The sequence below is a fragment of the Hyperoodon ampullatus genome (genome assembly GCF_949752795.1).
Source record: "Hyperoodon ampullatus genome assembly, chromosome: 2".
Lineage (NCBI taxonomy): Eukaryota > Metazoa > Chordata > Mammalia > Artiodactyla > Ziphiidae > Hyperoodon > Hyperoodon ampullatus.
The window spans coordinates 108,267,825-108,405,742 of NC_136915.1; the positions used below are offsets into that span (position 1 = coordinate 108,267,825).

The 137,918-nt window shown below is 43.9% G+C and overlaps 3 protein-coding genes across 4 annotated transcripts; 2 read left to right on the forward strand and 1 right to left on the reverse strand.

Annotated features, from left to right (window-relative positions):
• Positions 1-21,270: 21,270 nt before the first annotated feature.
• Positions 21,271-21,477, forward strand: LOC307047786 (uncharacterized protein; the record flags this gene model as incomplete). Its single annotated transcript, XM_079696460.1, has 1 exon — positions 21,271-21,477. One exon carries the CDS (start codon positions 21,271-21,273, stop codon positions 21,475-21,477), a length of 207 nt encoding a protein of 68 aa, XP_079552586.1.
• Positions 21,478-21,518: 41 nt separating this feature from the next.
• BCL9 (BCL9 transcription coactivator) lies at positions 21,519-35,426 on the forward strand (the record flags this gene model as incomplete). Its single annotated transcript, XM_079696459.1, has 7 exons — positions 21,519-21,571; positions 22,527-22,843; positions 24,045-24,234; positions 25,417-25,516; positions 29,285-31,526; positions 32,712-32,972; positions 34,309-35,426. The coding sequence occupies 7 exons, from the start codon at positions 21,519-21,521 to the stop codon at positions 35,424-35,426; spliced, it is 4,281 nt and encodes a 1,426-aa protein (XP_079552585.1).
• Positions 35,427-39,830: 4,404 nt separating this feature from the next.
• Positions 39,831-77,584, reverse strand: ACP6 (acid phosphatase 6, lysophosphatidic; the record flags this gene model as incomplete). Of its 2 annotated transcripts, XM_079697604.1 has the most annotated exons (11): positions 39,831-41,068; positions 42,708-42,782; positions 59,829-59,994; positions 61,493-61,588; positions 63,718-63,818; positions 65,065-65,197; positions 66,051-66,138; positions 69,235-69,314; positions 69,895-70,025; positions 70,144-70,272; positions 77,366-77,584. In XM_079697604.1, 11 exons carry the CDS (start codon positions 77,582-77,584, stop codon positions 41,057-41,059), a joined length of 1,230 nt encoding a protein of 409 aa, XP_079553730.1. In that variant the 3' UTR covers positions 39,831-41,056. The 2 variants fall into 2 exon arrangements, with proteins under 2 accessions (XP_079553730.1, XP_079553729.1); XM_079697603.1 differs by lacking the exons at positions 39,831-41,068; positions 42,708-42,782 and adding an exon at positions 58,982-59,181.
• Between the last annotated feature and the right edge of the window lie 60,334 nt (positions 77,585-137,918).

Here is a 137,918-nt window from a genome sequence, read left to right on the forward strand (position 1 = left end):
CCAGGCGGTCACAAAGCACCGAGCTGATCTCCCTGTGCTATGCGGCTGCTTCCCACTAGCTATCTACCTTACGTTTGGTAGTGTATATATGTCCATGCCGCTCTTTCGCTTTGTCACAGCTTACCCTTCCCCCTCCCCATATCCTCAAGTCCATTCTCTAATGACTACTATTATTATTCACTATGCTGGAGGTATCTTCCAAACCTGTCACATGGTTATCATAAGGACCAGCTGTTGCTATGAATGTGAAAATGCTTTGAAAAATACCATGTATGTTGCAGTGGTATTATTATTACACAGTTTTTCCCTTGCTCAAAGTGAGAGACTGTGTAGGATAGCAGCAAGGGCACAGGCGTTGCCGCCAGCCTAGCATTCAAATCTGGACTGAGCTGTTTAACTATTGTGAGGCTTGGGTAAGCCATTTAACCTCTTCATTTTGGTTTTCTCACCTGTAAAATGGGTGTAATTATAAATCACATTCAGGATGATACTGAAAGGAAGGTCCCTGTTCCATGAGCAGTGTTCAGTAAACTATGACGTTTTCTTATTAGTAAAGATTTAGAATGTTGTTTTAGCTATATAAATGCATATATACACATGTTTTTGGTTCTGTTTTGATAAATATAGACATCTATTGCAATATTTGCTAGTATTTTCAAATACACGTATCTTTGTTAAATGTCTACCAGTAAATGACATTATAAAAATTATTCATAGAAAAGCTGTAAATTTTTAAGCCCGGTACTTTTATTTTTACAATATTATTTGATTTAGAATGAACAATCTTTTGGTTGAAAGTTACTAACAGAATAAACCATGAAGAAAAAGTAAGCATGTTACTTTTATAATACTAGGGTTTTTGTTACTCTTTTTTTATTGAAGTATAGTTACTGTATAATATTATATAAGTTACAGGTGTACAATATAGTTATTCACAGTTATTAAAGGTTATATATACTCCATTTATAATTATTATAAAGTATTGGCTACATTCTGCATGTTGTAGAATCTATCCTTATAGCTTATTTTATGTGGCTTTTTTTAAAACTCACAGTGTATCCTTCTTGCATGCTTTCTCTAAATTATATTTTGTGTCATGAATTCCCAACTTATTTAACCAATTGTATGCCCACTGCATCCTAATACCCGCACTGAAGAGAGGCTGTAGTGTGGGGTGATTAAGAGCTTTCACCTTAGGTTGACGGGTTATAATCTCAGCCCCCACTTAGTTGCACAATTTAGGACAGTTACATACTCCTTGAAGCATCTGAGCCCTCAACTGTAAAATGAGGATAACAGATCATACCTTATGATGTTATTGTGGGTATTAAGTGAGACAATATAAACATAGTGCTCAGAATAGTGCTTGTTACAGGCACATACTAAATACTCAATAAGGGACAGCTGTCATTATGGTTGTTGAAAATGACCTTTACTGTTGTAAGTTTTGGTCCACACATATGCTATTCTCTTTTCAGTCCCTGGCTTGCTTCTTGTCTGTCTTCCTCTGGGGTGATTGTCCCCTCCTGGAACTGCCCAAATCCTATTCTTCAAGGCCCAGTTCAACTTCTGACCCTTCAAATTATTGCTTGCTACTCCAGACTTTCCTCACTGCTTTTTTTTTTTTTTTCCTGCAAGTCTAGAGTTTGTGTCATGTCTGTAATACGATTTAGGAATTAATTGTTATTGAAATCTTTTTTTTTTTTTTTTTGCGGTACACGGGCCTCTCACTGTTATGGTCTCTACCGTTGCGGAGCACAGGCTCCGGACGCGCAGGCTCAGCGGCCATGGCTCATGGGCCCAGCCGCTCTGCGGCATGTGAGATCTTCCCGGACCGGGGCACAAACCCGTGTCCCCTGCATCGGCAGGCGGACTCTCAACCACTACGCCACCAGGGAAGCCCTAAAACCTTTTTGCTTCCTCAATTGGACTGTAAGGTCCCTGAGAGGGACTATTTCTTCAGCCTCTAATGAAATTCTCACTCTACTTAATTTGGCACTAAGACAGATAGTAGGTATTTATTAATTTTTGATCATAAAGAAAGCCAACATGTAAAAGTCATTATGAAATTTTAAAACCAGGGGTACTTGGTCACCTGTATAGTCTCCTTCATTAATATGAATCAAGATGTATCCTGAAAAGAATGATTTATTCCAAAACACAGCACAGAGTGGAGAAAGGAGTGGTGGATGAAGAGTTCCAAAGTCGAGGTCAGCACTGTTTGTTAAGTTAGTAAAGCCTGTCTTTACTGACGCAAATGACCTTGTTTTTGTTGTCCTCATTACTTCTTGTCATCTCTCTCCTATCTCACCTCTTTCTCCAATCCTAGAGGACCTACTGCCCTCAGAAAGCCCTCTGAGTATCTCCTTCTAGCTTAAGTTTCTGGGGAAGGTTCTCCAAGCTTCAGAATTAGCCTTTTCTTTCTTCTCCATAATATTTCCTCAGTACAGTTGGCAGTTAAGAAAGAAAGAGGTCTGGCCAGATAAATTATTAAAATAAAACAGGGCGAACGCCCTATTATGTTCCTTCCCAAGGGATTGGGGAGTGACATCTTAAATCCAAAGGTATGAATTTCTTTCTTTCTTTCTTTCTTTCTTTCTTTCTTTCTTTCTTTGCAGAGCATGGGCTCTAGGCATGCAAGCTTCAGTAGTTGTGGCACGTGGGCTCAGTAGTTTTGGCTCACAGGCTCAGTAGCTGTGGTGCACAGGTTTAGTTGCTCCACAGCATGTGGGATCTTCCTGGACTAGGGATCAAACCCGTGTCCCCTTCATTGGCAGGCAGATTCTTAACCACTGCGCCATCAGGGAAGTCCCCCAAAGGTATGAATTTCTAATGATAGAATTTAAAGGAGTGTATTAGGAGAATTGAAGAGATACCAGTGAGTGAGATTTGATGTGAGAATAAGTGAAGTATTGAGGAGATGGCCTTTTTAGTGCTCCTAAAATCTCTCCGAAGGCCAATCCCATTGTGGATAATCCAGAGATGAACAAATGTAATAATAATAACCAACATTTATTGGGCACTTACTGTATGCCAGGCACTATTCCTAGACATCTACATTAGTCATTCATTTGTTCCACATACTACCCTGTGAGGAAATACTATCATGACTCCATTTTATGGAAGAAAAAACTCGACCCTAGAGAAGTTAAGTAATTTTTCTAGAGTCGCACAGCCCTCTAATGGCAGAGCTGGGATTCAAAGCTAGGCAGTCTGATTGAGAGCCCCTCCACCCAGAAATGGCTTTTTTGAATCATGAGTCTCCCCTTGTAAACATTCTGGGAAGAGGGAAGAGGCAACTTCATGAGAAAAACCTAGGTATCACTGTCATCATCATAATCATCACCATCATCACAGCAAAGGCACTGTGCCATTGTGTACAGGGCACTGCATAGAATGCTGAGAAGGCAAAGAGGCCTCTGGCCCCACGGCATGTCTGAACGTGACCCCTGAACCCTTCAGGTTGCTTCAAATGCCTCCACTTCCACAAAGCAGTTTCTGCTCACCTCATGGAACTCCCAATAATGTATCTCCTCTGACAGCCACTTTTTGCCTCTGCTCTGTCACTTATTTATTATATTACTTTCTATCTTGTATTGTGGTTATTTATATACATTGTCACACAGCTGAGCCTTTGCACGTTGCTGAGTCCTTTGCCTGGCTGACTCCTACGCATTCTTTAAGATTCCACTCAGGTCTTATTGCATTTCCTGACTCTGCTGTCTGGATTAGATACCCCTCCTCTGTGTGCCCCAAACGCCTGGTATTTATCCATATCACAGCATTTACTATACTTGATTATAAATGTTTACTTGTTAGTATTCCTAACTAGATAGATCCCAGATCCTAACATCAGGGGACATGTCCTCTTATTTGAGTCTTCAGTACTTTGCACAATACCTGGCACAAATTAGGCATTTACTAAAATTTTTTTTTTCCCAATGAATGAATCTTCCATATAAATCTAATTATACTTTGAGGACAAAATTGGATATCTGATTCATTTTTTGTCCCCCTCAAGATGCCCTGCACCTAGTAGATGCTCAATAAATATAGCAATGACTAAATGACTGCAAAACACAAAGAGGTGTCAGATTCTGCTCTCAGGATATAGGGGAGGACTGGCAACTACAATTGAAGGTAGATGACATTAAAAGTTTGCGTGTCTAGGCTATGTTCTAAAATTGGTGATATAGACATCTACGACTGAAATTAATGATAAATAACGTTTTTTCCTACTGAAGTTTGAAGTTATTTGGCCAGTAAAATGCAGTCCAATATTCAAACCCAGGTCCAGGTGACTCTAAAGCCAATATTGTTCCTGCTATATGACATTGTTGAGATGTTAGGGTAGAGGGGCCCTAGCTGGGCCCAGAAGAACCAGTAGGGCTAGGGTAATTAGAGACGAATAGGTACTGCACAAATGATAATATACGTATTATATATATATTATGATAATTATATCACATATATAATGATATCATATATGATATATGATATCATATCATTATATATGATGTTTATATATATATATATACACACACACACACACACAGGCCTTTTAGGAAGCTCTATCTGGAAAGAGCATAGAGAATTGACTGATGGGGGAAAAGCTGGAGGCAGGAATGTCTACTTGGAAATTATTACAATAGTCAGTCTCAACTTGGGAACAGAAACAAGACATTGATTTAAGTGGGAATTTGTGGACATTGGTGACTGAGAAAAATACATAGACAGCTGGAAACTTTGAGTCAGGATTACTCCAACGTTTTGAGCCTAAGTGAGAGACAGTGAATTCAGAAGTGAGACAATTTTGAAAGATGGTGAGTTTGTTTTTTGATGTGTTAAACTGACTTCTAGATGGGCAAGCTGCGTGGATAGAAACACAGGATTTAAGCTCAAGAGAGGCCTGAACTAGACCTGAAGATGTGTTGATCATCTGCAAAGAGGTGATGGCTAAAGTTAGGAGAGTGAGACAGAGAGAGATCCTAGGGAGAAGTGGAGACAGAAAAGATCAAAGAACCAAGGAGTTTAAGGAACATTCAGGGAATGTTCAGGTCAAGGAAGTATTAAAATCAAGAAAGAAGACAGACCTCTGGCTTCCCTGGTGGCGCAGTGGTTAAGAATCCGCCTGCCAATGCAGGGGACACGGGTGCGAGCCCTGGTCCGGGAGGATCCCACATGCCGCAGAGCAGCTAAGCCTGTGCACCACAACTATTGAGCCTGCGCTCTAGAGCCCGTGGGCCACAACTACTGAGTCCACATGCCACAACTACTGAAGCCCACGCGCCTAGAGCCCAGGCTCCGCAACTAGAGAAGCCACCACAATGAGAAGCCCGCGCACCGTAACGAAGAGTAGCCCCCGCTCGCTGCAACTAAGAAAGACTGCGCACAGCAACGAAGACCTAGCGCAGCCAAAAATAAATGAATAAATTTAAAAAAAAAAAAAAAAAAGAAGACAGACCTCTAGTTATCTATTCGAAGGAAATGAAATTACGATCTTGAAGAGATATTTGCACCCCCATGTTCACTGCAGCATTATTTTCAACAGCCAAGACATAGAAACAACCTAAGTGCCCATCAAGAGATGAATGAATAAAGAAAATGTGGTGCATATATATATACTATATATATATATATATATATACACACACACAATGAAATATTATTCAACCATAGAAAAGAAGAAAATCTTTCCATTTGCCATAACTTGGATGAAACTTGAGGGCATTATCCTAAGTGAAATAAGTCAGAAAAAGGCAAATACTGTGTGATCTCACTTATATGTGAAATCTAAAAAACCCAGACTCACAAAAACAGAGAACAGATTGGTGGTTACCAGAGGCAGAGGGTAGAGGGTTGGGGGAAATGTGTGAAGGTATTCAAAAGGTAGAAACTTCCAGTTATAAGATAAATAGGTTCTGGGGATGTAATGTACAGCATGGTGACTATAGGCAACGATACTGTATTGCATATTTGAAAGTTGCTAGGAGAGTAGATTTTAAAAATGCTCATCACACACACAAAAATTGTAACTATGTGAGATGATGGATGTTAACTAAACTTAGTGTGGTAATCATTTCATGATGTATACATATATCAAATCATTCTATGTACATCTTAAACTTATACAGTTATATGTCAATTATATCTCAATAAAGTTGGGGGGTGGGGAGGGAGACAAAACCAGAATATCATCGTATCTTGGAATTCAAACTGTAAGAGAGTAAGGAAAGGATATTCATTGGATGGATTTGGTGATTAGGTTTGGCCATACTGGAGAAAGAATTTTGGTAAGTGGTTGGGTTAATTACAGAGGAAGAAAAGGAATTGTGGTAGCAGAGAATGTAGGTTACCCTTTGGATAAGTTGGGAATGAAAAGAAAGGGGAAAAAAAGAGTACTTGTGTAAGAAAGATTTTACTGAAGATACTAAAGTAAAGAGAAAGTAAATGGAAGAGAGAGAACTGAGCAAAACCCTTCTGAGGTGAGATGAGATGACAAGGTTGGTCCTGCAATGTAGGAGAAGTAGTGGATAAAATTTGGGATAATTGCTGTGGGAAATGATATAGGAGGCAATGAGGATGCATAAAAGGATTGCCAAGTAAAAACTAATAAAGTTCAATTGAAGTTTCATCACCTGAAATTTGATTGAGATCCATATTCTTGTTTTCATGGTTTTTTTCTAGTAATGTCTGCCAGCCCAGGAGTGGAAACAAATGTAGGTACATCTCAGCCTTAGGAATTTCCATTGCTGGGATGATGGGTGGTCAAGGGTTCCAAAAGACAACGTGGCTAATAAGAGCAACCTGGATGCAAACCATGCAGGTGAGGTCAAAGCTGCCGTAGTTGGGTACCAATCACAGAAAGGCTGGGAAGAGATTGTGGGAAGTGGGAAGAGTTCAGCAGTGAAGGCAGAACCCAGGAAAAATAACATAGTTGTATCTGAGGGGCAAAATTCCTAGAGAAATGTCTAGCAGAATAAAATGAAATGAAGTAGTAGAAATACTTTCCCAGAATTATTCTTGGGAAAGAGGTTAATAATAAGAAATGAAATAGTAAATTAGTGGAAACTGAAGAGGAAAGGGGACATAAGACTGTAAGGACAGATGTGAAGAACAGGCCTGAAGACCAAGAAATCTGGGGAGAAATGGTTAGAGCACATGGAACACATAGGTTGTTAAGCCATGATGGACTATGGCTAAATTGGAAAGCTGGGGAAGGGGATCAGCATTTAATATGTCAATCGATTAGGGCTCAGGAATTTGCGGGCTGAATGTCACAAAGCTTGACTTTTAGAAGGCAGGCAATGAGGGTAGGAGGCACAACCATGTAGGTTTGAGTGTGAAAGTGAAGGAGAAACATTGGTGGTACCATCTAAAGGGATCTGAGTGTCACATCACAGATCTGTCAGAGCTTTTACAGATAGGGTGCCTCTAATTCCCAGGTTGTGGAAAGCAGATATGTGGGGACACAGAACAAGACCCAAGCTCACATCAGAGTGCCAATGGCCCCAGGTGGAGCTGCAGGAAGGCAGGAGGTGGGAATTTTGATTCTTTCCTTACAAAAGAGACACTTAGCCCTCAATTTTCCTGGCACGGATGAAGCTCTGGGACTCCCCATTGGCTTAAATGGACTGGTGAAAGCTAGGATGGGGAGATTTTTTTCTCCTCCGTGGGCAACCTAAAGAAGAAATCCCTTCCTGACTATTTTATTACAGCACTGTGAAAGTCAAGATGCCATTCCATTCTAACCCCTCATTTTCAGTCATAAATGACTGTCTTGGTAGTATTCCTTTGGGGTTGAAATTTGCCAGTTTTGCTTTAGACAATGAGATAGATGAATTGGTAAGAAACAGTATAAGCAGCAGGAAATCGTGGACAAACTAAGGGCTTTGACCAAGGCAAGGATTTATTAGGGCCTCTTATAAACCTAGCAGCAGCTGGCTGAGTGGGTTCAACTCTTCTGAGTCTTGATCTCATCATTCCTAAGGTAGAATTTCATGTTCTCTCCTACAATAGTAAATATTGTTAGGAATGAATAATCCTTGGAGGTTAGAACAGTGCTGTAGAGTATTGGACTTAAATTCTAGTCCCTAAAAATGGGCATAATTTTGGGAAGTCATTAAACTTCTATGTCTTAGAATTCTCGTCTGTAAAATAGAAGGTGTTTCTTTCCAACCCTAAAATTTAGGTATACGTTTATCAAGAGCTGAGAGAACAAAAGTGTTTCAAAGGTGGAGTTCACAGGTAGAAAAGACTGGCGGCACACTTAAATAACAGATGCTGTGGTTACTTGAAGAACTAAGAAGCCAGACATACAATCCATGTTTGTATCACAGTGAGTGCATATCATCATTATGAGAAGCAAATTTCAGAAAGTAAAAAATCAAACCCAGATCTCTTTAGTGTTGAAAGCTTTTATTTTTAACAATATTGCCATTTGGATTTTAAAAAATGATTTATCTTAGAATTTCTAGAGTGACAGAAGTAGTTTGAAGCTTTTATTTATAGGACGCTTTTAACAATGATTTCATCATTATCCGTTAGTATTTATGTATATACAGTGTACTAGATCCCTGTACAGCAAAATAGAATTCTTTCTCAAGTGAGATGGAAATGCATGGAAGTTAGAAAATTCAGAGGAAGAAGTTCTAGTAAAAATAGATAAACTATTTCATTACAATAAATAATATTTTAATACAATAAATAATATTTTAAAGTGCATTTCTATCCCATGTGCAAGGTAGCTAAATTAACATGACTTTCAGCTTACTTAAATTCTCAGTATTATTGCTCTTTTAGCCTAGTGTTGCACATTTAATATTCATTTGCTTTTTTCTTCTGGTTCAATAAATAAATAATTCCGAACTTTGACACATATAAAGTGTCAAAGTTAAGTGAGAGTGTAAGGCCTAGTAAAATGGTTAAGACTTTTTTGCATGTGTGTCGTTATTATAATGAATTTGTTTTTTGAGCTCTCTGAGCAGAGGTGATCTGGTCTAGAGCACCCCAGCCCAGAGTTTATTTTAGTAGTGGTTTTCTCTTACAGATAAGTCTGTGAATCCCTTCTTTCCATCTACCTTAGCAATCCCAAATGCTTCTTGTGTATTTCTGGATTTAGTTGTCTTTTCATATGTCCATACCTGACTTTTTCCTCCTGCCTTCTTTTACAGAGGTCCCTATTATGTTTCATCAAATATTCTATCACCAAAACTTGACAAGAAAGCATTTTAATTATTTCCCATTTGGAATCCTTCAATTGATTCTAAATTTATATTGTTTATACCTGCTTTTGTCTTTTTTCTTTATTTATATGCTCAGTTATAACAGAGGACAAAGAGAAAGCATCTTGCTATGAAAAAACCGTTTTTCAAAGAATCTAAGCTGGGGAGCCATGGTATAGAAACTTACATGACCAGCTTACAGTTTTAAATGGTTTCTAAAGCTTTATCATTTGGGGCTCTCCTGTACCATCCTTTACAACCAGCACCATTCGTTAAAAGATTGCCCTAAGGAAGGTTTCCTATTTTCTAGACAGGGAAAATGACATAGAGATAAGTACCTGGTTAAAACCATGGTGATAGAAGCAAAAGCAGAAGAAAATTTATCTACTTCTCTTGGCCATGTTGCCTCCATCTATCTTCAGGGAGAATATGCAGTACATTATAACATAAGCAGCCTTCGCTTAACTGATTCAGAAAAGCTGCCGGGCCAGTGCATATAGTTGCAGAAACATCTTAGATCAAGACTCTACAAACACAGAGATGTAACACTGTGTTCTGGGGAGGGCTGTGGAGCAGACAGGTCTGTAATAACAGTTGGTCAGGGCAGCAACAAGGGCCACAAAGATAAAACAGGAGTAGTGGGAATCTGAGCTTTATTCAGCAACATGCACTCACCATGATGCCATCATTTTTCCTTCTAAGAAAAAGTGCAGTCTAATGGGTTACCCTCTCACTTCACAGGGGACAGTGCCGGGATGCCTGGGCTTTGAGCTCTCCAAAGCACAGGCCTTCCAAAAATCAGGGAAGTGATGCTGCGATTAAAAAAGCGGTTGTGAAGCGATTCGAGGATCTAGGTAGAGGTCCTCAATGGGCACTAGGTAGCGATGCGTGAGCGGGGTTGGGCCGGGCCCCATAAGGAAGGGGAAACCCTGCACCAGCCAACGCATCTGCAGGACCTGGCGAGAATGCGCTTTGGAGAAGGTGGAGGAGAGTTCAACCCCAAGAGGGGCCTGCACCCTTGGGAGGGGAGAAAGCCGGCAACAGCAAAGACAGTGCAGAGATTGAGGGGTGAACACAAGGGACGGGAGAGGGAATGGGGCAGGGTGGAACCGCATCCTGGAGGTGCGCGAGCGTCACCTTGAAGATTGAGGACTAGGCCGGGACCAGGAGAGCAGGGAAGTGTGAGGGAAAGACCCCTTCCTTTGGCAGCTCCCAATGTATTTCTGTCAAAGATGGCCAAATTCCACGCTGCCCTTCCCCCCTCCGCGCCTTTTCCACTGGGTTGCTTCTCAATGCTGCGAGAGGCGGTGGGGAGGTCCGGGTGAGTGTGTGCGTGGGGAGGAAGGTGCGGGAAAGAAGAGACCCTCCGTGGCCGCCCCTCCCACCCCACCGGCCTTTTGGGAGGTTCTTTTAGTTGAGAAAGGGGGCTCTGCCGCTTTAAGGTGGGGAATAGGCGTCACCTCTGGCCGGGTGACGAACTGGGGCGGGGACCTGGTGGGCGTGTCTATGCAAAGAAGGAGGTGGTGCCGGCGGTGGGCGGCCCCATAGTAAAATATTAGAGGGAGGGGCGGGGTCGAGGAGGCGAGGCTACTTGGTGGGCGGGGCGAAGGGGGCGGTGCCTCTTCGGGAGGGCAGGGGAGGGGGAGGAGGAAGCGGCCGGTTGGTACCATTACTCGCGTTCCGGAAGGGGGACAAGTGACATTCCCTTGGAGGGGGGCGGGCCCTTCCCGGCGGCGGGGTCCTTGCTGAGGCGGGGAGGGGCGTTCCCCCTTCCCCCGCCGGGCGGAACGCCGGGGCCGGGGGGAGGGGGCACTTCTTCGCTGGCGTCCGAGGCGGGGCCGGCGGTACCTTTCGTGGCGCGGTGCGGCTCGGGGAGGGCCGAGGGGAGGGGGAAGGGGCGGTACCAGGAGGGGGTGCCGGAAAGGGGGAGGCGCCGGCGGACAATGGAGCCTATGTGTGCTTGCGGGAGTGGGACGGCGCCGCCGCCGCCGCTGCCGCCGCCGGGGGGAGACGCTGCGCCGCCGCTGCCGCTGGCCCGGGCCCCGGCCCCCCGGGGCTGAGAGCCGCCCCGGACCGAAGCCCCCTCCCCTACTCTGCTCCTCCTCTCCCCTCCCCCACTCCTGCCTCGGGGGTAAGTGGCACCTCAGGGGGAGGGGGAGGGGAAGGACCGAAGCCGGGGGTGGGGGGGCCGGGTCCGCGTCCGCGTGTTTTGAGCGGGTTTGAGGGCAGGGGTAGCTAAAGCCGCGAAGGGCTGGAGGGGTGGGGTGCGGGGAGAGAAGCGGTGGGGGTCGAGGTCGTAGATTTAGAGTTGAGTCTAGAGAAACCTGTAGGGGGAGATGGGGGGGCGTCCTCTGCCCACCGCTCACTGAGCGGTGGGTAGAGACGTAGGCATCTCTCGGTTTATTTTTTAGAGGTTGTGTCCCAGGCGGTGCTTGGAGAGACTAAACGAGGAGATGGGACGGTCCCAGGGTCCTGGGATGAAGGGGCATTCGAGCGGCGAGATGGAGAGCTAAATGAGGGAATTCGAGTTGAGTCTGGTGGGGTCTGTTAGACCCCGGAGATGGATAGTGAAGTACAGGGGACTTTGCAGGCCAGTGACTTGTTGGAGGGCTGGGGGGAAGTGAAAGCGAAGAAGAATGTTCGTGTAGTAAAGGGCTCCAGCAGGTGAGGTGGGGATGTCTAGGTCACTGAGTCATTGTGGGGGTCGTGCACACCAGTGGTTTCCAAAGTGGAGCTGTAGCCATTAACCTTTGAAAGTTGCAAAGGCTATTAAGATGTCACTGGTTAGTGTTGGGCGAGCCTGGTGAAATGGAGATATCCCAAGGAAAAAACAGCAGGGTCGGTTATTATGTTCAGAGGGAAGGGCCAGAGGCCTTAACAGTGTTGCTGGGGGCCTTAGGTGAAGGCTCCCAAGCCTGAAGGAGGAGGCCTGAAATCTGTCCTCCAGAGCCCTGCCCTGTGATAGAGAGGAGTGACTTAGAGCCTAGATTGCAGACAGTTGGGGACTATTAAAGTTACTAAACAAAGTAGAGAAATGACATAACTATGTGTTGGTAGCGAGAGACTAAGGTGGGGTAGAATTGGTGCAGAGTTAGACTGTGGTTAGGGCAGACATGGACAGATCCCTGGCAATGACTTTAGTGGGAAAATGATTGAGTGGCTGTGTAAAGAGTTACATTTTGATCAATGGTGTGTGATGGAGTATTTGTTAGCATTTGATGTATTCAAGAATTAAGTGTTTATTCTTAGGTCAGAGATCTGGACTCTTGTACACTGAGCACAAAGTGATGAATCAGAATTAGCAGGTAGGAAGGATAAGTAGTTGAGAGTAAGGGGTAGGGGGTGCAAATGAATATTGGTAGATAAGACTCCTGTGTAGACAAGAACTTTTCACTCTTCATGGAGATTGTACAACATGGTTGTTCTGTTGATTTTGGTTTTTGACTGGATACTAATGATATGGGAAGGTTTAACAAGAATTTAGTGTGAACAATGTTATGGTCCTAAGTACAAATTTAAGAAAGACCTCCTTACTAACTATTGAAAAAGACCCAATCTGTAAAACACAGGAATGGGTTAATAAAAGCAGTTAGATGGCATAAGGATGCTTTGGGGAATGAGGATTCCATTAATTAGCGGTTTGGATAAGAAGAGAAAATTTAATGCAGAGTTAAGATAAGGATGACCTTTCATAGTTTTAGAATCTAGGATCTAATGGTATTGAACCATTAGAATATTATTTTGTAATAACAGTGTTGAATGTAAGATGATAATAGTTCCTAAACATAACGGTAGATCGATAAGAAGGTCATTGACTAAAAGATGAAGGAACAATTTCCATACTGTTCTCTTCTTATAAGGCAGGTTTTATGTAGTAACTTGGCTCCTGAGCTAAGGATTCCTGACCTGGATTCTTAGATGACTAGTGTAAGTGAAAATGCACTTACGTACTTCGGAATTTATTCTATGGGATATTTTTCCCATAGCCTTCAGAAGTGTGTCTGCTCCCGTGGATCAAAAGAAAATGCTCTCCGGTTTGTAGGGGAAAAAAGTACAGAGGTTTCACAAGCATTATAATCAACTAAATATTTGATCATGGTGATCTGGTATAGTGGTTAGAGCCTTGAACTTGGAATCAGGAAGCTGGTTTTACCATTGACTTATGTGTGACTTTAAACAAATCTCTCATATTTATTCTCCAGTTTTCCCATTTATGAAGTGGGGATACCACTGCCCTGACCACTCACAATGCATTGCAGCGCTTAACAAGTTAATGCTTATCTGCACAGTGCCTTGGACACTTCTGGGAATGAAAGTTTACGTAGCCCAACTTTTTTCTCACTTGTAAAAAACTGCTATCTCTGGAACAGACCAAATTCAGCTTCTGTAATAATTACAGCAGCATGCTTGATCAAGGAACAAAAAGGAGTACCTTATACATCTACCTTGTTCTGTTGTCCAGGTTTTGGCTTTATATTAGTTTTGAAAGGTGATACCTCTTCCCCATTTAGTGGTAAAACAGGATAGTGATGACAATTGTAGAAATGTAAACAAAGGTCCCCATGAGAAAGTGGGACTGTACACGCTGTGAGTGTTAACCTAGGCTGATGCTGACTCTAAATTTGTGTGACCTTGGACATGTTACTTGGCTTCCTGGTGGCTTAATTTTCTTCAACTATGAAGTACTGCTAATGGAATGACTTACTTGTCTGTCTGCCTTGGTGACTATGTTAGGGTCTATAGAAACTTTATGTGCTCTAGATCAGAAGTTCTTAATCTTCTATGTCCCATGTTTTCCTTTGGCAATTTAATGAAGCATAGGACCCCTTCTGAGAATCATGTTTTTTAAATGTATAACATAAAATATATAGAATTACAAATGACATGGAAACAGTTATCAAACTGTTAAACAATTGTAATACAGTAGTTTGTATGTTTATAACACATTAAATAACAAAATGTAGCTTCAGGCCTATTGATACTATAATTTTGAAGTAGTGATGAGTGTAAATACTATGTTGAGAGATCTGCAACAACTGTAATGTGATGTGAAGTGTTTTGTGGTTCCTCTTGGTGACATAGGCAGGGGATTGCTAATACTACTGTGGGTTGTAACCTACATTCACAGTTAAAGGTGGTGCTAACTTTTACTTGGAGGTTAGTGAGCATGAAGATCAAAATTTTCGCCAGCCAAGTTCACAGGTGCCACCCCTCCTAAGTCTCTCCAGAGACCCCTTAAGAGGTCATGGATCCCAGGTTAAGAGGTCCTGCTGTAGACCAGCTGATTTTTGAAAGTTGAATTATCTAATGGCCACTTGCCTTTTAAGCTTTGTAATGTTTTGTTTTTTTTTTCAGCATCTTCGCCATGCTAAGAACAAGGGCATAGAGAAGATATGAAATAAAAGTCTATTTTACAACCTGTGATAACTGTTCTTGGTTGGGGAGAAAGTTAAAAACAGTGATTAGAATGAGGCTTTTGTACCTGATGGATTTTGCTTTTCTAAACTTCCCAGTCTTCAATAGGATAGAAGTAGGCTATAGTGCTCCAGCTTCTTGCATTTTGAGTTTTAGTGGTTTTGCCTTCCTTCCCCATTTTTGACCTAATTATTTTCTTACTATTCCTTCCTCCAAATATTGTTTTGGTCCCAGAGCATTGGGGAATGGGTGGTTTTCTTTGCCCATGGTGTGATGGGCTATGAACTTTTCCATTCTTCTCATTCCTGTAGGACTGAATGTGGGACTAACTGGTGTTACTCCACTTTGACCTAAAAATTCCTTTCTGTTTGGGAGGCAGAGATCACTCTTGGAAAGTTCCTCTGTGTCCCAATGTTAGAAGAGAGAGCAAATTGGACATCTTGAAAGGTAAAGAGCCCGATGATGAGCACGTAACTTCTGTGATTCAGTCTGTGCATTTTGGATTTTGTTTCTGCTTCTGTAGGGTCTCTTGTAAGTTAAAACTATGTTTGTTCATTACTGTAGCAGTTCCCAAGGCAGAGGTCATCAAATTAAATGCAAGTCATAACCGTAAGTGCAATTACCTTGTACTTTCCTATGAACAGGGACTTCTGCAATAAATTATTTCCTAGGAAAGGCAGATGGTAAGAAGTTAAACAAGTATTTATTGTGTCATCATTGATTTGTATGAATGTGAGGCAAGAGTAGCAATACACAAGCCTCAAGCTCATTATAATACATGAATCAACCAGCATTTATTGAGTTTCTTTTGGGCCCTGAGATGATGACCCTTTCCTCAGGGGGTTCCCTGACTATATATAACAGGGATACAATTTTTAAAGTGTTCTAATAGTGTCATGAATGTAATGCTGTGGGACCATGGAGGACATTCCTGGGGATAGTTTGGAATCAAGGAAAATTTCACAAAGAAGGGATATTTGTGCTGACATTTTACTTTGGGTAACCATTACTCTAAATGATGATAGATGACATTCATTTTTGAATGGTTAAATTCTGTCGAAACTCTTGAGCTTGATAAAATTTATTTGCTTGCTTAAAGTTTGTTAGCTTGAAGGACAGTAGGTGAGTTTTTACTCTTTGAGTATGAAAACATATATTAGCATTTTGTTTGGACCAAAGTTTTCTATATAAGTCCATAGTATAGTTTTCTTTTTTCCACATGTTTGGGAAAGATTGGTTCTTCCTATTGTGTGCTTTTTCTGAGAGGAAGCCTTTTAGTAGTTGGCATGCCAGAAGTTAAGAATGAGCTAGGAATGGAATCCTGAGGCCTTTTAGTTCCACATTCTAAGTTTGATACTATGCCTTTTATGGTGTAGTGGTCATAGCATAGAAATGAAATTTGTTAAACATGACATAGTTGTAATAAACTTGACTTCTTAGAGCAGGAGAGTGGAAAAGGATCATTGGAAGAGTTGAAATCGGAATTGTAGAGGTGATTCTGACCTAAGTTAGACTAATTTGTGAATTTATTTACAACTTTGTGGTAACCTTATAGAGCTTCCTTTTAAAGATTCCTAAATAATTTGGCCTTAGGACAATCTGGAACTTGGTTCTTCCTTGCCATTTCAAAACTATAAATTCTGGGCAAAGGGGGAGGCCTGGTGTTATAATTCTAGTTTACAAGGACTAATGTTGGAAATTGTTCTGCCTGGTGAGTTACTTAGTGTTTTATTGAATTATCTAGCTCAAGTCAGTATAGCATTTCACACACAGTAGGCTGTCAAGCAAAGGAAATCATATGGTCCTGTTGTTCAGTCATATGTTCCCCCAAAAGTATGTGAAAATAAATTATCTTGCTGCATGCTTGCCGTGTAGAGTTACAGTTGAGAGTAGGGAGGAACTGTGAATGGTGTGCACTTTGTGAATTGAAAAGTGTATCTGGAATTTTGAATCTTTCACCTTTACAGTCAGCTCTCAATTCTCTGTACTAATTAGAAATGGGAAGAAGCAAAAATGTGAGGGTTTTTTTCCTACTAAATGTTCAGAAAAGTAGAAAAATTGATTTTATTAAAATATTAATATTTTTCCAGTTTCTGAAAAGAAAATATGCAGTTGGGAAGGAGGGAAAGTCACAAGGCCCTTGAGATATCTACAGAGTGGATAATATACCCTTTAATAATTGGAAGGTGATTCTGTTTACATGGGAGGTGATAACTTCCTCTTAAACTAATACTCTAGAATGAATAGGAAACCTGTTCTTCTCTTAAGATAGTAACAAAATGATACTATCGATTTTTTTTTTAAAATCACTTAGAAACTCTTCTTCTTTATTTTATCCTCATCCAGGTGAGGGTCACCTTTGAGACAGGGGTTCCTGGACTCCGCAAGCTCCTCCCCTCCAGGATGAGCACTGCTGTATCGTGACCCTTGGGGTTTTGGTGAGTAGCCTGATGGATGATAGCACTAGAAAGCATGCCTGGCTTAGAAAGATGATCTTGGGGAAAAGCTTCAACTTTTATTCAACAGATATTTTTGGAGCAAATAGCACATGTCAGACACTATAGTAAGTGCTAAGAATACAAGGATGAACAAATCAGTCTTGATCCCTGCCTTCATGGAGCCTAGCATGAGAGATGAATGTTACGCAAATGATCACATAATCATACAACATGGGAAATGTTGTGAAGGTAAAACACAGGATGCTATGAAAAGAGTGTAATGGAGAATTTCGTCTAGATTAGTGGCTTTACAGTATCCTTTCTCTCTGAAGAAGAAACACTGAAGCTGAGATTTTCTTCACTCAGCAAAAATATTCAACTTGATATGGAAGGTTAGGGGTGAGGGAGAGGTGTCAAGAATGACTCCAAATTTCTGTCATGAGCAGCTGGGTGGATGAAGGTGCCGTTTACTAAAACATAGAAAACTGAAGGGAAAATACTTTTGGGAGGGAGGCTATATACAGATGAAGAATTCATCTTTGTCTTTGTTAGGTTTCAGATATCTAGTGAGATGTCAAGTTGGCAGTTGTGTATACAGGTCAGCAGAGCAGAAGCTGAGCTGGAGATGGAAATTTGGGAGTTGTTGGCATGTAAAGAACTTATAGAATAAGAAGAGAAGATGCCCCAGGGTAGAGTCGTGAGGAACTCAAAATTGTAGAGATTGGATAGAGGCAGGGCCAGCAAAGGAAGCAGATGAAGAGTGACTTGAAGGGAAGGAAGAAGACTGGGAAGGTGTGGTATTATGGGAACCAAGAGAGGGGAGTTTCAAGAAGGAAGTGATCAACTGGCAGAGTCTACGAGATGGAGTAAGATGAGGTTAGAAAAGCGGTCAGTGGTGACCTTAACAAAAGTCATGGTTTTTGTGATCTGTGGTTAGAAGTTGGTTTAAAATGGTTAAAGGGTGAATGGCAAGTAAGGAACTGAAGACTGTGTCTTATCAACTCTGGTAGAGAATCTTGGCTCCAAAGGGGAATAGAATGCCAGAGCTGGTTTTGTTTTGCTTTAATTTTTTTTTTTTTTTTTTTAATCTGGAAGATACCACAACATGTCTGAAAGCTGGTTGGAAGTATCCAGGAGATGCAGGACATAGAGAGGTGGCCACCAGAGAGAGTGAAGGTGCTCAGTAAGCTGGAAGGGATGGGACCTAGACCACCTGTGGTAGGACTGACCTTTGGGGAGAAGTGGGCTTTTTTTTCGGTTTCATTAATAGGGAACAAAGATGGGGTAGGTACTGATAAAAAGAGATTTACAGGTTTGGTGGTGAGGAATCCTGCCTGGTGACTTCTCTTATCCCTGTTAAGTCCTGGGCAAGGCCATGCAGTAGGAGAGGAGGAGGATAGTTGGAGACGGCGAAGGTAAGAAATGCTATTAGGCAGGATAGGTGAGTGAGCTTGCTAGAGAATGGCAGTAGTCATGGTTAACCTGAATGTTTATGTTGTGCTGCTAAGCATTTTCTATATACTGGCTCACCTTGTCCACCAAGTCCATGCTTAGCCAGGCACTGCAGTGATAAAGAGCATGGCCAGCGTGTCTGGCTGAATGCCAGCTCCACCACTTACTGGGGTGCGACCCAACTTACTTGGGCAAATTACTTACTGTTTCAGAGCCTCAGTTTCCTTATCTCTAAAATAGGGATAGTAGTAGGACCTGCCTTCTGTGGTTGTTGTGAATGAGTTAGTATGTACACATAGTAAAAATGTTAAGTATTATTTAAGAAGAAAAGAGAGAAAAATTATATAAGCAGATCTTAGAGTTAGGAGATTTAGTTATACTGGGGAAATATCTCACTCTGGCTACAATTAACCATTCTGTGGAAGATCTTTTCTAGTCCTTAAAGGTAAACATTTGAGCACTAAGCTGAAAATGTAGGAGCTGAAAGGGTCTCATTTTATTCTTTGGGGTTGTATGATAAGATACTTGGCAGATTACTTGCTTGGTTGTTTTTGGTGTCAGGCTAAAGCTAGGGTGACTTATTTCAACAACTCCCTTGGATTAGGGGTTAAAACACCTGGATTTTATTCCCATCACTAGGTGAGCCCACAAGCTTGTTTCAGCCTTCTGTGCTGTCTCTTCACCCATAAAGTAATGGTAAGGAGATGGCTTAGAGGAAAGAGCAGGTCAGAGAGCACCGATGCGAAACCTGGGAGAAGCCCATTCACACCTGTGTGCTCCGTCCATTCATCTGTAAAATGCCGTTGATTATTATTATTAGAAATAATCTTTGCTACCAGCTCATCAGAAATGCCTGGCAGATTGAGGTGATTTGATATTTGTAATATGTTGAGAGTTTCTTTGGAAGGAGAGTGCAACACAAGTGCCAGGTGTTTCTGCTCTGAGAGGAGCTGGGTACATCACCAAGAGTCCAACCACATTCTTAGTACATCATGCTGAGTATTATAGAAAAACCGAAGAACTTTAAAGCAAGGTTCTTGTCTTCAAAGAACATAGTCTACATAGGGAGATAAAAAATACACATGGGACTATTCAATTTGACATATGATTGAGTGCTAGAATGTGTGATGCAGACAGAAAGTACCAGAAGAAGTTACAGAAGGGGACTATATAGGTGATAACTTCTTTTTTTTTCCTGAGGTAAATGTTTTCTGATGGCTTTGTCCATGCAAGATTCATTTACTACTTCTGTTTTACCAGTGATTCCCGATGTTTAGGGGGAGGTTACAGTATGGTTTATGATCATATATTATGTTGAACTTGACAACCACAATCAGTTTTATAGTCTAAACTGGAAAAAAAAAAAAAAGCTAAAGGTGGTGGGGGATAAACATACAACCTTAAATATAATCAAGACCAAAATGTTTTTAGGATGCTTTCTCCCAAGGTCAGCATAAAACATTCCATAACATTGTATTCTAGTTCTTTTTCCTGACTTCTTCATTTAAAAGAAAAAAATGTGATTGTATGCACTCAGAACTTCCATAAATTCCTTTCACGGTCTCAGGTAAAATCGCTGGGACTGTTGCAAATTTCTAAATGAAGAAATAGACGTCTAACACTTGACAATGATCATATTCAGTGCCAAGTCCTAGAATATAATGGACCCTCCCAATTTTAGTCCAGTTCTTGAGCCTCTCAAAGTGTATGTAACACCTAAGGTACTTCTAACTCCCTTTGATTCTTTAGCCACTAATCCTGCATCTAATATCCTCATTCAATCCTATACCCCATGGGTAAGATACCAGAAGGTAGAGCGGGAGGTGTTGGGGGACAGTGGTTACCAAAAAGCCACATTGGAACTGCCCTGGAAGGAGCAGTGACTGAAAGTGTATCTTGGTTTTCCCTGAACCAGTTTAGGCTTCCCTAAATAAAGGGCTTTCTCATTTGTTCTCTGGCTAGGTTTGGGAATATTTTCTTGACCTTTATGCTTCAAATTAGTCTTGCAAATTGGCTCAAAAAATATCTTAGCCTTCAAAGATGTTCTTTTACCTTCCGCATTATGGATCATTCCCATGCTTACCCATGCCTACAGCTCCTGTCATTAAGCAGTGAGAACACAGGACACGTACTCAGCATAATTTAGTAGAAAGATCATAGAAATCAGGGGACAGAACTGATTGTATTTGGTATTGGCTCCATAGTTGATTTCAGAAGTACCTCCTTTAATGTCTCCCCACCCTGAGGCCCTGAGAATATAAACAGAGAGTAATTTGTTTCATGGTTGAAATTGGGATGGGTTGGTTACATTTCAGAGCCATCAGAGGTGAAACACCAGATAGTTGCTATGGATTTGGAGTACTCAGTGGTTTCAAAGCATTGTTTTGAAGAAAGAAAAACCCAGGTTTTTGAGGGTTTTGTATTTGGACGTAGAGAAAGGTAAGGGAAGATATATGGCTAAAGATAAAATTGTCTTTCTTATCTGCTTACAAATGCCTGGTACACGAAGCTTGGGTGGGAGGCTTGTATGCTTGGCAGAAAGTCTTAGTCACTCTTCAGCTGCTTAAGCACCAGGGCCTTTTGGCCAGAATATGAACATCTCCCTTTCCTTTAACCCTGATGGAAGCTGAGGAACCATCTAGATCTGCACCATCAAGTTGGCAGTGCTTTAGCCTTGGTCCTGCTGTAAGGGTGTTTGATGTCTCTGTTTTTGCTCTTTTTGCTCCCAGTGTGCCCTGGAGATGCGAGATTTTCCTTTGGCAGCAGGAGGCACACACCCAGAGAATGCTGGAGCCGCAAGGGGACAGGACCCACTTCCAAAGCGGAGAAAAACAAAGAGGAAAAAGGCGTGCAGGTGGCCAGCGCTAAGGGACTCGCCCAGCAAGCAGTGGGCCACTGCCGCTGTCCTCAGCAGCTGTTTCTGCTGCAGCCCGAGAGGAACTCGGTGAGCCCGTCCCTGTTTGTGGCTGCAAGCTCAGGATTTCAATCAATGCATTCCAGTAACCCTAAAGTGAGGAACTCTCCATCAGGAAACACACAGAGGTGAGGGCTAGGGCCTGGCCCAGCTGCCCCTTGGGGATGTCATAGTGGACCATGAATGCTTATTGGTGGAACAACATGTTGAATTCGAAGCGAATGGGGAAAGAAAAAAAAGATAAGTAAATAGTGATAGAATAGTGAATTAGAGTTTAGGTTAGAGTTTTCCTCTGTTATTATTTGTCCATTATTACCTGGCCGCTCCTATTTACCACCCCTCTCCTCACCAAAACATAAAGAAAAAGACCTTAAAGACCAGTCAGTACAGTGAGCTAAACTTGGCAAATGAGGAAACCGAGACCTGGAATGGTGAGGAGGCCTAAGGTCCTAGAACTAAAACACCAGTCCCTGGACTCCCACTGTGAGGCTTTTTCCTCTGTTCCATGGAAGTTAAGCTGATGCCCTAAAATAATTTTTTCCTTCTCCCCTGGCGGCAGTGGTTAGTGTGTCTGGTCTGGTGTGATACTGCTTGTTCAGGGAGTAGTGTCCTGGAGGGTTTCCCTAACCTGCCAGTCATGGGCAGGTTTCTTCGCACTCGTATTTTCCAGCAGGGAGGCTAGTCTCTTGTTACAGCTGTTCCTTGTCATCAGCCGAGAGGCGGGTGGTATTTTGATCTTAACGATGTCTGTTTGTTTACTCTGAGCTAGTCTTAGTGTGAGAGTCATTTCTCTATGTACATAGAAACCGTTGTCCTTTATTGACAGAAGCCCTAGAGATGGGTCCCCATGTGACTCTAGGGTTCCCAAGACCTGGCAGGCCACTCTGCTTGATCCTCCTCTCTGTTGAGAGGTCTGAGATGAGAGCAGGGGAGGAGGGAGCAAGCAAGTGGCTGCGGTGAAAGGTGGGGTGGTTACTTAGTGGTCCAGGTCTCCTTGACCTATGATAAAAATCAGTCCTCCCTAATTTGTGCGGCCCAGTTGCATCCGTTGTCTGATCTCCCTTTGTTATTTGTCTCTTTTAGTAGCCCTAAGTCAAAGCAGGAGGTGATGGTCCGTCCCCCTACAGTGATGTCCCCATCTGGAAACCCCCAGCTGGATTCCAAATTCTCCAATCAGGGTAAACAGGGGGGCTCAGCCAGCCAATCCCAGCCATCCCCCTGTGACTCCAAGAGTGGGGGCCATACCCCTAAAGCACTCCCTGGCCCAGGTGGGAGCATGGGGCTGAAGAATGGGGCTGGAAATGGTGCCAAGGGCAAGGGGAAAAGGGAGCGAAGTATTTCCGCCGACTCCTTTGATCAGAGAGATCCTGGGACTCCAAACGATGACTCTGACATGAAAGGTATGTCTATAAGATATTTGAGACTCAGAGGGAAGTAGGTATTCCTGAGGAAAGGCCTCTGACATTGGTGGATGCCAGAGAGCCTAATAGCAGCCAAGTGGGGAGAGTAGGCACATCAGATTCAGGAGTTCTCGCAGTTTAAGATGGAAATATTTCTGGTCGTTCTCCTACTAACTGAAGAATAGTTTGGAACCACCTTGTTGACTTCTTGCTCTTGAGGATGCAAGCGTTTTAGGATGTTCCACGGCCGTAGCCACGTTCTTGTGGATGTTTCTGGCCTCCATGCTCTTTGTACTTAAGTGTCAAGCCAGTAGCTCCAGTTTGTCTATGCCAGGGTCCACCCTGGGGCAGTCTTTCTGACATTCCTCTTCTCCATCAAATTCATCCTTCAAGACTTGGGTTTTGTGCACTCTGGCTGCCATTTGGCCAGAGTTGTAGGCACAAGAGGCAGCCCTGGCACTAGTCCAGGTTTGTCACAGTCAGTTTCAGTCTGGCAGGAACGAGTGGCTACATGTAGTAGAGATACAGTAGGCACCAAAATGGAGTCAGCCAGAAAGAGTATGGGACCAATGGCTGTGGTTTTAGGCTTTTTCCTCCTAGTATAAAATAAAAAATCTTAACTATAGGCCAGAACATGAAACTAGTATTCAAGCAGTGGAAGTGTTACTTCCCGACCCAAATTTGAAATGAGAACCTGGGTGATCGTTCCCGTCTTTCCTTTCTTCTTCAGGTGTTTGTAGGAGGCCTGTTACGAGCGCCAGCACTATGCTGGGGGCTGGGGGTGCCATGGTCAGCAAAACAGAAAAAGTTGCTATCCTCAAGGGTTTGAATGCACCTAAACAGCAGATCATTAAACAATTACAGTAAAATTTGATAAATGCTGAAATAAGGGGAGTTAGGGGGCTTTGGGTTCAACTAGCAGGGGCAGCCAGTCCAGGAGGATCCAAAAGGGGTTTCCAGGAAGGAGGGACATTTATGCTAATATCTGAAGAATGCATAGTAGAGAAGGAGGTGGGGGAAGAGTGCTTTGTAATGTCATTTAGGGAGAAGTGTATTTGTGTTTTTATGAATAGAAGAGGTTTCCTCTTAGCAAGATACTTCCTCCTTGAAATTCTCAAGGTGTTTGCATTATGATGCTGTAAATGCTGGCAGAAAAAAGAGTTTTATTCTTTCTATGACATGACTCTTTTCATTCTTTTAGAATGTAATTCTGCTGACCACATAAAGTCCCAGGATTCCCAACACACGCCACACTCGATGACCCCATCAAATGCTACAGTCCCCAGGTCTTCCACCCCCTCCCATGGCCAGACTACTGCCCCAGAGCCCACACCTGCTCAGAAGACTCCCGCCAAAGTGGTGTATGTGTTTTCTACTGAGATGGCCAATAAGTAAGTTGATGGCTGTGTCTTGCTATTTGCGTGGCTTGCGTGTTTGGGCATCTAAGTTCTTATTCCCTTTGAAGATTGATCCTTTTTTTGCCCACTTGTATTATTACTTAAAGTTAACACTACAGAAAGAGGTAAAATAAAATATAAAACCTCCCCACCCCTACTCCCCAGAGGCAACCATTGATGATACTTCCTTGGCTTTCCTTCCAGAAATTTTTTGTGCTTGTATACATATATATACTTTTTTAAACACAAAAGGGATTGATTGCACAATATACACTTTTCTGCAGCTTAGTATTCTTTTTTTTTTTTTTTTTTTTTTTTTTGCGGTACACAGGCCTCTCACTGCTGTGGCCTCTCCCGTTGCGGAGCACAGGCTCCGGACGCACAGGCTCAGCGGCCATGGCCCACGGGCCCAGCTGCCCCGCGGCACGTGGGATCTTCCCGCACCGGGGCACAAACCCGCGTCCCCTGCATCGGCAGGCAGACTCTCAACCACTGCGCTACCAGGGAAGCCCCTTTAATTTTTTTTTTTTTTTGCAGTACACGTTTAATTTTTGTTTGTTTGTGTGTTTGTTTTGAACTTAGTATTCTTTTTAAAATGACACAAGTAATGTCCATTTCGGAATAATTAGAAAATGTAAACAACTAAAAAAAAATCTCAGGAATTTACAGAGATAACTACTGTGAACATTTTGGTACATATGTCTCTAGTGGATGGATGGATCAATGGATATTTATTTATTTATTTAAAATGTGAATATACCCTAGTTTTTTTCATTTAAGATTTTTAAAATTAAGATATAGAATGAGTCTTGGCAGCCTTTAATTATTATTAGGTGTGAGAATTCGTTTTACCCTTCTTGGGTTGGGATTTTGAACTAGGATTCTCTATAAAACACCTACTAGAGTGGATGGCTTTGACGGAGAAAATCCTGGGGTTTTTAGTACTTCTTTTGAGATTTGCTAATGGCTATCTTTTAATTTCAGAAGTTTGATGGTAAATGATAGACAAATAATGAAAACCTTTTTCTCTTGATTTCTTCTCATTCAACATTGCTGGTGGTTCTTTATACTTCTCCTTCCCCTCTCATACCAGTTTAATCGGGTTAAAGTGCTTTAGATTTACAGTTAGTGAAATAGGAACAAGTCCTAGTGTGTGCATCTCTTCTGTCTTTGCAGAGCTGCAGAAGCTGTATTGAAGGGCCAGGTTGAAACTATTGTCTCTTTCCACATCCAGAACATCTCTAACAGCAAGACAGACAGAAGCACAGTCCCTCTGGTACGTCATTTTGGAAATGGAATAATGGTTTAAAGGTTCTGCAGTGACCGTAAAGGTGGGAGATGGTGAATTTCACTGATAGGGAGATAGTCTTTTTTTTCTTCTCCCAGTTTTATTGAGATACAACTGACCGACAGCACCATATAAGTTAAAAGTGTACAGCCTACTGTGCTGTATACTGTATACTTTAACTTACATATGTGACGAAATGACTACCATCATCTCATATAGATACAAAATTAAAGACATAGAAAAAAAATATATTTTTTCCTTGTGGTGAGAACTCTTAGGATGTACTTTCTTAACAACTTTTATATAGAACATATGGCAGCATTCATTATATTTATCATGTTGTACATTACATTCTTAGTACTTATTTATTCTATAACTGGAAGTTTGTGCCTTTTGACTACCCTCCTCCAGTTCTCCCTCCCCCAGCCCTCCCACTTCTGGTAACCACAAATCAGATCTCTTTTTCTATGAGTTTGTTTGTTTTTTTGTGGTCATTGACCTACAACACTATGTTTGTGGTATACACATAGTGATTTGATATTTCTATACATTTCAAAATGATCACCATGATAAGTCTAGTTACTGTCTTATCACCATACAAAGATATTACATAATCACTGACTGTATTCCCCACACTGTGCATTTCATACCCGTGACTTATTTATTTTGTAACTGAAAGATTGTACCTTTTAATTTTCCTCACCTATTTCTCTCCTCTCCCCAACCCCCTCTCCTCTTTCTGCTACCTGTTTGTTCTCTGTATCTATGACTCTGTTTCTGTTTAGTTATGTTTGTTCATTTGCTTTGTTTTTTAGATTCCACATGTAGGTGAAATCATACAGTATTTGTCTTTCTCTGTCTGACATATTTCACTTAGCCTAAACCTTCTAGGTCCATCCATGTTTTTGAAAACGGCAAGATTTCATTCTTTTTTATGGCTAAGTAATATTCCATTGTATATATGTACCACATCTTTATCTGTTCATCTATTGATGGGCACTTAGGTTGCGTCCATATCTTGGCTATTGTAAATAATGCTGCAGTGAACGTAAGGGTACATGTATCTTTTCTAATCGGTGTTTTTGTTTTCTTTGGATAAATACCCAGGACTGAAATTGCTGGATTGTATGTTAGTTATATTTTTAATTTTTTGTGGAATCTCCACACTGTTTTCCATAGTGGCTACACCAATTTATATTCCCACCAACAGTGTATGAAGGTTCAATGGGAGATAATCTTTAAGGTATAAACTACATTCTGAGCATTTAACCTAATTGTGTGGTTTTAGGCATATCACACTGCATTGGCCTTTTCTACTAACATGCTGGTATATTGATGAATTACTAGGAGAGAAGAGGTACAAAATAAAAAAGGAGATATTTAGATATCTTAGGATTTCCATCATGTAGCCATCTCTGGGAAATTCTGAATTCAGACCCTCTGTACAGAGCAGGATTTTAAAAAATAGCAAACACTCTTGAGTTACTTGAAGAACAGAGAAAAAGCAGCAACAAAGTACTGGAGTACATGCTGATGATACCATAATTAAGGTCTCAGTGACTTTCAAAATGATTCTTATTTATTTCAAAGTGAGAGAACCATTGAATGCTTTTAATTGCTTGATATTTCCAAAATTATAGTAAATGTTAGTCCGTTTCCTCTCTGGAACTTAAGCACCTACTATAAATTACATTAGAAAATGCATATAATGGTTGTTTTAATACATGTAGTGTTCCAAATTGAACCAAAAGATATTTCTTGTGTCTCACATTGTCAAGGCATTGCACCAAATGCTGTGGGGACACTAGAGGTTCAAGATACAGTCCCTGTGTTCAGGAAGCATAAAATCTAAAACTTGGATGAGTCTTAAACATGGGAAAAGTTAAATGACAATAAACGACTGAAGTGACAATTCAATACAGAATGGATGACATTTCGTCCTTGTTGTATATGAACATAGAAGTCCCCCCCTGTGACATAGCAGGCTTAGGCTTTCCTAGGCCTAGGAAAAGAATTTCATGTCCCTCTGCATCTCTGCTACTCAAGGGTAGACGATGGATATATATAATATTTTAAATGTATATATTTTTAAATTTATACTTTAAAAATATTTGTTTATTTATAATTTATATTGTTTCGGAATGCACAGGGTACATTGCAACTCAGACTGACATTTTATTGACTTAATGACAGATCTTAAGTCATTAAGACAGTTTTCACCTCCACCTTCTCTGGTACTAAAATGAAATCGGAAAAGGAGTTAATAAGGAGGGAATTGGGAATAGTCCAATCACCATTGCTCCAAATCTAAAATAAAAAGGGTGGTACTAAACTGTTTCTTCTGTCACGGTCACCTTGTAGGAAATCAGTGACCACCCTTAACAACAAAACCAAACTTAAACTGGCACTGGAGAGAAAATTAAGGTGACCTCCACACTCCAGTTAAGGAGTCAGAGAGACAGAGGACACTGCAACATCCAGAGTCATCCAAGTTCAGCCAGTCTTACCCCCACCAGTCTCGGTCTGCAGACACAGATGCATGGAGAATACCAGCAAGTGGAACATGTGCATACATACCCACGGAACGTGAACTGTTCGTGTTCAGGGATACGCATGATGATTCCTGTACAAATCTGCACCTTGATAAACATTCCAGAGAGTAGGTGGGGATGTAAGTAAGAGTGTTAGGGGTTTGGAAATACAGGCTGGATTAAGCGAACAGGTAGGAGCAAGTGAACATCAAAAAGGGATCACGCGGCTCACTGGAGGCTGGTGAGAGATCCCTTGATGGAGTCGCTAGACTGGGCCCGTCTGTTCTTCATTACCGCCCTTCTCTAGTACCAGTACCTCCAGCAGTGCCGAGGTGTAGACCCAGAACATTACGAGTCGCTCTTCCAGACACTGACAGTGTCCGTGTCACCTATTGTAGGTGAGCGTGCCTTTACCCAGGACTTAGTATAGCATCAGTACTTAATAAATAATAATAAGGCAATCATCCAGCCTGTAGAAAGGGCCATGTGCTGTCTATTGGAAAGAACAGATCAAGAGACACCACAAGCTAGATAGCCTCAGATTTCTCTGCAGACCCTTCCTGCCTACAGATGATCTTACTACAGTTAATGTAGAAATTCTCGTATGGAATCAGTGATCACAAACTGAAAACAGAAATCGGAGATGTCAGGCCCCTGGAAACTCAAGGAGAGGAGTACTTCACTAGTCACCGTGCCAGGGGAAACACTGAAGTGGAGCGGCCGTACCTCCCGCCTCTGACGGGCAGAGTGCAGAGCTGGAGGTGACAACGACTTCCTCTTTCAGTTGAAAACATTAGACTTTTTGATTGACAATGAGAAGTCTACATACCCAGTTATACTTTCGGGGAAAGAAAAAGGTGTTAGGTACAGCCTCCCACATACCAAGAAACTAATCTCTCCCTGAATCAGAAACACATAGTAGACATGTGATATCAAACCTGTTCCTCGAAATAGATACTCAAATGTATTCACTTTGGCAGTGTGGCTTTCCCTTGGCACGCTTTAAAGTTATTCAGCAAGGGAAAGAGGATGCCGTTTGACAGCAAAGTGTGAGAAAGAAATCAAAATGTCTGCATGTCCAGAGTGGGGTTGTACATGAGCAGTTTCTACAGCAAGTGTCAGTGTAGATTTATGTGGCTGGGACAAGTCCTTTATAACATCTTGCTCTTTTCATTGCCCTTCTATTCAGTTCACCAATGATTTTTAAAATCTCGTTTATCTTCAGAACACACAGATATCTGCCCTTCGGAATGATCCGAAACCTCTCCCACAACAGCCCCCCACTCCAGCCAACCAGGACCAGACTTCCTCCCAGAACACCAGACTGCAGCCAACTCCACCCATTCCGGCACCAGCACCCAAGCCTGCCGCCCCCCCGCGTCCCCTGGACCAGGATAGTCCTGGGGTAGAAAACAAACTGATTCCTTCTGTAGGCAGCCCTGCCAGCTCCACTCCACTGCCGCCAGACGGTACTGGGCCAAACTCAACGCCCAACAACCGAGCAGTGACTCCCATTTCCCAGGGGAGCAGTAGCTCTTCAGCAGATCCCAAAGCCCCCCCGCCTCCACCGGTGTCCAGTGGAGAGCCCCCCCAACTGGGAGAGAACCCCGACGGACTATCTCAGGAGCAGCTGGAGCACCGGGAGCGCTCCTTACAAACGCTCAGAGATATCCAGCGCATGCTTTTCCCTGATGAGAAAGAATTCCCGGGAGGGCAGAGTGGGGGACCCCAGCAGAATGCTGGGGTGTTAGATGGACCTCAGAAAAAAACAGAAGGGCCAATACAGGCCATGATGGCTCAATCCCAAAGCCTAGGTAAGGGACCTGGGCCCCGGACAGACGTGGGGGCTCCATTTGGCCCTCAGGGACACAGAGATGTGCCCTTTTCTCCGGATGAAATGGTTCCACCTTCCATGAACTCGCAGTCTGGGCCCATTGGACCCGACCACCTGGATCACATGACCCCTGAGCAGATAGCGTGGCTGAAACTGCAGCAGGAGTTCTATGAGGAGAAGAGGAGAAAGCAGGAGCAAGTGGTCGTGCAGCAGTGCTCCCTCCAGGACATGATGGTCCATCAGCACGGGCCGCGGGGAGTCGTCCGAGGGCCTCCCCCTCCGTACCAGATGACCCCCAGTGAGGCCTGGGGGCCTGGGGGTGCAGAGCCCTTTGCTGACGGGATCAGCATGCCCCATTCTCTGCCCCCGAGGGCCATGGCTCCCCACCCCAACATGCCAGGGAGCCAGATGCGCCTCCCTGGATTTGCAGGAATGATGAACTCTGAAATGGAGGGGCCTAATGTCCCCAACCCAGCATCTAGACCAGGTCTTTCTGGAGTCAGCTGGCCAGATGATGTGCCAAAAATCCCAGACAGTCGAAACTTCCCGCCTGGCCAGGGCGTCTTCAGTGGTCCTGGCCGAGGGGAACGTTTCCCAAACCCCCAAGGATTGTCTGAAGAGTTGTTTCAACAGCAGCTGGCAGAGAAACAGCTAGGTCTGCCCCCGGGGATGAGCATGGAAGGCATCAGGCCCGGCATGGAGATGAACAGGATGATCCCTGGCTCCCAGCGACACATGGAGCCAGGGAATAATCCCATCTTCCCTCGAATACCAGTGGAGGGCCCGCTGAGCCCTTCTAGGGGTGACTTTCCAAAAGGAATGCCCCCACAGATGGGCCCCGGTCGGGAACTCGAGTTTGGGATGGTTCCTAGTGGGATGAAGGGAGATGTCAGTCTAAATGTCAACATGGGATCCAACTCTCAGATGATACCTCAGAAGATGAGAGAGGCTGGGGCGGGGCCCGAGGAGATGATGAAACTCCGCGCCGGCGGTGCAGACATGCTGCCTGCTCAGCAGAAGATGGTGCCCCTGCCCTTTGGCGAGCACCCTCAGCAAGAGTATGGCATGGGCCCCAGGCCGTTCCTCCCCATGTCTCAGGGTCCAGGCAGCAACAGTGGCTTGCGGAATCTCAGAGAACCAATTGGGCCCGACCAAAGGACTAACAGCCGGCTCAGTCATATGCCACCACTACCTCTCAACCCTTCTAGTAACCCGACTAGCCTCAACACCGCTCCTCCCGTTCAGCGCGGCCTGGGGCGGAAGCCCGTGGATCTCTCTGTGGCAGGCAGCCAGGTGCATTCCCCAGGCATTAACCCTCTGAAATCTCCCACGATGCGCCAAGTCCAGTCGCCAATGCTGGGCTCGCCCTCGGGGAACCTCAAGTCCCCCCAGACTCCATCGCAGCTGGCAGGCATGCTGGCGGGTCCAGCTGCTGCTGCTTCCATTAAGTCCCCCCCTGTCTTGGGGTCTGCTGCTGCTTCGCCTGTTCACCTCAAGTCTCCATCACTTCCCGCCCCGTCACCTGGATGGACCTCCTCTCCAAAACCTCCCCTTCAGAGTCCCGGGATCCCTCCAAACCATAAAGCACCCCTCACCATGGCCTCCCCAGCCATGCTGGGAAGTGTAGAGTCAGGTCAGTATGCTTTCATCCTCACAGTTGCACCTTAAAGCCAGAGATTGCAAAAGCCTGATTTACGTACTTGAAGAAAACTGGTGTCTTAACCTGATTATGCAACCAAAGGAGGGGGCTTTTGCCAGGATGGACGTATTTGTGGCAGAGTGCATAATCGGTACTTCCATGGGGTTATGCACTTAGTGCAGAATATGTTTCTCAGGACTAGGAGGAAAATGGGAAATGTGTGTCATTTCACTGAATGATTGACATTTGCACAGTGAACTCACGGTGGTGGAATAGAATGTCTCAACAGTGGGTAAGTGTGGCTTTAAATACTAGATCCACCCACTTCAAAGGCCTGCCTTCATCATGTCAAGAGAGTCTGAGTATCATCCCAAGCAAGGAGGGGAGGCTGCTGAGAGACTTGAGTGGTTCTCGTAAATATGTGTTGACCATAGAAACTGTTACCGAAACATTCTCCTTGGTAAACTGCTGTTCTCACAGATCAGCTACAATTTATTAGTATTTTCTTCCTAGGAGAAGCTCTCACTGATGATGGTGGTTTTGTGAACGGGACCAGAGGTGGTCAGTGGAAGATGAGCACTGAGGTATAAATACTAGGTCTGTGCTGTCTCCACTTGAGAAAGACTAGAATCAGAATAAGATAGGAGATTTATCCTACCAAGCTAAAGTGTGTCTCTCCGTTGGGTAGCAGTTCACAAAAGCAGTACAGTGGAGTTGCCCCCTCAGACCTTTTCAGTTCAGACATCTTGGTGGCAGAAAATCAATCAAGAGCATGTGTAGGGCGATTCGGTTAGTACCTGGGGTGGGATTGCTAATCTGGCTTTCTAGCATACTAATGCCTGAGTCGAATTCTAAATTGTGATTGGCAAGGGGAAAAGATCCATAAGAGTTGCCTGTGACCCATGGTTTTCCCAAGTTTGAACTAATATTTCTTACGCATTCTTGGTGCGTTTGTCTTCCCATCTGCTGAGCTGTCACCTCCATCTCACACTGTAGTCTCCCTCTGCACACACATGGAGCTTGACTAGAGACTGATGATTCATGTCCTGGGTCTAATAACACTGTCCTGTTCATCTGTCTCATTCCTGGCCCTGCTAGTTCATAACGATAGGCCCAGTAGCTTTCAAGAGAAATCTAATTCCCTGCCCTTTTTTGTTTTATCTTGCTTTCTTCTCCTAGGTGGGCCCCCACCTCCTACAGCCAGCCAGTCTGCCTCTGTGAGTATCCCGGGAAGTCTTCCCTCTAGTACACCTTACACCATGCCTCCAGAGCCGACCCTTTCCCAGAACCCACTGTCTATTATGATGTCTCGAATGTCCAAGTTTGCAATGCCCAGTTCTACCCCGTTATACCACGATGCCATCAAGACCGTGGCCAGCTCAGATGACGACTCCCCTCCAGCTCGTTCTCCCAACTTGCCATCAATGAATAATATGCCAGGTAAGAAATCAGGAAGATAGGATATGGAGCTAGCTCTGGACAAAAGAAAAACTTCTTGAAGTCTTTTCTTGATGGCTGGACGTTCACCAAGTTGAAAAAGTATACCATCTGAGTTAGTTTCAGTAAAACTAAAGTGTCTTGCCTAGAGGAAGAAAATGATCACAGTATTTTTTATTAGCTTAATTCAGTCTTTGTTGATAAGAAAGCAGGTTTCTTTATAGTTCTTGTCATTTTCTTATGGAAGTTTTGATGCTTCTGTGTACCTAGATGCTTTTTTTTTTTGGTGGAGGTTGGGGAGGTCCTCCTGGCACAAAACTGAGAGCGGTAGCTTTTTAACATGCTGATCGGAATGTCTTTAGTCCTCAGATATTTTCCTGGAAGGGCAGCCTCAAACCACAAGCAGCCACAGGATTTCAGACAATGGAAAGCCCCTATTTCCTAGAGAATCACTTTCTTTAGGACTAGAGAGAGAATAAAATTCCTCCCTTCCCTACTCATTCTGTTCTCCTTCACTCCTACACCTCCCGTCTCCCCAAATCTCACTAGTAGGACATGATCTGGGATGGTGAAGGTGGTCGGTAAAGAGACCATGACTTTTGAGCCATGGGTTTCTGGTTCCAGTTCCATTCTGATTGTTAGGGATGCTCTTTATCATCAGGCAGGTTAGGGCATATGCTCTGTGGGTGGCACAAGGCACCATCCTTACCATTCTCAGTGGTTAACTCCATGGAGAGACCAAATATTTAAATGTCCCAGAGACCATAGTAGAACCTGTGTGTTTTCCTTTTCCATTAAAAGTTAGCTTTTCTTTACCATTTCATATAATGTAGAGTTCGAAATGCTCTCTCTGTAAGGTAGTATAAAATAGTGATGCCAAGTATCAATTGAAAAAGGCCTGTTTGGTTTCCTTGTTGTTATTGCTGATTCTTAGACTCATAGGACTGATTAGTCCTCTTTCTCCAAAAAGGACCATACTAAGTCATCCAGGCAAATTGTTTTCTTCTATATTAAATGTCTCCAATGAAGAAGACTGTACTCATTTGCATATTCACTTGTAACTTTTCACACAGGAGACTTTCTTCCTAGCTGTCTTCTATATACCTTTGTGTCCTACAGTTTAAGACTCAATAATATATTGTCTTGTAGAGCTGTTGGGTTTGTATGCCCCAAAATGTATTATAATCTTATTGAGGGCAGAGATTGTGCATTGTATGTTTCCCCAGCACAGTACCGTGCACACTTGATGCACAATAGTTTTTTTGTTAATTTGATTTATGATAGTTTTCCTGAGTTGCTTTTGGTTAAGTTGATTCCTTTGATATCTTTATTTTTCTAGGAATGGGCATTAATACACAGAATCCTCGAATTTCAGGTCCAAACCCCGTGGTTCCAATGCCAACCCTCAGCCCAATGGGAATGACCCAGCCACTTTCTCACTCCAATCAGATGCCCTCTCCGAATGCCATGGGACCCACCATACCTCCTCATGGGGTCCCGATGGGGCCTGGCTTGATGTCACACAATCCTATCATGGGGCATGGGTCCCAGGAGCCTCCGATGGTACCTCAAGGACGGATGGGTTTCCCCCAGGGCTTCCCTCCAGTTCAGTCTCCTCCACAGCAGGTTCCATTTCCTCACAATGGCCCCAGTGGGGGGCAGGGCAACTTCCCAGGAGGGATGGGTTTCCCAGGAGAAGGGCCCCTTGGCCGCCCCAGCAACCTGCCCCAAAGTTCAGCAGATGCAGCACTTTGCAAGCCTGGAGGCCCAGGGGGTCCTGACTCCTTCGCTGTCTTGGGGAACAGCATGCCTTCAGTGTTTACAGACCCAGATCTACAGGAGGTCATCCGACCTGGAGCCACCGGCATACCTGAGTTTGATCTGTCTCGCATTATTCCATCTGAGAAGCCTAGCCAGACACTGCAATATTTCCCTCGAGGGGAAGTCCCAGGCCGTAAACAGCCCCAGGGTCCTGGACCTGGGTTTTCGCACATGCAGGGGATGATGGGCGAACAAGCCCCCAGAATGGGACTAGCATTACCTGGCATGGGAGGTCCAGGGCCAGTGGGAACTCCGGACATCCCTCTTGGTACAGCTCCATCCATGCCAGGCCACAACCCAATGAGACCACCAGCCTTTCTCCAGCAAGGCATGATGGGACCTCACCATCGGATGATGTCACCAGCACAATCTACAATGCCCGGCCAGCCCACCCTGATGAGCAATCCAGCTGCTGCCGTGGGCATGATTCCTGGCAAGGATCGAGGGCCTGCCGGGCTCTACACCCACCCTGGGCCTGTGGGCTCTCCAGGCATGATGATGTCCATGCAGGGCATGATGGGACCCCAACAGAACATCATGATCCCCCCACAGATGAGGCCCCGGGGCATGGCCGCTGACGTGGGCATGGGTGGATTTAGCCAAGGACCTGGCAACCCAGGAAACATGATGTTTTAAGCTGCTAAGATTGGATGTGCCGATCCTTGTCAAGATGAGATTCCAGGTCCTGAGAGCTGCTTTGAGGGAGTTCCAGGAGTACTGTTGGTCATGCAATAGGAGAACAGAGACCCAAGGGCTGCTTTGGGGGAGGGGGGAACTCGAGAATGTATGGATTTATCTGAAAACAAATTATTCATTTAATCAACAGGTGTGTTTTTTTTAAGATTTATTTTTTAAAAATTATTTTTGTGGACTTGGGTATCCCATGATGGCACCTACTTTTGGGAATCTGTAGCCGTGCTTTGAGAATTGCCATGGGTCACGTGTTGCACCATTCTCTGTATGTTTACGTCCTTTGGACTGGCTTCTCCCAGGATTCTTTTCTGGTTTTGTTTTTGCTTTGGGCTTTATTTTTTGTGTGTGTACTGTACTATATTGTAAAAGGGATTTTAGCAGAGACTTTAGTCTTTGGGACAAGAGAACAGGAATGCTGGGCTGTTTACTTTAGGTGGAGAATCCATCTTCAGACCTTTGGACTATTTTCTTTCAACTCCAGTGTATAGAAAAACCAAACTACGACCTCAGAGCAGAGTATTAATGAAAAGCACAAAAAGAGGAACTAAGTTCAGCGAGGGGTGGGGGGAGGGGGGAGATTTTTCTTTTTAAAAATAATGATGCTTTAGGACATTTGTTTTTCAGTTCAAGTGCTCTTCAGCACTGTCTGTCTCTCCCAATCTGAAGACCCACCTTCACATTTTTCTCTTGTTTTCCCTCCTCTCTCCTTCCCTATCTTCTTGGTTAAGTGAGTTTCCTCCTGTTGTGTCCCCCACTGGTGACCCCCTGCTTCCCTCCTCTCTTTTTCCCTTTGGCAGCTGCAATACACGATGTTATTTGGGGGAAATAAATCTAACGAAGCCTCGCCTTCCATGCCGAGTGTTGTCCCGGCTCTGGGAGGCAAAGGTCTGTCTTTGGGATGCTCGATGGTCTTCTTTGCCCTTCGTCTTTTCTTCCCCAACCTACCCTTCCCTGCCCACCTTGTTTTCTGTTCTCCTTTTATTAGGAATTCCCAAGTGAATTTTATTAATGTGGGAGTGGAACAGATGCTAAAAGCTATCCAAGATTTTGTTTTTGTTTTTAATTTTGTGTTTCCTTCCCTTTCCTCCCCGTCCCATGCGTCAAACGTTCTGTGTAACCTCCATTAAATTTGGTACAAAACCACTCACCAGAGCTGTGGTGTCAGAAAAATAAAATATATTGTTTCTTACAAAATTGAATTGCCTTTTTTGTCCATTTGGATTCCTGTTTGTTCAGTATTGGGCTTATTGCCATGTGACCCAGAAGCATAGTAGCTTTGTATCCGAGTTGATCTGGGTGAAGGTTAGGGGAAGTACATAAAAGCGCTTTTGCAGATGAAGCGTATTGCTTGCTGTTGAGGAGTAACTACTTGTGTAGACTGATCCTGTGCTGTTTCTGTCCCAATCAGGAAATCCTAGCTATAGGCAGAAGAGCAGCCCTGGTCCCCATGCCCCACCTCTAGAGGCAAGTCATGGTCTTTACTGGGAATTTTTGTGAGAGCCAATGTAATGGTGTGAAGTAATTAAGAGGCCAAAGGTATATTTTTAGTCATTTGAAAAGCCATGAAATGTCCCTGGAGCTTGTCAAGTTGAAGTATTCTTACTGCACCCGCAATTGTGGGTCTCTGTTGTCCGTTCTGCTTCCCCACCTCACTGCCTGTCCGCGTCCCCTCTGCAGGCCCTGCTCAGTCTACACAGTTCACTTCCACGCACACACCTTCAGCACGTCAGCGTGTGTCCCGCAATGTACGCCTCTAAGGAACCAGCTGTTTGTGTTTCTGTGCAGTTAGGTTTGTTCTGGTGTGTGTATTTGAGTTGTAGGCGTCTTTAGCTAAGCAAGTGGGTGTCCGTGTGCGTGTTTGTTCTCAGGTGAGAGAATCTAAGCGAGGAGCAGCAGGTGCAGAATCGTCTGCAGACAGGCTTGTACAGATTGGGCTCTGCTGGTGTTCCACAGTGAGTTTTACCTGTGAATGTTTCTCTCTCTCCCCGAGAGTGTTCTGAGAGTCATTTTCTCTTCCACCTTCAGCAGCACTATCTTCTCAGTAACACAAGAGCCCCAGACCACAAAAGTGAGATTTAATTTGAGCACCTCCTCTACCAGTCACCTCCACTCTACTTGCGTTCCCTTGCAAATTCTTGAGGGGCCCTAGGAAGTAGGTCCTAATCATCTCATTTGCAGTTGAGAAAACTGGGCTCACTGGTTTAAGAATTCTGATACAATCAGATCTTTACAGAGGGTCCTGGGCGGTGAAAATTTTACCTTGTGGAGAAATTAGAGTACAACGAGCATTTTGTTTCATGAATTTAGCCCTGTTCCTAGGTTCTCTGGCTTTGAAGTAATAGAAGAGAACAGGGAAACAGCTAGGCATGGGGAGCGTGAGATGAGAGCCCTGAAAGGAAGGCTGGGACCTGGCGTTTGTCCACTGGTCTGGCTTCGTGGGCAGCCCCACTTCCTGCTGCATCTCACAGTGCTGTGGTCACTAATGCTGCGTGGTCCCTTTGCATCTGTCCCAAGGAGGGAGCCAAGGGCAGGCAGGAGTCTTGTGGACCCTTGCTGGGAGAGGCTGGGGAATGTGGCACTCCGCGCTGCCCCCTGCTGGAGAACTTGCAGCAGTGCAGACCAACTTACCCATTTCAAAGGAGCTGGGTTTTGAAAAGACCCCTTCATAAATCCTCATTTACATTATCAGCATATACATTTCATCATGATGACATCTGATAAACTAAGTTCATTTGGGGTTTAAATGTAACAATTTCTAATTTGCCACTCTTGCTATGAAATAAAATCACATTTGAGAGGTTGGATGCTTTTGCATGGAGAACTAATGATGCAAGATTTTTTAAAAAATCAGCGAAGGGGTGTTAAAGATGTTTCATGTTAACATAATCCCGTGAAAGCCAAGGCAGTCTCTCCCACTCCTGCCCCTGCCAAAATTTTGGGATTAAATGAAGGAGATACAATAATGATGTGTAACTTCATTTCTGGGGTAAGTGGTGAGGTGTGGATCATAGCATTATTTCTTAAGGACTAATGAAGCGTATGTGGTATTTTCCCTAAAACAATGTGAAATAAAATTACTTTTTTTAAAGGATCTGCACTTATAAATGAAAACAAGCAAACATAACTGAAGGGGCCTTATGAGGGGTTGGGGCAAGAGAAAATAAGTTTTAAAACAATTTTACATATTTTAAAGCTATGCTCCAAAATTTCTCCCAGCCTCCCTGCTCTCCTGTACTTCTTGATATTGTGATCGTGATGCAACTTCTGTCATCAGGGCAGCTTCCTGGCCATGCGACCTGTGCAGCTGCACAAGGCCCGGCTTGGTTTAATGCTCTGCTGTCACATGTTGAAATTCTTAATAACCTTTGAACAGGGGCTCCATGTTTCCATTTTGTACTGAGTCCCACAGATGAAGTAGCCAGTCCTGCCTGTTGTGAAAAATTCCGGCAGCTCCACAGCAGAGCTGGGATCCTGGTCTCTATCTTTATTCTTGCTTTCTCCTTCCCAGTGGCCGGGAGTACCCTAGACAGGGTGGGTACTGTGTTCCGTTTAAACTGTCTACACTTTAGTCACTTCCTTTTCCTTTTCTGACTACTTTTAAAGTGCTGAGAGGAAAGCTGTATTTAACCCAAAGACTCATTTATTCAGCAACCAGCAACCATTTAGAGAGTGCCTAGTGTGTGTCAAGAACTGTGCTAAGGCTGGGACCGGGAAGTGCGTGTGTGAATTGACCATTCCGTGCACTATGATCATTGCCATAGTGAAGGTGCGGACAGAGTGCCACGGGCCAGAGAAGAAGGTACGGTGACGACTCCACGAAAGGTGGTTTTGAGTTTCCTCTTGAAGGAGGGAGCACTTCCTGGTGGAGGGTGGTGGTAGGCTTTTAAACAGGAAGTGGGGGCAGCAAAGGCCTGCTTGTTGCAGCCGGCTGGGCTCTTCAAAGGGGGTGGAGAGAAGAAATTAGCCCAGAAAGAGAACAGGCCACGGGAGAACCTGGGGTAGCCCACTGAGGATTTGAACTTCCAAGTTTTAAGCACGGGAATCTGGTGATGAGATTGGCTCTGCAGAAAGATTACTGCCCTGGGGTGTGGAGGATAGGCTGGGGGAGGGGTGAGAGAACCACAGGAAGATCACATGCAAAAACGTGCTTATTCTACGAAATCTTTAAACTCACAGACTCACCTCTTTTGCTTTAAAAAACATCAAATTGCATCATATTTCTTCTGCTGCTTAAATAAGTTGAGCCTACTGCCACTTTCTTTTCTCTAACCCAGAGTGGTCATGTTTTTCAAAATCACAAATTTATATTTAAGAAAAGTGAAGGAATCTTAATTTGGTGGTAAAATTTTAATGACACATTTAAAGCAAACAGTTTATAGAGCCCAGAAGCCGGTTTCTGGCCCAATATTTTATATTGGAGGGAGTTAAATCATAAACTAGATTAAAAAGAAGGTATGCTATGAGGATTGTGTAAATAAAAAAAGCCTCTCTCTCTCTCTCTCTCTCTCTCTCTCTCTCTCTCTCCTCTCTCTCTCTCTCTCTCTCTCTCTCTCAAACATGGCTCCTTATCTGGGTTACTGTAACAGACCCGATCTGTTTTCTGCCTACAGGTAACCACACTTCAACTGTTAACTTTCTGGCTCAGTGCTTAGTTGTGCTTGGCAACCAATACTGCCAGAGGAAGAAGGTGAGTATATGATCACAGAAAGAAGATAAAGAGAAGGTTCAGAAATGAGTTCCTCACATGTATTTAAAGCATGGAAAAGTTCAGTTATTTCACCAAACATACAAGAACTCAGGCTTCCCTTGCAAAATCCCCCCTCAGAGCCTGAAGCAATTATGAGGGACCCCGGGGTTCCAAAGAACAGGTTTAAAAAAAAAAAACAAAAAACCCAGCCTTAGGAAAGTGCAGGTCTTCCCCATGGCGGGGAGAGAGGGACAGGACTGGACTGGTTTGATGTGTGACTCCAGGAAGTTTGGTTCTTCATACTGTACAACCTGCCCACAGCTCTGTGCTAGACTCCCTCTTTCTTTCTCCTGTGGCTGGAGCTAGGGTCAAAGGCAAAAAGGACTTAGAAATCTCAGTGGTATTCAGTGTCCAGTTAATTAGTGGTGAGGGTGGATTTAACTTTTCAATTTTTTTTTTTTTTTTTTTTTTTTTGTCACAGCCTAAGTTTCTTCCGTTGAAGACTCCTGGGAGCCTGTGTTTATTTCTCAGTCTTTGCCAAGCTTTCAGGAGCTTTCATTTTCCCCGCTTCCCACATAGAAAGCCCACAGCTCCGCAGAGAGTTTCTTTTCCTGGAGACTCTCGCCCTTCCCCATGAATCAGTCTGATCTAAGCATGTGCTTTCGGCTGGGCTTTAAGATCTCTGGAGCGCTGGCCTCTGGCGGCTCAGTTCCCAGCATCAAATGCAGTCCAGCCGGGCCCAGCACCTTGCTAGACACTGAGTCATCACCATTGCCTTCACTCAAAGTGTATTTGGTTACAGGGAATCATGGATTACTGTGATTTATTTTGTTCTCCAAACTGCAAAAGTTCTTCCAGGCTTCGGTGAAGTTCTCTGTTACAGCTGTCAGTAGATGAGCTATTAAAAAATTTTATACACACACACAGATTTATTTATACAAATGTTTATGTACTTTTAATATACTACAGTATGTAATTAAATGCTAGTTTTGAAATGTCAATACACTGTTGTAAAGATTAGTTTGTCTTTTCCTTGTCAATGAAGCTAGAGAATTCCTACAGTCCTCTTCATTCTTATTATACTTAGTGTCTGCAAGGCCTTTAAAATATAATCATTATTATTTAAAAATGTAATAATACCAATAAGGAAATACAAGGATCACATCCATACAAAGTATGAACTAGGCATCACTTGGCCCAGGAAAGAAATGGTCTTTAACATTATATAAAAGAATCCATGGTTTCAGCAAGGGCCTTATAAGAAACTGGGCATTTATCTTATATCCTGCACTGTGCTGGGCACAGTGGAGTAAAAGGAAAGTACAACAACTGCCTACAAGGAGCCTACATCTAATTGAAGAGATATATACTAGCAATGGCTGTAAAATAGAACTACATTCTATTCTCAGCATCACCATATTCCATATTCATAGTCCATATTGAAATAATTACTAAATTAGCCAATAAAGACAGACTAGGGCCATATAGAATGTAGTTACTGATCTTGTGATCATCTCTCCCTTGCCTTTAGGTCATTCCCATCAGCATACAAACATGCCCTGGGATTGGCCCTAGACCTGCTTACTGTTCTAATTCATCCAGTCACAAATCACTAAATACCATCTGTATGATCGTAAGTCTAGAATTTCTATCTCCCTCTCAGCCTATCCATAGGAGTTCTAGACATAGTCAACTGGCACCTTTGACACTGCCTTGCGAGTGTCTCGCTGGCACCTCAAACTTAAGTCCCAATTTTAACTTCTGAATTTCCCCCAAGTCTAATCTCCATACCCCATTTCCCCATCCCAGTAAATGATACATGTCCATCTACCTAGTTATCATGTCAGATACACGGGAGTCATTTTTAATTCTTTACTCTTCACGTAAAACCATAAGCAAATCCTCTTACGTCTATTTCCAGAACATATCTTAAATCTATCTACTTCTCTCCATTGCTCTAGTTGAAGTTACCATCTTTCACCTCATCTATTACATTCATTTCTTAACTTCTACTTCCACTCTTGCTCTCCGTCAGTCTATTCTCCACATAGTAGCCAGAGTTATCTTAAAAACTATAAGTCATTTACATCAATTCATTCCTTAAAACCCTTTAATGACTTTCTAGTATAATTCATACAAAATCCAAGATCTTTAAACAGGGCCTACCAGGCCCCAGGCATTCTCCAGTTTCACCTCATGCCCTTCTCCCCTCACTCACTATGCTCCAGCCAAACCATTATAACTCCAGTACCTCCAACATGCCAAGCTCTTCCTGCCTCAGGACTCTTACACACACTGGTTTCTTGCACTGGCATGCTCTCGACTCTGGCCTTTCCCAATGGCTGGCACCTTCACATCCTTCAGGTCTCAGCTTAATTGTTACCTCCTCAGAAAGGCCTTTTCTGATTACCCCATCAAAATATCCACCCATCCTCAGCGCGCGCACGCACACACACACACACACGTATACACATCATCATTTTGTAGCACAACATTCCTATTTGTGTCCTCTATAGCAATTGTTTATTCTATCTCACCCACTCCATGAAGTCAGGAACTGGATTTTTCTTGCTCCTCAGTTGTTCACGAGCATCTAGCATAGTACCTGCATTCTAAGAGCAATCAGTAAATATTTATTCAGTGAATGAAAGAAAGGAAGGATCAGTGTGAGTTTGGGTGGCCAGGAAAGATTTTGTATGGTTGTGGTACATGAGGTGGTCTCTATAATAAAGCGGGGGGTGGGGGATACACAGAAGGACAGCACACATGAGGGAATGGAGTGGGAATGAACCGGTGAAGACAATCAGGCTAGTTGACATTGAAGCGAACAGCTTAACCAAACTAGATCATTTGAGTAATAGAATGTGAGATGGAAAAGACAGGGAAAGAAGAATGGCCCCGAAAGGCAAGAAAAGAAATTTCATTTTGATGTGGGAGGCAGTGGGAAACCACTCTTTGGTCTTGATCAGGGGAATTACATGCTAAATATTTTATAAAATGAGTCTGGCAGGGGCATGCAGAATGGATTGAAGCAAGCAGCCCCAAAGCTGGAAGAGCTGACTGGCAGCACGCACAAGTCATCCAGGGATGAGGAAGTAAGGCTGCTGGCAATGGCAGTGAAGAGTAAAGGGTAAAGCCAAGAGGGCTGTGAAGGGAGAGCCCTTAAGACGTCCTTAGATACTGGGGGAAAGAAGAAGGAGGAGTCAAACAATGCCAAGACTGAGAAAATGAAAGGAAGCTAGAATCATGGTGTCGGAAAGGACCCACCTACTGCCCTACAGCGTTCCAGACAAGTGGCCACCCAGTACCGGGAGGCCATTCTACTGAATGTCATCAGTTCTAATATTTAGAAAATTCTGCCACACAAAGAATCAGGCTTCTTTTAGCTTTCTGTCTATCCCAATTCTGCTCTTAAGAGTAAATACAGCATAAAGACAGTCCTTATTTCACAGGCCAGCCTTTCAGATAGTTGAAAATAATTATTCTGTCCCTCTTAATTTTCTTTTTCCTAGGCTAAATCCCCTTATTCAGCAATCAAGAACCATGAGATCTGGTTTTGAGTTCCCTAACAGTTCTCACAGCTTTATTACAGCTTATAAACTCCTTGAAAGTACAATACCTAGAACTGAAGAGAGTGGTGCCCCAGTCTTGTCTGATCAGCACTGAGCACAGTGAGACTGTTACTTCCTTTTATCTGAACACGGTTCTACTAATAGGGGAAAGTTATCTTTAAAAAATATATATTTCTGCTGTGGGGTTACTTTGGAATTTTAGGAAATGGAAACGCCAAGATCTTTTTCATGTAAAATAAGTCATTGCCCTAATACTATATAAATTTTGCTTATTTATATTCTGCATTCAGAATTTTACAGTTATTCCTCCTTAATTTCAATATTAATTTTAATCCATTATTCCAGAATCTTAAAGTCCTTAGAAAATTGTTCTGACATTGTTTGTTTTGGTTCTCTCCGAGTGACGAAAGGGCCGAGAATAAAGTCCTGAAGCTCACAATTAGAGTTACTCTTTTTTTTTCACCTATTTCTTTTTATTGTGCTAAAAAAGAAATAACATAAAATTTACCATTTTAACCATTTTTAAGTGTACAATTCTGTGGTAGTAAGTATATCATCGTGGCTCAACCATCACCACCATCCCTCTCCAGGACTCTTCATCTTGCAAATCTGGAACTCTGTGCCCATTAACAATAACTCCCTGTTTCCTCCTCCCTCCAGCCCCTGGCACCCACCATTCTAGTCTCTGTCTCTATGAATCTGACTGCTCTAGGTGCCTTGAATAAGTGGAATTATCATATAGTATTTGTCCTTTTGTGACTGGCTTATTTCACTTAGCATAATTTCTTCAAGTTTCATCCGTGTTATAGCATGTATGAGAATTTCCCTCCTTTTTAGCACTGAGTAATATCCATTGTGTGTATATATCCCATTTTTTAAAATCCATTCCTCTGTCAATGGACACTTGGGTTACTTCCATCTTTTGGCTATTGTGAATACTGCTGCTATAAACGTGGGTATACAAATATCTGTTTGAGTCCCTGCTTTAACTTTTTTTTCTTTAATTAATCTTTAATGTAAGGCAACTTCATTAACTTACAGAAGTAGAATTGCTGGATCATATGGTAATTCTAAGCTTGATTTTTTTGAGGAATTGCCACACAGTTTTCCACAGTGGCTATACCATTTTGCATTCCCACCAGGAATGTACAAGACTTCCAATTTCTTTGCATCCTTGCCAACACTTGTTATTTTCTGTTTGTTTGTTTGTTTGTTTAATAATAGCCATCCTAATGGGTGTGAAGTGGTTTGGGTTTACATTGTCCTGATGACTAGTGATGCTGAACATTGTTTCACGTGCTTATGGGCCATCTGTATATCTTCTTTAGAGAAATGTCTATTCAAGTCCTTTGCCCCCCTTTTTTTTAACATCTTTATTGGGGTATAATTGCTTTACAATGGTGTGTTAGATTCTGTTTTATAACAAAGTGAATCAGCTATATACATATACATATATCCCCATATCTCCTCCCTCTTGCATCTCCCTCCCACCCTCCCTATCCCACCCCTCTAGGTGGTCACAAAGCTCCAAGCTGATCTCCCTGTGCTATGCAGCTGCTTCCCACTAGCTAGCTATTCTACATTTGGTAGTATATATAAGTCCATGCCACTCTCTCACTTCGTCCCAGCTTACCCTTCCCCCTCCCTGTGTCCTCAAGTCCATTCTCTACGTCTGTGTCTTTATTCCTGTCCTGCCCCTAGGTTCTTCAGGACCTTTTTTTTTTTTTTTTTTTAGATTCCATATATATGTGTTAGCATACAGTATTTATTTTTCTCTTTCTGACTTATTTCACTCTATATGACAGTCTCTAGGTCCATCCACCTCACTACAAATAACTCAATTTCATTTCTTTTTATGGCTGAGTAATATTCCATTGTATATATGTGCCACATCTTCTTTATCCATTCATCTGTTGATGGACACTTAGGTTGCTTCCCTATCCTGGCTATTGTAAACAGAGCTGCAATGAACATTGTGGTACATGACTCTAGAGCTAATCAATGAATCTGGTAAAGTAGCAGGATACAAAATTAATGCACAGAAATCTCTTGCATTCCTATACATTAATGATGAAAAATCTGAAAGAGAAATTAAGGAAACACTCCCATTTACCACTGCAACAAAAAGAATAAAATACCTAGGAATAAACCTACCTAAGGAGACAAAAGACCTGTATACAGAAAACTGTAAGACACTGATGAAAGAAATTAAAGATGATACAAACAGATGGAGAGATATACCATGTTCTTGGATTGGAAGAAACAACATTGTGAAAATGACTATACTACCCAAAACAATCTACAGATTCAATGCGATCCCTATCAAACTACCAATGTAATTTTTCATAGAACTAGAACAAAAAATTTCACAATTTGTGTGGAAACACAAAAGACCCCAAATAGCCAAAGCAATATATATATATATTTTTTTTTTGCATTACACGGGCCTCTCACTGTTGTGGCCTCCCCCACCACAGAGCACAGGCTCTGGATGTGCAGGCCCAGCAGCCACAGCCCAAGGGCCCAGCTGCTCTGTGGCATGCAGGATCCTCCCAGACCAGGGCACAAACCCACATCCCCTGCATCTGCAGGCAGACCCCCAACCACTGTGCCACAAGGGAAGCCCGCCAAAGCAATCCTGAGAAAGAAAAATGGAGCTGGAGGAATCAGGCTCCCTGATTTCAGACTATACTACAAAGCTACAGTAATCAAGACAGTATGGTACTGACACAAAAACATAAATATAGATCAATGGAACAGGATAGAAAGCTCTGAGATAAACTCACGCACATATGGTCACCTTTGCCCTTTTTTGAATTAGGCTGTTTGTGTCTGTTGAGTTGTAGGAGTTCTTTATATATTCTGGGTATCAATTCCTTATCAGATACATGATTTGTATCTCCCATTCCATGGGCTACCTTTTCACTGTTGATAGTGTCCTTTGAAGGACAAACTTTTAAAATTTTGATGATGTCCAACTTATCCATTTTTTTTTTCTTTCCTGTGCTTTTGGTGTCATATCCAAGAAATCATTGCCATATCCAATGTCATGAAGCTTTCCCCCTGTTTTCTTCCAAGAGTTTTATAGTTAGAGCTAATCTTTAGATTGGCATCAATTCAGTAATTCATTAATATTTTAAGTATAGTTTTGCAATCACTTATAAATCTATTATCATCCAGTTCACATTTTCCACCTACCCATTAAGCAATTAATCCCTTTATCTATTCTTTTAATCAGTACCTACAAAGCTAAGAATTATGGATACAGCAGTGAAGTGGTCAGGAATGGTCCCACCCTGCCCTCACTGAGCTCATAGCCTATTGATTGAAGAAGCCAGACACTGAATAGGTGATTACAAGCACAGGTATGACATGAAAGAAAAGGAAACTGCCAACATGTAAGACTGAGGAACATAAACTAATCAAAAAGATTTTATCAATTGCTTGGGAATCTTTGACTTATTGGTCTATTAACCCAAACAAAAGAAATACTTTAGCTAACTACTGACTCTGAATGGTAATTATTGCTTTCTTCTCTAAGTGCTCACAGACTTTTATTAGTTTCAGAGTCCACTCTAGGCTCTACCGGGGGCCAAGGAGCTCTTGGTCTTCAGATTCTGGAGTCTAACATTTCACGGGTTTTAAAAAACTAGGACCGGGCTTCCCTGGTGGCGCAGTGGTTGAGAGTCCGCCTGCCAATGCAGGGGACACGGGTTCGTGCCCGGGTCCGGGAAGATCCCACATGCCACGGAGCGGCTGGGCCCGTGAGCCATGGCCGCTGAGCCTGCGCGTCCGGAGCCTGTGCTCCGCAACGGGAGAGGCCACAACAGTGAGAGGTCCGTGTACCACAAAACAAACAAACAAAAACAACAAACAAACAAAAAAAAAATAGGACCACATTTGCCTTTGTATTTTTGGCTCTCTGAGACTCAAAATCTTAAAATGTCTTAATTTCTCATAGATAATTCTCTGAAGTAACATTATAACTTCTTTATCTACCTCGGGGTATTATTCACTGGATATGAAGATCTGAAGTCATTAAAAGCAACCCGGTGTTATGTGTTCACCTCTTTAAGGTTTTGATCCCTCCTAACAATGTTTGTTTGGCCATTTTTGGCTTGAAGATTGGTTCCCTTTATAGCAAAGAGAGGAGAATTTGGAGTTAAATGATTTCATTTTGTCTCTCTCCTTTATTAAATCTTTTCCCCCAGATACTTGGGCCTATATTTTACTTTTGCATTATATTCTCAGAATATAGTTTAAAAGCAGTTAGCTTCCCCTCCTTACTCCACCTTACCCAAGCCTTGGGTATCATGGATAAAAATTGGGGGAGTTGGGGAGAAGTGCTTGTTGGGGGTTGAGGAAGTGCTGAGTATGAAGTGAGTGATGATGTGGCGTCTATGTGCACACAGCTGGAAGTAAAGGCAGGGGCATGAGAGGTTTGGATTGGTTATGGAGATGTGAATTTTTCCACATGGAGATGAGTATAGATTATCTGTCCATGGAAGTGGGAGAAAAGAGAGTCACATGGAAGGCCAAGAACTAAGTCATGAAGGATTGGCACAGTCAGAAGCGGGGAGAAGTTTCAACCAAAGAAACTGAAATTCATAGAATAAGAAGAAAGCTTAGAAATGATCTAGCCCACCTCTCTCATGTAACTGATGAGGAAATGGTTGTCCAGATAAAAAAGAATCAGTCAGTGGACTAGCTACAAATGTATAGAGTTGTATAAATCCTGAGAGGGTGGGAAAGTGGTTTTCAAGAAATAGGAGATGGTCCACAGGGCCAAATGGTACTGAGGAATTGAAGAATGTGAGGGCACTAAGGATGGGTCTCAAAATTGATTAAATGATGCTTTGGTCTTCCAGAGTACAGTTTTGATAAAGAAAAAAAAAAAAAAAGGAAGTCAGATTGCAAGGGTAAGTATCAGGGAAAAGGGTTTGAGTGTGAAAGAGACAAGGAGATAAATAGGGAGTTATAATACACTCAGTAGGTTTGGCAGTACTAGGCAAGAGAAATAAGATGATAGCTAGAAGGAAAGGAGAAATAAAGTTTAAGATAATGGAAATATTACTATTTTAAGACAGAAAGGAAAGAACCAATTGAGTGGGAGGGATAGAGGATGAAAGAGCACTCCTGCCATCCTTGGCAGGAAGATCACAAGAAGCAGAAAAGGAACCAGAGCACAGGTGGATGTAGGCTTTGGAGAAAGGAAGATACTGGAAAGTGAAAAGAAGGTACCACATGTGGTGAAGGAGGCAAAGCAAAAGGAAAGCCACATCCCAGAGGACAGGTACGGGGATATGGGGAGAAAACCAAGCTGACCTCAATGTCCAAGGTGGGACTCTGAGTCCTGCCTCTGCCCCTCCCTGGAACACTGACTTTGATCCCTCGGAGCCAGCAGCTTTACATTTGGATGCCACAGAGTTTTTATGAGACTGATATTAGGTAACATACATGCATATGTCTTGTATAAGCTGAGTTATCAGAGCATTTTTGAGATTCATCCCGGGGCTCACAATGCAAAAAGAGAAGATCTGAAATGGCTGCTCTAGTGAGTAAATTCAAAAGTTCACAAGATGTGTGCTGGCTGGGCAGTAGGAAGGTTCTAGCTGGAGCTGAAAATTGTGTTTCTCCTTTCAGAAGAGAGACCCAGGGAGCCCTCTTGCTGCTCTCCTGGGCACTGAAAGGCAGCACAGAAAAGCCTTAGAGAAAGAAGCACCAGAGTGTAAATTCTGAGATGGGATGGTGGGAGCAGCAGCAAGAAGGTACTATTTCAAGAGCCACTATTCCCTGGAGTCTCAAAGCCCAACCGGCCCAAGGTGATGGTAGCAACACTTTTAACAGGGTTATACTGAGGTCACCAGATTCTCAAGCACTCCCCTCTTCTTTAAAGTTTAGAATCATCAAATTAGAGGACCAAACCCCATCCTTGACCACACGAAAAACAAAATGAGGCCTGCCTCTGACTCAGACTGTTCACAGGGAATGAAGGATGCTGTGGAATCATAGGAGTACAGATTCTCAGGGTGGGTAGAGACTTTAAAGGCCATTTATTCCACCACCTGGCTGGTGTGCGACCCTTTTCCATAGTCTGGCAAAATGCCAGTGTAAACTCAAAATCCTCCAGTGACAGCCCAGTTCATGCATGGCAGCTCTGATTATTTCATCGACTATCCTTATATTGATCTAAAGTCTCTATGTCCCTATATTATCCTTATATTGATCTAAAGTCTATATGTCTCTATAGCTTACATACTGGTCTGAGTGTGGTCCTTGGGATCCACATAAAAAAATCTTTGATGTTCCCTCAGCACCTCCATTCCTCCCCCTTGATGGTCCTTTTCCAGTTGACATGTTTGTCTGTCTCTGTTACCAAGTCTGGCTCTCAGATCTGAGCACAGCTCTCTGGGTGTGCTCCGGGCTGTGCAGGACAAAACAGGGCCATCACCTCCTTCATTTCAGGGACCAGTGCAGACACAGCACATTTAGAATTTTGGGAACACATCATATTATTGATTCACACTGAACAAATTGCTCACTACAACCCCTATACTGTTGTGGGCAACTGATTGTGAGATCAAGAACTCTGTATTTATCCCCAGTAAGTTACATCTTGTAATATTTGGCCCAGGAACAAAAGAAAGATATCAACATGGACATATCTGGACTTATCTAACATACTTATCATTTATTCACTCTCATTCATTCATTCATTCAATAAGCTCTTCCTCCCAGTTTTATGCCCTTAGTAAATGTGACTAGCCTGCACTCTATGTTTATTCGGTTGTATTTTTATGCAAACCATTGAAAAACATGTCCAAAAGGGCAGAGGCCTACCGTACAACATGAAACATCTCCCTGAAGAATGACTGACCACTGATTTAGTTACTTTATTAATTCAGCAAATTCACTCAATCAATATGTGTTGAGGCTGCATGTGCCAGGTCATGATCTATGTGCTGGAGAAACACACAGCAGTGAACACACCAGACAAGGTTCCTGCTGATTATAGAGGGACAGACAGGATAATGCTAATACTACTACTACTAATAGTTAACATTTATCGAGCATTTCCTATGTACCAGGTATTTTTCTAAACACTTTACATGTTTATTCTTCACAAAATCTTACAGAGTAAATACAGTACTATCATTATTCCCATTTTATAGGTTAAGTGTTCTGAGGCACAGAGGAGTTAAGACACGTGCTCAAGATCACACAGATCCTAACGGATGGAGCATCAGCCTAGGCTGTCTGGCTCCAGAGCCTGTCTGTTTAACCACTGAGTTTCTATGGTGTCTCTTCAAAAATAAACACTAAATTAAACATACACATAAACACATAAGGAAATATTCTCATATGAAAATGTCACATTTAAGCTGAGGTCTGAATGACAAGAGGGAATCAACATCTCAAGAACTGAGGGAAGAGCAAGAGGTAGGAGAGGTGGGCAGAGGGCCTGTCATGAGGGGCCTCTTGTACTAGGGGAATGCTAGGGATATAGCTATAGGAATTCAAGCGTTTATAAATATGCCTAATTGCTTCAGTAACCAGCCTACACATGATCATTTTTTCCACAAATATAACGTGAATGATTTCCATTCCTAATCCCTACACATGATCAAAGATGCTCCCTTTACATTCTGACAGTTCCCTTCTAGCTGTCACCATCACTGGTGTATACCAAGACACACTCTGGACCCACAGTCGAGATTCAGCATCCATTACATCTGCATCGTGCTATGTGATCTTGGCCAAGTCACAGCCTCTCTGATCTTCAGTTTCTGGGGATTTTGCCCATTGCTCCAGAATGCTACCTTACACCTAGAACTGAACCACTAGGGTGTTAAGCATCTGGGGACACTTTGATCTAGGGAGCAATCACTCTTTCAACCTTTCTCCTTCCTGATCTCTTCCATCCTTCTCCCCACAGGCCCAGGTAAGCTGTGTCTAACATTATGCATCTGGCTTCCATTACCAGCAGCTCCAGGGACTGCTCTCTCATCTCCCAGAAGCCCTGCTGGTTTGACCCCATCAAGTTCTACTTACCCAAGTGTTATACAACCCTCCCCTTAATTACACACTCAATCAGTTCCTCCCGAGCTCAGCAATTTGTGGTCTCTGGGCATCCCCCGGCTGCTTTTCTGGAGGTAGCTCCCAGGCTGGGCCTTGGCAAGCCTCTGAAGCACTGACTGGGTTTCTAAGACCAGAGTTGAAAGGCTTGCTGCTATTTCACACTCTATTTCCTTCCAAATTAATTCTCTGATGAATACTGTCCTTTGCAGTGATTCAGTACAGGCCATTTTCTTACATCTTTCCTTTACCTTTGAGACTTTTAATCTCTCTTGAATCCAGATTTTCCTCCGTGGAAAACCTGCCTCAGGGAAAAATGCCCTGCTTTCCAACCAATATAAACAGACCTACCCCACAGCACACTTCCTTTATTGGTTTACCTAGGCCTTACTTTTGATTTCAAAGCACATGCCTGCACTCTCTAAACATCCCTACACCACAAGGAGCAACTCAAACTTCAGGGCATGTAACAAGCTGCTGAATTGTAGTTTCTTTAAGCCCCAAATACATGAAGATGCAGATTCAAAGTTTGTACTTAAGAAGCTACTATGTTCCAGACCCTTTTATATAGTGATTTTGCTTTACACTCTCCATCACTTTCCCCCTCCAATGTGCAGAGAGTATCATCATCCTCAGTATACAGACAAAGAGAGACTTGGCCATGTTAAGTGAGTGGCCCACAGTCACAGAGCCCAGGAAAGTGGTAAAGCTGGAATTCAAGTCCCTGGTTCTTTACTCCAAGGTGGGTGCTCTCTTACCATCCCACAAGTGGCTTAAGTGCCTCTAAAACAGTCACCAGGATCTTAACCACCAATGGTAGGCCATCTAGGATGGGGCACCCACTGCCACTGCCTGAGGAACACTCAGAAGGAGCCACAAAGAGGCTTTTCTGGCAATAATTTGAGCAATGCCTCATGTTTTTATAACACTTTTTACATTATGAAGTGCTTTACATATATGACCCCTGGGATAGTTCTGTGAGGGAGGCACTATATTTGAGTCCCACCGTACAAATGAGGATACGCAGGCTTGTTAATGGAAAGTTAACAGAATATCCAAAGTCACGCAGAAAGTACATACAGAGGTAGGACTTGAACTCACAGCTCGTGACTCCAAGACCAGTTCTCTCTCAAGTTCTTACACATTAGTTTGGATTTTTGCTTCAGAAATGGAGATTCCATGCCACCAGCCCTCTTCCACCACCTCCCACCTTCAGGGAAGTGTACATTTCAAAAGCCAGGTGGAGAGAAAGAAGCTCAGGGGAGACCAGCTTTTTATTAGGGAAAGTGTTTCTCCCCTCTCTCCACTCACCCTTGGACAGGGACCAGGTTCTTAGAGGTTGGCAGGGTGGACTGAGAGGGTCAGGACTGCATGGCTGGTCCCCTTGGCCGCTAGAAGGCAGGGTCTGAACAGAGCACACAGCCTCTCCCCAGAGAATTATCCAGCCAGCCAAAGGGGCTCACACTTGCCCTAGCAGACTCAGGGTACACAGCGAACCACAGCTCTTGGCCCCAAAGCTGAAAAATGATACGTCCCTGGCATATAGTAAACAAAGTAGTTGCTCTTAGCCCCTCCCAGCCTCCTTCGCAGATACATGGGCAGTGCCCTAGAGGAGTCCAGCTAAGGAAAAGGGGTGCCAGGTATCACTTACAAAGACCCAAGTTTCTTATAATAAATACAAACAGGTCACCATGCTAAGACCCACTGCTCTGAGGTCTGGGAGTGGGGTGGGATGGGAACTCTTTCTTCCTCCCTCTCTCCAGGTGGAACTTTCAGAGTTTTGATATCCTTGCTGTTCTTTTAAACTGTCTACATGCAACTATTAAAGGGGTGCCGGCACATAGCAATGCCTGGCCTTGTCTACTAACAGCTGTTTCATCCCACTGCATACCAGACCAAGAGCTCTTGAGTAAGATAAGCCATGAGGCCCTCAGGAGGGTTTGGCAGGTGAGTTCCCCATGAAATCAGCCTACCCGAGCAAGCCCGGTTATATGGGGGAAGAGGAGTGACCGTTCTCCTCTATCCTGGGAGGCCCTTTACTTTGCCATCCAAGGATGAGATCCCCTCTGGAAATTATTTTAACCTTAACAACACTCATTTTCAAAAGCATTAAGAGGAAGGAGTCAAGGGCAAGGGCTGGTTAGGAGTTTATGAAGTGCTTTTCACATCCATCCTCAGAACAAATCGTCAGGTAGGCAAATAGCAATATCACTGTTTTATAGTTGGGAAAGCATAAGCTCAGAGATGTTAAATGACTTGCCCACAGTTGCACAACTGGTGGGCTAGGGGCCAGAGTTCTCCTGCACACACAGGCTCACTCTTCTCCGTAAGGGCAGGCAGAGGGGAGGCACTGCCTACGGAGAGGGTGGCTGGAAAGAACTATTCCAGTTTCCTACTAGTTGAGGAAACCTGTTACAGCTAAGAATCTAGTGGGGAAGAAATAGCCAAAGGGCAAAAAGGAAAGTTTGAAGGCCCTTATATTTACTCAATTCTCACAACAACCCTAATTAGTAGGTATATAATTATCTCTGTTTTACATGAGAGGAAAAACAGGCTCAGAGACACCTACCTGTCCAAGGGTCACAAATACTAGCTTCAGAATTTGAACCCAGTAGAAGCCACGTGTTTTCTTTACTCCATGTTTCCCCCTGGTGGAGAGTGGGGAAGAGTACATAGAAGCCCCTTTGTGCAAAGGGAAAACAAGGAGAGGGAGAGGTCAGAATCCATTCAGTAAATCTTGGCTGAAGTCCACTTTGTGCCACGTCTTGTACTTGGCTCTAGAAACACAATAATGGACAAGACAGGCAGCCCCCTACTGAGGGACAAACAGAAACACGGGAGGCATCAAGATGAGAGGGATAGGGACTTCCCTGGTGGTCCTGTGGTTAAGACTCCACACTTCCAATGCAGGGGGTACGGGTTCGATCCCTGATCAGGGAACTAAGATCCCACATGCTGCAAGGCACGGCCAAAAAAAAGAGAAGAAGGAATTCTCAAGACAGCAACATAGAAACCCTGCCTGAGTTTCCAACCATCAGACTCAAGATGGCAACACCAGCTCTTACCTGAGCCTACTTCCTAAAGACTTGCTGGTCCCCAGGATTGTGTGAGCCAACTCCTTAAAATAAATGTCTCTCTCTCTACTTGAAAAAAAAATTGCTTAATTAAAAAAAAAAAAAGATGAGAGGGATACATGGGCAAAGGGAGGGTGTGTCGGGGGCCAGGGGAGGAAACAGTGTGTCACAAGAGCCAGAGGAGCAGGACTAACTTTTCTTGAAACAGTTCAGTCTGGCCGGGGGGGTGATGCATGAGGGGGCATGAGGGACGAGGCTTGAGATATAAGCAGGGGCCATGTCTCAAAGGGTAACGGAGCACAAGAAAGGGAGTGACCCGTTAGGAAGGCACTGAGTAACCTGGGAGGATGATTATGGGCCTAGGAGAGCAGTGTCAGAGGTGCTCACTCACTCAACAAATGTGTGAGCACTAGCGCATGCCAGGCACTATTCTCAGTGCTGGGGACACATCGGTGAACAAGCTAAAGTCTGCCTTCATGGAGTTTACATTCTCATCAGGGAGATAAACAAATAAATACACAGATGTGTAATATCAAGCACTGAGAAATACCACAGGGGAAAAGAGACAGGACAAAGTGGATCCCGGATTTGCTTGGGCTACTGTAACAGAATATTACAGATCAGGTAGCTTAAACAACAGAAATGTATTTCGTCACACTTCTGGAGGCTGGAAGTCCAAGATCATGGTGTCAGCAGGGTTGGTTTCTGCTAAGGCCTCTCTCCTTGGCTTACAGATGCCCATCTTCTCCCTGTGTCTTCACATGGTCTTCCTTCTGTGTCAGAGTCCTAATGTTCTCTTCTTTACCCAGTCATATTGGATTAGGGCCCACCCATATGACCTCTTTTTTTCTTTTTAAGTTGAGAAATATGGTTTTTTAAAATTAATTAATTAATTACTTTATTTATTTTTGGCTGCATTGGGTCTTTGTTGTTGTGCGCGGGCTTTCTCTAGTTGCAGTGAGCAGGGACTACTCTTTGTTGCCGTGCGCGGACTTCTCACTGCAGTGGCTTCTCTTGTTGTGGAGCACGGGCTCTAGGTGCGCAGGCTTCAGTAGTTGTGATGCGTGGGCTCAGTAGTTGTGGTGCACGGGCTTAGCTGCTTCACGGCATGTGGGATCTTTCTGGACCAGGGCTCGAACCTGTGTCCCCTGCATTGGCAGGTGGATTCTTAACCACTGTGCCACCAGGGAAGCCCATATGACCTCTTTTTACCTTAACTACCTCTTTAAAGGCTCTATTCCACATAGAGTCACATTTGACGTACTGGGGGTTAGGACTCCAAAATGTGAATTTTGAAGGGACGTAATTCCACCCATAACACAAGGTGATAGAGTGTAACTAGGCTGGAGGTAGAGTGAGGGGGTGGATCTGAAATATCTTATGTAGGACAACAGGGAAGGTCCTCCCTGAGATGACAGTGAGCTGAGATCTGAATGAAGAAAGGGCGCTAGCCATGCCCATGTCTAGGAGAGCATTGCAGAGAGGGGAAGAGCTTGTGCAAAGAGCTTGAGGTAAGGACATGACTTGGGGCTCCTTGGCAGACGAGAAGAGTAAGGCGGCTAGTGCAGCCGGCGTAAAGTAAGAAGAGACAGGTAGGAGAGGAAGTCACATAAAGGCCTTGACGACCATTATGACTGGCTCGCTCTTTGAGATGGGAAGCCCGGGGAGAATTTTGAGAAGAAGAGTGACATGATCTGACTCGTATTTTAAAAGTAACACCTGTGTTGAGGATAAATTAGCAGAGGGGGAAAGGCCAGAAACAGGAGACTTTGCAATAATCCAGGTGAGAGGTGATGCTGGGATGAAAATAGTAGCAATGGAAGTCTTGAGAAGTGGTCAATTCTGGATAAAGTTTGAAGAGAGGTGTAATAGAATTTACTGATGGATTAGATGTAACACACGAGAAAAAGAGAGGAGTTAAGGGTAACTCCAAAGTTCTGGGCCCAACCGACTGGGTTAATGGTGGTGCCATTTACCTCAATGGGGAAGCGTGTGGGAGAAGTCGAAGAGGCATGAGAATTGAGAGTTTAGCGTGGACAATGGGAAGTTCAATACATATTAAATAGCTTAAATATCCAAGCAGAGATGTTGAGTAGACAGTTGGAAATGGAACCAGAATTCAGGGGAAAGGTCCAGATTGAAGGTATGAATTTAGGAGACATTATGTAAACAATATTTTAAATTATGGAACTGCTTGAGATCACCTAGGGGGGTAAGTGTAGGAGAAAAGGTCCAAGGACTAAGCCTTGAGATACTCCAACACTTAGAGATTTTTAAAAGGTAGATTCAGCAAAAACTGAGAATTTGAGAAATGAGGAAAACCAAGAGAGTATTTGTCAAGGAAGCCAAATGAAGAAAATATTCCAAGAGTGCTGAGGAGAAGCTGAGTAAGAAGACTGAAAACTGGCTACTGATTTAGCACTCAGAGGTCACTGATGATCTTGACAAAACTGTTTCCATGGAGTGGGAGGGGTGAATGCCAAATCACAGTTGGTTCAAGAGAGAAGGGGAAGGGAAGAATCAGAGATGGCAAGTATGAACAACTCTTTTGAGCAGTTTGCTACAAAGGGAAAAAGAAAATAGCATAGTAGTTCAAAGATGTGGGAAAACCTTTTAAGACAGGAGATTTTACAGCATATGTGTAAGCTAATGGGAATAACTTGTAGGAAGAGAAAATTAACAATAGAGGAAAGAAATAATTGTAGGAATTACTGCAAAGCTGGAGGGTTGGCCCTGGATAGGAGTAGGGATGGTTCATTCTTAGTAGCAGGAAGGAGGGCCTTATAGGCACCAATGCAGCTGGGTTAGCAGGTTGGGGGTGGGGTGATGGATATGGAAGTTCTCTTCTGATTGCTTTTACTTTCTTAGTGAAATAAGAAATATAGCAATTAGTAGGGTGAGGGGATATTGAAGATCGAGGAAAAAAGATATGAGTATATTCAAGAAATAAACAGGTAGGACTGATAGAACTTAACTGATTAGACGTAGAAAAATGTGAGAGGAAGGAGACAAGGATAGATTTCTGGTTTAGTAACTGAGTGGATGGTGGAGGCGTCTTCCATTCAAATAGGGAAGGCTGTAGGAAGAGCAGGTCTAGGAGGAGAGAGGGAAAATTTTGTGTCTGTGGGACATCCAAGTGGACATAAGCGTCTGAAGCTCGGGAGAAAAAACTTGAACTAGAGAAGCAGATCTGGGAGTCATCAACATAAAGATAGGAAGCAGAGAGGTTTTTGTGCTTGCTATTTTCTCTGAGAAGTAAAGGGGTTGGTGGCTCGAGACCGGAGAAAGTTTGAAATAGATTCTGAAGAAGAATGAGAAAATTGATAAGGAAAGAGGGGGATCACCAGGTAGCCTTGGGGGCCCAGGTCAAGGTGGAGCACTTACGCTGAGAGTGGTCCTGACCCGCCAAGCGAGCCCTCATCTACGCTCCTGGAGCTCCAGCCACCAGAAGCCGGTGCCCTTCCTGCCAGGTCTCCACAGCAGGGCCCCACCTCATTGCCCAGCAACGTGCCCTGACCTTCAAGCCTGCCTTTTACGTAACACCACTTCCTTCTTGCTTACCTGGTGAACTCCTACTCCCTCATTTTCTCTATTCAGATCAGGACAGAACTTCCCAAGAAGCGTTTAACTGCTCCCCCCAGCCCCTGCCAACTGGGGCTGGGGATGTCTTCTCTGTACCCAAGTAGCCCCTGATGTACCTTATTACAGAATGAAATATACTGTATTGTCATCACTGCCTCTCCTACTGGACTGAAACAACTTGAGGGCAGTAACCTTTCACCTTTATAATGATCACTACTTAGTAGGTGCTCAATATATGTTTGTGAAATGAAGATAAGAAAAAAGAACTGAAGTCCAAACCCACACTCCATTCTACAGGGTCACGATGTCCCCAGCCTATGTCACAGGCAGCTGCTTCTGGCCATGGAAATCAAGCCACAAAATAGGATATATCATTCTGGTCTGGTCTTACACGCCTTTTCCTTTCAAGAAGAGACCTTAATATACCTACAGGAGGGAAATACCCTTCCCTTATGTTAAAGTACCTTAACCCTTGTTCCTGCCTTTCCCAAACACAACAGATGGAGGCATTGTGTAAAGGCATTTTATTTAAAAAATCAACACATCCTACTTGTACAAATCACTCACTCTCCATTTCCAAGTCCCATCACTTGGGCTTCAGAGCAGAGTGTGTGGTATTTTTCTGGGCTCAAGGTATAAATTGACATGGTGTTCAAGAACTTGTCCAGTGGACAGAGCCGGTCAGGGCAACCCTTCGGCACCTGCTCCTGTGGAAGAGACAGAACTCAGCAGGGGCACTGAGGACCCTGTCTGGCTGTTTTCAGCTGTGTCCGGAGTTCTGAAAGGTTTTGACCCAATGGTGTGTGTATACACTCATGTAACAGCCAGGAAGGCCCCATTAACTGGTCAACTTCCAGATTAAAAGCACTATGCCCTGCTTGTGAAAGTCCCTCAAGAACTGTTGGTTGTTGAATTGACTGGGAAAACACACTCATGTTTACTCCTGAGCTGGGAAGGCTAAAGCTCTAAGCCGTGGGGAGTGCTCTAGCCCCTGCCCTGGACAGCAACCTGCTGAAGCAGCCAAGGCACCAAGAGTACTGACAGTAAACATTACCTCCCAAAGACATCATCGTTAATTTGCAAAACAGGCCTCACAGTCAGGGTGTTACATCCTGGCAGAGACACTCAGGAGAAGAGAAGGGCGGTCCTGTTCTTAGAAGATAAGGGATAAGGCCCAAGTCCCAGCCTGCCACTATATGCCCAGTTCTGCCTTAACCCTGGGCCACAGCCTTGAGAGGATTCAGAGAGCTCAGGTGCCAGTGGAGACTCCCTGGGCCCGAGGAGGGAGACTTGTTGCTAAACCAGGTGGGTGGGGTCGCCCAGCCACCTCCCAACCCCACCCCAGAGCTCTTACCTCCCCACGGTAATAGAGCTGCACAAACCACTCCTTAGACTCCCGGTGCTGGTAGAGTTCCATGGTCAGGTCCACAGCAAACGGGGGCCATTTGTGGTCAAAAATCCCCAGGGCCATTAAGAGAGGCATGAGGGTCACATCATGAGCTGCATAGAGGTATAGCTTTCTGCAAGAAGAAAACAGTTCTTCACAATTAATTCTTTACCTTAGGACTCTGGAGGCCAGGACACTGCTGCCTTCGCAAGTGAGGAAACCGGTGACATCTACAAATCAGTTGAGCCTACTAAAAAACTCCTTTGAAGTAGATCGTGGGGAGAACCCTCATTCACACGCCCCTTGTTTTCATGAGGAGGGATCCCCACTGGAGTAGCTCTCCTGGCCTCCTCCTGCCTGACCAACCACCTACTCCTCCCCCGGTGAGTTTTGAAGAAGAAACTGGGCATGTGTGGCACAGCCCTACCTTTCTCCTCTCTTTGGGACCCGCCTGCCTACAGCAAATGTTCTTTCTACTCTCAGCTGTGTGATGAGTTTAGCAGAGCAACCTCTCCTTGTTGGGGAAGCTTGCAGTTTGGGGGAATTAAGTCCATTTCATTAATATGCCTGTTTGGCCCTCAATACATTCTCTAAATGGGCTTTAATCAGTAATAAAGTTGCCTTTTAATCTATATCTACCTGACCCCTGTATCTGTCTCTTGGGAAACACTGAGGATTTTATTTGTTGACCCCCAACCTAGAAGGCTAGCATTGGACCCTACAGTACTCTACAGACACAAGGCCGAGGCGGGGCAAGGTGGCAAAGGCCAGTAAGAAATATATTGTCATTGCAGGTCTGTGAAGGACAGGGAAGGGCATTCACATGATTTGCTATTATAAATCTAGGCCCAAAGTTCCTGAATGTTCCTATTTCAACTCACTGTCCCTTACCTTTCCCACACTCATTGAGTATTTCTAACTACGTACAATTCTTTCTCTCAAGAAGTCAGTCTACAACAGTCCTTCTCCAATATTAGGGCGCTTACAAACCACCTGGGTGTCTTGTTAAAATGCAGATTCTGATTCAGTGGGTCAGGCTGGAGCCAGAAAATCTAACAACCCCAGGTGACAGTGAAGCTGTTTATCTGCAGACCACACTTTGCTTAGCAAGTGCCCAGGACACATAACATTCCAAATCCGTGGTCCCTAACCTGGGGTTCCAGGCACTCCAAAAGTGGCAGTGGAGGTTCACAAGCCACTTCCAACATTTTTAAATGCCCAATAGAAATCCTACCTTCCTGTATACTCAGTGAAGGTGTTTAAACAATCTATTAAGCAATTATCAGTGTTTGGGGCTATTATAATACCAAATCAGTGTGATGTCCTAATTAGCTACTCCATTGGACACATGTTCAATTAGCTTAAAAAAAAAAAAAAAAAAGGAAAAATAAATTTAGGGTTCTTTTTTACTAAAATAAAATTTCCGAACATGGTAGGACAGGTGTGGCAGGAAGAAAGGTAGAAATGTTGTGAATGTCTCTGGGACACGTGGCCTCTTAAACATCTACTTTCGGTCACTGACAGACTCGTTCTTGCCCTCCTAGAACCTGGGTTCTCTCCCTGCAGCCAGACACCACCCCGTCCCCCCCACTGCCCTCAGCCACACCAAGCTGAGCTGCTGGGCCAGGTACCTGGTCTTGCCGGGCGGAGTGGCAGGGTCCACGACTTTCAGCAGGTTGCTCTCCAGAATGTGGAGGAATTGGCCCACTGCCATCTGAAGGCTTTCCCTGTGGCAAGTAAACAATATTTAAGCACACAGTGGGCACTTGGCACACAAGGGATGCAGGCTAGTTCTGCCCCCTTGAACCTCATGAGCCCAATGAGACAGAGTTGAGAAAAGACAAGGGATGGATGAGGGACAGTGACAGGCAGTAAGGAGAAAAACAGCACTGCCACAAGTCTGAGGGCTCTCTGTGCGCAAAGACTGCCAACAATAACAGCAGCAGGATATAGACCTGATATGAACACAGCTGAGACAGGATAAGTCATGGAGAACTAGGCCTTCACGGTTAAAAGAACAAAACTGGGAAGGACACGGTGTAATGAATTCCAGGAATTCCAGAAGGCCCTTAGAAAAGCCATCCAAAGTAACTGCCTAAACTACACTTCCTACACTTCTTTGGAATTTAGACCATAAGGACTTTCCTTATTTATTTAACAAGAAGTTCAACACTAGTGCTCCCAGGCTTGGAGCTGTGGCTCCACCACTTTCATTCTCAGGACTGTCAACCTCATGATCACAAGGTGGTACCTCTACTCAAAGCATGTCTTCTCACAGTAGCAAACAAAGCTGAAAGATGGGGGCTAGTAAGTAGCAAAAAGGCTTGGTTTGGGTACCTCGCACTTTTTATCAAAGAGGAAAAAGAAACCTCTCCCAGAATTCCCAGAACCCAATCACTGACAAAAGGAAACGGGGTTGCCATGATTGGCTTAGATCAATCTTTATTCATGGTGACTGGGTAAATGGCCACCTTTATAAATCAAGGAAAGTTGAAGCAATAGCTGAGGAGTATGCAAATACGCTTTCCAGAAGAATGTGTCCAGGCCAAGCCAAGTTGGATGACACTGTGAAGTTGTAACCATTTGTCCTTGAAGAAACATCAGTTTTATGAAACCAGGGCTAACGGAAAGGAGAATGGATCAGGTCTTGTTTGAAACGCTTTACACCAGGAGAAAGCAAACTATGGCCATGGGCCAAATCCAACCCACCTGCCTGTTTTTGTAAATAGAGTTTTACTGGAACACAGTTGTGCCCATTTGTTTGCGTATGATCTATGGCTGCTTTCACGCTACATGGGCTGAGTTGAGCGGATGCAACAGATAATACACGGGCCGCAAAGCCTAATATATTTACTAAATATGTGTGTATATGTTGGTGGAGGGGAAGGCAGTGAGTGACAATTTAGGTCCAGTGGGGCCACTTCAGGAAAAGATGAGGGAAGAAGACAAGTCACAGGAAGTGGCAGCAAGCTGAGTGGCGTGACTGGAGCCTTCCAGATGTCCGAGGCAAGTGCAAAGTGGACACACTGACTCTGCGTGGGAGAAAAGCAGGCAGAGGCTCCTATGCTTATGCAAGACCAAGCAAATTCTTGAAATGTTAGCTGCTTTTTCCTCCCACTCGTCTTCCCCAGGACTGTTCCTCTACTTCCCATCTCCCCTCTCTACCAAGTCACCTATTCTGAGGACAAGCTGAATGCTTTGAACTAATCATGGAAAGGTGTTTTTTGAAATTTGGTAAGAGAGGCACTCTCCATTCTGGTCGTCAGGAAACAGGTCTTCTAAAAACAGAGCCCTAAGTACCAGTAAAATAGAGAAAACACAGGGCTGGTGGTCAGAAGATCTGGGTTCAAGTCCCGCCTCTGCCACTTGCTAGCTGAGCCTGGGCAAGGTAGCCCACATCTCTCAGGTCCAGTTTCTCCATCTCTAAAGCGAGGACTTGGACTTGTCAGGGATAATGACACCTACCTCACAGCGAGAACAGGAAGGTGCTTTGTAAATTGTAATGTGATGAATAAAGTAGCAATAATGATTCTTCCCTCAGCATCCCCCGCCACCCAAATCTTTTGAAACTTAAAGCAAAGGAAAAAGTCAGTGATTAAGAGAAACCCAGTCGAATGGTGGCTCCCGGGTCTGTGTTAACAGTGAATGGAAGCACTAGGTCACTAGTCCCAGCTCTGGAAATGTAAGGACCTAGGGCCGAGTCCATTCAGAAGGCCAGCAGAATGGGGTGATCTCGGCTTCTGCACACACAGACACCAGCTAACAAGTGTGAGCAGGCCTGATGAGCCCCCTTCCCCACACACTGGGAGGCCTGACCGAGCGTGACTTTATGCCAGCAGCTGAAGAGGCTCCTCACCTGTCTTCCCTTTGCAGGATGTACAAGGCTGTGTCCACCGCTCTCCGCTCAATCATCCATGCGAACCTCTTCAGCGTGGGGCAGCTCAGGAGGCTGTGCACCTGAAAGGTCCAAGGGTACAGGTTTTGAAAGAAATGCTTCTCATCCACTGAGACTGGCAGCCAATCAGCTTCCATGGAGCCCTAGGGGCCTGTCTTCTCCTGGGGAGAGCCTTAACAGCTCAAAAATCTATGTCCCCAAGGCCTGTCGGAAGCTATTCCTCGAGATCTAAAGGCCCAGGAAAAAAGATTGTTTTTCCTCTTTCTGATACTCCTCATCTACCCCAAAGTAAAAAAACATTTGTATTTTCTTACGCTAAAAAAAAAAAAAAATTGAATAGAATACAAGGCGAGGAATTCATAAATTTCTACTTGGCCTTCATTTTCCCCAAGATGATTTCTAAAAAGTATGCCATATAAATATGTTATATATTCAAACTCTTGTTTAGTAACCTTAAACCTATTTTACGCATAAGAACAAGGTGCATTTCTGCCTTCAGGGCACACCATCAACTTCACAAGAGAAGGAAGGAAGATCCAGGCTATACTGCCTTTCGGTGTCCGACTTTTTTTTTTTTTTTTTTTGTGCGGTACGCGGGCCTCTCACTGCTGCGGCCTCTCCCGTTGCGGAGCACAGGCTCCGGACGCGCAGGCTCAGCGGCCATGGCTCACGGGCCCAGCCGCTCCACGGCATGTGGGGTCTTCCCAGACCGGGGCACGAACCCGTGTCCCCTGCATCAGCAGGCGGACTCTCAACCACTGCGCCACCAGGGAAGCCTGGGTGTCCAACTTTTGAATCTAGGACAGCATTTCCTATTGTGCGGTCTTCAGTATTTATTAGATAAACAAGATTCTATGGCTAAACAAGTTTGAGAAAAACAGACTTAAGGATTAACCAACTTTCTTTACTACAGGCTTCTCAGATTCTTTAATATGCTGACATGTGTACAGACTCCAAAAAGTGATACAATAAAGAGGGATTCCAAAATTTTTAGACAATAATCTCTCCCTACCATCATCCACCCCACCCCTGCCTGCCCACGTAATACACACTCACATTGTGAGCATTCTGGTGAATGTGCTTTAAGAAACTCTGGTTGAGAGTTAAATTTCTGGGATCCTAACCCAGTAAGGGGGTCCTCCTTGATTGTTCCCTAACCCTCAGTTCCCACGTCCATTCTGTCTGCAAGTCCTATCACAGCTGCCTCCAAGCCAGGAGGTCTCCACCCAGTTCTAACTCAGGAGGCAGCCCATCAAGCCTCCCCCAGGGTCCCCCACCACCAGGGCCCGAGGAGGACAGCCAGCCCACCTGCTCAGCAGCCATGTTGTCCAGGAGGGTGAGGAAGTCTACTCCATCGCTACTGGCAATGCCCATCCTTTCCTTCACCTTCTTCAAATCCTCTGAGATCCCTGGCTGCAAAGAAGCAGCCTGCCTCCGGCCTCTGCCAAAAAATAAAAAGTTATTCTTTATATTTCATCATACTGTATAGTGATTAACAGTTGACAAAGTGTATCTCATTCTTCATTTGGGATCTCATTTAACCTTCAACGACGACTCATTGGGGTTAGCTAGTATTATTGCCATCGCATAGATGAATAAACTAGGACTCTATGAGGTCAAATGACTTGTAAAAGGAAGTTAGTATGTACCAGGACTAAAATAATAACCTGGATTTTCCAAATCCCACTCTAGCATTATCAAAAACAGTGCAAGCATGGCCAGGTCTGCTTGAAAACAGCATTCTCCTTCTTCTGGGGGAACACATACTACATAGTCTTAGTGCAGACCAGAAATACCTGAAAACTGAAAAGTACCATCAGCCCAAACCAATCTGTCCTACACGGCAGAACGTTGGTAAGAAAAGGGGAAGCTGTGTCTTCTTCTGCTTGTCCACCTGGATTTGCAGTTTGATGACTGACTTACTCATCTTTATTTAATCATCTTTTCTGTAAGGTTCTTCATCTGCCCCATCTGAGAGCATTGAAGGATTGAAGAGAGGATAATGCTTGGTAAATGGCAAAGCCCCACTCATGGCTGTATACACCATCTTTCCAGCCCAGCGTGTGGCTCTCCCCAGGCATCCTGTACCTTCACTATTAGCCTGTCACTGTGAGTAAGAGCTGCCTCACTTCCTGGACAGTTGATGTCAGACCTGAGCTTAATGCAATCTCTTTCATCCCTTATCCACCAGCACAGCCAGCCTGGGCAGGGCCTCAGTTCAGGAAGCGCCTGCCAGCTAAGGTGGTAAAATGCTGCCTGTTCACCCCTGGTGAGCAAGAATCAGGGGCAGTTACCTGGTTCTTTCCCGGAGGCTCCGGCAGTTTTGGTAGTTTGGGTACAAGACTTCAGAGCTGGCTTCATCAGTGTGGATGATGATGGGTCCTGGAAGGAATGTGGGAAGCACAGGTGGGAAGAGGCTTCAGCTTGTTCTTCCCAGCAGCTCCACCCCCTTCTTCTTCTCTCTGTCTATACAGACGGAGCTGCTCCCAGAAGCAGATCATCCCCTTAAGGACAGTGAATGCCTTCAACATGCCCTGGCCTTGCCAACAGGAGCCCTGCTGCGGTCTGAGCAATGGAGAAAGCAGTAGCAGCCTTGTTTTGTCCAGCACAACCTCTCCTGCTGGGCCACCTATAGCCGAGAGCAGGTACAGGTGCCGATCAGACTGGCACGTCCATGACCCAGTTCAAAAAACATCGCCTCAAGGTACCACCAGTACCTGGGGATTCTAATAAAGAACGCGTCCTCCCTCACTTTATCAGAACTAGGTGACATTCTTGCTTCCCAAAGTCCGATCCTATAGGCCAATATGGTGACTGACATGACAATCTGAGAAAGGTGGCCACAGGGTCACAAGTTCTCTCAGACCCCATGGCCTCGCCCAAAAGAAAACCCAGGCTTCCAGATGAACTACCAGGAACCAAAGATTAGACTACAAACAGTGTTTCTTACAGACCTCGCAGCAGCTTGCTCCTGCTCAGAGCTCACAAGTACCCTTGTCCCATCCAACAATGCCCAAGAAAAGTGCTCTAACACCTTCCCAACCTTTGCTCTGTGCCAGAGATGGCAATGGCCTGTGGTAGCGCCCTGTTCTACACAGCTCAAGCCTCACCTTCTCTGATGGCAGAGAAGCTTTTTGGAATTCACTGAGGTCAATCCATGGAGTGATTAGGTGAATCTAAACCCCAAAGAGCTATTATTTCCAAACAAATTATTGATAGCCAAAACCTCAGTATTTAAAAGTAGCCTATGGTGACTTGAGTAGAATACCAGTATTCAGACACACTTTGTTGGTCTGGACAGAAAAAGGAAATCAGACTGAAAGTCATGAGTTTAGGCCTGAATCTATAACTAACCCGTAGGATGGCCCTGGGAAGTCACTTCCCTTCTCTGGGGCTCATGTGTAAATTGAAGGGATGAGACTAGTATCAGCAATTTTCAATTGTTTCTAAAGCAGTGGAAGCTTTCTTCTCCCACTATTAGATAAGGTAATAAAAGAGAAGGTGCTGATGGCTTCAAGGTAGGGGTCCAAAGTATAGTCTACCTGCATGCCCCAACCCCCTCCTTTTCTGTAGTTTCTGACCCCTCTGAAGAATCATGGGGTTCCGCAGGAAACATTGTAAAAAAGAATAGACCAAATGATCAGAGGCCCTCTCCAGAGACACATGTTTTCTGAGAAGCAGGAGAGCACAAGAGTGAAGAGTGTGGATTGTGAAACCAGACTGCCAGAGTTTAAACCCCAGCTCCTCCATTTACCAGCTTTGTGTTCCTCAGATAGTCATTTAGCCTCTCTGTGCCTTAGTTCTCTTATCTGTAAAATGGGGATAATGTTACCTACCTCACAGGGTTATCACAAGAATTAAAGAAGTTAATATCCGCAAAGCTCTTAGAACAATATTTGATGTATAGTAAGTCCTTTAAATGTGAGAATAATAGTAATTACGATTTAAACCTCTAACTAACACGTGATAATTCCTACCTGGTACCTGACACTAGTGTCTGGATAATGGACCTACAGTTTATGATAAATAAGGCACATTTGAGTTGGCACTCAGATATGCATTGAATGAATGAAGACCAAACGGTGCAGACCAACACCTTCCAGCTTCCCCCCACCAGCCTGATTCTCTGTAGTTTACTCAAAACCTTCTGGGCCTTCTCTAGGATTTTACTCTTGAAACAATATCCCAAAGTTGCACCAATTCCACCAATGGTAGCACCTTGTGGGGTTCTTAGGTCTATTCAAATCCCTTGATACTGGCCAAGGCATAGAAGTAGCTGTGACAGGAGTCAAACTGGACTGTGAGGATGTCTGGGTCCAGTGCAGGGAGCAGCTACCCAGGCAGCCACACCAGAGGCTGGCGATGATACCACTTCCTTCCTTGCACCAAGAAACACCTTTCCTACCTCAGTTACACTTTAGGTGGTTCTGAGGAGAGGACATTTGCCTTTTAGAACCTGAGCAAGTGAACAGCTTTCAGAAGGCCAGGCACTATGGATTATTCCTAAACTCAGGGGCTCTCAAGAGGTTCAGAGCAGCCCATCTTGTTTGCTTTATGTTACTTAGGCTCACTGTTTGTGTTCAGCCAACTTCAGCCAGAATTAGCAGCAGTACCCAAGCCAGCTGGGGGCAAGGCCAGCCTCCTTTGGCCTGGAGGTTCTGTATTTTACAAATTTTTTTAAAGCCTGATGGAAGTTTTATCTCTATTTGAGATACTGCTACAGAAGCTAAAGAAAATAACAAGAACCTCTGCCTTATGGCATCGTTTTAGTATTTTAATATTGGTGAGGTCATGATGATCTGAAACTCAGACCAGCAATTAAATATAAATTTCAATCAATTACAAATGACAAGATATGGCTTCATTTGATAGTCAAAGGGCCTCAACACATGAGATACATAAAGGAAAATAATAAATGTAGTTCTTGGTGGTGAAAAGGTTGAGAATCACTAGCTGTGCTCATTCACTGGCTGAATAGGTCAAAACCCAAACTCGACAGATTTTCTTAACTAGGAAAGGCGGTACGGAATACTGTTAATACCATCTGGGTCATGCTGTGGATTATCACCAAGACCAGGGCAGTAGCAGCAGACCCAGGTCCCAGCAAAGTGTCCCTCCTGCCCTCCTTCCTTTTCAGCGGCATCTCTACTGAACAAAAAGGCCCCAGTACTGTTCACAAGACCTGGCTGGGGCTGCCTCACGCAGCTTGTGTAGACGCTTGAGAGAAGAAGTCAGGAGCCAAAGGCGCATCAGAGCAGCTGACGCATTGCTGCAGGTGTGCAGGTCAGGCTGGCAAGGGCAGCAGCAGGCCAGACAGGGAGGGGCCTGCCAGAGGAGTAGGTACACCATGGAAGCTACATGAGCAGGAGGAGAGAGACCAAGGGGACAGATACCAAGAAAGAGAGAGCGGGGCTTTGGAAGTGAGAAGAAAAGGCTCCTCAGGGACAGGGGCTGACTCATTAGACCCCAAACTCAAACCTTCTTTCTGACATTGGAAAAGGCCAGCCAACAAACACCGGGTAGACTCCAGATTCCGATATATGTTAGTGGAACGAATGCTGGGGAAAAAACAAAAAGGTAGATTAACTCATAAAAGGAAGATTTATATGTACACTCCACCTTATTCCACAGAGCAGCTGGGAGGCTTTAAAGACTACAGAAGGGGAGCTATAGGGCAGGGAAGTATCCTTTATCTCTCTGTGGGATGGCTGCCCAAGGGATCTGAAGGCCAATGAATGTGACCTCCGGTGACCACTTGTTCACTGAATCCTACTGTACTAGGGTAATTGCTCCCAGACTACCTTGGAGGTTCTAACAGGGGAGAGCAGCTTCTCGTATACCCTTGACCAGAGAACGGTCCTCCTCTATTGGGGAAGGTCGTCCTCTTCGACCGAGCGTGCAGCTTCGGGAGGGACACACATGGAGAGGTGGGAGAGGAAGGGGACACCCGCGTAGCTAGCCAGATCAGCAGAATCAAACCCTGGTGATCAATGGGATGACAGATGTCACAGCCAGATCACCCTCACATCCCCCCAGACTACCTTGGATGAGAGTGGGAACCACCTGGGGCATCAGGGCAGGTTTTCTCATGCTCAGGACCTTACATTGGGTGCAACATCCCTTTTTCAAGTGACTCACAAGACCTCCAGTGGGTTGAAGGTTGGCGAAAGAAAGGGGATGTCCTCCACGTAGTTCTTCCTCAGCCTCTCTCCCAGGGCAAACATCTGCTGCATGCCCACCTTGGTCAGCTGTCCAGCAAACATGCCCCCCTGAGGTGGGGGAGGAAGGAGAGAAGAATGAAAACATCTGGTGGCCTGCTAACCTCAGGCCAGAGCAAACCATCACAGCTCTGCAGGGGGCTTCCCAGAGCAGGGAAGCATCGCTCACCTTCAGCGTGGTCTCGTGGTACCGAGAGTCGAAAGGAGAATGTGGTTTCGGGCCACCAGCTAGATTGGTGACTGTGTAATCAAACCGAGTTTGGGGTGGGACCTCTAGTAGCTGGGGTTTCCACTCTACCTGTTGTGACCACAATAAACAACACATTGTTTAAAAAGGTTCTTGAAACTTAGAGCATTAATATCCAGCAGCACATAGCTAGAATCACACTGACACTAGACAAGCAAACTTCCTATGGGAAGGAAGGAAAGAAACTTTAACTCCAGCTCCAATTAAGGGAAGAAAAGACTGCGATTTATTATTCCAGGTGTGCTCAGCCCAAGTCCTGTTATTGCTACACTAGTACTCACTGTTAAGGTGTTGCTCTGGCACTAAGCCCAGACTGAAGTAAAGGGGAGAAGCAGCCAGAGTGCCGTGGCGAATGAATGAATGAACTAATGACGGAATAAGTGAATGAATATGATATAATCTCAGTGACCATATACTTAAGAATTTTTAAGAAATCAACCTGCAGGCTTTTATGGCCCCTCCTTAAGGACTCTTGTAACTACTACGTATTTCCCTTCCTTTCATCCAACTTCTCAAATAAGTAGCTGCCCTCTAAGAAACCTTCACTTCTTCACCATCTTCCTTTATTCCTTGCAGTCTGGCTCCTGCCCCAACTGTACTGATTTTCAAAACATAACAAGTAGTCATAGGCCTCACAGCTCCAACTGCCCATAAAATGATTACACGCATTGAGTCCGATGTGATGACTTCAATTTTAAAAACAAAAGTCTTGGGTTTCCCTGGTGGCGCAGTGGTTGAGAGTCCGCCTGCTGATGCAGGGGACACGGGTTCGTGTCCAAGTCCGGGAAGATCCCACATGCCGCGGAGCCGCTGGGCCCGTGAGCCATGGCCGCTGAGCATGCGCGTCCGGAGCCTGTGCTCCGCAACGGGAGAGGCCACGACAGTGAGAGGCACGTGTACGGCAAAAAAAAAGTTTTTTCTTCTAATCCCATATACCAGCCCCTCTTCCCAACTAACTATGATTCTCAAGGCTACCCCAATTCTCCTAGTTCCCAAGACTCAAACCTCTGACTCGCCCCACTGCTCCCCCATCCCCACCCCAAACCCTGTAGATCACTGGCTAGAAAAAATGTTACTCCCACTGGTCCTTCTTTTATCTTATTATTAGAGTATAAAACCTTATTACCTCAGGCAAAGTGCTGTGACAGGCTCTCTCCCTCCCACACCCCAAACCATATATACATAACCACCTGATTAATCTTGCTAGGCCACTCTTATCATATCAATAACTTTTTCCTAATGTTCCAAGAGGGAAGCATCTGCCTTTCAGGACTTTTGGCCCAGCCTCTGTCCCCAGCTGTACTGCCACTACGCCTTTCTCTTCCCCTACCCAGGCCAGACCATACCCCCCGCTTCCTCTACATCTTCTTTCAGCTTGCTTCCCTTGCTCGGAGGGACTCCTGTCCCTCTCTGTCCATCCAGCTTCTCTCCAAGGTTCAATGACAGCTCAGGCCTTACCTCCCCATCTGTGACTGCTCCAGCTTTCAGTGGTTGCCTTCTTATCTGAATTCCTACAGCACTTACAATATATAACTCAATTTCTTACTGCTTCATTTTGTTTTAAAACTAGCATTTGAAAACCTACAATGTCACACAGCATTGTATTTATCTTGGTGCCTCCCAGAAATATCCCAGGAGATGGCTACTGGGAGTCCCAGGTCCATTCTTCCAAAAGGCATTGTCTCAGCCTCACCTGCACCTGGTCTCCAAACACCTGAGCCTCTTCCCCTGCTGGTGCTACAGCAACTGATATCAGAAGATTGGGTGTTCAGAGCTGAGACCTTCTTCTTACAATCTTTTAATCACTGCTCCTCCTTTCAAAGTTCTAATACTATAACTTCCCTTCATAAAACCCTTCAAGGGCTCATGGCTGCATGATGGCCCCTGCCTCTCTCTCTTCACCGATTCTTCCGTGCCCTACACCCTTCTCTTCTAGCCACACAACTCTGTTTCCTAGAACACGATCCCCACACCTCCTGGCCTTTCAACCTCATGTTCCTTCTACCTGGAATCTTCTTTTCCCTTTCGTCTGGAAAGACTTCTGTTCATTCCACAAAACAGCTTAAGTGTTCCCAAAAGCTGTGACCTTGGCCCTGTGCTCTCACAGCAGCCTCAGTGGATCTTTTTGGTAGCCTTTACCAAACTGTATTAGACAAGTCCCTTTACTAGTCTGTCCTGCTCAGTAGACTTAGCTCCTGAGAGCAGAGCCTGTGTCATCTATTGACCTCTGCATTTTGGATGTCCAAAAAAGGGCCTGGCACACAGTAGGCATAATTAACAGCTCCAACAGGGAATTCCCTGGCAGTCCAGTGGTTAGGACTCTGCACTTCCATTGCAGGGGGCACAGGTTCCATCCCTGGTTGGGGAACTAAGATCCCACAAGCTGCACGGCCAAGGGGGGGAAAAATAGCTTCAATGATTTGCTAGATCCTGTGGAAGATACCAAGATTGAGATAACATGACCCTGCCTTTTTTGGATTTTCCGGTTAGTAGAGACAGCAAGCTATGTATGTAAATGATAGCAGAACTAAAATAGAAACTATGTGCTACAAGAAACCAGAGGAAGGCCACAGTAGTTCAAAGGCAAGACAGACCTTCTCTTCTGGCTGAGGATTCAGGAAAAGTTTCATGGAAGGAATGGTATTTGAAATGAATAGGATTTAGACAAGCAGAGACCAGGACTTGAGAGTAAGACGTAGGTAAGAAGAGAGGGTGGTATTCAGAATTCTAAGAATAGGTAGAAAGCGTGAGCAAAGCAGAGATGGGGAAGAATATATAGAGGAAAGAAGTGGCTTGGTTTGCCTCAACCTGGGAGTGGTTTTCAAACTTTTTAATTAGCAGATATCAGGTTGAGTTAGATTTGTATATTTAAAGGCAAAAACTGGAGTTCCTCTAGTTGAAGTAGAAGTGGGAACTCAGAACCCCAGCCACTCAGCATCCCCTTCGCCAGCAGGCTCCATAGAATAGTTTGAAAGCCATCAGTATAGATCACAATTGAAATGGAAAGACTCAACGCAGAAAAGCCAGTTTCAAGATGTCTGCCATAGAGCTGGTGAGAGCCTAAGGCCTCATCTAAGGCAGCAGGAATAGAAGGGGTGGATTCAAGACTTTTGAGTCAAACCTGGCAAGTGAGTAGAGAAAAGCTTTATTTGGAGGCTATATTGGTAGGTAAACAAGAAAGAATAAAGAGAAAATGACTGTGATTTTGAGTCTGGGTGCCTAAGCTAGTAAAGGGTAATGGAGGAACTCCTTGACTAAAACTAAGGCCAAGACAGAAGAATAGCTGACAAACTGAGTTCAGGTTTGTACAATTAAGTTTCAGACACCTCCTTTGAGTTCCCAGCACTCCCCACATATTCCTATAATTGGAATCTGTTTTGTCTCTCTCCTTCATCACATTGTAAACTCTTTTCTCTTTTACAGCTGAGATTGAATTATCCATCCTTGTAAGCCCAGTGTCTAAGCACAGGTCCTGATACCAGGTCCACAGGGCCCGCTCAGCCACACTAAGAAACCTCCTCCTGTTAGGTGCATTCACCAACAGAGGATCTCTGGTTTTCCTAGGAGATGACTCCTGGGGTCTAGGTCATGTCAAGTCTAGAGTACACATTTTCAAATTTTCAAGGATGGATGATACATGAGCTCCATACATGGTGTCCATCCCACATACACACTCTCATTCTTGTGCCTGCTTTTCAGCTTCGCAGTTAGTGGCAAAGACTAACTTTATAATTTTATTTATTTATACTCCATTTTCAAGAACTAACTTAAAGTAAGTGGTAGCAATACCCAAAATATAGTAAGATAAGCAATTCAAAGTAGACAAGAAAGACAAAAGCAAATGAGTATATAGGGACCAAAATATGGATACAGTAATAAAGTTTCTCAAAAAAATACATGCTATGAAGATCCATATACTTACTGTAGGTGGGCCAAAAGAGTCAGCACTAAGCTTTCTGGCTTTTATGTACAAGGAGAAACTTGATCAGCTACACAAGCTTAAAGATAAAAGCAAGGCAACTGTTCAGGAGAAGCACACCATTTCTCATGCTAACAGACAAACTCCTCCCAAGGGTCCTCATAAAGAGGATATAATGAACATCTTTTCAGTAGTCGCAGCAATGAGTTTTGTGGGATTGTTTCTCATTGTTCCCTCGACACAGAATGATAGCATCTCACCAAAGCACATTTCCGTGAAGACAGTACTACACTGGGATCGATATGCTACATTCAGGTAAAAGAAAAAAAAATCTACGTAAAAGTAAACAAGAATTTCCAGGTGTAGCTTTTAGAATAAACTAATGATTTGAAACCTTGCACACTGCACAGTAGTATCACTGGGAAATTTTTTTTAAGTTACTGATGCCTGAGCCCCCTCCTGGGCTAATGACATCCAGATCTGGGGATGGAGCCTCAGTTTTTTAAATGCTACCCAGTCCAGATAATTCTAAGGCTTCACCAGAGGACCTTTTACCATATCTGGATGCTCTGGGTCAATTAAATCAGAATCTCTGGGAGACAGACCTAGGCATCAGTATTTTTTAAAGCTCCCCAGTTGAGTCCAACGTCCCACCAAGGTTAAGAACCACCACTGCACAGGAATGAATGGATTGACTGGCACGTCCTTTGTGTAATGCTTCCTGAAAATTGCTGCTCTTAGTTGAGTTTTGAATAAGTATTAATCAACACTGATACTGACATTATCCTTCCTAGCTCATCTACACTATCAAATAAATTTGGACCCAAATGTCTTCATGAACAGTGGCGCTGGAATGGGTTGGACTTTATTTTATAAAAACTGAGGAATCTTCCTGGGTTGGGGGCTATTTTGCCATCATGTAGAGAGGTGCTGAGGGAAATCCAAAAGTAGGGCCAAATTTATCTTTTGAAAGCGTAGCTGGATCTAATCTAACAACCAGAAAAAACGGACAATCAAGTTCCAGAGTTTTATTTCCAGAGCACAGATACAACTTTTAGGAAGATAGGTTAATTCATCAGCCATTCAAGCCATAAGAAAACAACTCAATAAAACAATTAGTTTTAAACAATGATATTTTCTGAGGATTTGTGAGATAACTGAATGGATTGACTTGTCACAGAAGTTTATCTATAAACTAGTCAGAAGTCTGGAAATATCTACCAAAGGCAATTTTAGTTTTAGAATTGTTGTCAGAGTCCTTTCTGACTATAATTAATAGCAGAACCACGAAGATTAGAAAATACCAATAACAACCTCTACTAAATTGGAGCTTGAAAAAAAAACCTGAGAGAGAATATCCAGAAACAAGTTACAGGAGGCTGATGATACTTGCTTATAGCCTAAGTTGAACAAGAGTTGGTTCTACCCCTCGCTTTTATGCACAAGACTTTATACAAGATAACCAAAGACGTTCAGTGCATCTGCCTAAAGTCTAGAGAATGTGAGCAGGCAAAAGAGGTAATGTGCCTTATCTAATTGCAAAATAACACCGAGGACTCAGATTCTTTATATTTTGTGGCTACAAAGACAGAAATTGAATGAAGCCGGCAGTCTACCTGAGCTACAACTGCCGCTTCCAGCATAAAGGCAGAAGATACCTATCACACATCCACTGGCTCAGGAGAAAGCCCTAAAAGAATCTAAATGTTTTTCTGGGTCCTTTAGGGAGCACATATACTGTCTGTAGGAGGTCGAGGCCTAGACATTCAGACTTTTATTCACTGCCACCACTGATAACTTTGTCTTCTGTTCTTGTATGTTATTTTCCATACGGCCTTTCTGTACCGAGAATAAATGGCGAAGAAAGGGGAGTACATAAGAGATGGGCTATGTACAAAACTATAAGGAAAATTTAGTGACCTAATATAAAAAGGCAAAGTAAGAGACTGAAAAAAAGGTCAAAGTATCCAAAAAAAGGAAAGAAAGAAAGAGAAGGAAAGGAATGGAATTCAGGCACCAGATAGAATGTGGTATAGCCATATAGAAAGGCTAACTAGAAATCTGATAATAGAATTAAATGCCTGCCAAATTTATTCATTTCTGTGGGAAGTGCTTTAGAGGTTTGATTTCATGTGTAGCCAGCTTTAAAAACTGGGTTTTCATTTGTACAATGTGAGTTGTACAACCTTGAGGGTTTCTTAAAAGCAGCTATCACCATGAGTATGTCTAGTATCACATTTGGACATCCTGTTGAACCTGCTCCAACATCAACCTGGAGAACCAACAATGCAAAAGCACCCCACAGGTTAAGTTTGACACCTGGGTGCCTGGGGATTTCAGGTTTCCTATTTATCTTCACTAGGAAGACAGTTCTTTAATCACAGGCCTGCCTGCTATGAAAGGCCAGAGATCTTTACTGGCTGTCCCCACGAATCAAATCCAAAAAGGGTAATCATTTTCAAAACTGACTACTTGTACTTTAATTATAATTATCCTGACCAAAACCAGGTAGATTTTAAGACATAAGCCACAAGACTGAACAATTAAAATTTTTTTTTCCTACCTCAGATTCCTTCCACAATAGGTTTAGGAACCCAAAATAAAAAAGGAGAGCTCCAAGATACAGCACTTGTTACCAAAAAAATCTTCAGGATCTCAAATGGTATCCAGCAAACCCTGAGAGAAAGCTGCAGTAACATCTGTTCCCAAAGGTATTAACCTCTGTTATCCACTGTGATCCCAGTTAGGGTGGTTCCTGTCACAAAGGTCCCTGCAACTCTTTGACAACCGTCAAAATGGTCACACATAAATGCACTACACCCTTGTACTCAAGTTCCCACAAATACTTATTAGAAATGCAGAATCTCAGGCCCTACCCCACGTCGGCGGGATCAGAATCTGCATTTGAACAAGATCCTAGGAGATTTATACGCACCATGGGAAGCACACTACTATTTCTAGCTGTGCTTCATCACAGCCATCGGGGGGCGTAACTGGAAGTTTCCGGTCTGCCCAACAATCCGAGAGTCCGAGGGGTCTTGGGGGGCGGGGGCGGGCACCAGGCCAGCACCTTTGCTCAAACTGTTTTCCCTTTGTCTGGACCCAGCCCGAACCCCCGCTCCGTGAGCGTAAAATTCCAAAGGTGGTGTGTGTTGGGGCGAAGAGCCCGGCCCGCCACTGGTTGGCCACACAGTCCTCGCCCCGCCAGCCCCGCCGATCTCTCACCTGCTCCTCCCGCGGAAGCGCCTTGAGAGGGCTCCGCGCCCCGTGTCGAAACACGACTTGCACCATTTTCAACTCCAGCAGGCTTCGGTCGATGGAATTCTGGTCGTCAGCCCCCCGCTGCTCGGCCAGAGCCACCCGCCGCTGGTGGAGGCAGTACGCCAGCGAGGTCAGGACGCCCACCGGGGCCCACAAGCGCACCCTGAAGATCCGGGGGATCATGGGGGAAACCCCTCGGCTCCCCTCCGGGGTGAGGGTGCAGAAAGCGAATACAAGTCCTCCGCGATCGACGGGGCTCAGCAGCCGCCCCCAAGTTCCCGGGAACCGGTGGGCGAGCACATGCACCCGCTCAAGCTGCGACCGCTGCGACTCCCAGCTGTGAAGGGGACCCCGAGTGGGAGCGTGGGGGAAGAAGCGGAGGTGGGAGCAGCGATGACTCCCCGGGAGTTTTAACCAGGGTCGGGGTTGGCCTCTCCCGCCGCAGCCTGGGAGGGGGAGCGGGGAGCTCAGCTCCTTATCCTTCGTCCTCTAGGGAACCTTAAACTTGGATTCCAAGTTCGGCCTCCAGCACTCTTGACGGGACAGGAACCCGCCCAGAGTCCCTGGGCGGCAGTGACTCCATTAACACAGATCACTGGGCTCCACTTTTTTATAAGCAAGCTCCCACCCACTTTCTCACCCACCCGGGGACCTGCCCCAAGCGGGCCCGCGCAGAGGGGCACGGGAAAACGAGTCCCGCGGTGACTCCTATCCGGAGGCTCTGAGTTGAGAGAACTACAACTCCCACAAGGCTGCGCGCCGCGGGCCCTCCCCGGGAGGTATTACCCCGCCCCTGGCAGTGGGCCTATCCCCTCAGGCCGGCCCGTTGGAAGCCTCCAGGAACTGGTGGTCAGCGTGTGTAGGAGTGAATCCGCGAGTTTGCCAAGCTGATTGGGTAGGAGACATGAAGACGGGGTAGATAGAATTGGGTAGTGGAGCCGATTTATTTTGAGTCTGCTGAGTGTAGAAGACTTCCTTGGAGTCCTGGAAGTTAGAGTTCCTGAATTAAGAGCCAAGTACCGTTTGCGAAGGGCGGCACTAGGCGCTTTATATTTAATTTTCATTTGCTATCTCCCTTCTGTGTTTAAAGAGGCTTAAATCGTTGCAAACGTATAGAACTTCAAGCTCATTGATGTGTTTATTTACATCCAGAATATTTCCTGTGGAAAAATCCAGGCTCTGCGTGCAGATGTCCCAGTGACTAAGCACCTTAGGTAAGCCTCAACCACCTGCTGGTCTGGTTTCTCATGAATGTACAGCGGCCCCAAACCACTATTCCAGATCTTTGCAGCAGGGCACAATGAAACCATCTGTGTCTATCTCAAGGCAAAGATCAAGTTGTGAGGAGAGTCTGAATATGTTACATTAAAAAAAACAAAATCAACAGTCAATTTGAAGATCTAATTGGCTTTATTCAACTATTCATGATTAGGCAGCATCCCATCTAGCAACTAGAAGAATGCTGGGAGTGGTTGTACAAAATGGAAGGCTTTTAATAGGCAGAAAGAGGGTGGGGCAAGAAGGTACTAAAAAAAGAAAAGAAGGGTTCCCCTTCTGGGAAGGGGGCCCGCAAGGGTTTTATCATGCAGATTGCCTCTTCTGGGGGTGGGAATGGTGGTTGATGGAGAGGGACCACGTGACAGGTTACCTTACTGGTGCTTAACCAGAAAATTCCATACTGGTCCCTTAACATTACATTTCTGGGGAAGGCAGAAACTGCAATTAGACATGGGTACTAAACCTAGATAATAAATCTAGGTTTGGTATCATGGGCTTTAGCACTAGTGATGCCACTTTGGGCCTGTGGTTTTCTTTTTAACACCATCCAACCAATTCTTTTATCATTCTAAATTCTATCATTGAATCAAATTGGGCAAGATGTGAGGGCAACATACTTATGGAGTATGGCTCCTGATCTGAGTCTAAACTAGTTCACTAAGCTAGAAAACTCTGAATGTCCTACTGTTGGGAAGGGTCAGTTTGGAACACTGCACATTGTCACAGTTTTCCCCCTGGCCTAGCCCATGGACTCACTTCTCAGAGTCTTACTGTGTGTCCTGATACTATTAAAAACTGAAAGCTGTTTTTCTAGCTGAAGTAAGGTATCAGGAGCACCAGACAACTCAGCTTCGGAACCTGTGTAATGAAATGTAACCTCAGTGGGGAAAGCTGTTCTCAGCAGTTGAGTGAAAACATGGTATAACTTTAATGCAGAAGGGCCCTGGTGTTTGAGCAGCTTCAGCGGTCCTGGTTGTGCTAGCACATCAGAGCAGCTTCAAGGCAATGTAATGTTGGCCTCTGGATGCCATTCCCTTCTGCATAATGGACAGGCCACCCTAGTCCACACCCTTACCCTGGCAGCCTCAGCACAGACTTGTCAGGCATCATGAGCAGCACCTTTGACCTGGATGAGCCTGTGCTGCGGGGGTGCCCGTGTGTAGTTGAGGTGAGGAGCAGTGCTGTGGCTGCCTTAGCAACAGATCTCTGCAGGAAGCCAGAGCAAGTGAGGTTGGAAAATGACAGATTCCATGTGGCACTGTTTGTCAGCACATGGGAGACAACACTTGGGAAGCCCTGTAAATATTTGGTGTGTTATGTATGGTGGTGCTGGTAGTGTTAGTAAATTGCAGTTTAAAAGAAAGGGTAGAAATCCTGAAATCATGCTCTGGGTCTGCAGAGTGGCAAGGGTGGGGGGTGGTAGGCCGTGGGGGACTGAGCAACTGATATTGTGACCTTGGTTTTACCATCAGGCAGGTTTGGCTTGGGAAATAAGCCCTCTTCCCACCAAATTGTCCTCAGAGGGTTGGCTTTAATATTATGCCAAAACTGGGTTTGAATTATGAGATAAGAAACAACCACATTCACTGTTTTATCTCCAGTAGTGACCACAGTGCCTGAGTCATAAGTACTCCATAAATACTTGTGGAATGAAATTATAGAATATATCGTAGGAATGTTGTTGAGGACATTGTTCATTACATCACTTATTGCTCCCTATATAAATCGCCTCTTGAGAAATTTGTTTTAGTGTTAACATTAGAACAAACATTAAAACGTATGAAGATTACTTTTCCTTCACTTTTGCCTTGGCTGATAGGAAGCTTGGAGCTTAATTTTAAACTTAACCACAGCAAATATTTAGAACCTAATAGCTAGTGTAACTGTGATCTTTTCCTCCAGGATATCACCCTGGATTGGAAGGGGGCAAAACTGGAGAAAGGTCAGGCTGTTGCAGGCTTCCAGGTGTGAAACATTTAGGAGGCAGAGTTAACAATAGAGAGTGAGAGGGAGGAAGGCGTCAAGGATGACTTCTTAGTTCCTGGGTCGGGCAACTTGCAGAGGATGCCTTTTACCCGGAAGGAGGTTGAGCCGAAATTAGCAAGTTAATTTTGAATATGTACATTATGGGTTACCTGTGAGGCATTTAAGTACAAATGCCCTCTAGATTTCATGGATCTGGAACTCAGGATAAATTTGGAGTAGGAATGTATAGGTGAAACTCCTCCACGCATAGTTATTAATTGAAACAATAGGAGCGGTTAAGATTTCCAGGGTGAGTGAGTCGAGTAGGAGAGAAAGAGGGGGCTAGGACAGGACTCGAGTGCTACGGAGCAAGGGCTCGCTGCGCAATGCGCATAGAGGCCAATACTATGGCACTGGCTTTTGAGAAAAGAGCTTTATCTTGAGGTCGACTGATAAGGAGGCGGGAGGCAAGGCTCTCAAACCTGTCTCCTTGATCTATGGTCGGGGCAAAGTTTAAGGGGTTAGAGAAATTTCAAACCTGGATGGTGATTGGTTAGTCTTGAATTAGTCCATATGAGCTACTCATGCTGCTGGAAGCCAGGTTTTTCTTATTGAAGGACTTCTCACTTTGTAAAGGGCTCTGGTGGCAACATTTCGGGAGGCAAGACAGGCTTCGGGGTTCAAGCCCCACCCTAAGGGAGCCAATATAAAAGGTTACAGCTGCTGGCTGACGTACTCAAAGGATTAGAGTCCCAAACCCTGGGTTACAGCCTGCGATCTTTGGATTTCTCTGCTTGTCTATGTTTGTCGGTGACTGTTTTATTTGTGAGGAATTGGCCAGTAGGGTTAACTATTGGATGACTGCAGCAAAGCTTTGCTGAATCTGCTTCCTGTCATTTTGCTCTGGTTATCCTGAGGAAAAAACACCTCCAGGGCTTCCCTGGTGCGCAGTGGTTGAGAGTCTGCCTGCCGATACAGGGGACACGGGTTCGTGCCCCGGTCTGGGAAGATCCCACATGCCGCGGAGCGGCTGGGCCCGTGAGCCATGGCCATTGAGCCTGCGCGTCTGGAGCCTGTGCTCCGCAACGGGAGAGGCCACAACAGTGAGAGGCCCGCGTACCGCAAAAAAAAAAAAAAAAGAAAAGAAAAACACTTCCAAAATGGGGAATGTTACCAGCACCCCTGCTAATTTAACAGGAAGGGGGGAAAAAAGAAAGAAAAACATGATCATATCAATCAGTCTAAGGAATAGAGTAAGCACAGTAAAAATAATTAGGAAATATAAGGAGTAAAATCAGTGAAATGGGAGCTAGGAGAAATCATCAATTTCCAAATGGGAGGTCAGCATGGATTAAAAAGCAAAGCTTTGTGTCTTTAGAGTGATTTGACGAAAGACAGATTAAAGAGAAACAAAACAGGTGGGGCAACGTTATTAGACAAATAGATATTTTAGGAAGGTTGAGATTGTTAAGGCAGTAACAGGACAAACTGATTTTACAATATATAATTACTTGCAGTTTAAATAAGAAATACAATAGTCACTTGGCCTACATTTAGCCAACTGTAAAATAAAGCAAAAAATATTCCAAAACACAAGCAAAACTTGGCAAGAACATTTTTGAGAAAATAGCTCTTAAATACATCTAGAGAATGGCCTGAGAAGATTGAAGTATTTTGAAGATGGAGATAATGTTTCTAATGCAGATAATAACTAGAATCATCTGGGTATAGATCTCTATCAGTAAGTTTGTGCTTTGTTCTGTTTGTACCTGTCCTTTCTGATAACAATATGGTTCTTTTAGTGATGTGCTTTTATTCTGTAATTTTTAATGTATTATGTTCTTGGTGTTCTATTTGACTTCCTACTGTATATATATATATGGTATACTGGAGTTATGAAAAAGAAGAAGATTATTTTCTTTTGTAACACTGCCTGGCCCAGTATCGGCTGGGGTCAGGGGAAAATGGCCCAAGAATGGGTCTTCTAATTGTAAGACCATTTTACATTTAGACTTGGTTTGCAAAAGAGAGGAGAAATGGGACAAAATCAGCTTTATCCCTGTTTCTTACAAGGGAGGAGTCTTTTATAATTAGACACATTTTAGTTTTTCTTCATTGAGAATTTTAACCCTCTTTTGTGTGAGCCGAGCTATCAAGGAGCTAGCATTGAACTGCTTTTAAGTGTGTGTGTGTGTGTGTGTGTATCACACACACACACACACACACATACTATTTTGAGCAATATAGTGAAGGAAATCTGGTCAGCCAGCTGCAAAACTCAGACTTCACGGAGGGCTTGTTTTTCTTCAGAGAAGGAACTCCCAGATGGAGAACCCTTGGCTGTCCTACCGTCAGCTCTGCCTTGCACTGTGGTTATCAACTTTCTTCAGATCAGGAGTAGGCAAGCACAGGTAGTGGGCTCACGACGTTTGACCTCGACTGGTTTTTCTAAGTTATTTTGTTCAGCAGTTAAAACTGCTGAACAGTTCTCAGCAGCGAAACCTGAGTCTCTATATCAGAATAAAAATTTGCAGAAGATATGTAAAGTTATGGTTCAGAGGAAGGCCCTCAGAAAAAACCTGTTTTCCCTGAGTCAGAGCCAGAGATGATCTCAACTTAACTACATTTGTCTCCTCCTTTGGTGCCTCCCGCCATTCCCCCGCCTTATGAAGGGGGAAATCCCTCTGAGTGGTGCTGAGGCTTCCACCAGCAATCCTCCTAGAGCCCCAGGTCTGGCCCCAGCCCTGTACCCTTCCTTACCAGATAGTCAACAGGGTCTCCCCTCCCCATGCTCGCGAGGGTACTCAGTTTGACCCAGGGGGTACTCTGCCTCAGGCAGGGCAATATCCATGGAGACAAGTTCCCACAGGTCTAAATGACCAAGGTCAACCCAGGGGATCTGTATATGTGCCCTCCTCCTTTTCTATCTCTAATCTGTATAATTGGAAAAAAAACATATTTAAAGCGCAGCTTTCCATATGTGCCTGAATGCCCTACTCCCTTAGTTGAGGCAAGGTCTACTAACAAAATTAAATGACTTTCTCAGCAGAAAAAGCAAGCCTGCACCCTCCAAGCTGCACTATTACAACTGGGAGACAAGCCTCAACCAGAAGTCCCTGAAGAAATTCTACAAAAGGTAAGAGCATATGTTTGGGCTGACCCAATAGTAGCAGAACTCTGTCCAGGCACCAAGGCTCTAAATTTAAAGCAATGCCCTTTAAAGAGGTATGCGAAAGAAAGTATAAAGCCTCTGCTAACCACCTGTCTTAAATCCCAATTAATCTGACCTTGTCATTCCCCATATAACACTCCAATCCTGCCGGTATGAAAACCTGGGACAAAAGATTATCGTTTTGTGCAGGATTTGGGAGCCATTAACCAAATTGTAGAGGATACATTCAGTGTGCCAAATCCTTATACAGCTTTATCTGGAGACTTTTGCTGGTTTACAATTCTGGATGTAAAAGATGCCTTTTATCGCATATCCCTAAGTCCTGAGTCCCAGGAACTGTTTGCCTCTGAATGGGATGATCCAGAGACTAATATAAAACAACAATATTGTTGGATGGCACTCCCACAAGGATTTAAGAATGCTCCCACCATCTTCAGGGAAGCCTTAGCCAAGGACTTAAGGGACCTCCAATTAAATGAGGGAATGTTACTTCAATATGTGGATGCTAGTAAAACTAAGGAAGCTTCAGACCAAAATACAATCCTCACTTAAAATTTTTGGCAGACCAGGGATATAAAGTCCAAGGGAAAAGTGGTATTCTTAACCAACTGTAAAATATCTAGGATTTGAGTTATCAAAAGGACAAAGAAACTGCCGGATCGAAGGGAAGCATTAGCTAGGGTGGTTGTACCCACCACCAGAAGGCAACTGCAAGGATTCTTAGGAATGGCTGGGTTTTGTCATATTTGGATTCCTAACTTTGGACACATGGCCAAACTCCTATATGAGGTTCTTAGAGGAAATGACAATGAACCATTAAGCTGCACTCCGGAATGCCATAAGGCATTCCATACCATAAAAAAATTAAAGAAGTCTATTCTAGCAGACCTGACCTGACTGATCAGCCTTTAGAAAAGCCAGATGTGGAAATGTTTATGGATGGGAGCAACTTCATGGACTGGGGACTTCGAAAGCCTGAGTATGCAATAGTAACTCATCAGGAAGTCCTAGAAGCAGAAGCCCTCCTCCAGGCACATCTGCCCAAAAGGCAGAGCTCATAGCCCTCATGAGAGCCCTGCACCTTGGAGCTAAGGAAAAGGTAACCATTTATTTATTTATTTATTTATTATTATTATTATTATTTTTGCGGTACATGGGCCTCTCACCGCTGTGGCCTCTCCCGTTGTGGAGCACAGGCTCTGGACGCGCAGGCTCAGCAGCCATGGCTCACGGGCCCAGCGGCTCCGTGGCATGTGGGATCTTCCCGGACTGGGGCACGAACCTGTGTCCCCTGCATTGGCAGGTGGACTCTCAACCACTGTGCCACCAGGGAAGCCCTAATTATTTATTTTTAATAGTGTTTTTGCTTTTTTTTTTTGGCCACGCCATGTTGCATGTGGGATCTTAGTTCCCTGACCAGGGATTGAACCCATGCCCCCTACAGTGGAAGCACGGAGTCTTAACCACTGGACCACAAGGGAAGTCCCCAAGGTTACCATTTATACTGATTCTAAGTATGCCTTCTCTGTAGTTCATGCCCATGGGGCCATATGCAAAGAGAGGTCTACTAATATCAGGAAGAAAAGAAACACGGAGAGGAGATACTGGCCATATTAGACTCTGTTATAATGCTGAAAGAAGTAGCCATAGTACATTGCCTGGGCCACCAAAAGACTGATAGTTATATAGCTAAAGGAAATAATTTGGCTGATCGGGCTCTAAAACACACAGTCAGAAATGGAAATGGATCTAGAGAGACCAGACTAATGGGGATTTCACGATCACTCTCGGAAGACTTAGATGGTATTCGGTACCAAACAACCAAATAAGGCTGGATTTATAATGAATAGGGACTAGTGCTTACACCTGAGCTTTTAATGGAAAGAATTATTACTCATCTACATCCAGGAGCCCATTATGGGAGGGATGCAACCCATCATTGGCTACAAAGGTTTATTGTTGGTTCTCAAATTCAAAGGACCATCCAAAAAGTAATAAAAAAATTGCCTGATCTGCATAAGAAGCAATCCTAAAACCAGGCCACGCCTGATAATAAAAGGGGTGCAAACCTGAGGGACAAAACCAGGAGATAATTGGTAAGTAGACTTTACTGTTATGCCAAGAACCATGGGAAATAATAGACATTTGCTCATATTTGTGGACACCTTCACAGGATGGGTCGAAGCATTTCTATGCTGAACAGAGAAAGCTTCTGAGGTAACAAAGGCCTACTAAAAGAAACCATCCCTCCTTTTGGGTTGCCTCTTTCTATTCACAGTGGCAGTGGAGGAGATTTCATAGCCGAGATAACTCAAGGGGTGTCTCAGACCCTCGGAGTATAGTGAAAGTTACATGCTTCATGGAGACCTCAGTCTACAGGAAAGACTGAAAAGATGAATCCTACCTTAAAAGAGGCAATCACCAAAATATGTCAAGAAACCAACTTAACTTGAGATAAGGTCTTACCAGTTGCCCTGCTTAGGGTAAAAGTAGCCCATAGAAGCAAGCTCCAAATGAGCCCTTATGAAATGTTATATGGGAAACCCTTCCTTAAGACAAAGTATTATTACAGTTTTGAAAATGATCATGCAGCATGAGTAGCTCATATTGTAGAAGAATTAGATACTATAACATGTTTTCATGGATTCCCAAAGGAGTAAGGTCTGTTTTTGAAGGAATGTTAAAGTTAGGAGTCATAGTTCTGTGTATCTTAGGGTTAATCTTCACTCATCAGATTTTGTACTTACTGTCTATTATGTATATTTAAAAAGGCCTCCCCCACTCACATGATGATTGCTCAAGACAAGAGTTCAAGCTAGAATTTGCAAATATTTATAATTAAGTGCAAAACAATCTCCTTCCTGTTATAAAAATTCACACCCCCAATCAGCAAGAACAGCTAGAATGGTCATTGCCCTATTTGCCCCAAGACTGAGGAATGGGGCTTCCCTGGTGGCGCAGTGGTTGACAGTCCGCCTGCCGATGCAGGGGACACGGGTTCGTGCCCCGGTCCGGGAAGATCCCACATGCCGCAGAGCGGATGGGCCTGTGAGCCATGGCCGCTGAGCCTGTGCGCCCGGAGCCTGTGCTCCGCAACGGGAGAGGCCACAACAGTGAGAGGCCCGCGTACCAAAAAAAAAAAAAAAAAGACTGAGGAATGTACAAAGAAAAAGGGGGAAATTGAAATAGCACGTAAAACATCGACCAGCTTCAACTGTTTTTGTCTCTTTAAATAGGTTGTTGATTAATCAAACTGAAATAGCACTGGCTTAAACTGGTTTTACTTCTTTAAAACAGGTTGTTGATTAATCAAAGCTGGAGTTATTTTACAGAGATAGCACTGTGCATGTGCAAGACAGGAACCCGTGTCTCCAGGATGACCTTGGAACCAAGAATCTTCAGTCTACAGAACTCAAAGAATAGAAATCTTGCCACCAGAGCCCTTTACAAAGTGAGAAGTCCTTCAATAAGGAAAAGCTGACTTCCAGCAGCATGAGTAGCTCATGTGGACTAATTCAAGACTAACCAATCACCAACCAGGTTTGAAATTCCACTAACCCTTTAAATTTCACCCCAGACTCTGGGTTGAGGAGACAGGTTTGAAAACCTTGTCTCCTGTCTCTTTGTTAGTCGACCTCATGATAAAGCTCTTTCTTTTCTCAAAAATCAGTGCCACAGGGCTTCCCTGGTGGCGCAGTGGTTGAGAGTCCGCCTGCCGATGCAGGGGACATGGGTTCGTGCCCCGGTCTGGGAGGATCCCGCATGCCGCGGAGTGGCTGGGCCCGTGAGCCATGGCTGCTGAGCCTGCGCGTCCGGAGCCTGTGCTCCGCAGCGGGAGAGGCCACAGCAGTGAGAGGCCCGCGTACCGTAAAAAAAAAAAAAATCAGTGCCATAGTACTGGCTTCTATGCTCATCAGGCAGCGAGCCCTTGCTCAGTAATGTAGGGAACACCACCATTTAAGGGAAGGGCAGAGAAAGAGAGGCCTGAGAAGGAGAATGATAAGGAGTGGCAGAGAGAGAAAAGACTTAGGTATCAAGGAAGCCAAGAGAAGAAAGGTTCGAAGAAGAAGGGAATGGACAGCAGTGTCAAACGGAACTGAGAGGTCAAGTGATGGACGGACCAAGTGTCTCCTGGATTTGACAAAATATTCTTTGGTCACTAAAGTGAGAACGGTTTCAATGAAATAGTGGGGTGAAAATTAAATAGAAGTGGGTAGTGAGTGGGAAATAAGTGTAGACATCTTCAAGAAGTTTAGCTGAGAAGAGGAGGTGAACAAGTACAGTATCGGGAGGTGTTTGATTCAGGAAGTTAAGGGAGAACTGCCTTTTGAAGAAGGGATAAGTTTCTATGTATGTTTAAATGTTGATAGAAAGAAGGCTATAGATAAGGAGAGGCTGAAAATACAAGAGACAGGATAATCGAGTGAAGTGCTTAAGAGGGTAGGAAAAGATGAGAAATAAATGTAAAAGTCATTAGCCTCAGAAGGAGAAGGTACATACTGTCAATGTTGACAGGTGGGAAAGAAGAAAGAATAGGCATAAGTGGAGTTACATTTATAGTGTGGGAATTAGAGGGGTTTGTGGGGGGATAGTTTCTTTTTTTCTGCAGAATCAGTGGGGTGGGGGGTTAGGTTTGGTACTTCTTGAAGATTTGAGGAACATGGGAAAGTGAAATATCTGCAGCATTCATGGGAGAGAGGGTGATGGCGAGGTAACCAGAGGCTTAGCTGGTCCCCAGGTGATTCTGATATAGGAGTTCTTCAGATCACACTTTGAGAACTACTGATAGGAGGGGATTATTTTATTCTGGGAGAGTTTTTTACAAAATGGGAGAAAATTGCCAGCTGCGAGGGGGGCGGAAATTAACACAAAAAGGTATCATTGATGGGGCAAAATCTCTAAGGAAATTGGAGCTGTGATAAAGAAGAAAGGAGGAAGGATCAGTCTTGGACAGGAGATGTGTCACCTCTCCAACTAAGATCAGCCTTAGGAAGAGAGAGCCTGAAATCCTCTTTCATTAGGAGTCACCTCTTTCCATTAAGATGGGAAAGGAGGTAAAGATAAACATGGAGGCAGGTAACATTGGTAGTTTCACTTACAAGAAAATTTTGCCCCAGTGATAATCTCCAGCAAGCTTGGAAAAGAGAAACTATCAATAACATTATACCTAGCATTATGCTAAATCTTTCTCATGCAGTGTGTCATTTAATCCTCCTCATAACTTAAGTGGAAGGTCCTATAACCATTTCATAGAGTAAGAAACTGAGATTAGAGAACAGAAGTTAAGTAACTTGTCCAAGGATGCACAGATCTTAAGGGCAGAGTCTAGGTAGTCTGAATGTGGACCCATGTCTGTCTGACATCTGAGCCTACACTATGAGCCACAGATATTATACTGCTCAACTCATTGGGGAAGGGGTAGTAATTTGTGTGACATATTGCATGGATGATACCATGCAACATGGTAGCATGGGAGATTGAAACGTGGGAGATTGAAACTGTTTTTCCTTCATGATTTCTCACCAGTAAGTCTTTCTTCCTACCATCACCTCAGTCCTGATTGATGGCTTTTTTTTTTCCTCAATATCATTTAGAACTTTGTTGCAAATGGCAGAAAACTGACTCAAGCTGGCTTAATATGAAAAAAGAAAAGGAATTAATTAGCCCATGTAATTGAAAACTTCAGAAGGCTTAACTGGGTAGAAGCTCAGATAATAATGGTTTCTGGTTCTTTTGAAGCCTCCAGCTCCATCTCTCACTCTTTTGCCTTTTCCGTGAAACTTTATCTGGTGACTCCTAGCTCCTCTCTGGGTCACACAATGGCTATAGCAGTTCTATCTCTTTACCACTCAGTATATCTAGAAACAAAGATTTTCCCCCATATAAACAAATCCTGGGCCTCGGTCATTTGCAAGATGAGACGTGTTTTTTAAGTTATAAGAAATCATTTCCAACCATCTCTGGAGTTGAAGGGGAAGTCAAACCCACCCACATGAGCTAAAGGGGTACAGGTAGTTCTTCAAAGGAGACTTGGAACTGTTTTTACCAGAAAAGGGTGACTGGATGATGAGGGGGAAACAACAGATATTTGCATGCCTCTCTCCCAGCTTTTTTCCCCTCATTAATCAACTTCCTATGTGATTGTCAGTGACTCAAGCTGAAGTTGCTGACCTTTTGGCAGAAGGAGGTGGGCTTAATACTCTCTACAACTCTTACCGGTCACATCTGTGTCTATACATCTTTGTCATTTCCTTGTTTAAATGTCTCTATTGGCTCCACATTGCCCACGGAAGAATGATTTACAGTATCAGTGTTTAATGGTCCACCACTCTGGTCTTCCATGCTGTTTTAAAGTCCTGGAATACTGGCATTTCTGTTGGTGTGATATGGTTATTTTGGAGTTTAAAAAATCTGAATCATGTATGTCTTGATACACAGAGACATGCTTCATTAAAATCTTGAATCAGATATAAGTGTGCTTGTTTAGAAAGCCATCTTCTGTACTTCCATAATCCTTAAGCAAAAGAAGAAAATAACAACCACCAAAGCAAAGCTTCCAATGCAAGAATCGTTCTTATCTATTACAAAGGTTTCCAACAAATGGAATAGGAACAGAACACTATTGGTATTAATATGGTGCCCACATTAAAATCTTCATTTATGTAAGATGAGACAGGAAGATGAAGACAAGTGAGAAATACTTTCTTTGAAGCAAACAAACAAAAACAGCTTGTTACAAACAAATATTGTCCCTGCAAAGAAAGAAAATATACCCCCAAAAAAATCTCCTCAAACTTATTAACCAAGAGATAGGGTTGTTTGAAGATAAGGGACTAGAGAAAATACTGATACTGAAGAACAGCTTATAACTATCTCCTTATCATTCCTTTAACCAGAGTACATTCAGAATTTTTTAGCAACTGGAAAGTTTTTCACAGCTCAATGATGATATCGTTGATAGACTAATATCACTTTAAAAACAATTGTAATTTTACTTCATTTTAAACCCTAATTAAACTATTTTATGTAGAATTTCCTTTAAGCAATATTTTATTTTTATATTAAAGTGATACATTTAATACATTTCAGTATTTTTGCATTTATGCTTATGAATTTTTATATTTGAAATGTATTAAATACTTAATTTTACTGATCTCGGGTACTTAATATGTGAAATAAGTACCAAAACCTCCTGAAATTTTATCCAGTATTTAAATGACTGTTTAGCTTGGCGCTGGAGGCCCTTCCTGTCAGCCTCTTGTCTACAGTCCCAGCTGCCCTCCTGCATCCCCATCCCGGGGATGGATATGTTTATCTATGTTTCCTTTTCCAAGTAGAGCTTGGATCCAGTCACCTCTGTTCCTTTGCTGGAGGCCCCTTCTTCAATTTTTACCTATAAAGGTTACATGGAACGAGCACAACTGGTAGAATGGAATCTTAAAGCAAATTCTTTTTTGTCTCCCACTATCTTTTTAAGTCTGCACCAAGGGGCTATTTCTCTCTTACATTTAGAAAAGACAAAGGTTGTCTCTCAGAGGTAATAACAGTACTGTCACTTTTTAGGGCACAAAATGTCAACCAGGCATTTAAATGGGAGTCCGAGATGAGGATTGTTGAAACTTCAACTTACAGTTGAAGTGTCTTCTCTCCTCCAGCTTCAGCTGGCTGCAGGCTAGAAGTCTGAAATTTGAAGATCCGGGAGAGAGGGGCTCTTGGCTTCTCTCTTTGCTCCTCTCATGCTCCTTCTCTTCTCGCATCTTACAAACTTGTTTTTGGCCCTTTCAGAGTCTGGAGCCTGGGGAGGGGAATTCGTGGATTCATAGAATTCTTAGTTGATTGATGCTGTGGAAGTGATCTAGCTGGTGCTCTCTGGACCTTGCAGATGTTTGAAGCCCATTTCCCTCTTGAGGGACTTTCATGGGTTCCTCAGGGACCTTCCCTTTCCCCACTTCTGCAGCATCTACATGTCCAGCAGCAGTTCATTTCCAGCTTTCACCCCCACAGGAGGCCATTTCGACCAGGGGCTAAGCATAACCATGTCAATTCCCTTTCCCTCAGGGATCTCATTTGGTCCATAGGAAACACCATTCACCCAGGCAGACTCTGGGAGTGTAGCTACCTCCCCACACCTCAGCCCTCGACATTTTGATTTCTCCAGTGTGATCCAGTCAGCAGACCTGTGTCCCTTAAACTGTAGGAGACACACATTAAACTCCGCAGATGGTTCCCTCAAAGTCCTGTCCTTTGGTTTGAGGTAAGGAGCGGATATCCCTTCTCCTCATTCACCCTTAGTGAGTAGGGTAGAATTCTTCATACACAATAGTTATTTCCAAAGAAATCCATTTCAAAAAGCTTCCTATCAGCATCCCTTTATGCCGTCAATGTGGGTGACCGTTTGAGAGTTACCTGCCTCTCCCTCCTCCCCTTTTTACCATCTATGTTTTGGTCCAACACATAGCTCTGGAATGTGCCTCAACTGAAGCTTTTATTTTAACATCTTGTTACATCCCTAAAGGTCACTTTCATGCCTCTACCTCCACAAAATCTTCCTGATCAGCCCCAAGGTAGTAATTTTCTACTTTGCCAAACTCTTAGGTGTGGATCATTATGCTATGCACATGGTACTTATTTTCTGCCTTGTATTGTAGTTACTTAAGTACAATTATTTCCACCAAAAATTTGTAAGTTCCTCTAAGGTAGACACTATGCATCTTTGTTTTTATATCACTAAAGTCTTACACACAGTATGTACATAATATTTATTATATCCAAGAAATGGATCGCTCAATATTGCTGTGTATGGTAAAGTCTTGGAAAGTAGATAATCTTTCCAATTCAACCTCTATCTACCGTCCTGAGTTTTAAGCACTGTGGCCAGTTGAGGATACAGGCACAGACAAGACAAAGTCCTGTCTAGAAGCACTCATAATCAGCAGAGGAGATGGTATGTTACAAAAAGTTACATAAGTCTACAATAAAGATGTGATCTAAAGGTTGTGCATAGGAGGGAGTGGTTAACTAACCAGGAGGCTCAGGGAAGTTTTCATGAAGTTGGAACTACTTGACTTTTTTTAAAAATTGAGCTATAATTTACTTATCATGAAGTTCATGCTTTTAAAGTATACAATTCAGTGATTTCTAGTATGTTCACAAGGTTGTACAACCATCACCACCTTGTAATTCCAAAACATTCATCACCCTCAAAAGAAACCTCATGGGCTTCCCTGGTGGAGCAGTGGTTGAGGGTCCGCCTGCCGATGCAGGGGACGTGGGTTTGTGCCCCAGTTCGGGAGGATCCCACATGCTGCAGGGCGGCTGGGCCGTGGCCGCTGGGCCTGTGCGTCCGGACCCTGTGCTCCACAACGGGAGAGGCCACAACAGTGAGAGGCCCGCGTACCGCAAAAAAAAAAGAAAAGAAAAGAAAGAAACCTCATACTCCTGAGCAGTCTTTCTCCATTCCCCCTCCACCAGCCCCTGGCAACCACTTATCTACTTTCTGTCTTTATGGATTTGCCATTTCTAGACATTTCATATAAATGGAGTCATACAATATGTGGTCTTTAGCGTCTGGCTTATTTCTCCTAGCATAATGTCTTCAAGGTTAATCCATGTTGTAGCACATATCAGAATTTCCTTCCTTTTTAAGGTTGAATAATATTCTACTGTATGTATATACCACTTCATCCATTGATAGACATTTGTGTTATTTCCATTTTGGGGGCTATTGTGAACAATACTGCTATGAACATGGGTGTGCAAATATCTATTTGAATCCCTTCTTTCAATTCTTTTGGGGAGACATCCAGAAGTGAATTGCTAAATCATATGGTAATTCTGTGTTTAATATTTTGAGAAATCACCATAATATTTCCCATAGCAGCTGCACAATTTTACATTCCCACCAGGAATGCAGAAGAGTAGCAATTCCTCCAAATCCTTGTCAACACTTATTTTCTGTTTTCTTTTTATTTTTTTATAATAGCCATCCTAATGTGGTGAAGTGGAATCTCACTGTGGTTTGGGTTTGCATTTCCCCAATGATGGTGATTATCTTTTCATATGCTTGTTGGCCATTTGTATATCTTCTTTGGAGAAATTTGTATTTAAGTCAAAAGGCTCATTTTGGTTTTTCTTTTGTTTTTTTTTTTAACTTTTATTGAGGTACAGGTGTTTTACAATGTTGTGTTAGTTTCTGCTGTACAGCGAAGTGAATCAGCTGTATGTATACATATATCCCCTCTTTTTTGGATTTCCTTCCCATTTAGGTCACCACAGAGCACTAAGTAGAGTTTCCTGTGCTATACAGCACGTTCTCATTAGCTATTTTATACATATTAGTGTATATACGTCAATCCCAATCTCCCAATTCATCCCACTTTTCCCTCCTTTGGTATCGATACGTTTGTTCTCTACATCTGTGTCTCTATTTCAGCCTTGCAAACAGGTTCATCTATACCATTTTTCTAGATTCCACATATATGTGTTAATATATGATATTTGTTTTTCTCTTTTTAAAAATTTTTTAATTTCATTTATTTTTTTATACAGCAGGTTCTTATTAGTCATCAATTTTATACACATCAGTGTATACATGTCAATCCCTATTGCCCAATTCATCACACCACCATCCCCACACCCCTGCGGCTTTCCCCCTTTGGTGTCCATACATTTGTTCTCTACATCTGTGTCTCAACTTCTGCCCTGCAAACTGGTTCATCTGTACCATTTTTCTAGGTTCCTCATACATGCGTTAATATACGATATTTGTTTTTCTCTTTCTGACTTACTTCACTCTGTATGACAGTCTCTAGATCCATCCACGTCTCAACAAATGACCCAGTTTCGTTCCTTTTTATGGCTGAGTAATATTCCATTGTATATATGTGCCACATCTTCTTTATCCATTCATCTGTTGATGGGCATTTAGGTTGCTTCCATGACCTGGCTATTGTAAATAGTGCTGCAATGAACATTGGGGTGCATGTATCTTTTTGAATTATGGTTTTCTCTGGGTATATGCCCAGTAGTGGGATTGCTGGATCATATGGTAATTCTATTTTTAGTTTTTTAAGGAACCTCGATACTGTCCTCCATAGTGGCTGTATCAATTTACCTTCCCACCAACAGTGCAGGAGTGTTCTCTTTTCTCCACACCCTCTCCAGCATTTGTTGTTTGTAGATTTTCTGATGATTCCCATTCTAACTGGTGTGAGGTGATACCTCATTGTAGTTTTGATTTGCATTTCTCTAATAATTAGTGATGTTGAGCAGCTTTTCATGTGCTTCTTGGCCATCTGTATGTCTTCTTTGGAGAAATGTCTACTTAGGTCTTCTGCGCCTTTCTGGATTGGGTTGTTTGTTTCTTTAATATTGAGCTGCATGAGCTGTTTATATATGTTGGAGATTAATCCTTTGTCCATTGATTCGTTTGCAAATATTTTCTCCCATTCTGAGGGTTGTCTTTTCGTCTTACTTATGGTTTCCTTTGCTGTGCAAAAGCTTTTAAGTTTCGTTAGGTCCCATTTGTTTATTTTTGTTTTTATTTCCATTATTCTAGGAAGTTTATCAAAAAAGATCTTACTGGGCTTCCCTGGTGGTGCAGTGGTTGAGAGTCCACCTGCCGATGCAGGGGACATGGATTCGTGCCCCGGTCTGGGAAGATCCCACATGCTGCGGAGCGGCTGGGCCAGTGAGCCATGGCCGCTGAGCCTGTGCGTCCGGAGCCTATGCTCCACAGCGGGAGAGGCCACAACAGTGAGAGGCCCGTGTACCGCAAAAAAAGAAAAGAAAAAAGATCTTGCTCTGATTTATGTCAAAGTGTGTTCTTGCTATGTTTCCCTCTAAGAGTTTTATAGTGGCCGGTCTTACATTTAGGTCTCGAATCCATTTTGAGTTTATTTTTGTGTATGGTGTTAGGGAGTGTTCTAATTTCATTCTTTTACATGTAGCTGTCCACTTTTCCCAGCACCACTTATTGAAGAGACTGTCCTTTCTCCATTGTATATCCTTGACTCCTTTGTCATAGATTAGTTGACTGTAGGTGCGTGGGTTTATCTCTGGACTTTCTATCTTGTTCCATTGGTCTGTCTTTCTGTTTTTGTGCCAGTACCATATTGTCTTGATTACTGTAGCTTTGTAGTATAGTCTGAAGTCAGGGAGTCTGATTCCTCCAGCTCTGTTTTTTTCCCTCAAGGCTGCTTTGTCTATTTGGGGTCTTTTGTGTCTCCATACAAATTTTAAGATTTTTTGTTCTAGTTCTGTAAGAAATGACATTGGTCATTTCATAAGAATTGCATTGAATCTGTAGATTGCTTTGGGTAGTGCAGTTATTTTCACAATATTGATTCTTCCAATCCAAGAACATGATATATCTCTCCATCTGTTGGTATCATCTGTAATTTCTTTCATCAGTGTCTTATAGTTTTCTGCATACAGGTCTTTTGTCTCCCTAGGTAGGTTTATTCCTAGGTATTTTATTCTTTTTGTTGTAATGGTAAATGGGAATGTTTCCTTAATTTCTCTTTCAGATTTTTCATCATTAGTGTGTAGGAATGGAAGAGATTTCTGTGCATTAATTTTGTATCCTACAACTTTACCAAATTCATTGATTAGCTCTAGTAGTTTTCTGGTGGCATTTTTTAGGATTCTCTATGTATAGTATCAAGTCATCTGCAAACACTGACAGTTTTACTTCTTCTTTTCCAATTTGTAATCCTTTTATTTCTTTCTCTTCTCTGATTGCTGTGGCTAGGACTTCCAAAACTATGTTGAATACTAGTGGTGAGAGTGGACATCCTTGTCTTGTTCCTGATCTTAGAGGAAATGCTTTCAGTTTTTCACCATTGAGAATGATGTTTGCTGTGGGTTTGTCATATATGGCCTTTATTATGTTGAGGTAGGTTCCCTCTATGCCCACTTTCTGGAGAGTTTGTATCATAAATGGGTGCTGAATTTTGTCAAAAGCTTTTTCTGTATCTATTGAGATGATCATATGGTTTTTATTCTTCAATTTGTTAATATGGTGTATCACATTGATTGATTTGCATATATTGAAGAATCCTTGCATCCCTGGGATAAATCCCACTTGATCATGGCGTATGATCCTTTTAATGTGTTGTTGGATTCTGTTTGCTAGTATTTTGTTGAGGATTTTTGCATCTATATTCATCAGTGATATTGGTCTGTAATTTTCTTTTTTTGTAGTATCTTTGTCTGGTTTTGCTATCAGGGTGATGGTGGCTTCATCAAATGAGTTTGGGAGTGTTCCTTCCTCTGCAATTTTTTGGAAGAGTTTGAGAAGGATGGGTGTTAGCTCTTCTCTAAATGTTTGATGGAATTCACCTCTGAAGCCATCTGGTCCTGGGCTTTTGTTTGTTGGAAGATTTTTAATCACAGTTTCAATTTCATTACTTGTGATTGGTCTGTTCATATTTTCTATTTCTTCCTGGTTCAGTCTTGGAAGGTTATACCTTTCTAAGAATTTGTCCGTTTCTTCCAGGTTGTCCATTTTATTGGCATAGAGTTGCTTGTAGCAGTCTCTTATGATCTTTGTATTTCTGCAGTGTCCATTGTAACTTCTCCTTTTTCATTTCTAGTTTTATTGATTTGAGTCCTCTCCCTCTTTTTCTTGATGAGTCTGGCTAAAGGTTTATCAATTTTGTTTCTCTTCTCAAAGAACCAGCTTTTAGTTTTATTGATCTTTGCTATTGTTTTCTTTGTTTCTATTTCATTTATTTCTGCTCTGATCTTTATTATTTCTTTCCTTCTACTAACTTTGGGGGTTTTTTTGTTGTTCTTCTTCTTTCTCTAGTTCCTTTAGGTGTCAGATTAGATTGTTTATTTGAGATTCTTCTTGTTTCTTGAGTGAGATTGAATTGCTATAAACTTCCTTCTTAGAACTGCTTTTGCTGCGTCCCATAGGTTTTGGATTGTCGTGTTTTCGTTGTCTTTGGTTTCTGGGTATTTTTTGATTTTCTCTGATTCCTTCAGTGATCTCTTGGTTATTCAGTAGCATACTGTTTAGCCTCCATGTGTTTTTTTTTTAAACAGCTTTTTTCCTATAATTGATTTCTAATCTCATAACAGTGTGGTTGAGAAAGATGCTTGATATGATTTCAATTTTCTTAAATTTACCAAGGCTTGATTTGTGACCCAATATGTGATCTATCCTGGAGAATGTTCCGTGTGCACTTGGGAAGAAAGTATTCTGCTGCTTCAGATGGAATGTCCTATAAATATCAGTTAAATCTATCTGGTCTATTGTGTCATTTAAAGTTTGTGTTTCCTTATTAATTTTCTGTCTGGATGATCTGTCCATTGGTGTTAGTGAGGTGTTAAAGTCCCCCACTATTGTGTTACTGTCGATTTCCCCTTTTATGGCTGTTAGTATTTGCCTTATGTATTGAGGTACTCCTATGTTGGGTGTATATATATTTATAATTGTTATATCTTCTTCTTGGATTGATCCCTTGATCATTATGTAGTGTCCTTCCTTGTCACTTCTAACAGTCTTTATTTTAAAGTCTATTTTATCTAATATGAATATTGCTACTTCAGCTTTCTTTTGATTTTCATTTGCATGGAATATCTTTTTCCGTCCCCTCACTTTGTCTGTATGTGTCCTTTGGTCTGAAGTGGGTCTCTTGTAAACAGCATATATATGGGTCTTATTTTTGTATCCATTTAGCCAGTCTTTGTCTTTTGGTTGGAGCATTTAATCCATTTACATTTAAGGTAATTATAGATATGTATGTTCCTATTACCATTTTCTTAATTGTGTTGGGTTTGTTTTTGTAGGTCTTTTCCTTCTCTTGTGTTTCCCACTAAGAGAAGTTCCTTTAGCATTTGTTGTAGAGCTGGTTTGGTGGTGCTGAATTCTCTTAGCTTTTGCTTGCCTGTAAAGTTTTTGATTTCTCCGTTGAATCTGAATGAGATGCTTGCTGGGTAGAGTAATCTTGGTTGTAGCTTTTTCCCTTTCATTATTTTAAATATATCCTGCCACTCCCTTCTGGCCTGCAGAGTTTCTGCTGAAAAATCAGCTGATAACCTTATGGGGATTCCCTTGTAAGTTATTTGTTGATTTTCCTTTGCTGCTTTTTCTTTAATTTTTTTTTTTTTTTTTTTTTTTTTTTTTTTTTTTTTGTGGTACGCGGGCCTCTCACTGTTGTGGCCTCTCCCGTTGCGGAGCACAGGCTCCGGATGCGCAGGCTCAGCAGCCATGGCTCACGGGCCCAGCCGCTCCGCGGCATATGGGATCCTCCCAGACCGGGGCACGAACCCGTATCCCCTGCATCGGCAGGCGGACTCTCAACCACTGCGCCACCAGGGAGGCCCTTTTTCTTTAATTTTTGATAGTTTGAATAATGTGTGTCTCAGCGTGTTCCACCTTGTGTTTACCCTGTATGGGACTCTCTACATTTCTTGGACTTGATTGACTATTTCCTTTCCCATGTGAGGGAAGTTTTCAACTATAATCTCTTCAAATATTTTCTCAGACCCTTTCTCTTTCTCTTTTTTTTCTGGGACCCCTATAATTTGAATGTTGGTACATTTAATGTTGTCCCAGAGGTCTCTGAGACTGTCCTCAATTCTTTTCATTCTTTTTTCTTTATTCTGCTCTGTGGCAGTTATTTCCACCATTCTATCTTCCAGTTCACTTATCCATTCTTCTGCCTCAGTTATTCTGCTATTGATTCCTTCTAGAGTATTTTTAATTTCAGTTATTGTGTTGTTCATCACTGCTTGTTTGTTCTTTAGTTCTTCTAGGTCCTTGTTAAATGTTTCTTGTATTTTCTCCATTCTGTTTCCGAGATTTTGTTTGTGTGTTTGTTTGTTTTAACATCTTTATTGGAATATAATTGCTTTACAATGGTGTGTTGGTTTGTGCTTTATAACAAAGTGAATCAGCTATACATATACATATATCCCTATATCTCGTCCCTCTTGCATCTCCCTCCCACCCTCCCTATCCCACCCCTCTAGGTGGTCACAAAGCACCAAGCTGATCTCCCTGTGCTATGCGGCTGCTTGTTTCTGAGATTTTGGATCATCTTTACTATCATTACTCTGAATTCTTTTTCAGGTAGATTGCCTATTTCCGCTTCATTTGTTTGCTCTTGTGGGTTTTTACCTTGCTCCTTCATCTGTAGCATATTTCTCTGTCTTCTCATTTTGTTTAACTTACTGTGTTTGAGGTTTCTTTTCTGCAGACTGCAGGGTCTCAGTTCCTCTTACTTCTGGTGACTGACCCCAGTGGGTGCGGTTGTTCCAGTGGCTTGTGTAGGCTTCCTGGTAGGGGGCCCTGGTGCCTGAGTTCTGGTGGGTGGAGCTGGATCTTGTTCCTCTGATGGGTAGGGCTACGTCAGGTGGTGTGTTTTGGGGTGTCTGTGAGCTTAGTATGACTTTAGGCAGGCTGTCTGCTAATGGGTGGGGTTATGTTCCTGTCTTGCTAGTTGTTTGGCATGAGGCATCCAGCACTGTAGCCTGCTGGCCATTGGGTGGAGCCAGGTCTTGGTGTTGAAATGGAGACATCTAGGAGAGCTCTTGCTCATTAATATTCCCTGGGGCTAGGAGTTCTCTGGCAGTCCAACGTCCTGGACTCAGCTCTCCCACCTCAGAGGCTGAGGCCTAACCCGTGGCCAGAGCACCAAGACCCTGCAAGCCACACAGCATGGAAGAAAAGAAAAAAGAAAGAAAGAAAGAAAAGGAACAAACAAACCCCCAAGACACATGGTAAAAGCAAAGCCAACAGACAAAAACACACAAAGAAACACACATACACAAAAAATAGAAAACAAAAAAGAAGAGAGCAACCAAACAAATAAACGAACCTAAAAAGGAAAACAAACAATAAAAACTAAACTAACAAAAACAAAACCAAAAATCTCGTTTTTGAACTGAGTTGTTTGTTTTTTGTTGTTGACTTGTAGGAGTTCTTTACATATTTTGGATATCCGTCCCCTATCAGGTATATGCTTTGCAAATATTCCCTCCCATTCTGTGGGTTATCTTTTTCACTTTGTTGATAGTGTCCTTTGATACACAAAAGTTATAAATTTTGAAGTCTGATTTTTTTCTTTTGTTGCCTGTGCTTTTGGTGTGATATCTGGTGATCATGTTTGAAATGTGAGTGTATTTGGAAGAACAGTGCTTTGTCATTAGTCATTAGAACATGTGTGCATAATGTATTGGTCATTTTCTAACTTTAGCCGGTGGCAGTTAGGTTGTAGAAAAAAGAGAGGAAGGTACCTGAAGAAGAGGTTGGGGCAGGATGTCACAATGAGTGAAAGGACTTTTGCCAGTACTAGAGCAATAGCTATCCAACAGGGAAAAGGAGAAGTGTTCCTGGTAGGGGGAGAGAGATGTGTTGAAAAGAGGAAGCATTAACATTAGATGAAATGGTCTTATTGAAGTATGGTGAAAGCAATTGTCATGAAAAAGCTGTGAGGGGATGCTTTTAAAAAACATCCCTTGGGGCTTCCCTGGTGGCGCAGTGGTTGAGAGTCTGCCTGCCGATGCAGCAGACGTGGGTTCGTGCCCCGGTCCGGGAAGATCTCACATGCCACTGAGCGGCTTGGCCTGTGAGCCATGGCAGCTGAGCCTGCACATCCAGAGCCTGTGCTCCGCAACAGGAGGGGCCACAACAGTGAGAGGCCCATGTACCACAAAAAATAATAATAATAAAACAAACAAAAAAACATCCTTCAGAGTCTTCTTTGTTCAGCACTGTAAATTAGGGAAACATGCCATATGTGAAAGCATTATAAAAGTGCTATGTAAGATTGCATTATTGTTATTAATATGTTTGTTCAATAAATAAGCATATAAAAATGGAACATAGTAACTTGGACCTAGGAGGGATGTAGTATAAATGGAAATACACCACCTAGATCTCTCTTCCAGGAAGACTTGCCCACCTGCAAGGAGTGTGATCAACAGAGAGGTCATGCCCTTCTGCATGCAGCCTGCATTTGGTGATTGAGAGGGTTGAGAGAATAAAGGTCAGGCCATTTTGACCCAATGTGGGACACTCTTGTGGGCATTGCTTGCTCTTAACTTCCTACTGAGGTGGCTAAGATTTTCTCAGGTCTTTACTACAGTTTAATGTCTTCCTCTGCTTAATCCTTCTTCCTCTCCCTTTCTTTACAGTGCTGATACCCCTAAAACATCTTATACCAAACTCCATCTCAACATCTGCTTCCAGAGAACCCAACCTTAGAGATTATTTAATCTGAACTCTATCTTCTTTAGATAATAAAGATAATTTTTTCCAAATTCAAATCTATTCTCACTTCTTATAGAATAGGTAAATATTTATGTAGAAAGAAAAAAAATCATGCATATTGGCCACCACCTTTGGAGACCAGTGATAACAATCTTAAGTAACTATTCCAACCTTTGAGTGTATCATAATTTACTTACCTCTTAAATGATTATTATTGTTTCCAGTTTTTTTCTAGTTTTTCACTAGCATAAATAATGCTATAATAAACATTTTGTGCATAAAGGTTTTATGTGTTCTAAATTATTTTCTTAGGGTAGATACCCAGAATTACTGGGTTAAAGGGTACTCCATATTAAAGGCTCTTGTTGGATAGTTTTTCAGAGGGTTGAAGCAGCTTTCACTATCATTAACAGAGTACAATATGGCAGTGGCATTCCCATTTCAGTGCATTTTCTCTATGATTTTATAGACAAGATAATTACTGGTTAAATAGTAATTTGTGACAGTGTAGTGTCTCTGTCACGAATTTAGATGAATTTGTGAATTTAGATTACATTAATTCTCATTAGCCCAAAATGCATATAAAACCTAAAAGTGTAAAGCAGCTCTTCTCATCAGCTCACCAGTATTCTTTACTCTCAGGCATGGAATGCCAATCTTCCGAGGATGCTTTTGTGGGGAAGGAGGTGAGTAGGTAGTGATGGTAAACATGCAGAGATTCCTCCCTGGGGAATCATTAGAGATAAATCACAAAGGGAGGGGCCAGCGGGTGGGGGCGGGGGTGGGGGAAACGACTTCCCTGGAGGTCTAGTGGTTAAGATTGCGGCACGGCTAAAAAAAAAATAATAATAAAAATAAAATAAAAAATAAGTAAATTAGGCTTAAAAAAAAGAACCAGCTGGGCAGAGACTGCAGCAGTGGAAGGGGACCCGTGGGCTAGGTGGGTCCCCCTGTTTCTATCATGACGCTACATATATGTGGTAGCAGTGGACCTAAACACAGCAGAATACTTGGGACAACTGCACAAAATAAAATGTTATTTCATTTTACAAAATGGTGACATTCTGTAACACTTTCCATAACGTCTTTTTTTTTTTTTTTTGCGGTACGCGGGCTTATCACTGTTGTGGCCTCTCCCGTTGCGAAGCACAGGCTCCGGATGCGCAGGCTCAGCAGCCATGGCTCACGGGCCCAGCCGCTCCGTGGCATGTGGGATCTTCCCAGACCGGGGCACGAACCCGTGTCCCCTGCATCGGCAGGCGGACTCTCAACCACTGCGCCACCAGGGAAGCCCCATAACGTCTTTTTTTAAATTGGGGTATAGTTGTTTTACAATGTTGTGTTAGTTTCTACTGTACAACGAAGTGGGGTAGATTTCCCTGTGCTATACAGCAGGTTCTTATTAGTTATCTGTTTTATACATATTAGTGTATATATGTCAGTCCCAATCTCCCAAATAACTTTCTTTTTTTTACTTAACAAGTCACAAAATTTCTGTGGTGCTCCAAGGACAATGGTGCTTTAAGGACAAAGGACAACCCTGCCTGAAAAAGTGTCAGCATTACACCACTGCTGGACTCTTAGTCACCCTCCCCACCAGGTTGCATGGTTACGAAATTCCTGAGCCCACCTGGGCAACGCCCACTGTCCCAAATAAGGAAAGGCATCTGGGCTGTCCCACTCCCACCCTATAGAAGGAAGGTATATGTGCCTCGACTAATCAGTAAATGAAATTTTCACCTCGGACCGTTCCTTTGTTTTCTGGCTATAAAAACTGATCAGCAAGAGGGAAGGGATATGGGAACAGATGTATATGTATAACTGATTCACTTTGTTATAAAGCAGAAACTAATACACCATTGTGAAGCAATTATACTCCAATAAAGTTGTAAAAAAAAAAAAAAAACTGATCAGTACCACATGTTCGGGCTCAACTAGGATGCTGAGCCCAAACTGGAAGTAGTCTCCCAGACTACTAGGAAGTCGGCCCGCTATTCTGGCAGTGGCCCTTCCCTCTAACAAAGTCTGTCTTCTTTACGTTCTGCCTTGTGTCTGGAAATTCTTTTCCAACCCGCATTCCGACTACGACAATTTCCACATCATTAAATATGGGTCTATGCATGATTTAGTTTGCATTGTGCTAAATGAACTCTATAGATTCTGAAATAGGTACTAATGTTTTCATTTTAAAGATGAAGAAACTGATGTGCAGAAAGTTTTCAAAACTTCTGCAGATCCCACAACTGGTAATTGGAGGAACTCCTATTGAAATCTAGTTGCATCCAACTCCAAAACCCAAGATTTTCCCATTACACCATGTTGACCCTCAGGACATAAAAAATTAAGCCTAACACCAACCCTCTTCTTTTGATTATCTGGCCAAAGCTCTGGGGAGTGGGATGTCTGTATAAGAAAGCAGAGTGGTAGAAATGCAGCTGCAACCACATCTCCCTGAAACTTTTCTGTTATTTTGCAATTAACAAGCTTACAGCAATTTAAAGCCATTCAGGCACTTAACTCTTAGGCACTGGGCACACAAAGATGAACAGGGATGCCAGTTTAAACAGCTGTGTCTGCTTCAAGACATTTCAAAGGCAAGGGAAAAGGGGGAGCAGGTTCCCAGAGTGAGCCAGTGGAGTGACCCCACACTGGCACCCCACCCAGGGGTCATCACTGGTCCCTCTCCTGGTACTGCTTCTGCCAGAGAATGTGACCTAATTAGAGTGGCACACATTTGCTCATACATGAGATTCCTCTTGATACCAAAGGACGCCTTTCTCTCTGGCTTTTAGTGATGAAGACACCAGTTTTGGGGGGTTTGTTTGTTTGTTGTATTGTTGACTTAAAGAAATATACGCACAACGTGAGTTTTGCAAGTTAAGTTTTATTTGGGGCAAAATGAGGACTGCAGCCCGGGAGACAGCGTTTCAGATAGCTCTGAGAAACTGCTCCGAGCAGGCGTGGGGAAGAGCCAGGATATATAGGAGTTTTGCAACAAAGAGCAGGTAATTGGGAACGTCAAAAGATTATTGTTATATAAAGAAAACCAGCTATCTCAAGTTAAGGAATTTAGTGCTTTTCTGTGTATGGAAAGAAGCAAGAGTCTGGGCTCACTGAAATCATTCCTTTGATATGCACCTTAGATTATCTGGGGCCTGTATTTTCACATCCTGAGTTTCCTCAGGGCTCACCGCAGGGAGTGGCTGCAATCTGATGGCTGCTAGATGGCAGATATTTGTTTCAGCCCTGAGTTTCCTCAGGGCTCACCAGCTCACGTTGGGGGGTGGCAATCATTGGTGACTGTGACATCCTTTGTTTATTGACATAGCAGGAAATATTCTATTTATAAGTATTCCATTCCATTTGTAAATTCTCCATTTATCAGCGTCATATGCCAAGGCTCTCTGAGTCCCCATTTCAGAGAGGACGTGAGAATTAGCCTCTCAGGTAGGGTGCCTCTGATTCCCACTAGAGGGCACTTGCTGCTGATTTTGGGCGACGTGCCATTCGGCGGGGGCGGGGCGGATAGGAAGTCTTGCTTCTGTGATCAGCCTGCTGTCAGATTCACAACACGCTTGTGGTACTTGGTTTGTTCTGGAGAACGGTTGGAGAGTGTTTCCTTGGCCAGCTGGGAGAGGCAGAGGGTGTGATGGGAGGGTTCCCTGCCCACCTCACTCTCCTCAACGCCCCCTCCACTCCCTTCCCTCCAGGACTCTTCCGAATCGCCCCCAGTGCCGCTCAGAGCCAGCAATGTTGGGAGGAGTAGATTAACCCTGGAGGGGTTGTGAGAACTCCCAGTTCAGAATACAAAGGAAGAAAGAACAGAACATTGAGATGCAAAGATTTATGAGGGAGAAAAGACTTCCGTAGGAAAAGGAAATTAGAAACCAAGCAAGCAGAACATTCAAAAGACAGCCACACACCACGCATAATAATGAAGTTTCCATGACTCCCTTCGGCTCAGGTCCGGCTCCTTAATAATTTAGATAGCAACTCTCCTTCCCTCTGCAAACAGGTGGGTGTGGAGGCTTTGCGGACGTTTCCTCACTGCTCTGTTCACTGTCTCTGAGAGGAAGGTTAGGTTGTCCAGAAGGCTTCCCTTTGGGTGTCCAGATGGAGAAGCAGGCTCTGCGAGCCTGCCATTTGCATAAGGTAACGTAGTGAGATGATGGCACTTCTAGGACCAGCGGGCACGCTTCCTCGTCGGTGCCACGTGGACAGTGCCAAGGTGGTCCCTCGGGCGCCTCAAAAGGATGGGGGTGGGGCTGAGGAATGCAGGCAAATGTCAGTAGGTGAGTGGACTTCGAAATGGAGGCGGGCACTCAGACTGCACTGGATTCCTTTGGAAAATGATGCCACGAAGTCCTCATCTCTGGTTGGGTCTTGTTTGGTTGGTCTGTGGCGTGGGAGATATCCGTGGCATGCTCGCGCTCCACAGCCATCCCCTAGTCCGGGTCCGCTGCTCTCCATACCTGGGCACGCAGCTAGTTTTCCCTGTCTTCACCTTTTCCTTGCAGTCGAGACCATGCACACTGCTACCAGAAACATCTTCCCAAAACACTGCTTCTCCCACGTCCCTCCCCAGATAGAAAACCTTCTATGGTGGAAGTCACAGACAAGTCCTCTCAGTCCTGTAGATATACTTTGTTTGACTACATGATGCTTTTAAAAAAATCTTTTGAATTCATTTCCAACGTTGTAAAAGGAAGATTTTTAGATAAAAATCTGAATTTCTAGCTTTGAGGGGAAAATTAGAATATTTAGCAACTCTAGGCCTGCATTTCCACATTGTAATTGACTGGAGCAAAGGAACATCGTTGCCTTCAGACAGGGCACGTGTTTCCCAGTTCAGCTCAGTCCCTACCTCTCTGCTGTCTTCATGCCTCCCCAGCTTTACCCCACCCCAGTGAGGGTGACCTGCCTGGATCTTCTAGACTGGGTTCGTGATTCTTGTTCTATGACAAACCCTGACCCAGTGCAGAGGGTCCAAACCAGGCTCCCCATCAGCATTACCGAAGGAGCTCCAGCCTCAGGGGTAATCAATTCTGCGCCAGTGATGATAATTCCAAGTCTGGGTTTAAAAAAAACAACAACACACACACTACAAGTGATGGTGCTTCTTAGCCAGGCAGTGGCACTGAAGATGGAAAGGAGGGGTCAGTTTTAAAGAGAGATTTTCAAATTGTATTATAAAATCAATACAGTTTAGTGATTTGATTATGGGGAGTGAGGGAGCAAAAGAAGCCTAGGATGGTCCCAAGGTTTCTGATTGAGAAACTAGGTAGCTAGTGGTGACATTCATGGGTAGAGGGAGCCCTGGAGAAGAAGCAGGTTTTGGGAGACCACCCAGATGGAGAGATGTAGAAGGCAGTTGGATCTCTGACTCCCAGGCTCAGTGGTGAGGCCTGGTCTGGAGACAGAGTTTGCAAAGCCACCAGCCCTGAGGTGGTTGATGAAGCCATGAAAGTGAAGAGATGGCCCTGGAGAGGGAGATGGTCTGAGAAGAGAATGGGCCCAAAGTCAGAATACTAGGGAGCACCAGGCAGAAGGGGAGTCAGCACAGTGGCAAGTATCAGGAGAAACTCTGGGAGAAGAGAGCTTCTCAAAGGAAGCGGTCAGAGAGGGCAAATCAAATGAGGTCTGAAAAAAGAATCTATTTGATTGGGCAGTTGGGAAGAGGTCATTGTTTTGTTTTCAGAGTGCAATAGTTGAAGGGTAAGTGGCAGAAGCCTTATTTCTGTGAATTGACACATAAATGGGAGAAGAATGGAAATGCGTGGTTGCCAACCATTCTTTTGAGAAGTTAAGAAGGAAAGAAGACAAGTAGCAGAAGGAGTGGCAGAATTGGAGAGGGCGTTTTCTTTTTCTTGGGATGGAGGAGGTGTGTGCATTTTGATACGGGGCAGAGGGCAGTGGAGAAGGAGAGGCTGACTGTGAGGTGGGGTGGGGGGCGGGGGATTAAGTGTGGAGCAGAGCCCAGGAGGACAGCGCAGGATGGGGTGAGGAGCACGTGACCAGCTTAGATTGGGAAAAGGGACCCTTCACCCTCTGGGTCTGGAGAAAACAGGAGAAGGAGGTTGCAAGTAAAAAGGTGGGAAGTTGGAATTCATGTCTGATTGCTTCAAATTTCTTTGAACTTGGAGGCAAGGCAGGTGATGGGAGGAGTGCTGAGGGTGTGGAGTGGCTGGTGTGGGACGTGCTCCTCTGGGGGTGCTCTGAGCCCTTGTGGTAGTGGCTGCTCCTCATATCTACTTTTCCTGTACTCTTTAAAGTTCTCTTTACTTTAAAAAAATTACTCATTTAAGGTGTAAAATTCAATAATTTTTAGTATATTTACAGAGCTGTACTACCATCCTCACAATCCAACTTTATCAACATTTCCATCACCCCATAAAAATCCCTCATACACACTTTTAGTCAATTCCCATTCTCCACCCCAGCCAACCACTAATCTACTTTTTTTCTCTACAGATTTGTCTATTCTGAACTTTTCATATAAATGGAATCATGCAATATGTGGTCTTTTGTCTCTTGCTTCCTTCACTCTGCAGAATGTTTTCGAAGTTCATCCACATTGAACTTGTTTCAGTACTTCATTCCATTTTATGGCTGGATAATAGTCTGCTGTATGGGTGGATCCCATTTATTTAGTCATTCACCAGTTGACGGACATTCGATTTGTTTCAAGGCTTTGGCTATTATGAATCATGTTGCTCTGAACATTCATGTTCATGTCTTTGTGTGGACATACGTTTTCATTTCTCTTGTGTAAATACCTAGGAATGGAATCACTGGGTTACACGGTTTTTGTTTCACTTTTTAAGAAACGCTGCCACCCTGTTTTCCAAGGTAGCCGCACCATTTTACATTCCCACCAGCAATGTATGAGGGTTCCAGTTTCTCCACATCCTTGCCAACACTTAGTACTATCTGTCTTTTTTATTATAAACATTCTAGTGGTATGAAGTGATACTTCATTGTGGTTTTAATATGCGTTTCCCTAATGACTAATGATGTTGAGCATCTTTTCATGTGCTTACCAGCCATTCATATATCTTCTGTGGTGAAATATCTATTCAAATTCTTTGCCCATTAAAAAAAAATAAGTAGTTTGTCTTATCATTGAGATATGAGTTCTTCTTTACTTTTTTACTAGACAATTTCTCATTATTCCAATCCCCTGATGTAGTTAATAATTCTTTATATTAAACTTCACTTGTTCAAATTACTGTGTGGTATCTCTCATTATGGCACACTGACTTACACAGGTGGCCACTAATACTTATTCTCTGATAAGCCAGCAGGAAATACCCAGAACAGAAATAAGAAAAAGTAAAAGCTTTGGATCTAGGAAGATTTGCATTTGTATCCTGGTTTTGCCACTTACTTCTATATGTCCTTAGGCAAGGCATTTAAACTTTATGAATTGCATGTTATCATCTGTAAAATAGGAAAATGATATTCATCTCACAGGATTTTCTTAAAGATTATAGATAACATACATAATAGCTTATCACAGAGATTGGCACGTAGCAACTCAATAAATGAGCCAACACAAACAGAAGCAAGTGGTCAAGAGCTGAAAATAAATCTTAGGATGTTCTGTGGGTGTTCTATCTAGTCAAACCACATTTGATGAAAGGTCCTTGTTATTCAGTGAAAAGTGTCCTTAACTGGCACCTGAGTGCTGCTATCCTTAAAGAGGTGTCAAAGAGAGAGGCGAGTGATGGCTCAGGAAGGTCCTCAAACCGTGGCTGCACTTGGGAAGCTCATTATGAATTTGGGGGTGGTCTTCAGTTTCAGGGGGCCTATCTTATCAGTACCCCAGGAGCGTCTAAGCTTTAGAAGCCTGACTCAAGTCAACGAAACTCATATAGTTATTCTAGTCATTAGGATAACTGGAATGACTCACTCAGAGACTGATCCATTACTCAGTCACTAAAAATTATGAAGTTTAGAAAACAATTACTTACTGTCATATTCAACTGACTATATATGGAGACACAGCCTTAAACTAAAATGATCAAGTTTACATTTAAAAAAAGCATAAGTAACAACATATCACAAGCACCACTGCATTGCTTATCACACTAAAGATTTAGTTTACCAGTAGGTTTGGACATTTTTAGATATCCGAGTTTGGTATGTGAGATCTTTTGCCCCTTAAAGATTGTTAGAACCAGAATGAGAAACAGACACAATGAAGAAGTCATAAAGGGGTAATATGTTGCCTGGTAGAGAATGGGTTTTAACCCTGATGGAGCTGGACAACTACCAGCTGGGGACTGGCAGCAGCTTCTGCCTCTTGGGTGGGGAAGCTGGAGTATGAGAATACCCGCTCTTGTCCTGAGAGGGTCCTTTTAGTGATCGATTTGGTCAGGTAGATGTAAGGCAAGTATCCATTCATGGTCCCTGGGGAAGCCTGCTTCAGACATGTTAAGTATGCTATTTGGATTATCTGGAGTGTGATCTATTACCTGCAGTATTAGAACATTTTCTTCTACACTTACATTTGAGCTGTGCTATTGTGAACAATGTGAGTGCATGCAAGGCATGGATGGGGTATTTGCTCAAGCATTTACACTCTAAGACCGGGGGGACCAGGGGACAGCAGCTGGGCCACACAAGCCTGATTTCCTGCTACACACCAGGAACAAACTGGACTGGGTGGTTGGTGTGCTGCGTGCTTTTATTTACTACCAAACAGGCCATTTTTTTGTCACCGAGGAAGAACCACAATGTACCCTGTAAGAGGGCAGGAGACAGTGGATGTTCCCATCTGGAGAGGCAGAGAAACGAGGTGGGCTCTGGACGGAAGAGGGGTAGAGCTCTGGGTCTGGTGGAGGTGGGGCTGAGGTTCGGAGCATGGAGAGGTGATGGCATGTATCAGCTACTCTCTCTGTTGCATGTCCCTTGTCCAGTGTGAGCCATGTTTGGGAAGTTAAAGAACATGTTTGTGCCCACACTTAAGACACAGTGTGTGGAGTGAGCTGCTATTCCTGGAAGATCAAGTTCTGAGATGACAAGAGGTGAAAGCAGGGTCTTGGCACTTTGATGTTCTGGGGCAAGAGCTCTGGCTGAGACGACATGTGACAGAGAAGATTTATGGGACAAGTAAGCTTTTCTCAGTGACCATTTCTCAATACTTGAGAAGGTGAGCCTGATAAGAGGCTAGACTTCCTGCAGCCATAGAGGACAGGGGCTTGGGCGATTGTTATCGGGGTGTTAAAAAGCCAGAGAATTTGAGCATTTCCAGGTTATGGAAATCTAAATATAGACTTCCATGCCATAGGTCTAACAAAAATCACTGAAACTTGCAGAAGTTTAATCTAAGGATAATATGAACGATCTGGCATTTCCAAATCATTATTAATGACCAACAATAAAGAAATGACATTTCATCTCTTCTATTCCCCCCCACCCCGCACCCAGCTTGCTGCACTGGGAAATCTGGGTGGGGTCACAGAGTCCTTGCCTCACAATGCTCCTCCTAACAGTTCATCTTGCTTCATGGCTCCTGCGATGGACCAGCTCTGATGCTGAAATAGAAATCTGATTCAGTTTCTACTCTTGACTTTTGTTTGCCTCTGTACTATTCATTACCCTGTGATTGTTAAGAGCTGGCTGCCCTTTCTGACTTTTAGACTTTCATGGTATCCTGGGACTTTTAGTAGTCTCTCCTTCCTTACCTCCACCTTTCTTCCTTCTTCCCTCCTTCTCTCCCCTGTTCTGAAAAAGGATTTAAGATGCTCATAGAGATACAGTTGATCAAGATAAGATACTAAATTTATGTAAAATATTAAATAAAATTAAAAGCAGATTAAAAAAAGAAAGGAAAAATAAGGATGAGGAATAAGGGGGATACAAATATATATAGACCCCTAAGAGTCCCAACTCTTGGCTACTGGTAGGCTGCCAGTTGGTCCAAGCTTTCTGGAGATCAATCAGAAAGACAGGAGCTAACTAACTGCCCAGCTCACAGGGGTCATGAGGTAAAAATAAGCCATAACAACTCATTCTTGATATGTTATAGATACCAGGAATATATATTTATATTCAACCTATTCCTAAAACCAGAAAGAAAATTTTTCTCAAGCTCATAAAGAAGATCTTATATAATGTGACCGGGGAGTTCCTTAACAATTCTAATGGTCTACACTGGGATGGAATTCGTTTGGGGTGACCATACCAAAGCTCAGTTCAGTAAAAGCAATTCTCCAGGGGACCAGTTCAGCAAGATCTGCTGGTCTAAATTTTGATAGATGTTGGATGGCGGTGTGTTTGAGACTCTTCTCCCTCACAAGTCCTGGATCTAGCGGTTCTGTGTTTTCCAGCAAGGGCAGGACTTTATCCCATAATGGATGTCGCACTGTGGGTAGGATCCATTATGGGATAAATAATGGACTTTTGACTTTGTTCCCTGACAGAAGCCTTCCACTGCTTACAGCTGGCTCCAGGAATTCCTCAGCTCAACCTAGGTTGCTCTCCCCTCTCCTTCCTGTTGATCCTTAAAATTCTGGCATATTCATTTATTCTCATTGAAAGTGACATCTTTTTTCTTACCATCTGTGCAGACTTGGGTGAGTTCTTCATCATTCCCAAGGCTTTTTCCCACTAACTGTAAAAGTGAGCTGTATCTATGTCATGGTTTTAATGTGAAGAGTAAATGAGAGATTATAAATCCTGTAGTTCTGTGCCTGGAAAATAGGAGGCAAAGGAAAAATCTTAGTTCTCCTCTGTCTTCCGCTCGTAACATAATACAGTGTCTTTAAATGTATAGACGTTTAAAATCTAGTGCTTTACTTATTTCATGTGTAATTTTTCCTTCTAAGGAGACTATGTCTTTCCATAGTGCTTTAGACATAGTAGGAACTCAGTGCATGTGGAATGGATGATTCCAATTGGAATGATATGAAAAGGAGAAGTACAGCAGGATAGAGGACAAACTCTACACTCCATCTGAGGGTCCATATGGCAGCCAGTTAAAGCCATGGCAGGATCACGTTCCCTAGGTCCCCTCATATCATTCTCCAAAGCTATTTCCCCTGTCAAAATGTGAGAGACAGACAGAGGAAGAGAGTGGGGGGTGGAGAGGGGGATAGAAGGTAGGAGGAAGCTGGAACAGTCTTTTTTCCTCCTTACTCAACTTCAGTAAATAACTCAAATATTTTAATAGCCCAATTTTCTCAATTCTCCTGTAACTTAATTTGAGGCTTTTGGTAATGCACAATTGTAAGCATAATAGGATTTTTTTTTTTTACTTAAAGAGAAACTTTGTGTTTGAATGAAAGTCACATACAGAAGGAATCTAATTATTTTTTAAAAATCTCTTTATTGTAGAACAATTCTCAAACATGAGTCAAACACTCCCCCTGCCTCTTTGTCCACCAACCTCCCTCAGTGCTACCTAAGGAGACTTGAAAATAACTCATGGTATTTCGGGGGAAATCAGCAGGCTATTTAACTTATCCTAGATGGGTCTTAATAAAAAAGAATTATCCTCCCCTCAGTTTATGGAACAAAAGGGTGTGGGAGTATCCAGGATGGAAGAGCTGAGCTGCTTGCCTGTTCAGAGAGCTCAAGCATATCAAAGCATGTCAGAGCACTTAGGGCATCTGGCCATGGGTTCTGTTTGAATGCGGGCTTAATGAACCTAAAGGGAGAGGGGACCAGGACTGGTCAGAGCTAATGATTGGTCCTCATTTTAATAATTGCAGTCAGTAAGAAGGATACGTTTGAATGTCCCAAACTAAAACATTTTACCTGGAGGAAAGGGACAGACAAGGGTACCAATTCAATTCAAGGATGCTGTTTGGGTGAGTTGGAGGGATGATTCTGAGCATAACATTATATGATTATATAGAGTATAGTATACCTTCCTGGTAAAACCTCAGGACAAGAACTTTGGACACCCACATGTTGACTTCAAAATCAGATAAGATCCATCCAATCCAGATATCTTTCTATAGCAAGACCTAAAAAAAAATCTTTTAACCTTAGGTCTTGATGAAGATGTGAAAATTAAGAATGATATAACTCACATTCTGCAATTAAACCTCATACGTCTTACCATATGGCTAACTCACATGTAAGTGCATACGTAAACTATGAAGGTTTTAAGGAAACTCTCTAAGGAACTGGTAAAAGTCCTTAGGTCTGGCTGAGAGAATCCCCTGTGTTCTTGTGGAAGTTGTAATTCTGTTATCCCAGTTCTGTAGATTCTCTTCTATGTTCCATGCCATTGTTTCTAAACAACAGGCTGTACTGAGATGTGTTTTTCTTCTGCTGGGGCCTTTATTCTATCTTTGTAATATGCTGGTTCATTTTATACACAGTTTTTATCATTGTATTGCTACTATAATCTTTGACTTCCTCCAATGAGCAAAGAGAAATAATCAGATGAGAACTGCCACAGCCTCCCACCATGACATCTGCCCTCCTCCAGTACCTGTTTCATATTCTGCCTTCCGACCTATCCTAAGACGAACCCTCCGTCTTCTCTGTAAGTCCAGCTCCTCCACGTATGCCTTCAATCCCGTCCCCTTTCACCTACTCAAGCACGTCACTCCAGCACTTCTCCCCATCATCCACTGTCACTGGCTCATTCTCATCAGCATGCCCACGTGCTGTTATTTCTCCCATCTAAAAAATAAATCTTTTCTTGACCCACTTTCTTCTGCAGCTACATTGCATTTCTCTTTTCCCCTTGAAACTCCTTGAATGAGTTGCTGCCTCCAATTCCTTTCTCCCATTATCTTGGAAACCCACTCCAAGCAGGCGTTCATCTCCATCAGTTCACTGAAACTACTTTTATCAAGGTCAACAGTGGCTTCTATGGAGCTAAATCCAATAGTCATTTTTCATTTCTCATGATTAGGCACTGCCCCTCCCCCATTACCTCTCCAACCTTATCACCAACTTCTCTCCCCCTCTTTCTCCCTCTAGCCACACAGTCCTTACTGTGCCTCAAATCCTCCAAGAAGTTTTTCTCCTCAGGGCTTTGGACTGGCTGTTTCCTCTGCTCATGATGCTCTTCCCCAGATACCTGCGTGCCTATTTTCCAGACTGCTTTTCAAATCTCTGCTCAAGTGTCTCCTTTGAAGCGAGGTGTACCCTGACCATCCTATTTAAAACTGCACCCCCATCCCATCTGCTGTCACTCCTGACTTTTTTTTATTAGTCAACTATTACTGTGTAACAGTAATAGTTACCCAGTAACTATTATAATAGTAATAACTATTACTATTATATAACAATTACTAATAGTTAATAATAGTATTAACTATTACTGTGTAACAATAATAGTTACACACACAGTAACTGTGTAACCCCCAAACTTAGTAGCTTCAAACAACAATAGAAATGTCTTATCTCTCACAGTTTCTGTGGGTCAGGAATTAGGGAGTTCTAGGTGGTTCTGGCTGGGATCTCCTATGAGGTTGTAAGTCAAATGTCGCCCCAGACTGCAGTCATCTGAAGACTTGACTGGGGCTGGAAGCTTCATTTCTAATATGGTTTATTCACATGGCTGTTGGCAGGAAGCCTCAGTTTCCTCCCACGTGGACCTCTCCCCGGGCTGCTTGAGTGTATGCCTCATGACATGGCAACCGCTACCCCAGAACAAGCAATCTAAGAGACAGCCAGGCGGAAGCTGCAATATCTTTTATAACCTAGCTTTGGAAGTCACATGCCATCATTTCTGCAGTATCCAATCAGTCTCACAGGCCAGACCTATTTAGTGCGGGAGGAAACACAAGTTGTGTTTCCAGAAGGTGGGATCACTAGGGACCATGCTGGAGTCTACGGATTTCCATAGTACTCATCATCTTCAAATACACCGTATCATTTACCTATTTCAGATGTTTATTTTTGGTCCCCCCACACTAGATGTAAGCTCCTCGAGGGTGGTGATTTTGATCTGTTTTGTTGAGAGTTCTACCTCTAAGTGTCTAGCACAGTGCCAGGCATATAGTAAGCACTCAGATATTTGTCAAATGAATGATTGGATATAAAGTTCTGTAAAATCCTGTCTGCCTACCCTGATTATTATTCTGGAGCAGCTTCTCACTCTTAAATTGCAAGAGGCTGCAGATCCAGACGGCTCTTTACACTTCTCTGAGCATTCAGTGACCCATCTTTGTTTTCTGACCCAATCTATTTAGTGCCTTTGCTGGAGTGAATAACTTCCTGATTGAGATCTGAGCTAAAAACAAATTCTTCACCATTGGAACCCCGCCCCCCAACACCACCGCCTCTCTCTCTTTTCCCCTCTCTCTCTCTTTCTCTCTCTCTCTCTCTCTCTCACACACACACACACACACACTAAGAGTTTTCTTTGACCGTTTCATGCCCAGTATATATAATAGTAATAGGGTGTCACCCACAATGTTTCCTGACTCTGTCAGGCCTAAGAGCTAAGGAGGGAATGATAATAAGTAGGAGGAAGTCAAAGGAAGGCATTCTGCGGTTCAGGTGGCTGTAAGAGAACCAAGGCCTTGTTCTGTGGTCGAAGAGAGGAATTATTAGCATCTGATGGCTACCGTGCCACTAGAGCTCAGGAATTACCAAGCAGAGAAGCACCACCTGTTCCCTCCCTGCTGGGTCTTGGCAGTGCAGGCAGCTGAGGTGGTAGCAGACAAGCTGGTGCCTGAGGAGGTGGGAGCCCCAGCTGAGGGGGCTGGTAGAGGGGCCGGTGGCCACTGAGAAGGGCGGGGTCGAGCTGGTGAGGGGACAGCCCTGGCTTCTCCTCTGTCCATGGCTACTCCTTCCACTTGTGCTTTGGGGCCCATCCTGATTTTCTTCACAAGCTCTTGTTCAGACTTTTCCCCATACCCGTTCCTTGCTTCTTCCTTCACCACGGGCTTTCCCCCTCAGCCTGCAAACATGATTAGCTCTCCCCTATCCTAAAAACCTCTTCTCTCTCCTGGGACCACTTTTTCTCAGGTCTTAGCCACCCCCCAAATAAAGCGAACACACACGCAAAACCACATTTCTCTACCATTTGTTCCTATTTCCAACCACCTTTTGGCTTTCCTTAGCAAATTTATTAAATGAGCTATTTGTGTGCCTGGCTGTTCTCATCAATTTACTCAGTTATTTATTTAATAAGCAATTTACTGAGGACCTATTATGTATTAAATACTTAGAAGAGAGAAATGGAGTATGATTTCTGCCCTTAAGGAGCACTCTGCCTAATAGGGGACACAGGTCAACAAATTATAATGTAATGTGATAAGTATAACAAAGAGGACATGTGCAAGGTCCAGAGGTAACACAGAAGAGGGTGTCATTGGCTCGACAGAAGGTTAGGCAGGAATCCGAGATGGTTTCCTAGAGACGTGGAGTCTCAACAAGGTTAATAATATAGGGCAAGGGAGTGGGGGAATACAGAGAATATCTTGGAAGCCAAATAAGAGATACTGGTCAACTTAATCAAATGCACAGAGAGATGATGTAAAATGAGGAAAAATATACATAGGAGCTGGCAGCCTGAAGATTACTGGGGGAGTTGGAAGGAAGAGGATTGCAGTGGGATGAGAAGCAACCTTGAGCAAGAAGCTAGAGACAGTTTGGGCAGGAGCTTAGCTGAGATGGAGGAGCATTGTAGGGTAGCAGCCAGAGAGAAGGTCAGGGTGAGGGGAGAACTCAACAGTTCTCTGGGGCCAGGAGAAACAGTAACATAATAGTCACCAGATTCTTAAGGGTGGTGTAAGGATTCAATGAGTTAATACACATAGAGTGACAGCGCCTGGCACACATTCGATTAAGAGGTGGGGGAGCAAGAATGCAAATTCTCGTGCTTTGGTGCCAATCCCGCGCTCATTCTGTTGCATCAGGAAGGCCTGGGGAAAGTCTTCCACACTCAGAGAGTTCTTGGGGTAATGGGGAGAGAGAAGAGAGATTGGGCAGGGCCACCTGAGGCCACTGAGAGGTCTCGTTGCTCATTCAGGAGAAACAGACTCTGAGCTTCCTGTGTTCTGACAGGGTCAAAGCTCCCCTCACCACTTCTTCTCACGTGGCTTCTTAGCCTGACTTCTTCAAAGACAAGGCCGCCTCCTAGAACGACAGCCCCAATGATGTCCCAGCCACACATTGCATGTGGGGAGATTTGCCATCAGGGAGGGGACTGATGCCGAGGCTGGCTGAACTGTGGCCACTGCAGTTTTGTTGGCTGCCCCGTGAGCAGCGTGGGAACGTCCTTCAGGGGGAGAGTTGTGGGAAGCTCTCAGACAGCAGCCCAGGAGGATGTGAGCCACATGGACTAAAGGGAAGAGCAGAGCTCATTCAATCCCTGATCTGGGACTGGTCTCAGATGAGGGCAAAATAGCATATTTATGCCAAACGTTTAAAAATGCCATTCATAGGGTTTCCCTGGTGGCTCAGTGGTTGAGGGTCCTCCTGCCGATGCAGGGGACATGGGTTCATGCCCCGGTCTGGGAAGATCCCACATGTCGCGGAGCGGCTGGGCCCGTGATCCATGGGCGCTGGGCCTGCGCGTCCGGAGCCTGTGCTCCGCAACGAGAGAGGCCACGACAGTGAGAGGCCCGCGTACTGCAAAAAAAAAAAAAAAAAAAAAAAAATTAGTTTGCAGAAAGTTGGTGCTACTTGTACTGAAACTATAAGCACACATTAAGTGAGGTCCTTGCAATATTTGGCTTCTAGCTGTTATCACAGCTTCCTTACTTTTGCAGGCTCCCCAACTCTGGACCAGATTGCTAGGAACCACCACTAGGTGTCCAAAGCAGGGGACAACCAAGTAGGTGGCCACCTACATGGAATGATTTGGGAAGATCTTTCTACTCCCAACACCACCCCTACTAGTACCTGCAGCAATCTTTTCATCACAAAGTCCTTGAAGGGAAGGACCATTTCCATCAGTAAAGAGAGTTGGCTCTGCTTCCAACTGGCAGCGTGATGGTGAACCAGTCACTCCCCCCTCCAGGACTCAGATTCTTCCTTTATAGGATGAGGAGTCCAAACATGATGATCTTTAAAATCCTGCCTTGCCCTAACCTTCCATGAATCAGACTGTAAAGAATTGTTGAATTGTCTGAATTAATGAATTTGTGTTTTTCCATTTGGGTTAGGAAATCCCACTAGGAGAGGCAACAAGTTATAAGCTGTTAATATTAGCACAAATTAATATTTCTGATTGCTGAGTGTAGAATCTTGTCAAATGGGAGGCCCTGTAGAATTTAGGGATGTGAGGGGAGGAGAAATAAAAGTAGTCTAAGTGGGGGCACTGCTCATGAGAAGAAGCCTGTTGGCTGAGTAGGGATTGGGGTGGAGATGGTCGAATAAAATCTATGTCAGCTAGGGGACCTACTGGAATCTTAGAAATATGGAGGATTTGAAGACAAAGAGGGGGATTTCGGTTCAGTTTAACAAACATTTGTTAAGAATATACCATATGTCAGACACTTGACTAAGTAGAGTGGATACAGTAATGAGAAAAACCAAGTTCCTGACCTTCAGGAATTCACAGTCAGAGACTGAGAGGGACAAGGAACATTTCAACAGGGGGTGTTAATTATATAGCAAGTGGTTAAGAGTGCAGACTTCAGGCCAGACTGCTTGGATCTAAATCCCAGTTCTGCCACTTACTAGTTGTGAGACTTGGGCAAATTTCTTAACCTCTCTCTGTTTCCATTTCTTCATCAATAAAATGGGGATAATAATAATACCTACTTCTAGGGTCGTTGTGAGGCTAGAGTGAGTTGCCCAGAACAGACTGTATCTAAGTGTTTGTTATTACTAAGTGAGCTATGGAGACAGGCAATAGGTACAATGGGAGAGGAGACCATGGAAATCTCAATAGGCAAGTGTGTCCCCTACACAATCAGTGGCGATTCTGCATTTTTGCCTTTGTTTCCCTTTGTTTTTCCTGGGTCTCTACTAAACCATGTTCTTACCCATCCCACCCCACAGGGCCAATGATTTGCCATCACGAGCGAGTGGAGTTAAGTGTCTCACATCCTCGATGCCCCTCTCATAAGGAAGGCCTGGCCTCCAGAAAACAGCCATCTTTATCTTTTATTCCTGTTCAGTGTACTTTGCTTCAGCCACCTCCGTCAGTCTTCCTCACTGTCCTCCTGAGCTCCTGTCCTGAGGTCCTTTGCCCAGAACATTTGCACTTCTCATCACACTCTGAGCAGTGGGGGTCGCTAGTCTCCAGCTTTTTCTTCTCTTGGGGCTCTTCTTGGTCTCCTTCCTTCTGGGTGCAGCGTGTGCCTTTCTCCCTGCACCATCCAGTGATATTAGGAAATCAGGAAGCAAAGACAGATTCGAGGCAAGGAACTGAGAATGCTACAGTGTAGGAACCCTAAAAGCACTGGTCCAGGAAAGAGAGGTCTGGTTCACCCCAACTCTGCCACCAGCCTGCTGTGTGATCCAGGCAAAACTCTCCAGCTCGGTTTCCTTCCCTGGGTCGGAAAGTGAGAGTGTTGGATAAGGTCAGTAGTTTGCAAACTTTTCCCAGCCACGGACCTCTTTTATTGTTTCTCTCTGCGCGGACTTCATGTTTTGAAAGATTTGATCTCCCCCTCCCCTAACCCCTGAGTTTTAAAGAATTATTTCTCCATATGTAATTAATCAGAGACTTTAAACAGCAAGAGAGAGTTTGATAACACAGAACTGACAAAGCTTAATGAAAAGCAAACATAAATCAGACTTTTAAAGAGAGTTTTTTTCGGGCTTCCCTGGTGGTGCAGTGGTTAAGAATCCGCCTGCCAATGCAGGGGACAGGGGTTTCAAGCCCTGGCCAGGAAGATCCCACATGCCGGGGAGCAACTAAGCCCGTGCGCCACTTTGCGCTCTAGAGCCGGTGAGCCATAGCTCCTGTAGCCCGCGTGCCTAGAGCCCATGCTCCACAATGAGAGAAGCTACCGCAATGAGAAGCCCGTGCACCGCAACGAAGAGTAGCCCCTGCTCACCGCAACTAGAGAAAGCCTGCGCGCAGCAACGAAGACCCAACGCAGCCAAAAATAAATTAATTAGTTAGTTTTTAAAAAAGAGAGAGCTTTTGTCATAGGATTCTTGGTAAGTGCATGAATTCTACTGGACTTTTTGAAGTATTGAAAATAGCTCTGGCTCTCCCATTGTCCCTTTAGTGTATTCCTGAGAGTCTAAGTTCTCTGGGTTGGAAAAAGTTGACTAGATGATCTCTAAAGTCCCTTCTATTCCACAAATGTTCTAAACCTGTGACATCCCTGTGTGGTTGCTGAGTTGAAATGCCCAGAGGCTGGAGATCCAGCCAGAAGAGGCTTGTAGGGGCTGTCTGTGGTTCTGTGCACAGTACAGTCAACCTCCAGCCATTTTGATGCTGTCATTCAAAATTGGTGTTACTTTCTCATGGGTTGAACTGAAGTCTATCTTTACTGAGTTTATGAAACAAGTTTTGCTAACCACAATAGCATATGCCAAGTCTCCCAGTAGCTTATGGGGGCAGTAATAGAGCAGGGACAGAGTTTTCAGGCACTTTATCTCCTAACCCCACTTACGTACCCCGCAAAAATTATATCCTAATAATGAATCATTTTTACTATCTTAAATATCTGAAGTTCCCTGGTATTTTATATCATTAATAAAACCATGTATCAGCTGATGAAATATTTTTTGAGCCAAGAACTGTGCTAAGCATTGTGGGGTGAGCTACAGAGGTATATAAGATGTAGCTTAATTGCATTTCTACAGAAATATTTTTTAGGAGGTAAGCCTTTTTATACAGTGTGTATTAGAGGTTTTGTTCCTATTCTCACTTCTGGGGAAACACAGAAGAGAGATGAGCAGAAAAGAGAAACTGAAAAAGAAGATTGGGGGAGCTAGAGGGTGCTCACTGTTGCCAAGGGAGCCGACCCAACAAAGGAGTTAGGACATTCAGCTTCTGCTTCTTGAGGCTGGGGTCGGCTTGAACTGTACCTGCTGGGCATCGTAGTTAGCAGAGGTATAAGAAGAGATGTTGAATGCAGGTCAGAAATGCCTTAATAAGTCTATTCAACAAATATTTACTGCCTATCTACCATATGCCAAGCCCTGTGGGGGAATATAATGCCAAATAAGTCCTGATCCTGGTCTTCAAGGAATTCTGAAGCCAAAGGAGAAGTCACATAGGGAAATATGTGACTTTCACATCAGTGGGTGAAAAGTGCCACGGGAGCACCAAGCAACACAGAGAAGAGAATGATTAATTTTGTCATGGTTATTGAGGCCATCTTACAGAGGAAGTGGCATTGAGGCTGGACCTTGAAGTGAGTTTCAGCCAAATTACTCAGGGCATTCCAGGCTGTGAACATTCATAGTCAGAGGTGGCTGGACCTGAAGGGAGGACAAAGGTGAAAAATTGAAGATGACACCAGCACGCTAGGCCATATTGAGGAGAATCAAGTACTGTTATAAGGCATTGCTTTACTTAAAATATTTAAGTATATTTCCCCCAGGACTCAGTGGGGTGTGGCTCTCAGGCGACTAGCCAAGCCAATGAATAGGCAGACATTCAGTAATTATGAAAACCATATTTTAGATATTGACAGGTAATAGGTAAGAAGTTCTATTTAGAAGCATTTTTTACCTTGTGTTCTTGAAAATAATCTTAGAATTCCTATAAATCACCCGTTTTGTGTAATACAGTACATACAAGTATTTTAAAAAATTAAACATATTTCAAATCTGTCAAGGAATAGTCATTTTATAGAAACAATTTATGCCATCAAATCATATGTATTAATGTATTAATAACCGTATGTTGCTCTCTTAAGACTTTTATCACTGGGCTTGTTTTTTTTTTTTTAAATAAATTTATTTATTTATTTGGCTGTGTTGGCTCTTTGTTGCTGCGCGCGGGCTTTTCTCTAGTTGCGGCAAGTGTTGTTGTGGTGCAGGGGCTTCTCATTTGTGGTGGCTTCTCTTGTTGTGGAGCATGGGCTGTAGGCACGTGGGCTTCAGTAGTTGTGGCACCCAGTCTCAGTAGTTGTGGCCTGTGGGCTCTAGAGCGCAGGCTCAGTAATTGCGGTCCACGGGCTTAGTTGCTCTGTGGCATGTGGGATCTTCCCGGACCAGGGCCCGAGCCCGTGTCCCCTGCATTGTCAGGCAGACTCTCCACTGTGCCACCAGGGAAGTCCCCATTGGGAACTTAAGTAATCTTGTTAAGTACAAGATTAATTGTGTTTGTAATAAAATATATGAGTAAATAAATAAAACATTATTAATGTTTTATGGATAACTGTTAAATTCTGATAAAGAGGTATATGTTGAGCTGTCTATAGGAAGTTAAATAAAGGCAATTAGATTGTGCTGTGTGTTGTGTGACTATGTGTGAGGAGGAAAGGGAGAAAACAGAACTGAGATACACTGAGAAGAGAGGCTTGGGAAATAAGGAAGTTCCTTGAGGTTATTTTGTGAAAGCAAATGCCAGTTTAAAAACTAAAGCAAGAAAAGCCCCAAAGAGAGAAGATTGCATGAGTTATATAAATGAAGAAAATAAAGGAAATTTTATCAGTTTAAAAAAAATACAATATACATAAAGCATGCACAAGAGTGTATGTATATAGTACATACAGTAGACGAGATATGCATTACTGAATTAGTACACTATGCAATAAATACTTATTAAGCACTTGCTGTGTACCAGGCACACACATGGTTATTTCTTCCTTTCTTGGCATTTATACTATATCTCTATGCGTTTGACAGAAGAAAAGTTGTAGAATTTTCTGCAATAACTTGGACTTTTTTTCAGTGTATTATAATTGCAAGGGGAATTTTTTTTTACGTTTTCAAATATATCAAATCAGATCCAGGGCGTCAATATGGGTGAGTTTTTAAATAACCAGTGGGCTGTCTATTTTGTGAATGAGTGGTGCCATCTTTTTGTCTCAATCCAGAGCACTCTCTCAGAATTTAATTCTGAGACACACCACTTTACTTATTCATTCATTCATTTATTTTCTATTGGATCTCAGGTACAGTGAACTGAGTTGGTCACACTCCCCAGTGCATGGCTCCTTATCACTACTGGTTTATTCAAGGACCTTTTAAACTTTTCTATGTTTCCCCTTTCATCCCCTCTCTAGTATTTTCCTCTGCCCCATGAGTCCCTGCTCCTGTGTTTTTAACATCTATCCTTTCCATTCATATTTCCTACATTTATTAGATCTAGGTTGGAGGACTGGTCAGAATGGCAATGCAGGCTGAGCTGATTACTTTGACCTTGTTTTACTGACAAATCAGGAAATGGGCCAAGCTGCAATGCAGAAGGTGTTCACCAGAAGAAGAAAATGTGGGCTGAGTGGCTCCCTGGTACCTGCCTTGTTCTCATCATGGAGACTTGTCTGTGAAGTTCGTGGTCTCAGCATCTCCTGAAGAGTGAGGAATTCTCCAGATCACAGGAAGACAGAACTGTGGGATCACTGCCTTTTGCCCCTTTTTGGCCTGGAGAATCACGTCCGAGGTTAGAGATGAGGTTGCATCAGACACTCTCAGCCTTACCTACAGATTCCATGACCACCTGGAAGAGAGCTGGGGTGGGGCTGGTCAGGGTCAAGAGGGGGATACAGTTTCACCTTGAAGTGAAAGGTTTTTTTTGGTAATTTGGCAATATCCTCCTTGCCAGATATCTTTAGATATTTGGAGTTTTCTTCATGCTATTCCCTGTTGAAGGAGAGGAAATGCGCTTTTGTGGATTAATATTTAACAGAGCCTCAAATCTTGGCAGAGATCATGAGATCACCCCATGATCTGTGTGACATGAGCCTATAGCCTCCTGGGCTTCCCTGTGTGTCTGCAACATGTTTACTGAGATTCTTTCCAGAGAAGTCCTAAAGGACCATCATAACATTTTCACTTCATACGTGTGGTATCCTTCCACTGCATAGAACAGACAGCTTGCACACCTACTGGATAAGGGACAGAGATAGAAGCAGAATTGGGGTGCGGAGGCTTCCCTGGTGGCACAGTGGTTAAGAATCCGCCTGCCAGTGCAGGGGACACGGGTTCGAGCCCTGGTCCGGGAAGATCCCACATGCTGCGGAGCCACTAAGCCCGTGTGCCTCAACTACTGAGTCCGTGTGCCACAACTACTGAAGCCCGCGTGCCTAGAGCCCATGTTCTGCAACAAGAGAAGCCACCACAATGAGAAGCCCGCACACCGCAACAAAGAGTAGCCCCTGCTCGCCGCAACTAGAGAAAGCCCGCGCGCAGCAATGAAGATCCAACGCAGCCAAAAATAAATAAATAAAAAATTTTATTTAAAAAAAAAAGAATTGAGGTGGGGGACTAAGAAAGGCATAGTTTTTAAGCTCTGACTCAGTCTATTTTCTGTTGAGTCACTTTCGCTCTGAGTTTTCAGCTCTATCAGTCCCCGAGGGGTCACTGGGGACAACCACTTTGACTTTTGGAAACAGAGCCAAGGGTGTGGTTGCCGTGGCAGCCGGAGCTAAGAGTGTGGCTGGATAAGGCCCAGGTTCAGCTGTGCTGTGGTGACAAGGACACTGCCACAGTCCCGTTCACTTCCCTCTCCTGACTGTTCCCTACTCAGTGAGCACGGCAGCAAAAGATCCCCCAGGGTGGCCGCCTGAAAGAGGCAAGGGAGATGGTGGAGGCCACAGGAGAGGGGGAGGAGGGAGCGAGGAGGGTTAGTACCCGCTTTGTCACACGTGCTGCGATGGCCAGTGTGGCTCAGACACGGTACCTGCAGGAGCACACACAGCTCCTGCCCAGAGACTGGACAGGCACCCACAAGTATAACAGCAACGGTGCCTTGGGCAGGCGGGCGCTCCTTGGAACTCTCCTATAATTTCTTGTTGTTCAGAATTATGTGACCTCGGAGAGGGATCCAGCTCAGACCTCTGGGGGCACTTCAGACTGGCGTACAGAGGTGACCCTACTGTCATCAGAACTTGGTGACCATCCACAGCCTGCTACATGCAAGGTCCTCCACAGACTGCAGGACTCATGTCAGACCAGAGTAAACTCGGTCCTGACCTGAGCTCAGAACAGTGAAGGGTGACCATTTTTCCATTTTATGCACACAAGAGCACTTTTCATAAACAGAAAGTATCAATAGTTTAAGTATACCTTTATTTTTAAGTCACTTTCTGGGAATTTCACAGCCCAAGCCCATTGACCTAGATGAACATTACCAGATCCCACTTCCTCTGCCTACTGGCTGTGGGACCCTGGGCGAGTTATTTAAGCCTCAGTTTCCTCCTTTGTAAAATTCGAGTAATAATAGCTAACCCACCTCAGAGGGTTATTGTGAGATTAAATGAGGTCTTCCAAGTAACAAGCGCATCACAGGGCCCGGCACATTCACTGCACCATAAATGTTAGCTCCCACTATGATTTTTACTTACAGCTGTTCTATACTTTACAAGAGATAAACACATTTGCCATGTGACTTCACCGAGAAATTACATTACCTGCCTTCAGAGAGATGTTAGGATCAACTGGGTCACAAAGAAAATCAACCAATCAGAACTCAGCAAGGATTTCCTTACAAGCCACATCCACCCAGATGTGTGGGCTCCCACCAGCTATCAGAACCCCATAACTGGACAGTGGTAGTGGATGAAACACTTCTGAAGGTGGCATAGAGCAATTGAAAAAAAAAAAAGCGACCCATCAACGGCAAGCAGTTACAAAATAGTGTTTAACTTATTGCAGGAATATCTGCAAGTGGAAGGGGATGGAACATAGGCAGACCCTAAACCAGCATGTTCAAAAGGGCAAAGGGGGTACCTGGGGGAAAGCGGCTTGTTTCCCAAAGGCCTTCTGCTGAGGACTCCCTGCTTTCTCTTGCCTCCTACTGGGAGACACCAAGGGGCTCCCAGTGCCATTCTTATAGGCACCTGGGGGTGTTTCTAGTGTTGTCCCTTGCAAGCACGCATCTTATTTGAAGCTTGGAAACCTTCTCCTGGAAATTGGGCTCCTCTTGCTTGGGTCAGAAGAGTGAGCATATTTTTTTACCGCCTGTCCAAACAGAAATGTCAGCTTTGGGGGTAAAAGAAAGGAAAAACAGGGGACAAGGGTTAACAGGCCACACAGCTTCTTAGGCTGGTATACCAGCAGGATTTGGGGCTGCCTCTGGGTATCCTGGCTCCTGTATCAGTTGATTGCACCACTAAGTTTGAAGAGAGGAATGAGAGGCAGTTGGGAGTAGAGGAAATAAAAGTAGCTTCCACCTGCATGACATTTTACAGTTTACAAAGATTTCTTAAGGATGTCCTCATGCACACCTCCCAACAACCCTGGGAGTGGGGAAGGATCATCATTCCCACCTAGCAGATGATGAAACTGAACTCAGGTGAAATGACTTGCTCACCTGTGGAAAGTCTGGGTTCACAGCCTGGTTGTGCCATTCATTTTGTGTAACCACAGGCAAGTCATCTAACTTCTTTAGTGTCCGTTTCCTCCCCCATAAAATCCTCAGTGGATTAGCTGATCTTAAATACCTTTTCAGTTCTAATATTCTTCAGTTCATCTAATTAAGTATGTAGGCTCTTCTCGGCTTACAAATCACAGTCAGCGAATGTCCATTCCATACAGATGGCCATTCCAGCCAAGGACTCCCATCTCAGACGGAAGCGTTTGAATTCCCCTCTCCTCCTTGCTGCTAGAGACACTTAGGCACCCACTTAAACACTAGAAGCTTCAGAGACTCTCCCTCCCTTCCATTTATACTTGCTGAGGGTCCAAGGCACTCAGAATTTCTGCCACAGCAGTGATCCTGTGCAGAGGAGAGGACCTCCAAGCCTAGGCTAGGGCTGTGCTTGGTGGAGAAGGCATCCCATATTGGAAAGCAAAATGACTTTTTCTGCTGGAATCAGATTTTAAAGGCTGCTTGAGTTCTGTAGTGTTCAGGTACTATAGTTAGCTGCATTATGAGTTCAACTGGTTCTTGTAGAATAACCCGAAGCCTCACTCTCCTGTTCATAGTTTATTTGAAGCAAGCATGCTAAGTTTCAACACATGTGGTTCAGGAACACAACCTATCTGTAGGCTGCAGACTGTCCTGACTTGTACTTAACCATCATTCTTTTTTTTTTTTTTAATCATCATTCTTAATCTTTCAGGGTTATGTCTCCCTTAGTCTCTGGTCCAGAGCCCAGCATATAGGCATGCTCAATAAATGACCTCGATTGGCTGCTGTTTCTCTTAAATAACCATTCTCCTCGTTGCTAAGTGCTTGTGTACCCGCTCCAAAGTCTTCATACACTAAGCAGCATGTCAGCCTCAGGCTATAGATCCAGGGTGGGAACAAAGGGACTCAAGCTGTGCAGTGGATCACATCCTAGTGTTTGGATACTGATGTCGTGCCTTTCTCCAAATCGCCAGCCTGGATCCACGGTTGGACACAGCACTGGGCTGGGAGGGGTGCGGGAGATGCTTGGCCTTCTCAACAGCATTTCTTATCTAGTGCTGACCTTACCTACCATAGAACAAGGGGTAGGAAGTGTTTGGGGCTTGAAAGTTCAGAGTGTCCTGGGCTCAGAATGGCTGTGCTTAGTTTTCAAATATCTATAGAACTGTTCCCCCCAAAAGTTTATAAACTCTGCTAGCTAATACAGGACATTCAAGTATCTATTTCAACTCTGTTTTTGCTTGCTAAGAGTGCACAGCATAATAGGAGAAACAGACATTTATAAATAACTCTGATGCTAGGCAGACAGATAAGTGCTAGACTAGATACAGTGGTGATACAAATGCAGTGTCTTGAGAGACTATTTCAGACTAGAGGATCTTAAAAGGATTTTCAAGGGACATGAGATTAGAACTAGGCCTTAAGGAAGAACAGATCTTCAACAGCAGGCTTGAGAGACCGTAAGGGAGGCTGCAGAAGGGAAGGAGAGTAGGTGGAGGGTGCAGCATGAATCAGCCGGAAAGGTGGGGAGAGCCGGGGTGGAGGGGCGTTGACGGGCAGGTGTGGGTAGATGTGCCCAGGAGAAAACTGGAAAGGGAGGCTGTAGCGTAACTGTGGAGGAGGTGAGAGCAGGCTTAGGAGTTGGAATTTAATCAGTGAGGATCCACTGAAGGAGCTGAAGGAGGGAGCACACATCATGCCACGTCTGTGCTTCAGGAGAATCACCACAGCATCAGGATGGAGGATGGACCCATATTGGGTGATGGAAGCTGGACCTCTGAGCAAAAGCCTAGGCAGCACATTTGGGCATCTAAACTTAGACAGGCAAAAATGATGGAAGGGGGGCCTCCCTGGTGGCGCAGTGGTTGAGAGTCCGCCTGCCGATGCAGGGGATACGGGTTCGTGCCCCGGTCTGGGAGGATCCCATATGCCGCGGAGCGGCTGGGCCCGTGGGCCATGGCTGCTGGGCCTGCGCGTCCGGAGCCTGTGCTCCGCAACGGGAGAGGCCGCAGCAGTGAGAGGCCCGCGTACCACCAAAAAAAAAAAAAAAAAAAAAAAAAAAAAAAAAAAATGATGGAAGGGAAGAAGAGACACCATGAAGTGCTTGTTCTAGTCCAGACATGTGCCTCTTTAGAGCTGATTTTACATGCACAGCCACTGTTCTTCTGGGCGCCCTTTCATGAGATGTTCCTCTGCTCAGAAAGTTACAGTGGTGCCCTATTGCCTATTGGATCAAATCCAGGCTTCCCTTACTGACCTTCAGAGTTGTCCATTAACTGGTTCCTTCACGACTGCCTCCTCACTGTTGTCTGCAAATGCTGACACTGTGAACACTGTAGTTCTCTTTGGACTGGGACAATGTGCACATGGTCTCTGGCTCTGCCTGGGCTCCTGGCCCTGAAGGCCTCTCTCCTCTCAGCCGAGGCCACCTGACATCCCATCTGCACCCCACACCATACACACACACACATACACATACACACACACACATACACGCATACACACATGCATACACACACACATACACACACACACGCACACAGGCTTGAAGGCTCAGTTCAGCCCAGCTTCCTTGGTACAATCCTGACACAAGGTAGGAAGACTGGCCTGTGTATAATTTAGTTCCAGTTCCTGGCTCTGTTTGGTGTTTTCCTTCCTGCTGGGGCAGTCTGGGCCTCACACTCTCCCTCCCTGAGCTATGATGGAAGGGATCCTTATAGCTCCTCCAGGCCCACAGGAGGGAGAGACTGATATGGAGCAAAGTGGGTGAGGCCCAGCCACACACCTCTCTCTGCGTCACAATTCAATCAGGGCTGCTCAGTTCGGCCAGTTCTATACATGAGCTTACAGGACATTGTATTTAAAGAGTTTCACACTACAAAAGGGCTTTCAATGCATTGACCTAGACCTGACCAGCCTCTTTTTGATGTAAAAAGGGAGTACAGGGCTGGAAAGACTTGCTCTTTCCATTTGCTTCTTGGTCAGGCGCCTACAGGGGCATGGGGGCAGGGGCTTAAGCATGAGGGAGTGGGAGACCCTGTCCAAGGGCCTTGGAATTTCCACTCAGTCTGTTTCTGGGGACAGCAGTTGTTCAGTACAACTTATTTTGAGAAACTCTATAATCCTTGTGTCAGAAGGTGGTGGCTTCGGGAATCTATATTGGGCAGGAGGTGGTGAACCAATGGGGGGAAAGCCGTGGCGGGGCCGTGGTATGTGGTGGTGTTTTAGAGGTGGAGGGTGGGATGAAAGTCTTGGGCAGGAAAGCAAACTTCACTGCCGCCGCCAGGTGCCCCGCCTCCCCACACAAAGCCTTATGAGGTACTTGTTTTCAGGAGTCAAACTCTACTTCCCCGAAGCACCTGTTCCTGACAATGTCCGTTTCAGCGTTTATTTTTAGTCAATTTTAACTGCACCCAGCCCTGCTCCACCCTCTGCAAAGTTCTAAAGAGGCACCAGGCATCAGGCCCCAGAGTTTAATCTTATCAGAGGGAAACATCTAGGACTGCCATATTCCCTTCTCTCCCACATCTCTACAAGGAAACCTGCCTTTTCCTTGCTTGGCCAAAAGGAAGTGAGGCTCCTTGTATTGAGGGGTGGTGGCAGCTTGCAAAGCTCTTTCTCCATACTGATTGCCAATGGTGGAGCTGCCCCAGCTGGACTGAACCTACTAGGCAAGCCCTGCTTGACCTCATTTCCCCCCATTGTGTGTCCTCTGCTCTTCCTAGACCTAGGCACACACCATGTTCATTCACTCAACGAGGGCTGGGCATGGGCCAACCAGGCAGGTTTCTAAAGTGCCATTTACAAGGGTTGCCAAAACATTACTGGGTGGTAAACCATCACTGAATGTAATGAAATGAAATAAAATACATTTATCAGAGCATGTCTTAAGGAGAACACTAAATTTGTTTCATTCATTTACTAAATAAATGTTTAGTTGTGCCTATTCCATTCTTTCAATCAATAGATATTATTCAGCACCTCAAATAACATGCCAGATATTGGTCTAGGCACTGAGGTACAGTAATGAGCATGACAGACAAAGTCTTTGCCATGGTGAAATTTACATCTTAAAAGGGAGACAGACAGACATACACCAGGATCTTAGGTCAAGTTTCTCACAAGCAGACACTGAGATGATTTTGGTTTAGTGATCTGTTAATGAAGTGGAAATTAAAGGTGATAAGGATAATAAAGAGATATGGGATGTTGTGCAGGGATGGGAAAAGTCAGCTGGGCCTCAAACAATGGGAGTTAAGATGGAAATATATTTGTGAAACAAGGTTTCATTAAGATTTCAGTTACATAGAGTGACGTAGTCTATTCAAAAGATCAAGTTATTACCTCTGTACTCAAGTTTATTTCTTCAGAGTACCTCAGGGTAGCCTCCAATAAGTTGAGAGAAGCATGAGGATGAAGAAACAAAGAAATAAGGCAGTATTGAGACCTATGTCTAGGAGAGACTTCTGGGTACAGCTACTGGCACATAAAATTGACTGGGGGCTTCCCTGGTGGCACAGTGGTTGAGAGTCTGCCTGCCAATGCAGGGGACACGGGTTTGAGCCCCGGTCCGGGAAGATCCCACATGCCACAGAGTGGCTGGGCCCGTGAGCCATGGCTGCTGAGCCTGCACGTCCGGAGCCTGTGCTCCGCAACGGGAGAGGCCACAACAGTGAGAGGCCTGCGTACCGCAAAAAAAAAAAAAAAAAAATTGACTGGAAGCAAATAGATTACAAGACTACTGTTTTTAAGAGAATTGCATTGTCAGAGAAATCATGATCCTGACCACCTAAACACAAAAGCAAAAATATAACAAAAACCAAAAACCACCTTGTAATATAAAATAAGTCTTAGGCTCCCAAATTTGTACTAGCTGAAAGCAAGCTGTGAATGCTGTGTAGTCCCAAGGATGGCCAGCCCAGCAATACTCACTTCTGATGAGACCATGGAGGAAAATGGACATGGACAAACCCTCCAAAGGTGAAGTCAGGTACCAGGAAGAATAATGGACAAGGAAATTCCTCCAGAGACCAGAATTAAGGTCTAAGCAAGGAATTTCACCCACACACTGGAGCAGACCGTCCTTACTGTGTCTACCCAGCAAGATTTCATCATTGGTATGAACAAGTGATTACCATGTAGCTCCTATTCCTCTGTTTTCTGAAAGGGAATTTTGTTGTATTTGTCCTGTTTCTGCCTCCACATTGTATTTTGAGTGGTGGTTAGTGGAGGGAAGATACTGGTCTTTGAGTTCTGGACCACAAGGAGATATATCCAGACTTGCAAGACAGAACTGTACATCACCCAGAGATCCTGGACTTTGAGCTGGATAAGGTGACTAGATGGGATTTTGAATGTGTATGTGTGTGTGTGTGTGTACATGCACTAAGTGTGTAAGTATGGGAAGAAAGATATGAGCTGATATTTGATGACCAGTCTACCTGCCTTCAGACTGATAACATTAGACCTAGATGGCTAGCTGTCCACCCAGTATTCATATAGTATGGAATTGACACTGGGGTAGATTACATTTCCCAGCATCCCTTGTGTCTATGTAACTAGCTATCACCAATGGAATATGAGTAGAAATGATGTCATTTCCAGGCTGAGACTTTTAAGAGCTGACGGCAGAAATCCATATTTTCTTCTCCTGTCTGCCACGTGAATGTTAAGAACTCTGAGTTTCTAGGGAAGAGTGGAGCCACAAGATAGCTCCTAAACACTACATGAAGGAATTCTGCAACCCACCAACAAGAAACATGTACATTGGACAATTACATGATCAAGAAAGAGATATTTATTTGTGTTAAACCACTATTTTTTTTTTGTTACAGAAACTAGCATTACCATAATGCTAGAAACAACTTCATGTAAAATTCCACAACACTGAATCAAGCATTCATTAAGCCTACAAGTGATATTCCTGACAGAAACATGGTGGGCAGAGATGGCAAAAGCATAAATATCTATTCCAATGAGAAGCAAATTTCTGCCCCCTTCATGATAAAAGGATTTAATGTAGTCAGCCTTCCAGGCAAGTGGTAGACATGCACCTCTAGGTCATGGTACCGTATTGAGGGTTCAAGGTTAGTCACTGCTTCTGGGAAGTTGGATACTCAGCAGTGATTGTGGCCAGGTCAGCCTAGATGAAGCCTATTGCATGTTGTAGACTTTCTATAATCTTAACCCTGCCACCATGCTGAGGTTCATAACCTCATTGAGCAAATACTGAGGTGACTGGGAAAGAGGCTGACTAACATTCATAGGGCAGGATATCTTGTACACTGTTTGAGAGCCTCCTGCACTATGGACACCTTTGGGAGAACATTCTCATGGAACAAACCTATTTTCACATCCTGGGCCCATTATGACTGGTCCATTCATATACCTCTTTCCCGGAACTCTTTGTCATACATCCTTCGGTCTTATCCCTTCAAATTCCTTATTTTTCCAAATCATTAGTCATTAGTCATTAGAATTGGCTTCGATCCAGATGTCAGGTCATTTCCCCTTCTAGACAAGGTGCACCAAGAAAGGAACCAAAGTTCTGCACAATGGAAGGATTTCTCTCCGCTACAGTCCTTTAGGGCCAACCCTTAAATAGAGCTGTAAGCAGAATATTATTTATGGTTTTGATGCAAGACCACCTGTAGAACTGAAGGACTAATCTTGTCTCTCCAACATACTTGCAGGCCAGAACTATTCCTGTTCTTTAACCAATTCACCAGCCTGAGAAAGGGTGTGCAGGGAGATGGGTGTGATCTCAGGGCAGGCTGCTATCTATCTCCATCTACAAATGCCATCCTCTCTGATCTGCTAAGATGGTAGGGGGAGAGAGAATCCCATTAAAGCCGCATGTGTAGTGGGACAGAGCACCAGACTAGAGAGGAGACGATTGTCACTGGTTCTGTCCCTAACTAGCTCTGAGGCTAGTCAAAAATCACTCTTCTGGGCTTCCCTGGTGGCGCAGTGGTTGAGAGACCGCCTGCCGATGCAGGGGACACAGGTTCGTGTCCCGGTCCGGGAAGATCCCACATGCCGCGGAGCGGCTGGGCCCGTGAGCCATGGCCACTGAGCCTGCGCGTCCGGAGCCTGTGCTCCGCAACAGGAGAGACCACAACAGTGAGAGGCCCGTGTACCGCAAAAAAAAAAAAAAAAATCACTCTGTTATCTCACCTTTTAAAATGGGAATAATGATAACAGTGTTTTACTATGGCAGATTGCTTTCTTTTTCATTTATGCAGCAGGTGCTTCAGAGAGAGCCTGGCCTGTGAAGGGATCTGGGTTCTGGTCCCAGTTCTGCCACTAACTCACTGGGTGACTTTGGGCAACTCACACAAGATGGAAACTACATGAAAAAGACTTTAACTAAAAGAAAACTAACTTTCTAACAGATCCATCTGAAGACAGGCTGGGCCGTCTTAGAAAATGGCATAATGATAACTTACATTTATTAAGTAATCATTTGATCCTAGGTATTATTTGCTTAATTTATTCTTCACAACAATCCTATGAGTTAAATACTATTATACTATTTCATAGAGCTCAAAGAGGTTATGTAAGTAGAAAGCTGGGCTCTGACCCTGGGTCTGGGAAGCCAGGCCAATTAAACCTAACCATTCTCAGACTTTGCCAATGGAAGTGCCCAGGAGAAGCTGGACGACCGCTGGCAGGCAGTGGATAGAAGATCACAGCAGCAGTCAGGAGGTTGGGCTGAATGGCAACTCAGCACTGAGGTTCTAGAACACTTGATTCTCCAGGGCTCAGTTTCCTGAAAAATAAGAGTTAAGTTTGATTGCTAGAGGCCTCTGCCTGTTTAAAAATCCTATGATTCTTATGCTAGGGACAGTGAGCAACAGAAAAGAAATGTCAGATGTACTCTGACGTCCTGGGGTTTAGTCGGGAAGACGAGTCATATGCACATGAATCCATCTGCCCATGACCCAGTGCTCTGCTGGGTGGGAAGGGAAAGTCAGCAGGGTGGACAGAAGGTGTTGGAAGGAGTGAGCAGGGGACTTGGAATGGCAGAGTCTAAGTGGGTGCCAGGAAAAGGAAGCAGAAAGAGTGTGCGTTTGAAAAGCCAGAGGTGTTTTCCTTTGAAAGCTTAGCTGCCACCTGAGCAGCTCTCTCCATGCCCTGACAGCCCCCAGCCCCAGCTATCAGAGGGTGCCTTTCACTCTCTCTACCAGCTGAAGTACCCTGATGGTCCAAACTCAACACCTCCATGCTCATGGTCTCCTGCCTGAGCCTGACACAGGAGGCCCAGGGAAAGGCCAACATCGCTTTGGCTGCCTGCCTCTCCCAGAAAGCCCTTTGGGTTAAAGGCTGCTATAAATGTTAAGATAGAGGCCCCATTGTGTGTGTGTGTGCATGCATGCACGTGCGTGTGTGTATGTGTATGTGTGTAGTAATTTTTTATTTTCCCCAAATCTTGAGACCATTTAAGGGATGGGGAAGAAGAGAGACAAGTTAGTGGCAATGAAGTCCGCGGTTAACTGAGGAGAGGAGAATAATTTCTTTCTACACTTTTAACTTCCTTTCCCACTGAAAATTCGAACAAAACTGGGGCACTGTCATGGTGTGTCAGTGGTGGGCGGGTTGGGGGATGGGAGAGCAGGGATATCCTGGAAAGAGGGAAACAGGGGCATGATAGCCACAACCAACTTGGATATTTCCCAGGCAGAAGCTCCAGATCCACAGGGAGGGGAGCTCTTTGGATAAACCACTGTATAATCACACAGTGTCTGTTGGAGCGTAGTCACGTCACACTTTGACGCAGTAGAAATTTCCATCGGTGCCATTTCACCATGCACTAGCAGTACAAAGAGAAGGACATGCCTTTTTGGAAACTAGTTTGTAGATTAAGTGAGGCGGCTGAAGACTATGTGGCATTCAGGGAAATAAAAGAGGACAACTGCAGTTCAACTTGGCAGATGTTTTCTAGCATCTTCTGCCTGCCCAGTATTGTCCTAAATGCTGTGAGGTACAGAGTCTTGGAGGTAAAGATATATCCAGGTGGACAAGACTAACACACAAGAAACTATGAGAATCCCTATAAATGCTGGACTTCAGAATTCTATCAAATGTCAGGATTTGTGACCTACATACCGATACTTGTTCTAGGAGTGAAGTATCGCTACCAACCTTGATGCTCCAGGCTTGGTCTGAATGTTCTACAATTCTGAGTAGAGTGAAAACCGCTAGATTTCAAAATGGAATCATTGGTTCAGTCTGGATTCCCCAGGGAGCAGAGCCTGAGGCAGAACTGATGTGTTTACACTTCATCCCAGTGTACAGATCGGGAGCAAGGAGAGAGAGGCAGGGAAGGAGGCGGAGCCCATAGGAAGATGTGTTATCGAACCGGGCACTGCTAAGTGGGGTGCTCAATCCAAAGGACTACACCCTGGAGAAGCCCTAATAACCAGGCCTTGGAACCACCAGGGTAGTGGTGACAGGGGTAGAGGAAGGGCTTCTGTCTCCCCCTGTTCAGAGGTTTGCCCTGTGTTGCGCTGATTACCCCCTACTTCTGGGTGTCCATGTGCCGGCGTAGGTGCTGAGCAGATCTCTACTACTGTGTCAATAGGGGCACCCTGGAGGGAGGTCAGGTGCTCCTGTGTGCAGCTGGTCCACGCCCGCGGGCAGCTGGAATAAGAGGCAGGTAAGACTGAGAGGATCTGAAGTGATACATAAAAGGGGTCTAATATACCCATTACCCTCTCTTGGAGTGAATTTTGTTGAATAAATGAATAAATGTTCACAGAGACCTGAAACCTCTTAGCTATCTCTGGCTTCCTTCTCCTACCACCATCCCCACCCCATTCCTCACCAGTCACCAAGTCCCAATGGTTGAGGCTCTGTCTGTATCCCCTCACTTCACCCCCAGATTAAAGGGAGCCTCATGGATGATCAGCCTCCAGGGTCTTCCCTCCGCAGTGTCTTGCTGCCTTAGGCGACCTCAGGAACAGCACTGATCACCCCACTCCCCAGATGCCCGAAGAAACTCAATAGCTCCTTACCACCTACAAGGTGGAAGGCACACTTTCAAGAATCCTCCCACCTCTTGCCCTCATCTCCCCCGGTGTTCCCCTCTCAGCTCCTCCCAGCTCCTGGAACATACCACGCTATTTCTTCTCACTAGAAAGTCTTCTTTCTCTATGTAATATTGGGCTGGCCAAAATGTTCGGTCGGGTTTTCCATACAATGTTACAGAAAAACCCAAACGAAATTTTTGGCCAGCCCAATAAAACCTTATTCATTTTTTCACAGCCCAGTTCAAGTGGCACCTACTCTGTGAAGCTTTCCCTGAGCTTTCCCTCTCCCGAGGTCCTCTCCCTGCTCTGAGAACCACACTGCTGCTTTTCTTGTGCTTACCATACTGAGCTTGTCCCCTGGGCTTTGGCATCATTCTCCTCTCCTACTAGGTCTGAGCATCTGAGGGCAGGCTTCTCTCTCCCTGATATCCTTCTAAACCACCCAAACAGTGCATGGTCCATGGCCCTGACCTGACGCGGAGTGGGCACTGTCC